Source organism: Mytilus trossulus, chromosome 9, assembly GCF_036588685.1.
Source record: "Mytilus trossulus isolate FHL-02 chromosome 9, PNRI_Mtr1.1.1.hap1, whole genome shotgun sequence".
NCBI lineage: Eukaryota > Metazoa > Mollusca > Bivalvia > Mytilida > Mytilidae > Mytilus > Mytilus trossulus.
This window is the reverse complement of record NC_086381.1, coordinates 67,251,388-67,370,580: the sequence shown is the minus strand read 5'-3', so window position 1 is coordinate 67,370,580 and position 119,193 is coordinate 67,251,388. Positions and strand designations below refer to the sequence as shown.

Genomic DNA, 119,193 nt, shown 5'->3' with positions numbered 1-119,193 from the left:
ATGGAAAACTAAACAGAAGTGAATAATTGCCAATGAGACAACTATCCCAAGATACGCATTTGGAGTGGATATATTTTTTGTGCTACATGAAAGCCTTTAAACGTGAGAAAATCCCATAATGTATAAACTATGATTGTTTTCAGATGTTTGTTATCATTTCATTTAAATTGAAATCATTCTTATTTTAAATCTTAAATAACCAAAAGGAGGTTCATATGATTCAACAAAAATAAAGAAATTATTTTAGACTTCTGATGTCAATAATTAATTTATTTTGAATGACTTTATAATTAAATTATCTTACATGTATCTGTTATTTAAAAGGATACTTTTCATTCAATCATTCATATCTTTAATTCATCATACCAGTAATTGATATTAAATGTATCCACCACCAATAAAACCAGGCCACAACACCTAGCCAATACTAAATGTGGCAATAAAATTCAACAATAAATCACATAATTTGTTATTTTTTTGCATGGAAGGAGGGGCAGAATTTATACTGTCCTACTGGTTAATATTTTATATACCTGAAATCTTTAAAAGATAGTTCACATAGATATAGGAAGATGTGGTGTGAGTGCCAATGAGACAACTCTCCGTCCGAATAACAATTTATGAAAGTAACCATTATAGGTCAATGTACGGCCTTCAACACTGAGCCTTGGCTCACACCGAACAAGAAGCTAGAAAGGGCCCTTCAAACGGGAAACGCCTATATGCACTATTCAGCAAAAGTAATAGTGCTGTTGTTCAGATAAACAGGCGTCTTAATGGGGTGTTCTCCATTCTTTTATCATTTATTCTTTACGTTCATTTGTCTCTTCTTTTTTTATACTTTTTGTCCATCATTTCTCTTTTCTTATTATTAGCACATCAATAGTTCAAATAATTATGACGTCTAGCTAGGATATTTTATCATTTTTTTCTGGGATGCGTAGGAAGGCGTCCCAGATAAAAAATAAAATAGCCTGGTCAGACGTCATAATTATTTGGACTAGCATGACGTCATTTTCTCTAATCCTTATTACATAGTCAATTTTCTCTATTCTTTGTTCCTTTAGTCATAGTTATTCAATTCTTTATACTTTAGCCATATTTTACAGTGGCGGATCCAGGGACAGGGTTCCGGGATTTGAATCTCCCCTTTTTAAGGACAATCAATGCATTTGAATGGGGACATTTAGTTGGCACCCCCCCCTTAATCCTGGGTAGGGAACCCCCTTTTCAAAATGGCTGTATCTACCCCTGGTTCCCTATTTTGTGAACCCTCACCCTGTACTATCTGTAAGAAATGATGGATAGAGGTTTAGGATAAATTAAACTATAAGTTTATGTAGTTATTTTTCCTATTATTTTATTTTGTTAGTTTTTGTATTTTGTCACACACTTTTTGGGTTCAAAAATAATAATATAAAACCATTTAATTAACCTTTTTACTATTCGAGACAACCAAACAAATCAGTACAAATGCTTTACACAAACGTAATAATTTAATTAAAATTTAAATACTAACATTGACATGCCAAAACTCAAGTTTTAATCAAAATTGAAGTCTCGGGCTGAGAAAGGGGCGTTTATTTCGTGTTGTCTGTGGGAATTTAATTGATTTCAGCATCGTAAAGAGGCAAACTTATAGCCAGAACCCGATCTGATCAATAAATTATGTTATGGATAATGTTCATATCTTTCTACTAACCATTAAAAATAATAATACTAGGATTTCGTGAACTCAGAAACCTTGATTTGTTGAAAAATGGCGTAGATTTATGTGCTTCCTTTTCGCAGCCTCAGTTACAATTTGACACGGAGTGATGGGTATTTATGCAAATATTTAGGGACTCCTATCATCATAGATACTGTTTTTGGTTATTTTATATTTAAATAGCCAATAGGATGCAAATGTGTCAGTTATTTTCAGAAGGGGAAAACACCCGCCATATTTTTATCTTCCAAAATAACAACGTCACTTGCCATTTTCAGATGTTCGTTTCTTGTAAAATAAAGTCTCCTAAGAAGAAAAAATAGCATGGTCACCTGTAAAACTTACCTATATAACTAATTGATGTTGAAATGACACAAGTTTAATTGTCTTTAATAATAAATTTCTCGAAAAATCACACGTACACGATGTAAACAAATTACCGAGATGGCGCGATACTGTCGCCCTCTATGTAAAAATCGCGATTGTCGCCCTTTATTTTGTGGCCGTTACGTCATATGGAAGGAGGCGCAGAATCGATCCGTGGCTTTCCCACTGCTAATTAACTTTTGTTCGGTAAATTTGAAATTTAATGCAAGTTTTCGTAACGTGTTTATGTATCTTGTCTTATTTCAATGATTACTTCTTCTTCTTAAGGGTCAACAAGACTTCAATACTGTCAGATGAATACATGGTGTACAAAATAACATGGAGAGTTAATAAGAAAAAAAGACAACTTAACGATCGGGCTTATTATAATAGTCCAAAAAGAAAAACTTTCGTTGCAAAAATATTAACAACTTACGTAAATAAATATTCAAATCTTGAAAATCCACAAACCTTAAGAGATTGTCATCCAAGTGAAGGTCTTCGTCAGATTTTCATGGACATTCTGGTTATCTTTTTATCTTTCTCAATAACACAACAAATAACAAGACCTGTATAAATAATGGCTAAATTGCATCGTTTGTTTTTATCGTCTTTATTAGGAGTAATTAAGTAATAATTAGTAATGAAAAGTTTGAACAACATGTATTTATCCAAGTACATAAACACAAATAGAAGATATTTTTAGAAACAAGCAGTTTGCATTATCCCCATGAAACAAAAGATTGTCTTCATATATGACATTGTTTTCACGGAAAGTGTCTTGCAAGAGGCCAGTTCTCTTCACTCTCTGGTGTCGCCCCTGCATGTTTTTCGTGATCCATGTTTCTATTTTACTTTAAGTTTTCAGAGAATGGTCTATTGTTTATACTTCTATGTCGCGGGTTTGTCAATTGTTCATTTATTGTCTTACTTTATGACTATAGTCTGCGTGTTCATTTTTATTTGTAACGTGTGGTTTTGCAATGTCGCATGTCCATTGATATCAAAGAATACAAACTTGCTTTTTTTGTAGAAAAAAAACGAGATAGCTGACATGGTTTAGATTAAAGTGAGGTAACCAATTTCCCGGTATCAAATAATTTGAAAAAAATGTATTGCCGTATGACCCTTTTACATTGAAGGGTTAAACTTGCATTTAGTCGTGTTCCGACCCTTAAACGAAAAATAAAGGAATATGGAGTAAACGTGCACGGGACCTAACCGCACACAAAGTCAATGAATAGAAAAAATACAAATGATCAATAGTCAAAATTTATATTCCTGTTCTTCATCTTAATTGATAGTTGCAGGAGGGTCTTCAACAATAAAAGAATCATTTTCAAATACCGTAGAACATGGTCAAGCTGGTCCTTAGTGTCGCCATCAGCAGTACCAGTACTTGAAGTAAAATACTGCACTGTCACTATATTTAGATCTAGTCATAAAAAAATCACCAGTCTAAGCACAATACAAGACACGAACAGACAGAGAGATCGGGTATAAATGATTATGAGAATTACAATTTTAGCTTTATCCTACATCTTCTAAAACCAAAAAGTCTATAATTACAAAGAATCTATGTTTTTACTTTGAGACCACAAAATTGTCGAAAAAAATAGCCAAAAACTAATTGCTTTTAAATGTAAGAAAGAGACCGGGAAACGCTCAGAATGCACGATTTTGCGTTATTTTTCTCATAGCTTCTGGGAGTCTTGAGCGGCTCCCAGACATCTCGCCATTAACTTCATTCACTTTTCAGACAATTCAGTTTGAGTTTGATCTGCATAGGTATATACCAACTACTGAATATTCTGACAATAGACTGCACTTATCTGATTTGTCTGAACAGTAATTAAATACTGCTCTGAAAATATCTGAAAATTCACCTTAAGATGCAAATGAAATAATAGTTCATTTCAAGTCATTAGAATTGTTCGGATCAAAATGACTGTTTCAGATTTGGTTTACAAGAGAAAGTAAAATCATAAGTAAACCATTTTACGGCGTCTATCTCATGTATCGAACATGTTTGCATGTTGATATTCCAGAGCGTGCATTTTATAATGATTTCTTTGGAGGAGGATGGGTGCTAACAAGAAAGCTATTGATCTCGGACTTCCAAAGTAAGGTGAAATCGTGACCCTAATCATGTTTTGTAGGCCATTATGGACTGGTTGACTTTGATGGCGTTTCAAATGTCGTAACAGCAATCCCGTCTTCTTTTCCGTCGAATGTGACCAATCGAAAAGCATTATTACCGGTTTTGTAACACGTGTTCTATATGAAGATAAGGTTCTGTTCGACCTTCCGGAGCATCTGGGATTACATGTGGAATTTATTGGGTTTCCTATATTGTGTTTTGTGTACAATTGTATGTCTTTTGTTTTACGTGACATTGTCAGTTTATTTTCGACTTATAAGTTTGAATATTCCTTTTGTGTCTTTCGCTTCTCTTGTACAAAATATAACATTTGCTTAGCTTTCAATATCACCAACATCACAGATGAAGATCCTAATAATCATATTTGTACTAACAATGTTGGCGAAAATTAATTGGTAACTTTCGACATTTATACACACAATCAAAAATTGTATTTGAAACTTTTTTTCTGCTTGAAATTTAAATAAGGTCATTTTATTTGTGTTTTCCATCAAGCTCGTCAAGCGGATAACAAGTAAATGTTACTTTCGGCCAATATTTTGTTTCATTAAACGAAAAAGATTGGTTGTTATTATAAAACATATTATATGACAGCATAGGAGTGTTTTGTTTTTCAAATGTTATGTTAATTTTCATTCAGACAGGTCCTTCATATCTAACGAACCGCTGATATATATATTTCCTTTTCATATTTTCCAATATTTTGTATTATAGTCGGAGGTAGAGGGATCAGTAAGAGGAGACTGTCGATAGATTGCAAGACTGAATACATTAGCTGACCAAGTGATTGAAAGTGGGAGAATTATAGGTTAACAAATTCTATTGTATAATTGTAATTGTTCACACTGGTATATTCTTAAAGTGAACGACATGGATATCAAATTTAACCCTTCTCTCAAAAATTGTGAGTTTAGTTATAGTTGTAATACCACCAAATCATGGTACGTCACTTCCGGTTGTATACGAAAGAAGGTATACAAAAATATTCCCTTGAATTGAACAGTTGGAGAAAATTAACCCTGCATTTCAATGCACTTAAATGTTTCTGAGTCATTAATATGTATGTTAGGTGTCTGAAAGCATCATTCCTTTTTTATTTGATGGTATTATAAATAAAGGCAGCAGTAGTATACCGCTGTTCAAAACTCAAAAATCCATGGACAAAAAACAAAATCGCGGTAACAAACTAAAACTGAGGGAAACGCATTAAATATAAGAGAAGAACAACGACACAACATTAAAATGTAACACACACAGAAACGGACAAAGCATTATACAAAATCCTATGAGAATAACAAATATAACATCAAAACCAAATACATGAATTTAGGATAGATAAATACCGTGATACGTCTTATAGTAATGTAAATTCACACTCAAAAATAAGAGAAAACAAACGACACAACGGAAACACAACGTTAAAATGTAATACACACAGAAACGATCTCTAATATAACAATGGCCATATTCCTGTATTGTTACAGGACATTTTTAAAGGAAAACTTGTTGGGTTGAACCTGGTTTTGTGGCATGCCAAACCTCCCTCCTTTATGACCATTTGAAATATAACATTAAAATGACAACACAACATTAAAAGACAACAATATAAATAAATAGGAGAACATAATTGACAAAGAAACACACGAATAATAGCTAACAAAAGGCGACAAGTTCAAAACTCATTAATCCATGGGAAACAAGTTTAAAGTTTTCATACGCCAGAAGTGCATTTTGTCCACACAAGACTCACTAGAGACGCCCAGATACAAAAGTTTGAAAGCCGAAACAAGAACCGTTCTCACGGTCGTAGAAAAAATCGCAATCAAAGAAAATTTCATACCAATCATACCAATATTTCGGACCTAATTTCTATTTAAAAAAAACAACGACAGACATAATCTGTTAACAAAACTCTGTTTATTACCGATTATTAAGTTAAATAAAATTTGGAAGGATTGCAACACAATTTCATATAGCAGTCCTAAGTATGAAATTGTTCAAATTATTATGGCATATTGTTATTCTAAACTATTTTCCAAAATTGATCGCCCTTAAGATCATAAAAACATTTTATTAAAAAAAACTATATCAGTAAAGGTTTTGATTTTGTAAATATTGCTGGTATATTTAACGACCATCATCTTAGTGTCCCCATTTTTTTAAGGGATACACACTTACGACATTTCGCACAAGTATTAATTTAGTAATTAGTTCCACACATGCAAAAGAAATAATCTTTGCCGATGTAACATTTTAATTTATTACAGCAACATGCCTTCACTGAATTTATTCAGGTGCACAAATGATACGTTTAACGTTATTTTGTTTCTATCTTTGGGGGACAATTTCCTCCGTTTATGGTACGCTTATATCTACTGTGTGTATGTTTTATAGCATGAAAATAATAAAAGAGGAATGTCAGTGCAACCCCTCATTATTGTAACGGATCAGTATTATGAGATACTTACATGTATTATAAGTGACTACGACATTGTTAGGATTATAACCTATCGTCAGTATGAAAGAAATTAAAAGTAGCTCATATATTCATCCGTATAAAAGCGGCACATGTATTTTTTTTTTATCCTTATATTTCTCATCATCACGGGTAAGATAATTGGTACAAGATAATTGAGTTGCTGCATGCATTAAGAACTTAGAACTTAGAATATTACTTAAAACAAATTATCAGTATAATATTTCGACCCCACTATTTGAAGTTAACAAAACATTTATTTAATTCTTTTGACCTAAGGTTTGTAAACTATACAAATTATTGTTTTTACGTTCGTAGTAACATATTAAATTCCATTGTCGGTCACCTGTGTCAATTCACGTGCACACTGACTACATTGTTGTTTTATTTAAATCTTTCGGCCAATGAAATGAGACGTAACAAGTTGTTTGTTTGTGATACGCCAGAATGTTATCAATGAACTATCAAATGCTAAAGTTGACTGCATTGGAGTATATTTAATAAGCTCATCTTGACTGATGTATAACAGTATATTTTGAAATATCCAAAAAGTGGGATATAGTACAATATCATTATTTTAATATAAAAGAATGGAACATTTATTTAATGCGCAAGATGATATGAATTTCTATAATTCATGCTTCACTGGCGCTTTTTAAACTTTCAAATTCCTAGTATTATGTTGAGGACAATAGTACACCTTACATGCTTTTGAAAAAATATAATATAAAATGTATCTATGGTGAAATTATTGATTGCGAACAAATTATTACATATTACACATGTCACAAGTGCACAATCAACAAACCAAAATAACCTTTATAATTTATAAACAAAACTTAACTGAAATAGTATAAAATAATCTAAGCAATACGTCATCATATTATCTGTATTTATGGTTCTATATAATGTTAAAATCTGACAAGTGACTAAATATTTGTATGTGTTAATTCAAAGTTCAGGCAAGACAATCCTTGTCTATAAAATTGACATCTAATTTTACTGATTACTATTATCTCAGGCTGTTTTGACGTATCAAATAACGAATCGGTCCTTTGGAAAAGTCGTGAACAAGTATAACTTGTTTTAGCATAACGTTTTACCGCATTTAACCACAAACAACAAGTAAAAAATTTTGTTCGGAACTGTTGCCTAGGTAAATTTTTCTATTCAATCCTAATTACCATATTATGTCAGTAACAACCATAAACCAGTCCGTTTCAATATCTCAGTCTGCTGCCACTCCGCTTCCGTTTGCTTCATTTTGTGAATCACTTACTCGACAGAATATGATTTAGGTGCCATTGGGGAGTAAAAATGGTAAAGAATAAGTGAGTATCTTGTTCGTAATATTGTGTACATTTATCAATAAATAAGAAACAACGTAAACCCGAGAAGGACAACTTCTAGTTGTTGTATTTATTTTGGAGAATTTCAATATATACAATTATAAAAAGGGAACGCGACAGGTGTTTGTCCTCTGGAAAAGCACGAACAACTTTCCTTTTTAAGTCAACCATATTCAAATAAGATGTGGTAAAATACAACTCTCCACCAGGGACTAAATAACATAGCATTTAACATTTGTATCGCTTTCTTCAGATCTTCAAAAGTATTATTGTTTGAGTTCGAATGTGTATAACTTTTTATACAATACTTCTCAAACTTCTCAGTAGAAAACAATAAAGATACAAACACACATAAAGTCAGAACATTTACTTTCAGAAATAATTAAACACTATAACTTATACAAACTGCGTTTCTACACTTTCTAGTCGGGGGAAAAACATTTTGCATTGTTCAACTTTTCTTGAGGGGAAATAACCTACACATAAGTAGGAAACACATTTCAGGACCTCCTTATAGCTGTCTCAAGAGAATAATCGTATATGTTCAATATATATGGCGATTCTATTGATAAAGACCAGCCAAACACCCGTATAAATCAGATTAAGAAACGTATAAGTCTATAATAGTTCGTCAACATTTACAAAGGTAAGATTGTTGTGTTTTTAGTTTCAGCAGTTGAACTTAACAAATAGATATAGGAAGATGTGGTGTGAGTATTATATATGCATTGAATACTCGTTTTTTTTTCAACAAACTTACATTTAAAATCTAAATTTATTATTCGTTCTTAATATGTGTAAAAATACGAAAGGTAAAAATGTCACAAATTAAGCAGCCAAATTATGTATAGGTACATGTATATGACAACTACTGAATATTGTCTATACTTATTACCAAATACATAGACTGGACATATCTTATTTTTTTAACAGTAATTACATAATGCTTCGGAAATAATTGAAATTGTACTTTAACATGCAAATAAAATAATAGTTCATTTTTAGTCATTGGAACTGTTCGGATCAAAATGACTGTTTCGGATCAGATTTGGTTTACACGAGAAAGTAAAATGATAAGTAAACCATTTTACAGCGTCTATGTCATGTATCGAACATGTTTGCATGTTGATATGCCATAGCGTGCTTTTCATATAATGATATAATTGATGGAGGATGACTGCTAACAAGACAGCTATTGATCTGGGACTCCCAAAGATAGATGAAATCGTGACCCTTATAATGTTTTGTAGGCCATTATGAACTGGTTCTTTCCTTCGAATGTGAACAATCATATAAAATTGTAACAGGTTTTGTTATTAAATGAGCAACACGTGTTGTATATGAAGATAAGGTTCTGTTTAACCTTCCCGAGCTCCTGGGATTACATATGGTATTTGTTGGGGTTTTAAGTTTTCTATATTGTGTCTTTTACAATTGTTACTCTTTTTGTCGGTTTGTAAAGTGACAGAATATGAGTTTTTCGTTTTTCAAATGTAAATGTTCATGTTGACATTTCCTTTATATTCAACGAAGCACTGAAATATTTCTTTTCTTTTTACATTTTCCAATATTTTTGTGTTTTGTAGTCAATATTTACAGAAGTAGATCGATCAGCGAGTGGAGACTGCTAATGGGTAGCAAAAAAATAAAATATGTCTGTAAGCACATGTTAATTCTAACTAATGATTAAAATACAGTCATAAAATGTTCAAACGACAACAACACAACTTTTTGAAAACAAAAAACCAACAAAAACAACCAAATAAATAATGCCCCCGAAATATCGTATTATATAAAACTGTTCAGACAAAGACAGTATTATTTCCCTGTCGAGTTTGGTTATTTATTTCTATGATTGCATACTTCGCAGTTGGTTTAATATTCAAGTAATACCAATAAAACATTTAATTAAAGTCAATGTTTAGTTAAGATAAGATATATAAATATTATAAACGGTGAAAAAACTAAACTTCAATTTAATACTAAAAACATTATTTCATGTAGAAGTGCAGTGCCATCTAAAGAGATTTACAGAACAATCATTCAAAACCAGGACATTTTAGAATTGTATTCTCAGTTTATGTAGAAGAAGGGCGAAAGATACCAGAGGGACAGTCAAACTCGTAGCTTGAAAACGCAATGGCTAAGAAATAAAAACACAAACAGACAAATAATAGTACACCAGACACAACATAGCAAACTAAATACTAAGCAACATGAACCCCAACAAATACCGGGGGTTGAGCTCTGGTGCTCCAGAAGGGTAAGCAGATTCTGCTCCACATGTGACACAAGTCGTGTTACTTATGCTATTCCGTAAAATTGACGAAGGGATAATTTCAACTTCACCATTTAAAACTCTTGGTTTAATAGCTTACTTGTGAGCCGCAACCTTTTATCTGCGGGTCGAATAAAGGTTTTGCAACATTTCAGTCTTTAAAGATTGACGTAGCATGGGTATCGATAGACCCATTTTGTTTCTTAATTCGAATTTGTATCATCGACCTCACAGCCTTAATCCATTCGGAAAGAGTATCTACGTCTTTTTACTCGCGTTTAGCCAATTGCCTGGCATCAGTATTTTGAAGTTGTATTTCCAATTGATGGGTTTAGACTCACGATATTTTAGACCTTTGGATTGCAGGAAAGTGTTATTAAAAATGTTGAGGTCTCCGGTAATAACGTAGCCAGCCAGATTATATGTTAATTGTGAACTAGCACAGGTGGAATAAGGAGCTTTAGACTTGAAGTCGTCATGTTGAGATCCTGCAAAACGTGTTTGTATTTGAAAATTTTAGTTGCATTTGGTTTGGACTAGGAAGAAGAAATTATTGGTACAGACTGATCTTAAAAATAAGGAGATATTTTTGACTGAACTAATTTATGATAAATGATATTGGCTAAATTGACGCCATCGAGACCTTCATTGACAAAGGAAAGTTTAAAAAAAGATCTTTTCTCTTTTTCATCTTTTCCAATGCAAACTGGTTTGAAAAGTCTGTGACTTGCAATATCCGAAATGATAGTTTAAAATTTGTATTGGTTTGAATGAGGGTTTGTAACAGTGGTTTCCAAACACAAATTGAACAGAGAATGAAGTTTTGAAAGGGGTAATGAATAAAGTTTCGTGCGAATGTGATTAATACCTAACGGCTTTTGTATAAATGGCAACAATTCATTAATAGAGACATCATGCAAAGTAGATGATGTATAATGGCGATGACCATGACTGCATCTACGTCGAAGAGAAGATTTGAAATCCATCACATTCACCGAACTACAGGGAGGACTAGATATAATACCTATACCATCAATGTTGTCATTGCAACCATACGGTGTCGCAGTTCCAATTGTTGAATCCAGTAGTCCTCTTTTTGTCTACGGAGGGACTTTGAAAGCTGATGATTGTTAGTGTGGTATATTTTTGTAGGCTTAGGTGGCCTAGAGGTTCCAAGAAGTTTATGTCGCTCACCTGATGTTTTTGTTTACAATTGATGCATGGAATGATGCAACCGTTATACTTTTGCTTTAGTTTCAAGTATATTAGCCAAAAACTGCATTTTACCCCTATGTTATATTTTAGCCATGACAGCCATGTTGGTTGGCAGACAGGGTCATTGGACACATTTTAAAACTTGATAACCTAATGATGATTGTGGAAATGTTTGGTTAAATTTGTCTCAGTTGTTTGAAAGGAGAAGATTTTTGTGAAAGATAACAAAATGTTCGAAAGACTTTTGTTAAAAAAATGACCTAAAAAGGTAATAACTTCTTCATGGGTCAATTCAAAATTGTTGTCATGTTGCCTGATTGTTGGGTAGATCTTACTTTGCTAAACATTATTGCTGTTTACAGTTTAATAAAATTATTCAAAATAAAAACCAAATAAGTGCAAAATTTTATTAAAATTGCCAGTTCAGGGGCAGCGATCTAACCTCGGGTTGTCTATTGCGTCTGAAAATTTCGGAAAATTAACATTTTGACCTAATGAACATTTTTACTAATATCAGATTTGCTCTTAATACTTTAGTGAAAGAGGTATACAAAAACCTCATTTTATCCTCAAAATTTACCCTAAGGATGATTTAGGCCAAGTTTGGGGTTTTTTTTGGACCAGTAGTTTTAGAGGAGAATTTTTGTTCAGGTAAACGGACAATGACGACTACGAAGGACAACAGAGAACGGACACCAAGTGACGAGAAAAGCTAACTTAGCCTTTCTCGGCCAGGTGACCTAAAGAAGGAGGAAGTCCTTCAAACCTGACATAATCAACGTTAACCTAATAAAAACAAGGGAATACATTGAGAACAACTGTCATATGTATGGCTTGATGTAGGCATTTTTAAAAGATAAGGCTGTTAAACGTGATTTTATAGCTGGAAAAACTTCCTACTTGTATGATTCACCTCGTCATCGATACCAGAAACAATAGCTTCAGAATATCCTTTCCCATGTTGCATAGATACTTCATATGCAGGTACTAGAATGTTGCTTAAAGACTTTTTAGTCAATGATTGAGGGAGATTTAAATATAAAGGTATTCATTCCGTTAAAAGTCAGTTTAAAAATAATACTTGTTTTTTTTATTATTCTTTATGATAAACTTATTTGTAATTCTCAACAAGAAGATGGGGTATGATTGCCAATTAGACGACACTCCACATGAGACCAAAATGACACATAAAGTAACAACTATATGTCACCGTACGGCCTTCAACAATAAGCAAAGCCCATACCGCATAGTCAGCTATAAGAGGCCCCGAAATGAAAAATTGAATGTAAAACAATTCAAACGAGTAAAATTAACGGCCTACTTTATGTACTAAAAATGAACGAAAAACCAAATATGTAACACGACAACCACTAAATTACAGGCTCCTGACTTGGGACAGACACATACATATAGAATGTGTCGGGCTAAACATGTCAGCTGGATCCCAACCCTTTTCTTTATCATGGACAGTGGTGTAACAGTTCAACATTTAACGGTTGCCATGCTATGAATATGGTATCAGGTTTGAAGGAGGAGAATCACAGTTGTTAGCATAGTAAAACACGCACTCAAAACAAATATGGTGTGAAGATTTTTTAGTTTGTTTCAATCAATATTCCCTTTGTTTCATTTATACATTCTTTACTCCAAAACGAAGTTCAACCAACCTATTTCCAATTAGTCTGTTAGTTATAAATATATTTGTGTAAAGGATACAACATGAATGGGTGTCTATACTGTTGCAAAAAAAACTTGATTGTAATACAAGGGAATAACGACACAAAAAAAAGAATAAAACATGTACTTAAACGAATATGATATGTCTGAAGGGTACTGAATTTGTTACGAGTTGTACACATGTAAGTTTTTCATACTTTTTGTTAGTATATGCATGATAATAAATATTACATTATAATTTGCAGGTATCCGTCGTGCTTTTCTAGATTTCCCTTTACCAGTATCGCGATAACCTTGGTACTTTTAAAAAAGTCATGTCATTTGCATAAGGAAGATTGAACAATAAATTTCTAAATATTTTGTTTATTTATCAACAGAGAATTTAAAACATGCTTGTTATTAATCATGTCCATACTAAAGCATAAAGTACTAATCTGATACTACCATCATAGCTTGACAGATAACACTTCATAAATAATCGTTAGAATAATAGTATAGTACATTAGACATTTGAATTCATAAAGTTTTCATATTTACATTTCTGTGCGTTAATGATAACCATTGTTGATCTTAAAGTGTGTTATTAAGTATAAATGATTTCAAATAGTTCCCCATTGTAAAAAGAAAGAAAACAATGTTTAAGATGTTTTGATGTTTCTGATATTTGAATTAAAACAAAACGACTTTATCTGTTTTTATCATCATTTTCACTTTTATGAGCAAGATGATTTGGTATATTTAGTTAACACGTAATACTATAAACACACTGTGTACAATGTATCAGTATCATCTATTCTAGTTTAATGTACATTTTAACCTCATGATCCCAGTAATTACCATTGCTTAACAATATTTTTGAATCTTTATGGTAAGCTAAGTGTTCATACGAGTCATACGAGTTGCTACCTTTTGCTGTTATTATGATTTTACAGTTCTTTCCGTCACTATCAGCCTGCCAAATGATACCATTGTCAATAAAAATTATATTACCGACGTCATCAGTAGCAACATCATCAGGATGGAACGGGAAACGTTCAAAGTCATTAAAACTGTCATTATTAAAGTCAAGGCATGACATAGATTTTTCTGAGTCTTTTTTGGAGTATACACATAACATCTTGTCGTTGTTCACAGAATGAAGTATATTAACATTTGGTATGTTCACCACTCTCTGTATTTGTCCTGATAAATCCATTAATCGTATTGCATCAGAGAAGGCCACGTATAACATATCCATTCTACATGTTATTCCCCCAGTCATATTTGTTCCTTCGGGAGTTCTTAAATCCGTTAATGTGGTGGAAGCTAGGATAGTGAAAATTTGTATCAGGTTATTACTAGGTACTGTAACTGCTATCTTGCAATCATTTATACAAGCTATCCGACTCTTTTCTTCATCTATTGTTATGGAGAAAGAACTAATCAATCCTCCTGTCAAGTTATAAGTACACAATTTTTCACCTAGCAATACTGCTACAATGTCAGCCGCCATATATTTCAAATCAAATATCCTGGAATAAATAGGTAGTACCCATGAATTTGCTAGTTTATATCCGCGTAAAATATCGTGATGATAGATATATTTATGATTTTTGTTTTTCATTCGATGTTCTATCACACAAGTATCGCAGATGAGTATCTGACAGTCCTTGCAGTAGCAAGAAATATGACTATCCTCCTTAGTTTGACAGTTATAGCACCTAAAAAATAAAACAAAAATTATATTGTCTCAATTCAAGAGTTAATATAATTGATTCTCTGCAGTCACAAGAGACAAATGCGTAACTGCATAAAGGTAACAAAATAATTATGGCGATATCTCTATCCGTTAAACAATAAAGATTTTCCCTTTGGAATATAAATTCATATTTTACAACAGATCACCTATTATTTGAAGAAGAAAAACTGTGAATGCAATCACGCATTTATTGTCTTCCAAGGGTTCAGAATAAAATAACGCGTGTAAGGTTTAGATCATATTGCACATACAGTTTATAGATATCATAGACAGCCAAAATCAGAACATCGGAAATCAATAACCAACATCATGGTAAACAGATAATCGATAAATAGACGCATACAAACATTGTACAAAACACTACATAGATAACTGAAAATGGAGTCACGTGACATCATTAAAAGCGTTGATGCATTTACGTGCTCTGAAATGAAACTTTTTGAGTCACTATTGGAACAAATAGAGTTGACAAAAATTGTAATGTATGTTTTCAAGTTTGATGATGACATACTTAACATAAGAAGGACCGGATTGAAATAATACAAAATAATGTGTGTACATGTGAAACATATTCCGATATTTAAAGTGAACAATTTTTTTTTTTACATTCCAATCATTAAACAAAATCACAATGGCAAATAAATGACTTATTTTTCTACCAGCAGAAACTCTAGTTTCAATACATCGATGCATGCAAAAGCAATGAATTCATGATTCTGTTTTCCAAACGAAATGTTAAATTCAGAATTAGTAAAAACCGTCGACTGGAATCCTATCTAATTTTGGTTATTGTACGCTGGTGTTTAACATAAAGAGATTTCCAACATTTTCGAGATGTATACATATATTTATGACGTTAACACTGTCTTTGTAATATTCATGTATCGATGTTGAAACATCATTTGTTCTACCATTACAGCGTGCATTTTCTAGAAGCCACAAACACATCTAATGGATAACAAATGTACAGGATTTTATATTTTTATGTAGAAAATGGTGAATTAAACAGTCCTGGTTTCATAGCTAGGTAACCCTCTTACTTGTATGACAGTCAAATACAATTCAATTATATTGACGTGTAAAGAAAACAAACAGACATAATAGGTAATAATGTAAACAAAAAATAGGGGTAAAGCAGTCAACATTGGGTTACAACCGAAACACTTTAAAACAGAGAAATAGGTAACAAAGAAAGGCGCGCATGTACAATTATAGAAAAAATGAAAGACATAAATACGCAAATTCACCAAAAAGAAAAAACATCCCTGGACAAAAAATTTAGCATTTATAGGAATATGCGAATAATTTTACTTTTTAAGTATCATATACGTTTGTGTTAAAACGATTTGTTTACCGTAATATCATACCTACAATGTGTATTTTTACGAGACATTTTACTATTGGCAGCAATATTAACATATTGAAAAACTATCTTTAACAGATCTCGGATCTCCTCCACGTAAATCTTTGTAAAAGAACTACAGATTTGATTTTGAAATAAAAGTATTGTCAAATCATTTGAAATTACTGAACTCAATTTGGTTAAGTGATGTTAATGAAAACAAAAGTTTTATAATGCACAAACCTGACACACAGCGAAATCATGTATAATAAGAAGGCAGATTAGTTGCACAATCTTTCTCCCGGGTTATAAATTATTGAACGGTTCAACTCAAGTTGAATCAAGATATTAAGTCACGGGAGAACAGTTACTATTTCATAAATATGTCAGAGCAATTGCATTTATGTCTTAATAATAAGAATTTATGTCTACGTTAAGACAATCAATTATCAAACGATCATTGAAATATCAATAACTTATCTTTGTTTATCAGATATGTTTTTAATCAAGTTAAATTGACTGAAAAAATATTGTTTGTAAATCAGCTATTTATAAAGAAACACGAAATAATCGAATTTAACCTAGTGCTAAGGGTATTGCACATCATCATATTATTTCAATCACAAAGTTGCTTAAAATACTGTTATCTGTTTACTATCACCTAAATTATGTTTTCTATACTGAAATGTCAGTTGTGAGACGGAGTCTTGCATATTATACATACATTTATTTGACAGATGATTGTATATAAATGTTGAAGTACTATTATGAAACGGATAAAGAGACTTTGTAAATTCAGAGATTATTGCGATTTTGTCATTATAGACTAATTTGCGATTTTATTTCTTGCGATATTAAGAAAAATCCTATTTAGGTAGTTTAAATTATTGCGATTTTAACCCTGTCGCAATTTTCACAATATTAAAAACATCACAATAATTTCTGAATTTACAGTATCCTTGTTGTTTCATTCGATCATTGAAACATTCTCAGTATATTCTTCTTCGTCGAAAAAAAAGACGAAAAAACAAAGAGGACAATCGTAAATTATACGCAAAAAGAAGTCATAAGTAACCCCATGAAAATACAAAACAGGCAAACAAACGAAAAGAGTCCACTACAAACTACACCATACGGTTCTATCTAATAACGATTATAATTGAAGGCGCTCAGTCTTCAAAAAGTTTGATCTTCAAATCATACTTAATGAAATAAAAACGAAGATTTTCGTTTGAATAACTATGAAAGTATTGATCCCCATGATGGTTTTTTTAATAAATTGTTACTTTCTAGCTATATTTTGCAATTGTAAATATATTCTAGAACAAGATTAAAGTGATTTGTTTAATTATTGCGAGATTTGAATTTGGTAATTCCTGAGCTTCTGAGCTTTGATTTTGATAATAAATATTACGAAACACTGTACATCTTTTTACGACCGGGCGAAACAAACGGTACGAAAAAAGCTTTGCCGTGTATTCTATAGTAAGTAACCAGTCCTATTTTCAGTTTTATGAAGGTGGGGTATGATTGCCAAATGAGACATTTATAAACAAAATTTACATGACTAAACTGAAAGCAATTATATGTCACCGTATGGCCTTCATACATAAAAATACATAATATAGTATGGCCAGTTATGAAAGGCCTCAATATGAAAAATGTGAAACAATTTAAACAAGAAAGATTACAGCCTCATTGAACCAACGACAATCGTTGTCTGATTATTTCGAGGAGTCTGTTGTAAATGGTTTCTTGGGACCATTGTGCTGTAGTGTATTTTTGGGAAGATTTATTATCTGCTAACGTGTGATAATCAAGACAATATGAATAAGACTTCCCCTTTATATGAATAAAATCAAATAACAAAACAACTGTAAACGAATTTATGTCGGTATTATAATCCCTTTTTTCAAATGGTACACAAATAAATCAAAGAATTATGGAACAATTACATTAATTAGCTATTTAAAAAAAAAATCTACAGGGATTTTGAATATAAGACTAACGTGTCCATGGTACAAGCTTGCTATTAATAATAACTCTCGATTATTGATTATAGTTTTATAATATCAACCCCTTTTCATAAGTTTATTTTCGTGAACATTGCCTAGCTTAGTTCTATCTGTCTATAATTATTTCAAGACAGCAGGCAAAAACGCCAAAAAATGTCAAAATCATCACTCTAATAAGTGTCGATTGAGGATTTAGAATATGTTTACCTATTTGTAGAACTTGCTGATCATTTTAAAGTTTCTCTATATCTATCATATCTATTATAGTTTTCCATTTAGTACGGAAAAATTAGAAAACAATGGTGAGATTTGTCATTCAAGGGCAATAACTCCTATATAAAGTTGTTTTGACATATATGGACAATTGGTAAACCTCAGCAATCTGAACGTTTTTGTTTTGGTCAGATTTTCTCTATATATACATGATATAATGGTTTTCAAAATAATAGACAAAGCTTGCATTTTACACCCTATGTTCTATAAGCCATGTAAGCCATGTTGATTGGCAGGTGGGGTTATCGGACACGTTTTTTTACTGGATACCCAAATGATGCTTGTAGCTAAGTTTGGTTAAATTTGTCTCTTCAGTTTCAGAGGGGAAGATTTTTGTTAAATTACAAAACTTTACGAAAAATTGTTGAAATTAATGTACAAAGGGCAAAAACCCCGTAACTGGTCAATTAACTATTTCGTTCACGTTGACATGTTTGTAGATCTTAATTTGCTGAACATTATTGCTGTTGAAAGTTTATCTCTATCTATAAAAATATTCAAGATAATAACCAAAAACTGCAAAATTTTATCAAAATTGACAACATAGGGGCGGCAACCCAACAACAGTTTGTCTGGTCCGTCTGTATATTTCAGGGCATATAAATCTAAACCTGATAAACATTTGTACCCAGATGAGATTTGCTCTAAATGCCATAGTTTCAAATATATAAGCCAAAAAACTGCATTTTATCCATATGGTCTATTTTATAGCCATGTCGACCATCTTGGTTTAGAGGCAGGGGAATCGGACAAATATTAAATTATATACCCTAATGATAATTTTGGCTTAGTTTGGTTGAATTTGGCCTAGCAGTTTTAGAAGAGAAGATATTTGTAAAAGTTACCGGGCGATGGACGACGGACGCCATATGATGAGAACAGCTCACTTTGCCCTTGGGGCCGGTGCGCTAAAAGTATTAATAAATTCGTCTTATTAAAAGTTGACATCTGATTCATCCCAGTTTTGATGCGTATCAGGCGAGTTCAACCATTCTTTTGCAACAAAACCGTCAATACTTGATACTTAAGATTAAAGTCGACCATCTCACTGCGTGTCAAATTCGAACTCGCAACATCAAAAGTTAATAGCCTAGTGACCACTGATGTTCAATTACAAAGACAACCCGGCAAAGGAGACACCTAAATAATACAAAACGTAGACTAGCAAAATATTAGTACATCAGAATAACAAGTAATAATTAAATGGATGAAACAATCCAATGTACTCTCTTTCTGGTGTGCTGTGATATCATATATTTTTTTCAATTGTCCACAAGTGTTTGGTTTGAATACGTTACAATACATTTTCCAATTACTATTTATCATCAATTAAAAATAAGCAGGGTACCATAGTACTGAAAAATGGCAAAAACAGACAGTCAAAACATACATAATATGTCAAAACACATAAGTAACAGCGCCTGGTTTCATAGCCTGACCGGTTTCGGTTTATAAGGGACCTTTATTTGAGACAGAATGATGGATTAGTGTTTGTACTCTATTAATAAAGATACCATTGTAACCGGAGGATCAAAGTTTCACACTTACCCCCGCTGATAAACGTTATTACTTTGGCTTCTACTAACGAAAGCTCCATTTGAGCTTATGTGTGTAGAGACATCTTATGTCAGAACACCATAACTATATTACCTAAATACAGGCAGTTAGTTTTCAATGCTGACATTAGCTGGTTTCATTTATATTAAAGATAAACTTCGTTAAAACAAAATCTATTACTATGATCTAATAAATTGAAGTAGCAAAATTGCCTTGACTGATGCAGGAACACTTACTTTATAGTGGGATTTTCGACATTCAGAAACTCTACAACAAAATTCAAGGATGTTAAATAAATTGTACAAATTTGAGCAATGAGCAAACTAAATGGAGATGTCTTATGTATTTTGTGCATTAGTAATGCCTCAAAGTAAAAACATCATAAACAAAATTAAAAACAAAAACAATAAATGTGTTATGGAGTCCACTACTTTATGGAATGGTGTGAAACTGTAATGCGGGTGGGAGATTTAGCTGGCTTTAACACAAGGTTTAATCATTTTTTAACACAATAAATTTTTTTTTGGTAGTGCCATTAGAACATTCTAATAAAAAACACTCCTCCTTCATAAATTACATTCGCTTACACAAAATTATAAGTTTCCAGCACCTGAAATTTGATTGGATTGGTAATGAAAACGTCTTTTGTTAAAATGTCAGTTGTCTTTTATGATTTTGACTATATAAGTTTGACTATCCCTTTTACATCTTTCGCCTCTTTGTTCATGGTTGGAATATCTGTTAATATAGTCTTCATTGGTACTATCAATTTTCAAAGGTACCAGGATTATAACTTAATACGCACATATTTTAATGTTTTGTATTTAACTGAACATCAACTGCAATCCCAGTATCATGCCATGCCGATACGTATAGTTTTGCATAAGCACCGACAGAGAATTTTCCTTCAATTGTTTAAGATACAATACAAAGACAGAACATGCTACGTTTGTTTCTTTCATTTCTCATTTTAAATGGAAATAATATTAACTAGTTCAGATTAAATGGCTTGTTATTTTACATTATCAAATAATTATGAGAATTATGAGCCAAATACTAAGGAAAGATTCTATTTAATAAAAGTCATGAGTAATGTGACATACAGAAGCAAAAGAATACATGTATTACAAAAGTCCAAAAAAATCTGATTTTTTCTGAAAATCTGAAACATGATTCACACGGTCTGACATGCACTTATTTTTCAATAACAAAAATGACGTTAGCATAGGTATCTAAGAAATATTTAAAAACACATTCAATATGATAACTAAACGCAAATATAACTTTTCATCAAAAAACCTAATTGATTTATTTATACTCACGTAAGTCAGTACAAAAAGCCTTCTTTGTGGTTGTAAACTCCTCCTGCATATAAAATTGTGTTATTGTATTTAAACGTTTTGATCCATAATCCCAAGAACAAATACAGGTTTGTATGGAACATTTCTTTGAGATCTATACACTTATAAAAACATTATTGCCATGAAACAAGAAACAGGAATATGTTTTCCCCTTTTGGCTCTTTATTCCGAAACAGTCGAGTCAATAACTCCAAAAAAGAATTCCAACCTTCTTTTTGATAAAAAGATCTTGCATAATTTTATAGAGATCCTTTCACTAATACTTGAGTAATTATCGGTACATCAAATGACGCCGACATTTCCGAATGATTATACGACTGGCGAAATTTACAGTCGTATAAAAATACTATTAACATATTGATTTATAGAAAAAAGAACAACCGATTATTACTTTCTCAGTTTTTCATCTCGTGTATTATTGTAATCACTTACACTTAAAATGGAAACTAGTTTATTCATCACCATAAGAAATTTGTGTCTGGAGATTTAAAATATAAACGAATGTTTGCCTCAGAAAATTAGAGTTTGAGAAATAAACTACATAACGTGTAATATCATCTATCAATTTGGTAAATTTACCTGATTATGAATAACGTCTTTCAACTTCTCAATTAAATTCGTTCTCTTCTTTTTCTCCTTTAAAAGGTTGTCAAGTATTGCATCTTCACTTTTCGGTCTAATTTGAGCCCGAACTATTCTAGGATCCCACTAAATCAAAATTATATATAAATTGTATATAAAAACTGCAAGCGACGTTCTTTATATATAAATTTTTCGTAAATATATACATTTTATTCTGTAAAACGTTTTCAGAAAACGCAAAACCATACCAACGGACAATTTTTATCGAAAAATTTCATTGTGAACTGTCAAAACTAAATCTTCCTGGAAATTCTCACACTCATACTTCAGCTTTGGCATTCTTCATGGTGGTCATTTTGTCTCGAAACATTTTACTGATCGTTGTGGTGGGTTAGGTCAATACAATATCACTTTTTAGATATAAAAACGAAAATTAATCCAATAATCAACAGATGTCATTATTAAAGAGATATAGGAAGATGTGGTGTGAGTGCCAATGAAACAACTCTCCATCCAAATAACAATTTTAAAAAGTAAACCATTATAGGTCAATGTACGGCCTTCAACACAGAGCCTTGGTTCACACCGAACAACAACCTATAAAGGGCCCCAACATTACTAGTGTAAAACCATTCAAACGGGAAAACCAACGGTCTAATGACACACTTATTTTCTTCTAATTGAAGAAGTACCATGACATATTCATCCTTGATACGAATCCATGAAATGAAACAAAAACTTCTAAGATTTGAGCTCCATATCTTCTTCTCTTCAGTGGGGAATTACTCACAGTTGAATTATTTCATCTGTTATGACTATTTTTGGTTATGTGAATACGTTGAATTCAATTAATCACACAAAATCAAAAAGGACATGCAAGCTTGCGTTCATTTAGTAAAATGAAATCATCATTTGGTCGTCCTGTATTATACTAGTTTCCAATTTAACTTTCCGATAAATTGATGATGTTTTTTACACTCGTATCGAAACCGATTGACAATTAAATATATCAATCGATACATAACGCCCGTCGTTCATGTTTTTCGTTTACAGGCGTGGGCTCCTAATACTTAATTGCTCCAACAGATATATGTGAAACAACTATGGAAATCGACACAATAAGTTTACAGTCACAATCAAAAACTTGTTGACCGATACGATATGTTCACGGTTTTACATCTTCCGATACGTGTATATTCTTATCTATTATTCAATAAGTTATGTCATTTTCCTGATAGTGATATTTTGACTTAATATGAATAATACATTGCTTGTGATGCATAAATAGCAGGAGATGAATTCCCTGGCGACACCCAAATCTCGTTCCTTTTCGAGTTCAGTCGATTTCCATAGTTTTTGTTAATTGCTTTACGAAATTTGAACATGATCAAACTACTGTTGCCATAATTAACATAATTTCTAATGCTTTAATTGACCCACGTTTTTTTGGATATCCTATATAAGACCGTTCGGAATTTTTACCTACAACAGTGATTTGTATTATAACTTTCAGGATTGTAGTCACTAGCGTATTGCACACAGGTTTTTGTTCTCAGAAACACTTGTTAGGCGTTCGAATACACTTGTAAAATGTTTTTTTTTTATATAAAGAAAGTTTTCTGGAGGGTTTCCACGTGCACGCAAAATTAGCTATAAAACAAGGTTAAATCAACCATTTTCATATATAAGAAAATGTCTGTACCAAGTTAGGAATATGACAGTCGTGATTTTGCCATTTGATTAGGGACTTTCCGTTTTGAATTTTCCTCGCAGTTCAGTCATTCTATGATTTTACTTTTTTTTAAATTGATCACTTAAACACACTGCTTGTTTCTGAATCCTTTCATCATTTGTCTACGTGTGATAGTATTATTAGAATATCTAAATGTGAAAAAAAGAGAAATTTTAAGGAGAAATGAAATTTAACAACAGAATTATAAAATTCATTTTTATAATATGATAACGAATTGAACATGACTATTCCTGATTCTTTTTTACTTTTGTTTTGATTTTTTACCTTAAAAGAGTGGAGATTAGTTTACTTTTAAAAGACAATTCAAAGATAATACCTTTTTCTTAAGATCCTTGAAATATTTTCTATACATCTGTATGTAATAGTCAACCAATGAAATTTCAGCAAGTTTCTGTAATGCTTGCTTCACATCAACCAGTATATTACTACCATTTTTGTCTAATGATTTACTTGCATCTATTATATAATAAATCAAGATAGCATAATATGAATTACAAAAATATAGGAATAAAAACTGACAAACTTATATATTCAGCTTAACATAATCAGAACAGAACTGTGAAGTGTCACGCTAACAATCACTGCTGCAAAATTAACACTTACAAAAGCATTTTGTGAAATTCAGATTTAATATAAATATATTAGATTTTTATGTAACTCTGGCCGTTTGCTATATTATATTAGTTCCAATGCATTTTTAACTGCAGAAAGTTTAAAGCAATTTGAAATTTATTTTATTTACACCAAAGTCACAAATTTTGCTACTTCTACCTAAGATAATTTTTCTACACGATCATAATAATTTTATCGAAACGTTTGAAGCTGATCAATATATAAATATTTATGTTCAAAGTCTGCTAATTTATTAGTCCAATTTTTTCATCAGTCAGTTACATAAATTTTCTTACATGTTACTGCTCAATTCTATTCACACTTTTGAGTTTGACAATCTATGCTTAAACTCCCTAAGAAATGTTGAGACAAGTGTACATGAACGCTTTATTTTTATGTGGTAATGTGAATGCAATGTAAAATTTTAATATAAATGTAAAAGTAAGAGATGTTACATATCAAAATTAACAGTGCATACCATTCGTATATGATATATGTAATGTGAATCATTTTACTGTTGACAAAAGCTTGAATTATAACTAAAATGTATGCCTCAAACTAACTCAAGACAAAACACTTTGTGGAATATTCATAATTATGTGATCACTGGAACAGGCACACATGATTCGATAATATACACAATAATACAAATTCACTTTAACACAATAGAACCACTTTATACGCTAACAAAGCTACCTTCAAAAAAAGAAAAAGCAAACAAAATACATCAAAATAAGAAGCAAATGTCAAATCTTCAATTTTGATAAAGGGAGACAACCCAAAGTACCACCAAGATGAAAAGGCAAACTACACATTTATACAAACTCTAGTCATTAAATATATATTTTTATAAGAGCTGCATTGTACTAAGTAGGGTCTGGTGAGTTCATTGTTACACATGCTTGTTATGTACTTATTGTGATAAATAGTGTCATATTTTTTTTTTTAATTGTATGCATTTAAATGTACCTGTTTACATTTTCAATTATTAGCCGTAGTGTTTACATACTATTTTGCTTTATCAGCAAATGGGATAAATGACTATTATATAGATCAACTGTCAGAATTTAGTGAATTCTATGTGATGAATTCTTTTTTATCTTTCATATCAATTTCTATTTTTTTCCTTAATATAATGTGGATATGTACAAAGAGAGGCAACTCTTATCTTACAAATTTTCCATGTACAACCCTTACATTATCAAGCAAAAATTATTAAATTACTTTCATCCTTATTTTCTCATTTAATTATTAAACACAACTGATATATGGAAGCTACATTGTAACTTATAAGAATTAGGCCTCTGATATAATAAGGATTAATAGATTTGAAATTTTATTCATTTAATTTTTCGTGCATAAATGACAGTGCATCATAAGCCTCTTATAGGCTGGTTGGTATAAATATACATTTTAAATGACTGCTTTTGTTTAAAATTGTAATATATTGTATTTCATGTATATGTACCAAGTTGTACTTTAAAATTAAAACATCTATCTATAGGTTGCACTTTGTAAATACAGCTGTTTCTCAAACCACGCCTCTTTTGGGGAGATCTTGTGAATATTCATAGAAAATTAATTTTGTTTACATACTAGTTCCCAGTTATGCTCTCTCTGTTCCATCTCATAGACATAACTTGGGAATGTTACCAATAAATATACATTTGCGTATTGTTTACATTGAAATCTGTGGTAACCCTTCATTCGAGGTAGGGATAGTTAAGAAAATTAGTGTTAGTTTAAACTCTGAAAATTTCAGGGCATATAAACGTTGAAAATATGCCGCACAGCCCTATATTTTGACCTTTGAAAAAACTTGTAGTGCATATGAACTTTCAATTCTAGGATAATATTTTTTTCAAAACTTCATAGTAAAAGTGGTACAGTTTTAGCCGTAAAAGGAGTTCCTATGTGAAATTGCATTGTCAATATTTACAGAAATGCAACCTATAGTTTTAATTTCTTGCAAAACAATATTTTCTATGTTAAATCTATGCATGTTTGATATCTACTTATAAATTCTGACATCAATAATTCTAAAATGCTAGATTGTAAAAATGTGTTATATTTTTATCTGATTTGAACTGTTACTTTTATATTTTTTGATTACTCATCTAGTTCATGTAGTCCATACATTTCAGAACTTTCATTTTTGTCATTTTCTTTGTCTTATTTTGTACAGTTGCAAACAATGTCGGTATTTTGAAAATATTGACACTTTAATACGACGGTGTCTCTTTATGAGGTATGATAAGAAGTTTTTTGTGATCATTGACATTTGAAAAAAAAAGGAATTGGTTAATTAATTGACACTTGCTTAAAGTAAAATTGCGAAATACAACGCGAGTCGTCAGCAATAGCGAAAATATGTGATTAACAAGTCACAATTAGAATCGCTGATATATGATCGATTGACGTAATGTGGAGATCAGTAGTATGTTTCGTTCATAGATTTATGATACTCAGAATACATTGTTTTTGTACATGGAACAACAACCTTATTTCATTTATACATTACCCTTTAACTTTGGATTATCTGAAGGAATTTCTATTTTTCTTTTCTTTTGTTCTGGTTCTAATACAGAAGATGTCACAATGAATGAGTAAGACAAAACAAAATACAAAATACATAAATCGTAAATCTAAGGAGCTAATGAAAATCTTTAAAAAAATATACAAACATATAAAAACAAATGCTAATGCAAGACTATGATCTTTAAAATGTATTATCGTTGATGGCTATGTACGAAATGCCGTCATGTGAGGCTCTCGAGTTGCGACTAAGATACCAAATGAACATAAAAATAATAAACTCAAATCACCGTGACAACAAAGACTAATGGTCGAGTGTAACACTTAATACCCCAGTCGTCTACGGCGGGGCAACCAAAGGAAGACAGTACACATATAACTACATTAAAAACTAAAAACTGAGCAAAACAAAACGTACAAAATATAGGGGTGATCTCAATTGATCGAGAAGGGTACTAGTAATCAGATCATGCTCCACATGTGGCACCGGTTGTGTTGCTCATGTTAGTAAAAACCCGGTAATAAGTATCATTCGGTAGATCACATTACGGAAACAGGGAAATGAGCTTGTGGTTACGGCAATGGGTACATATTCGTCGCAGTCTATGAAAAATATATTGTTTAACGGGCAACCAACTCGTAATGACGTCTGTAAAATTAAAAAAAAGGATGATTTCAGCTTTACCACTTTGAACTCTTTGTATAGTAGCTTCAGTGTGAGCAAATCCTCCTCTATCAAGGATAGAAATCATGGTAGAAATGAAAAGCCTTGCAAATCGTACTAACTTGGAGATTTAATCTCTATATATTTATGCTTCATAAGTAACAAAAAAAACAAAAAACACATACCAAGAGAAAATGTATATCTCAAATTGTAGCAAAGATGGTCGAAATTGAACATGTTACTAGATAGTTTGGCTTCAGTCATCACCGAAGAGACACGTATTGTCGAAATTCGCATCTGGTGACGTTCATGCTATTAATGTAGCAACTCAAACTTTTAATTTTAAACCATGTTATTTCTACATTTTAATATCGTGTACTTAATTTGTGAGAATATTTCAACAAGAAATTTTGTAAACTAAACAGCCGACCTACTAATGTGCATATATTTAAAAAAAAATCGATTATCATCTGAATAATTAGAAATAGTTTAAAAAAAAATCCAATATACAAATATTAAGTAATTGTATTCGTTCAAATAACAGGAAGAGTAATGTTTTGTGATGCTTTGACGCACATTTCATTTGAAATTTGGTATATTCTTGGTCGATTCGTCTAACGAACAACATTTTGTTCTGCAAGCAAATATTTTTCATGGTGGTATATAAAATGTATTCTCCCGAACACACTTTTTACTAAAATATCGAAATGTTTTCTTATTTTGTCCAGTTTCATTTCATTTTTTTTTTACAGAATATGTTGCACAATAGTTTCTCACCTTCTAAAGTTTCTATTTCCGTTGTTTTTGATGTATTTCGTTTGTCCTCCTCTGGTTCTAATGTGAAAAAAATTATATTCAAAAACTGGTTAAAGCAAAGCTAAAATTTTACAGTCTATTTAAACTTACTTGAACCATGAATTGTCCTTCGAGAGAAGATGACCGATTACCTTTGTTTTACGTCATTTTAACCCCTATATGTATTTTTATAAGAGCCTCATATTTTTATGCATTTATTTCTTTTAATTGTTTTTCATGTTGTTGTAACCACTTCGTTATCATATTTTGTAGCGTGTTTTTTTCAATTGCATGGCTTCACAGATGACATTTGTTGTAAAACCTGTAACGTTTTAATTATTTATATTCAGTTTCTGGGATTATGATTATCCATTGTGTTGTCTTTTTTCCTACAGGTAAATATGCAGCACTAGCAAAAACTTATTAGACTTGTGTAAGTGGTTATTACAGACTGCCACCCCCTCCCCCTCCCCTAATAATATTTAGAACATATTTGTTATGTGATATTTGTACATACCTTTGCTTAGTGTATTCCTTTCAACAGAATATTCGGATTCGTAGTCAGATTTGTCCTCTACAAGACAAAACAAATCCATGATATGATTAAACATTAACGGCAGATTATAAAGTAACAGCATACTAATTATAAAATAGATTTTTAAACACAAATCAACAAAACAGAAACATATTAATGATTTTGTCCTTTTGTGTTATTATAAAGTAGACATATATCTTTAAATTATCTATGAAACAGTTAAACGTATTAATTATAATATTTATGGGAAATGAATGGCATTACATTGATATACTACTCAACTTAAAGAATATGTCTTACATTAGGAATAAGTGTCTATTGTTAAAAAATAAATTATTTGTAATGCGCATCAACTACCCAACTAGGATGTGACATAAGAGCTCTATAACGTTGTTCCTAGCCATGAAAAAACGTCAAATCATAACGTCCTGTTTCGTGTTTTTCACGGATTCCATTATGGTGTACGCTTAAAAAAGAATTCGTCCGAAAAAAGCGGAATTATGTTTTGCGCTGGTATCTAGTCGAAATAATACACAAAAGATCCTACTCTATTTGTACCCTCCGTTCAAAGAGAAATTTTGAACTCTGCATTTTGAATTTGCGCCGATCTGCATTTCATTTTTTTCCTCACTTGCTCTGATTTCGTCTCTCATTTGCGCTGATTTTGTACAGGTAAAATACAGGTGAATGTTTTTGTTATCATATAAACATCTTCGTTAGCCAGTTCTATATATGCCGTGAATTGTTAATTATGATATGTACTATGCGATATCGCGGATCCGTGACTAAATTAAAGTATATAAATATTTGTATGCCTTATTTTAGTCTGGATTTTTAGTATTGGTATTTTCATCTGATGAAGTTATACTGGTTATAAGATGCACAGTTTTCTCTGCTTTCAAAATCTTTCAGTTTTCATCCATCGACCTGGAACTTATCAAATATTGGTAATATCAATTACTTGGAAAACAAAAAAGCTTGGAATGGAGTAATTTTTCATCAACGGTATTGTCCTATATTAATTATGAATAAAGTTAAATTATTTGATTCGCCGTTTTAAAATAGGAACTATACCTATACGCCTTATTCTTAGTCTAGATTTTTAGTATTCGTAGTGTCATCTTATAACGTCATGCTGATTAAAATACTACAATAGGAAACAATGTGACAATGATTGAATTTAGTAGTGTCGATACTGTGACTGTGATTATGCCCCGTGTATATAGAAAATTCTAAATAAACCATTTGGTAGTGAGCCTGTCAGATGCGGAAAGTACAGGTACGGTGATATGAAACAGGTGAAGTAACTATTAGTATCGGTATATCGGATTCGACCCGGAAATTGTTAATTATTGACAATATTAATTATATGGAAAACAAAACGGTCTGGCATGGTGTATTTTTTAATCAAAACCATTAGCTATATATTGATTTGTCGTTTTTACCACATGATGGCTAACAAATTGGACCTCGTTATTTTATTATCATAGATATAACTATTCTCCCCTGATCATAACAGGGAGGTGGGAGTAGGATTTAGAGCAGAATAAATCAATTTAAAAGATATCTGTGCAGTCTGTTAACATCCACCAAAATCGCAGAGTAAAATTCCATTTACAGCATTTTTAAGTACCCCAATACAATACATAAAAACGTATATACAATGAACTATCTGTTCTTGCCGAGTTTTGTAGCCTATACATCTGATACATAATAGGTTTACTTTATGTTCATGTATATACTTGTATAGCAAATTGGTATCGGTGCTAGTCATACAAAAAAAGCGCTAATGAAAGAATTATATCGGCGAAAATTAATGATCGGGTTTTTTTTAAATCTGCGCAAATTTCATACGCCCGTGTATCTTTCACTGGTAAATTTTAACGACTTACGCTTATAATTGGAACTTAATATGGAATTGTCAATACTGAGATTTCAGAAGTTTTAGAGGGCAATAAACAATACGTTCTAGACGTTTCAATATACTGGTACATATGCATGTTGAGATTAACTTATTTCAGGATGCTTCTCGTAAAATAACGTCTAATCTTGCAATGAAGTTATATTTTATTTATACTTCTTAATTGACAAAATCTTAAAGTACAAATACAAATAATAAAGGTTTCTTGTCTTTCGAACAGCGGTATGCTACTGTTGCCTTTATTTGTCATTTGTTTCATTTCTAATTGTCTTAATGTGAAATGATAATGATTTCCCTTGGTCTCATTAAAGCTTAATGCAAAAAAAAAAAATCAACACTCACTGAATGTAAATTTAAATCAAAATATACTTACTGACTCGTTTATTCAAAACACTTGAGGAAGTTATTACGGGGATTGTATTTTATAATACTAGTTTAATGAATGTATACCGATTTCAAAATTAAAATCTTTATATACATCTTCATTTTTTGTTTTCTTATAATTTTAAAAATATTTAGAAATGATGGATCCAACAACTAGATGGAATAATTTGTATACACTCGTCTTAATCGGAACACATAATGGTATAAAGAAGTCCGTCCGTCTGTAAACTCAAAAGTGGCGAAGGAGTGTGATAGGGCAAACTTCTAAAGTTGACGTAAAAAAGCCATATCTAGTTTATTTAATTGACACATAATCAGAGTTTTATAATATTTACAATATCCTTTTGCAAGTTGGAACACTAACGATTTGTCCCAATATGAATCCTTGAAATTAAGTTAATGTTTGGTATATTGGATTTTTTATATCTTTTAATCAAATAGTTTGTAAGTTATAGCCTGTGTCATCTTACATTTCTCTTTTTATTTTCAATATTTTTGGTACTAAGAGGGACACCTTTCTAAAGCGCAGTTAAAGGTTTTTTCGAACATTTTTTTTTATTCCGACGGATGATGTTTCTGAAGATTAATTTTGTGCGGCAACAACGTCATGAGAACTGATACTGATACATGCATGTGATCTTTTGTATAACCGGATAATAAAGTAGGTAAATAGAATTGTATTCTTAAAAAAATTAATGGGGATTTCAAACGTCCAATTAGTGTTTATTTTCAAATAGTGTGCCTGTATTCAAACCTTCTACAATGACGTCAGATTCAATATCCTAAAGAAAGACATTTTTTTAAACGAACCAGAAAAAAACAAACATGACACTTACTCATTATGTTTTTGAAAGGTCGATGAGACATGCTTTTTTTAAATTTAGTTTGAAGAGTACACATGGCCCTTTCCTTCTTGAAATTTTGTAGAAGAGTTCACTGGTAGATTTTCTAAAATACATTCCTACGTTTTATTTGTGGCGGGAATAAAATAAATCAATTCTTTTAGAACAAAACAATCACAGCCTTAAACATTTGAACCTGTATTTGCAACACAAATCTACTGTTTGATTTGAAACAAGAATTGCACCTGTAGGTTTAGTATGATGGGATGTTTTGCGAGATTAGATAACAAACAAATATCATGTAAAATTGTAGGACTGAATAGGCTGTTTGGTCTTGAAACTAGTTTAATCTCATAAAGCAATTATTATACTAGAAATCAAACTGAAAAGTTAATCAAGGAATTGCATAATCCCAAAAGAATACAATATTGGGTCCGTCGAATTGAAAGCGTGGCCTTCTATGCCCACATCACCCGCCAGGTGAATCTACATTTAGTAAACACTTCATGAGCAAGAATACATGTAGTTCGCAGTGGGTAAATGTAATGATCAGACAACTAAAATCGTCTCTAAAGCTTTTACACCACAGTCGTTTAACATTTAATTTAAAAACACAGTTCCTGAAGTATGATTCAGGTTATTATACGGCTATCACTTTTATATAAATGTCGTCAGTTAGGACTCATTTTAGCAAAATCATAAGGCGATGGTCATTTACGATTATACGACAGCTTGGTTTTTGTTTAAACTTGATTATAGTTGACCAACCTATATAATTTTCCTTCTTTTTTTCTAACTAAATGCTGATTATTCAAACATTTACAGAATTAGACGTTAAGTTGATTTTTTCTATGAATAAAAGCTGAATTTACAAATTTTGCAGTTTGAATTTGATAGTATTTCAATAAATGGATAAGTTTTTCACTATTGTCACTAAAATTATCTAATGCGGCCATAGGTAGAAACCTTTGTCTAAGTTTGTCATAACATGGACAGTTTAACATAAAATGTTTTTCATCTTCGACCTCTTGCTTTGCACACAGTACATATATTCGGTCATATAAATATATCATACCTTCATTCATTTCTTCTTCTCTTTTCGTTAATGCCATCTCTAACCCTTTAATCAGAAACAAATGTAAAAAATTTTAGTCATGCATTTTTAATTATCAATATGAACATTACGAACTAACTGAATAATCATTAAAAGATGTTCGTTGTTCTCTGTTTTAAAATTTTTGTTAGATATTCAGAATCCTCTGGTTTAACTATTTTGAACTGAGCGTCACTGATGAGTCTTATGTAGACGAAACGCGCGTCTGGCGTATAAAATTATAATCCTGGTACTTTTGATAACTATTTATCCATCATGTTCCCTTTAAACAATTTGCCCACTAATCTTTTCTTTTCCTTTCTTAATTTTATTTAAAAAAAGTCATATTTGAAAATATAATAAAATCCTTGTTATTTTTTTCTTAGTTTTTGAAAGAAAAATGACGCCAATATTAGTTGTATAACAAATTTAGAAAGAATTAGTCGTTTTAAAAGCTTGTTACTTTGAAACTGAGTAGCAAACATTGTAATGCAAACGATTGTAACGGTAATTATACTGATATCACAATGAGTATGATGAAGTGGTCTATCAGTCTGAAATATGACTACTGATATGTTTAAATTGTCGTAGCTACAATGTACAATCCGTCACGCTTTCCTTCAGAGTGAAATCTCCGAATGGAAATGAGACTATCTGTTTTGTACACCTTTTTGGGGTAGAATCTGCTTACCCTTAAAAACCATGTTTCTTTTTGTTTCTTTGTCTAATTTTTATTGCGGAGATCTCTTTTTTGTTGACTAATGAATTGCTCTATTGTTCCATGACATTTGTCGCCCGTTTTGTTTTCAAATTATGTTCTAAGATGTATTATTTGACGCTTACAAACACATACTTACTATGTATTGTTTGTTCCTTCATTTTGAGAGCTTGGTCCATTTTTCTGATGTGGTTCATGTTTGACGTACAGTTTTTACAGCTAAAATCCTTAGAGCAATGTTCACATGTCACAATGTTGTCTTTTAATCCGAATATGGATTGATCTGTTTTCACCTTTTTGTTGATATTGGCTTGAGATAATTCTGTTAAATATGAGGGGAAATTAAGTTAATTTAAAAAAGGCAAAATATATAAAAGGGATAATCACACTCGGAAATCTTAAACGAACTAAGCTATGGCGAAGAACGGAAAACAATTAAAAACCTTCTTCCATTGGTCTTTACAAAAACAAATGCCAACAATAATAACTTGCTAGCTTTTTGATGTGTTTCTGCATTTATATCAATTATTCTTCATCAATTTCTTTGTATGCTTGGATTGATCCTGTTTAATGCAGAACGCTATTTGGTAAAATATGATGAATGTTTACACATCCCCTGTCAATTGATAAAAAAACCATGTTTAACATTATTTGTTTTGAGTTTTCGAGTATTAAGATTTAAAATCATTAAGCATTAATTAAATCAATTTGATACATTGAGATTCTCGTCTGCTAAACTAGAGTTAACTTTTCTTTTATTTTGAAGGATTTGAGCGTTTTTTCGTTTACCTACATAATTTTATAAGCGGTTTTCAAGTTTTATTTGATATAAAAATGCATGCCCTTCTTGATGTGTTCATTGCATGATTTGAACTGAAGGAACACAAAAAGAACAGGCTAAGGCCGTGTTCACATTGACCTAAATTCGGTGTTGTGTTAGTGTAACTCACACGTAAACTAAACACAATTGCGTTCCTATTGATAAAACTCAATGTTTACATGTAGTTTAAATCATGTTTTACCTACACACAGTCGATAGTCAATGTAGGCCTTGTGTAGGTTAAGTGTACACAAAACTAGGCATTTAGAACATTAGTTTTATCGTGTATATATTTAAGGAGGAAACTATTTTTGAGTAAAATTGATATTTTTGATAATTATTAGTTGTCTAAATTTTACAGATTTTTTTTTGTTAAAAAAATTAACGTACTTTATTAACCCCTAATCAAGACTCAAAGCAGCATCATTGCCGAACCAATAAGGCAACAACCAATTGCTTTTCGGGGGGGGGGGGGGCTATTATAGTCGAGTATAAATCATAAAGGCAAGGGGGTGGGGGTGGTGAGCTATGGATTTTGTTTTGGAAACAAAAAATGTTTCCAGTTTTTGGCCCTGAAAAAAAAATGTGTGTTTCACCCTCAGCTACCACTATATATAATGCTAAAATTGATTTCCACTTGTCATCAAAATTTGTCCTGAAAAAAATCAATAGTTCAAGCCCCCCTCCCCCTCCACAAAAAATAAAGTAAATAGTTGAAGCCTAATTCATTTGAAAGTGTCTTCCCGAATCGACTTGACGTACACAGAAATATTCGCAACTGGTCTTCACTCAAAAAACGATTCACGCATAAATGCATGACTAAAAAAAGTATGAGGTAAATGATATGTGTGTCTAGTATCTCAGTTCCGTTAAATAACACGTAAAATAAATAAAAAAAAACGTTACCCTATTCCTTTACCTAATACTCCTTAGAGAAGAAATACCATTTGAAACAGAAAAGATAAAAATGTAGTGATCCCTAATATCTCAATCCTTTTTTTTTTTCGGCTGTAAGCACGCTGTTGCAGCTAACGTTTTCTAATGCGTTATCGAGACATCTCTAGTATATTCAAAATACTGAAAATGATAAAAATGGCTTTCATAAAGTAGTAACCACTTAACTTAAAAAAATGGGAGTTTTTTTTTTTTTTATCTGAGTCAGATTTTTTTCACAAGTACGTTTTTATTTCTTTTGTTTCGATGCTGGTAATCAAATACTTTTTTTTTCAATATTTAACACTATAATGTATGGGGAAACTCTTGATTCAAAATAAATTTTTGTATCATCTGTATGACCATTTTTTTTTTTATCAAATTGGGGATCGGAATATTTCCATTCCCATCCCCTACCCCCCTTTTGAAGTCAAATGGTTGTTCCCTTACCGCTAGAAAAATTTTCCAAAAATTTTGAAATCAGTTCTACGTAATGAACATTTAAATGACATATAGTTTACAAGTGGGAACAAATCTTATGTACAGGTAGCTAAACAAGGTATATAGATGTGAACAAATGTAATGTGAAACCAGTGTACACCACACTAAACTAATTGTAAACAAGTTTACTCTACACGGCGTTTGGTGTGAACACGGCCTAATTCGGACAGAAGTACATATGTTTTACTGATGGTTGGATAGATATTGTAGTTGAAATTTCGGGATGATTTTGTTTCTGTAATTTGTAAAAGAAATTATCTTATTTTATTTGAAAGTTATTTTTTGCAAATAGTTTGAATCATTAATGCAATTCATCGCTTACTAAAATGACATATCACACTGAACAAACTATAATTTAAAAGTAAAGTTAAATTGTGCTCACATTTAATAGCATTCAAATTAAATGATTTACTATATGTGATATATTAGCTTGTTTTGAATGTATGAGCGATACAATTCGAACAGGTAATTACAATTTGTAGTTGGAGTTCTTGAACTACGGGTTGGGGGGGGGGCTCATAGGGAAGAAGTACAACCACCACAACCAGTTGTCAGAAATGTGAGAATGCTTCCTCCAGCTGATGTAGAGCATGTATCAACTTTAGAGATAAGACGGCGGGTTAACGGATCCTAATTAGTTGCCATGCACCCTGATGAAGACATTCTAGTGAATAAGCCGCAATAAGCTGCCTTAGGTGAGGTTAATGAAGTTTTTGCTGAACCGATAATGTTACCTGGCTTTAATGAAATTAACATTTCTATTAGCCAAAAACTTAACGATAAATTTTGAAATTTTGAGTACATTGATTTTTCTCTTATGTATCGTAACAATTCTAACAGCCAAACAAATAATGAAAACACAATTGGCATGAACGGTAAGCTGGTTATTCAAAACAAAGTTAAAAACAAAACCATACTATTAATTCTGTTGATGATTGGAGTGATTATTTTATTGCCTATGCCCAGGTCCTTATCGAAAGGTATCCTGGAAAGGCAAGTGAACTTTTATCGTATACGTCCATAATAGGCGCACAGCAGCTGATCATTCTGTTGAAAAATGGTATTATAATGACCAACTATTCCGTTAAAGGGTATCAAGGATCAAGGGATAAAAAATGGTCATCCATATATCGTTTTTTTGTGGTTATGTATAGTAACTACCAATACTCAAAAACAAAAACAAGCTAATGTTGATTATAAATGCTACGATTTTAATTTTAAAGTTTTTTGCAATAAACGTAATTGCTATTACAGACATGCATGTCTCAAATGTGGTTTTGATTATTTTGCTTTAAGATTTCGTTGATTTATGGACAATGAAGTTGATACTAGTCCATCTAGGTTTAAAAGGTATCACACTGCATCAATGCTAAACAACACTGCTAATAAACAAAAAACAAAAAAAAGGTTTTAACCATAGACAATTACATATTTTCAGACCTAGATCCAGACAAGACTTTCATTGGGTTGTGCAGCTTATCTAAATGGATCATGGGCAATTTTACAATGGCCATATAATTGGGACAAAGTGTTATTAAGTGACATTACTTATTTTGTAATACTTCCTATTGCTTTGGTTGTCTTTTTATAAAAAGAAAGATTTACTAATAAGATGATTTCTCATTGTGATAATATGACCGTTGTCACAATTTTAAATACAAAATATTCAAAAAAATACAGGGTTATATTTTTGTTAAAAAAAACTAGTTTGTGTACATTAATATTAAATTTTCAATTCAAACCGTTGCATATTGTTTCAAAAAAACAATTTAATTACTGATGCTCGTGGACAGATGAAGAAGTTCAGAGAAGTAGCATGCAATGCCAACTCGAAGCCACCTCTATTCCACAATAATTTTTAGATCTTTTGATGTATAAGCTTCAAAATTGTTGACCTAATCAATTTCTCTAAGTACATAAAACGTTTGTGAAAATGCAATGCGTTCGTTCAAGATGTTCAGGATGGAATTTTCTATATTATTTAGTTGGTCACCACGTAAAAGACAAATTGTCACTTATGTAAATATATTATCAGATTATTACATGGCATTTTTCATATCGCATATAATATCAGCCCTAGGTTCAATATCAGCCAAAGAGCCGCATGGCTCGAGGGCTGATATTGACCGAGGGCTGATAATTCATGCGATATGAAAAATGACATGTTATGATCTTTTTATCATATGCTTCAACAATGGAGAAAATTAACAGATTCATATATTGATCCTTTTACGTGGTACCCAAATAGAAGTTCAAAGAGGGAAAAATTCACGACGACGGGCCCCAAATTTAGTACATTCGATATGAAATCTTTCTATCATATGCCCCAACTGAGGAATAAAAACAACATTTTAATATGAACGAATCAACAAAAAAAAACTATTTTACACAATATACTTTCCAGTATCTAAATAATTGTTTTGTACACTTATTTGTAATGTTTGTCACTGAAAACGTAGCATTGAGGTGTATTTTCCGGAATTTGCCGATTATCACCGGAATGCCATGCGATAACGTTACGGAAAGGCATGTGATAACAATCGAAGCATGTGATAAACTTTTCATATCAGCCCGCTAAGCACCAATTCGAAAAATATGAAATTTACCGTTAATTTAATGCTATTATCATACAGTAAAAAGCATATGTTATTTAGTCTAAGTATATGATAATAATTATTATTCATCCACAATTACATCATCTATATAAGTTAGAATTTCGATATTCAAGGTAATGAAAATTTAACTAAATCGTTTATCATTCAGAAACTTTTAGGTGGTCGTGATAGACTTTACAAGTCTAACGATCTCGGGATACCATTAAATATTGATATTTTAATCAAATTCTATGCAGCTTTGAGGCACGTGTGCTCCTCTAGATATGAAACCATAATGTTTCAACAGCAATTAACTTCGCTGTTGTTACATTTTTACGTGTGAGTGTATTTGGCATTACTTCAAATGTTATACAAGAACATGTTTTATATAGGCGTGATGTTTATATTGACAATGTAAGCTCTTTGTTACTATAAGATTTTTGCAAAAACTGATCAAAAAGGGAGATCTACCACTTTAGTTGTTGATAAAAAAAGTAATCAAATGAGATTTGTCCTCTACATAGTTTGAAAGTTTTTGGAAATTAGAACTTTAAATAAAGGTCCTCTTTTTGCCATATTAATGGGAAATCGTTGACAGGATTTCAGTTTCAGACTGTTTAAACAGAGGACTCCAGTTTCGAGTTTAAACAAATTAAGATTAAATACCTATTCGTTTAGAATAGGAGCAGCGACATCAGCCTTTATTTTTGGTAAATCTTAAAATCAGATAAAAACCATGGGTCGCTGGAATTCATAGTAATTCCAGACCTATATAAGAATTTCATATATTTCCTTTTGGTTTCAGCAAAAAATGACATTTTGATTATTGTTCCATCAAGTTGAACAGTTGAATATACAATTTTGTTGTAAGTTGTAAATGCATAGTTGAATAAATTTTTCGTTGTACACGTTGTTTATATACTGTTGTAAAACATAGTTGATATACTCCGTTGAACTGTTGCATATAAATATAGGAAGATGTGGTGTGAGTGCCAATGAGACAACTCAAATTTATAAAAATAAACCATAATAGGTCAATGTACGGCCTTCAACACGGAGCCTTGGCTCACTCCGAACAAAAAGCTATAAAGGGCCCCAAAACTACTAGTGTAAAACCATTCAAACGGGAAAACCAACGGTCTAATCTATATAAAAAACGAGAAACGAGAAACACGTATAAATTACATAATAAAACGACAACTACTGTATATCAGATTCCTGACTTAGGACAGGTGCAAACATTTGCAGCGGGAATAAACGTTTTAATAGTACCAAACCTTCTCCCTTTTTCTGAAACAATAGCATAACATCACAACATAGAAATCCACACGATAAAATATCAATTGGAAGGCTTAACTCAATCAAAAACGTAAATTAACACACTATGAACGAATAAATTTGATCTGCGATAGCTGAATGCAAATACACAGTTAATAAAATATTAGGGACACACATTCAAGGCCAAAAAGCAAACAAAAAAGTCCAAACAAAGCCATGGCAAGACACCATCGCGAAATATTTAACCCTTCGAAAATAATCTCTTTTGAAAAAAAACAGTTTTGATAATATCTACAGGTAAATGAAAAAAAACTTTGTCGTTTTAAGTATACTACATATGTGTATAAAATTCTTCTCTAATAATTAGGAATACGAAGAAAGTTCTGTCATATAAATACATAATTTAACACTAGATACAAATTGGGGTGAATAGCTAAACATTCCTTGTACAGATTGAAGGAGAATAATCTTGATGTTCATGCAAATGAAGTACGAAGAAGTGAAAATTAGTAGATATTCCAAATAATCAAAGCTGGTATATAGACAAGATCCATATTAATATAAAATAACAAAAAAAAAACAACATTATAAACAGTATTAAAAGGTAGAATTAACAAGAAAATACGATTTGAGAGTACTCGCAGTTACTGACAGCTTGTTAAAACGCAAAAACAGTTAATAATAAAAAATCATACATCAGAGACTAAAATCAACTAAAATACATCCCAGGGATTTAGTATTTGAACGTCATGAACAGTCAGAAAAGAAATGACTTGTGCAATGCCAACAATATGCATCGACAGGTAGTAGGATAGTGAGGAGCGACTTCTTTAGAGATAAAAATTAACGTGTGTATGTCTCTATACATCCCGCCTCAAAAGAAGATACAATTTAGTTATGTTTTAATTTGCTAATGACGAAATCGATATTAGTGCCAATGTAAACTATATTCAGAGATCTAATTACAATATTGGTACGATAACCCTTACTTTTAAGTTTGTTTAAAGGTTCGATGAGTTTACACGGATCAGAAAGTGATTTCCTCGCTTTAAGTACAATATTACCGTAACATTTAGGATGTGAAATACCCTATTTAATCAGTTTTCTACAGATACAGCAACATGTACTCATCAATCTTGTATCTATGAAAGAATTTAGTAAAAGTGTTAAGTAATTTATGGTATCGAAATCCCTGACACAATAATTTCCCAGTGATGCATTGATTACGTTCGTTAAAATCTATGATATCAGATCATACACGGGCATACCGAACGAGTTAAGATATGTAAACACCGTATGATGGAGCCAAAGGCACATCGCCGTCTAAAAAGGGAAAATTAACAATAGGAAATGAAAAATCGTCTCTTTTGTCGTAAATTTTAGTATGTAGTTTCCCGTGAGAAATTCAAATGTCTCAATCTAGAAAAGGACAACTGCTGCTGTTTATGTTAGATTTTGTTAAAGTAAGTTCTTTTGGGTAAATTTCGAAAGTATATTTATAGAACTCTGGATTATTCAACGAAAAAAAATCATTCAGATAACGGTATTTTTGAATGTATCAACCAAACATAAAAATGATGGGTCTGTGCTGAGATTCATAGGAATATAGAAATAAATCTGCTATTAAAGGGGCACAGTTAGTTCCCATAGGAATACCTACTACCTGACGATACACTTTATCGCCGAAACGTAAATAGATGTTATCTAGCAGAAAATTTAAAGCTTCAATCATATCCTCACATTTTCAGTAAGTGTATTTAGCATACTTTCCCTTTTCGCTACAGAAAAAGTCTTTAAACGAGTTACAGCATAAAAAAATTACACTGAGATTTTTCGAAAGACCATTTTATTAAATAAAAAAACTTTTTCTTTATAAGATTGTGTGGAAGTGTGGTGTACAGAGTAGAAAAATCTTAACTGTCAACAGAATTATAAGGACCATCAAAAGCATGTATTTTATCTAAAACTGTTGCATAGTATAGTTGATATTCTCCGTTTGAACTGTTGTATAGTATGGTTCATATACTACGTTGAAATGATGTATATTTAAGTTGATATACTCTGTTGAACCGTTGTATAGTATGGTTGATATACTACGTTGAATTGATATAGTTGAGTTGAAAACCTATGTAACTTCAGAATTTGTCTTGTGTATTAAATTGTGTTGCCATGGATGGATAAATTTTGTTTGGCGATTCTTAAAAACGAAGTTTGCTAGCATTTTGCTGAATTTATCACAGTTGGTGTCTGGTAGCCAAGTTGCCATTTGGAGAAAACATATGATGGTTGCCCTTCAATGTTTTTATCTTGGACATTAATGAGACATTGACGATGAATGCAAATTCGTTGGCCAGTTGATATATAGTTGAACTGTGCTAATAAATCCATGATATAAACTTGACAAAATTCAAACTTATTTTTTGTTGTTTTTTATTACATATATTATGACTATTAATTAGTGTGTCTTACAATTTGTCTACATTGTATAACGAAGGTAATCTGGAGATATTAGACATATTACGAGTGATTTCGATGATTTTTTTTTTAATGAATCTTTTATCTAGTATATCAAATTTCTAAATTTACATTTGTTGGGTTTTTTTTAATATTTAATAATAAGATTAAATCATTAAGCATAAAATCAATTTAATGAATTGAGATTCTCGTCTGCTTAACTAAAATTAACTTTTTCTTTAATCAATGCAGTACTTGGCGTCCTTCGTTTACCTATATAATTTCACAAGCGGTTTTCCCAATTTTATTTGACAAACAGTTGCATGCTTTTCGTGATTTGTTCATTGCGTGATTTGAACTGAAGGAACACAAAAACCCACCCTATTCCACCCTTGATAATATTTTGCTGCTGTTTGTTGTATATTTTCAGTTATTGTTTAAAGAAGCGTTATTTTACTGAATGGCTGAATATATCACAGTTGGTGTCTAGTATCCCAGTTGCCATTTGGAGAAAACATATGATGTTGCCTTTCAATGCTTTTATCTTTGACATTAATGAGACATTGTCGATGAATGCAAATTCGTTGACCAGTTGATATATAGTTGAACTGTGCTAATAAATCCATGACAAAATAATCCCAAAATTAAAACTTACATTCGATGTTTTTTTATTATGATTATTAATTAGTGTATTTTACAATTTGTCTACATTGTATAACGAATATAATCTGGAGTCATTGGAAAAAATTACGAGGGTTTCAGTGAATTTGTGTTATCTTTTATCTGGTTCATCCAATTCCTCGTTTTACATCTGTTGGTTTCTTTCGAATATTTTATAATAGATATTTGAGTCTAAATAAAATCTAATGATAACATTCTTACATCTGACGTTCTTAAACTTAAGAAGGAAATTGTCTCCCAGTTGACACGATACTCCGTTTCCTATGACGGAATTTAATGATATCCTTGAAATTGGGTTAACCTTACAAGATAGCAATTGCATCAATGGTTGCAATGGGTAAAGTTTAAGCATTCCCGTCGTTACGGACGCCATCATGGTTTGGTTGATCTTTATCGAAAATATGTGTCACATATGACTATGATATGTAGGAGAAAAATATTTTATTATGCTTGAAAAATCGGTATGTATAAACAACTCTGTAAACTTGTTATATAGTTGATTGTTTTAAACAAGCAACAATTTCAACATATTTCATACGGTATTTTGTATGGTGCTTGTTTAAGGATTGCCCTGACTTCGAGACCTCCCCAACAGAGCTTGTAAATGAACATATATATAAATATGACATGTTTGAACAATGCCCCTTGCCTATAAAATTACCCACTTTAAGTTCTTACCTCCTTCATCTGGTTTGGTCATTATTAGAACAGTAGCATACAAGTCCGCTGGTTCAGTGGATTTAATGTTGGACACATTTAAAACGTTGCCTAAAAGATTTTTTACTGCCACTTCCAGTGATGAGTAGGATCTAAAAACACATCTTTGTGCTGTTGTGTGTATTATCAATGTTCTACTGGTCTCTGTATATACGTAGTCGACGGAGAATTCGTCATGAAAAGTAGACAAGTTGTCATTTATACTTGATGAAATCAATGATACGTCCCATTTTGACGGACACTCCATTGTCCATTCGACGTAAAGTAACTGAGTACCTGTAGATGATATAAAAGTCGTTTTAACAAAGTCAGTTCGAATCAGACTTTTTTCTCAGTAATTTAAGCCAACAAAAATAACAAATATTTGTGTTTCCTATATCAACTAGCTATAAATATATAATGTTATACCATCAAAAGAGAAGAGACATTTAATTAAAATGATTTAAATCCGTTTTCCAACTTTGTGTTTAAACTTTATCTTTTTTGAATCTTATAATTTTTGCCTTTTACTGAATTTGAAAAAGAATATAGAGTACTTATCATGTGACTATTTTTAGTATTTCTGAGTTTTGGCATGATACCTTTTACATCAGATGGCCTTTCTTCCAGTTCAGTCTGATATAGGTCATTTGGTAGTCCCTTTATTTTTAACAAACATTTCAAGTTGTCAACATCTACAAAAATCTCATCTGAAAACATAAAAGATGATGTTATAATACTCAATAATTTACCATTAGAAATGTCTGTGAATATACATCCAAATTATATTCTCTGCCTATAAATAAAGACATATGTAGATTTTTGCGTAATAATTCTATCGTCATTCGTACAATTCAACTTTTAAAGCTGTAAACTTTAGCAAAGTTTGTAATCGACCTAAAAGAAATACATAAATAAGTTTTTTAACTGAAATACAAAAATACGTAAATCATTAGTCTTCCTTAACATCAATCAATATTAAAGTATGTTATTCACATTGCAAATACATATGCATTTAATTGTTGTTTTTTTGTAAATTATTGGTCCAAAAGGACCGTGTACTGAAAAGTCATTAGTGAATGTTAAAGGTCTGTTTATAAAGATAATTGTGGTAGACGAAACAATCGCCATTCAACCGAAGAATGTAATATGAAGTTTGTAGCAACAGAAAAGTGCATTTGCAATATTGTAAGCTTTAATCGACTAAAGTCTTAAAAATTTATGAAGAGAATTAAGCAGAAATTTTCCGAGATCTACCATCATTAATTAATTCTTAATGTGGTCTTTAATAAGTGAATCGTCTTCTCTTTATATCTAATTTATATTCGTCTTTATCGCCAGAAGAACATGAAGATCTTAATAAACTATTTCTTTAAACATTATTCTGAAAGTGAAAAGTTATGACTAAACGGAATGTTTGTTAATACATTGTAATCAAATATTCATCAAGCCTAGAACACAATAACCAAGGGACATTTTGAAATTAATGTTTCTTTAACAGCATTTTCTAAGTAAACCATTTGATGCATATGTTACACATTTAACATGCCGTTGTTCTTGGGAGAACGAATAATGATACTTATTTATGTGTTTTGTATTTGTTGTGTTTTAAGTATTACTCATTTCCTTTGTTTTGCTTTTTTTTTGTGTTTCATCTAATTTTTGTATAATATTGTAAGCTTCAGAATATACCGTATTTCACTTCATCTTTCTCCGTTTTTACTTCCTGGAATGAGTTAGAATCTGTTCTGTCTGTAACTTTTGTATACACTATAAGTACATACATCGTCATTTTGCAATATTGAATTTGCTTCCCACCAATGTTTGCCTCACGAAAATATTGATTTTGATACGGATAATATCTTATATGTTTAGTAAATACTATAATATCTCTTTAAAACATAAAGTGATGACAATAAGGTTATATATCAAAAGATTAGAAGATTTTGCCTATTTCGTATGATATATAACATTCCACGACTGTTGATTATATGCATTTTTTGGGGAGAAACAAAAAAGGGTGGACAGTTTTTAATGCTTTTGAGCTTTTGATTTTGTCATTTGAAAAGTTTGATCAGAGACTTTCTTTTTTTGAATTTTAATCGGTGTTCGGTGTTTTTTTGTGATTTTATCTTTTTTTCATAAGAAAAAAATCATCAAGGAGTTATTGTTAAAACTATAACAGACTCACCACAGACGTTCGATTAATACAGAAGTATGTTCAAAAAGAATACGAGGTTGAATAGCTTTTAAAAACCAAAAAAATGTGCCACTTTTCCGAAGATTTTAAAACATCTCTGTATTTCAAATATTTCTACATTTTAAACAGTGAGTTTACAGAAAAGAGATATATTAGTGATATACATGTCTACACAGATGTTATGACAACGAGTTTCATAGTTTCATCGGGGATGAACTATCCATCAGCAGTGTCATCCATTAACCTTGTGGTTATAAAAATTAATAACTGATACAAACTCTACAAATGTGTACGCCAAACGCAAGTTAAGTGTACACAAGGCTCGACAGTTGACTAAATCTTTTCGAAAAAGGTTGATTTATACATTTTGAATTTCTCATTTAGAAGCTCCTGCAAATGGAGTCGCATCTTAAAATTGGAACTGTGTTCCCAAGGATGCATTTCCTATTCTGATTTCATAGATAGAAGATAGCTGCTTGCAAATTCCAGACATTCCAAGTGATACAATAAAAGTCATCCAAGCGAAAGTTTTAAAAACGCAAGCATGAGTTGGGTTGACCGCTAGGTTTCACAGAGGACTACGGTTATGTTTCAGTTTTCGTAACTACAGTCCTGTCCCATTTTCCATGATTTTGACGTTACCGAATAAGAAATCGACGAATTCGTACTTACCATGAGCATCCTGACTGCTTTCACAAATGAAGCAGGATTATCTTACCTAATGTGATCCCCAGTTTTTGATGGCGTTGGCATTTCTTTGTTTGTTTGAGGGTTTTTTGTATTGTTTTGTTGATTTTTTTTTTATTTGTTTGTCATTCGTCGTTTAGTATTTTATAATGGTGTTTTGCCTCGACCTGTAAGTTGGACATTAGCCATCTGAACACGGTTCTGTGACTTAAATAAGATTTCACCTTTATGGTTATTTCGAGGATATGACAGATTGAAAACTAAACTAAAGGATAGTCAAACCACGTTTTGTAAAAGTATTGCATATTCAAAAAATCAATACAATAAATTCAAAAGTATAACACTGATTAAAAAGGACAACCATGCAACACTTTCTAATGTAAATTTAGCATCCTTAATGATCTCTGCACTTATATCACTTTTTAACAAAATAATTAGGCAGCAGGTTTCTGTCCTTTATATCCATATTGGTCAAAGTAGTTATAGGTGCAGGATAATCTTTAGATAGTGATTTCACGATGTCACATCAGTATTGAAATACAACAGTTTTTATGATGAGTATATTTACAACCACTGGGACGATGCCACTGCTGGAGGATTTATCATTCTCTGAAAGTATCACCAGCAAGTAGTCGGCACTTATGTGTTGACATTGATTATCATTGAAATGGTCATGATTATAAATTCTACCTCAGGAATAGATTGCCTTAACTGTATTTGGCAAAACTGTTACGAATTTTTTGGTCCTCAATGCTCTTCAACTTCGTACTTTATTTGGCCCTTTCAACTTCTTTTTTTATTCATGCGTCACGGATGTAGACAAAACGCGCGTCTGACACAAATACCAAATTTCATTCCTTGTACCTATGATGAGTTTATTTGGTACAGAACATATCCATATCTCACATTGCTGTAAGTTTGTTTTTTTGTTTTTTATGTCCTTGATTTTGTTCTCCCAAATAAAGGAAACTTTACTTTAATGCACTTTGACATTATTATTTTTTGCGGCAAAAATATCCTTGAATATTTTAATTTATGTATGTCATGTGTATGTGACAACCACGACCAATTAAATCAAGAATACTGTTTGAATTAAAAGATAAACCCCAGAAGTTGTCTTGTATAAAATAAGCAGAGTTGGGCAATTTTATTCTATTTTCAAAACAAACTTCTGTTCTTAGCGTGACAAATATAATTATATTAGATGTAACTGCACTGCATATGGAATTGAAACAGTGTAACGATTGTTATGTCATACCTATAAGAATGAGGAAATAAAGCAATATTTTACTTCGCTAGCGGTTTTGATAAAAGGATGTCGTTTATTTCCGGTTTTCCATATCTCTGAGAAGTCTAAATGTATATCTCTCTCATATCATCTTAAACATATGTTAATGCCAATCAATGCCAACAGATTGAGATGTTATGTCATCAAATTGGTCTTTAAAAATTATTTAGACATTATTTTTGCTTCAGCTTTTTTTTGTTTGATAATGTCTTCATTGAGTATTGTTAAATTTTCTCTCCCTCTTTTTTGAGATTTTATTTCTTTTGTTCAGATTGGACAATTGATAAAAAGAGAGTGGATTCAAAACTTACCATATTTTATGTCATCTGTTTCAAATTTGATCTGCTTAACAGGGATTGAATCAATGACGTCTTGATGAGCTGCCAAGAAACAATTATATATTTTTGTTTGATTAAAATGTCTTGAGAGTGTGCAATGAAAATATTAAAGGTCTTACATTGTATATAAATCATTATGTAATTTCATCACGATGAAATATCATAGATTTAATCATAAAAAGGATTTTGAAAAATGCAAACCAGCAAAGGGAACCAGAGTAATGCAAGATGGAGTTATTTTTTGCAAACCGGGTTTGTCTAAATGTTAGTTTTACAGGTTTCTGACAAAACTGTGTCCTAAATTTCACAGATCAGATTTTCTCCCGGGAGTGTAAAGATAAGAGTTTACGGGCAATGAACTGCATGTTTGAACTCCCTGTTGTCAATAGTTCAGCTTGGTCATTTCTAAAAATAGTATGGAAGGTAATACGGGCCATCGAGGAAAAGCTCTTGCCATCACTATAGGCGATATTTGGAGTGAAGGGGTTAAACTTTATAATAATTTGTAGTTTTACAACGTAGTTTCTGATCAAGTTGGTGTATTTTCTAAGTTTATATCGAGCAATTTGTATTTTTCTTTTCTTTGATAATCTTTTTGGTGTAAAACAGTCTTACATTTTCTGTTTAGTATTCTAAACATTTTTTACTCTTTCTAGTTTTCTTTTATTCATGATGTTGCATTATCATGTTTTATGGTTTTATTTTGAAACAAATAATGCTTCTATAACATTTGTAAAATACATTATTGAAAATCCGATATTTACTTACCTTCGGAAATACTGGGTTTTTTACCACCCTCTGTCTTGGAAATGTATTCTGTCTTAATAGCAAAGTTTGCCTCGTCACTTGACTGTGTCTGATTCAAAATGTGCTTTTCATTCAGATCGCCATATATTGACAACATTGCACATATTACTTTTCTTTCTTCTTAAAAATCAAATATAATTACATGAGGTTACATAGGGAAAAGGCATCTATTGTTCAACATATCTGCTTATTTATGAAGGTAAAAACAACCTTTTAAAATTAATTTTACAATCAATTGAATATGCAAAATGTAATAATGTTGTTGATATAACGGCATTAAAATTTTCGTAGGACCTTCAAATGATAGAAAATATAAAACAGAGCTACTAAATGAATTGAGTGTCTGATCATGAGGGACAAAAATTGTAGTCATAAACCGGTTTATCCGGCGCAGTATGTGTATTTTGAATTATGTAACCTTTTAACTTCATGATGAAAAACCATGGTACCAGCTTTGACGTTGTCGAAGATCTGTTCTTTGATTAGAACGAAATGATAATGCTGTTCATTATTGAACCCCATGATACTTAATGCTTTTGTTTATTGTCTATTGATTTTTTCAGAGACAAGTTCACATGTTAAATTTTTAAAACATTCAATTTATGTCAATTCAATTTGATAAAAAAAGTCATAAAAATGTTAAACATATGCTCCAATCTGAATGCGTCGTAGATATTTTTAGACGCAAATAATAATATATGTTATTGTGCATCTTTCTTTCTAAGTTCAACAAACACTATGAAAACCTACATGTAAGATAAAGATGAGTCAAATTTCATTGAAAAAAATGTATCTGGTAACATATATATTTCTCAAACACCAATCGGGGAGAACAAAAAAAGAGATTAGCGTACGAAATAAACATGAGATTCTGTAAATCGTTATATTTCTAGTTTTCAAATAAATTGAAGACTTCTAAATTTACCATCAATACTCAATTTTCCAATCGATATTTACCCTCGGTGACAGGTGAAGTGAGTGCAAGTTTAATGTTCATAGTACTCTCAACAGATGTATCTATTTCTCCAGCTTTAACTATTCTTTTCAACAGACTGTTGATAGCATACCACAACGACTCTACGCTTTTGAAAATTTCTCTGCTTGATTGAAGATGTAGAAGCAAACATTTCTTCTCTGCTGACTTAATTTTAAACTGTTTTTCATCTTTTTCGTTCTCGTCTTTAGTAATCTGTGCTAATGCTTTATCCTCGTCAAGGACGGAGGATGTGATTGTACATTGCAAAGAAACAGCTGATTTAAAAAAAAAAAAGCCTTGAAAATATGCATAAAGTTTAATTGGAAAAAAAATATAAGAATAAAAAAAAATCGTGTGTTCTTCTTTCTCTCATTTAAACATCTAAGTCCAAAACATATTTTTAGCATTTCCCGTTTTATTAATCCCAAAAATAATGGGATCATGATGTGGTGTGTAAATTTTTAATAAGCTTATATGCCACGTTGTTAAATATGTTCGTAATAACTAGCAAGATAATCCATATTGGAACAAACAAGAAATATATAATTACGCTCAACATTTTTCGTCAATATTTTAGGCAATACTTACACTTTATACGAACTATTCAACTAATCAAGTTTTTTTTAGTCAAGTTTAAGAATATATATATGATCAACAAAAACAAAGCTCATTGTTGTTGTTAAAATAAAGATGACGAAGATAATTCTATCAATAAATATAGTTAAATAAATTAGAACCACGTCTAAAAACTAAATGTCATGTTTAGGAAATTTAAGAGATAAACAAGTTAAAGAGATTATGAGTGCATAAGTAAACCAATTGCCTTCATTTGACAACAAATCAGAAAACAATACTTACAACTCGATGAGGTGTTTTTAATTGCGTCAGTGTGGATGCTTTCTTCTGAATCATAGACGGAAACCGAAGATTTTAATTTGTCTATCCTTTGATTAGCTATGATTCCTGTGAAAACAAAAAATAAAAGTACATATAATGATTCTTCTATTAATTTAGTTTTGTATATTTCAAAACGTTACTTTTATTTCTGAGACAGAACTCTTATTTTGACGGCCATATTGAAACTTTCAAAATATTGTTCTTGCAAATAATAGAGGGAAAGATCTACGAGGTGTAGGTAAATCAGAGTTGATTTAAAACATAATTGCAATTGCCAAAGACAAACAATTATGTGTACCACTGTTAAACTTCTGTGGGCAATAAAGTCCATAAAATGTAACGGTATATTCAAATGATGTAAATATGTGGCTGAATATATCGAAAACTCTAGTGAGTTAAGGTTGGTCATTGAGAAAAAATATGGTAAAATTTGGTTGGTGAGCTTGCAGCCAGAGAAAAATTCCTTCGATCAATTGTGTTTTGTTTTTTCAGACCAATATTACCAAAAGAGCCCGCTTGCCATTCCGGAGCACTTGCTGCCATTCACGTTTTAATACGATTTATCATATATGCGTGTTTAACTAATTGACTGATAGATTAAATAATACATACATCATTTATTTGATCGTTCTTCGTTAATTATTGGTTTTCGTATGGCTCTTTATATTTTTTTCATATTCAAGACGATAACATATTGATTTAATTTTGGTATAAACCATGTCTTTACAAGTCTCAAAAAATCAGCCGATCTTTTAAGTTCTAGCTTACTCAGTTAAAATCTGTAGGACGTATTTACCTACTCAGACACATTATTTTTTCTACTACGAACCGATCAACTCTTTAGCCTTTTCTTTAAATGCTGAATACTTTTCGAGAAATAAGCAAAAATAAATTTCATAGTTCTTGGTACCACCTAGACTGTGATCGATTCTATTGACCTCCAGTACAAACGAGGAACACGCAGCCAAATGTATATCACCGCGATGCATTTTAGCTGTTAATTATAAAATTATCATAAACTTATCAGTTAACCTAGCAATAGAGATTCCATCACTTCTAATTTGTTTTCAACTCTCATATTCTGTTCTGACTGCTGTGTTTGCATGGACTGTAAAATATTTTTTGATTCTGCTACATCTGTACAGAGTGGCTTAAATCCATTAAGATGATTCAATGTCTGAAATAATTGTTAGTTGATCAGCAACATGTCAAAATAAAAATATATACATCATCGTAAAAGGTTAATTTTAGATAATAGTTTTAATAGAAAAACGCTCGTTAACAATCGCCATAAAATTAGTGTCCTTTTCTCAATATGTTTATTTGTGTAAAATATATGTATATACTCTGTCTTTGATTTGTTTAACACGTAGCACTGATTGGTCTTATGAATCCCTGACCAGGGTTAATTTATAAAACTAGTATCATTGGTCATTGGTATATGACGTTTCCTTCGGAAGATATCACTGACATACACCATGTATATTATGTATTTCTATACTGATTTGATATACCATTATCATTGATCATTGTGTGTAGAGATACTTTCCTAAATCTGCTGAATTATTCGACGGGGTCGGGGTCGTAAATGGCCCATGACAAACTTGACACATATTCTTTTAAGTGGTTAGTTTTTGGTGATTTTTTATTTTGTATTTGATCTGACCTTGAATCAATGTGATTCAACCGCCACTTTTGAGATTAATCAATTTACGTTTGCACTATGCAAACTTAAATACAATTCTAGTTGTATAAAATTGAGAATGAAAATGGGGATTGTGTCAAAGCGACAACAACCCGATTATAGAGCAGACAACAGCGAAGGCCACCAATGTGTCTTCAATGTAAACGAAACTCCCGCACACGGAGGAGTCCTCAAGCTGGCCCCTAAACAAATATGCATACTAGTTCAGTGATAATGGATATATAACTTATTCTAACCTTGCATAGTTGATCCCTTGTCTCTTTAAGAGTTATTTTCAAACTTTCAATTGAAGAGCTTTTAATATGGGAAACGTCCTTTTTGAACATTTTCAAACATTTGTTTCCTAGTTCTTCGACGAATCCATAAGTTGCTAGCTCTAGTGATAGCCAGAGGTTCTGAAAATCTGATTTTGTAACCTGTCCGTTTCCGACATGAGCAAGAAAATTCCGAACGTCTTTAACACTTTTACGCCATGCAAAATTCATTGCCGTTGGGCAACAATGTTGAACAATAGCATAAAATAGTGTGATATCTAAACTGTCAATGTTAATTGAGCACTTTGCAGAATATTTACACAAACAAAACTGTGTGGTTTGTGTTCCTGCCGTTTTCTCGTGATTAGGTTTGGGTAAATTAGTATCATCAAATAGTATTTTTAACTGTTGTTTGTTCAGACATCCTTTCTTGCCTTTTGATGCAATAGAATGTATATTACATTCGCAGCAAGGCATTTCTGGAAAGCATTGATGAAATAATACATGTTTGTTGTTCGTATTATTTAAAAATGTTTCCAGTTTTGTTTTGTTCAGTACATTTATTTCAAAATACATGTGCATTGCATCGATTGCTGGGCCCGTTGTGAACGCCCATAGCTGCAGATAAAATTTGCTTTCTTCTATATCAGACATGATGTGTGTTTGTTCAACCTAGAAAGAAAAAAATATTATCTTTATTCTTTAGTGCGTATGTTCAATATTCAACATTTTTTCAATATAAATTATATATATGCAATATTGAGAAACTGAATGGCTAAGCAGGAACAGTTCACTATGTAGTGGCATCCGAGATCATCATCGGTGTTTGGTAGGGTTTGTGTTGCTAAGTCTAAAATTGTGTATATTTTCTTGATATGCATTTGGTCGTTTAACATTTTTTGCCATGGCATTGGGACATTTTTCTTTCACTATGATCATCCCTTTTGGTGTTTTTGTCTCGCATCTTTACATGTATCAGTACGATTTATTGTCAAGTCCGTACTTATATTTTTAAGATTGATAAAAAATGGAACCGAATCAAATCCGAGAAACAATTTTGCAATAACTATTATTGCAGATTATCAATGATGTCATCAATATTTTCCCCATCGTAATATTAGTAAAAATTGAAATACAAATCAAAATATTATGAATTATGTATTTTATGAATTAAAGAAGTACATAGACAAGTAAAGCATGTTCAAATTAACTGACATGCTGGACTTTTTATATGACAAATTATTTGTTGAATTTGGAGTTTGGTCTTCCAACAGACTATTGGAATCCCAATGGGTACCAATTGAGCTCCTCTACCTGCAGATTTGTTTTTGTATTCCTATGAAGCAGAATTTTTCCAAGAGCTTGTAGAGACAGGAGAAAAGAAATTAGCCCAGTCTTTTAATTTTACCTTTCGGTATAGTGATGGTGTACTGTCTCTTAATAATAATAGATTCAGTGATCACTAACATTTAATATATCGAAGTGAACTTGAAATTAAAGACACTACCGACACAGATAAATCTGCTTCATATTTAGACCTTTTTCTCGAAATGACTACTGATGGTAGGTTGAATATCAAAATTTATGACAAACGCGATGATCTTAAGTTTCCTATGATCAACTTTCCATTTCTGTGTAGCAACATCCGACCGGCACCAGCATATGGAGTATATGTGTCTTAATTGATACGTTACTCTAGAGCTATCTCAAAGTACGTTGATTTTGTTGAACGAGGAATACTGCCTTCTCAAAAGTTGCTTAGACAGGGCTATGAATTAATCAAATTAAGGTCATCACTCAAAAAATGTTACGGTTGCCATCATGAGCTGATTGGCCTTTATGACAAAAGTGTGTCAGAAATCATATCTGATATTCTTCCTCAGTCATAATAATCTTCCATCATTACCGATCTGAACACAGAAATAACACGACAATCGCCGTATACGGTGCAGGAAATGCTTACCCTTCAGGAGCACCTGATTTCACTCCCGGTTTTTAGTGGAGTTCGTGGTGTTTCTTATTTATTATTTATAACTGTTGATGTAAATGTCCTTTGGTTTTTTGAGTCTTTGTTTACTCCTTGGTTTTGATTGTTATTGTCTAAATGCACACATTTCTATTTTGCATTATTGATTTAAAAGGTCAAAACCAAAAATAAGTATTTAAACAATTCTTATTAGTACGGGTCCATCGCATGTTTTATGCCATGATTGACTGCATAATAGTAGAACTCAATCTGTCTTGATATTAAATTTACACTGCCTTTTCCTTAATCTGGATATATATAGCCTTAACAGGAAGTTTATTACCAAAATTATTGATAAAAGAGACCCTTTTGTTAATTGTCCATTTTTAGATGGTGACGTTAACTCTTGTCACCATATTATGGTTTTTATATATCTCAATTCGTTCGATTCGTTCGTGTATAAAACAATGTATTGGATATCAAAGAAAGAAATCTCTGTATTACAAAAACACAAATATGGTAAACAGTAACAAACGATAACCACTGAATAACAAGCACCCGACTATGGACAGACATATACAGAAACTGGCAGGGTTAAACAAGATTGGTCATTAATATTTTTGGTGTATTGAAGATCTTTGTTGACGTTTATCGATATATTCTACATTGGGTATCCGGATACATTCGACTTCTTAAATGATATGCTGTAACTCATACGCATTTGATAAAAAGTACTTCAGAGATATCGCATGTTCCCATAAAAAATAGTATGCAGCTTCAAATTTATGATTTTCAAATATATATGTTTGCATAAGTGTATCACTAAATATATTTGTACAAATTTATATGAATTATAATTTATATATCAAATTAAGCTATTGTTTTGTTGGGGGGAAATACGTTTTGTGTGAAGCAAATTTGACATCAAGGAAGCTATATTTGTTCAATCCAAGTACTACAAGCATCCCAAACAATACATTTAAAAAAGAACTTTGTTTCAAATTAGGAGTTCTGTTTTTCCGAGTTAGAAATAATTCCTTGTACACAGTCAAAATTTGCTCACATGAATCATACTTGAAATTCACGTGCGAAAATTCACTTCAGATTCACCTCAAACGAGAAAATACACGAAACACATTAATTGAGATCTCAATATAAAAAAATTACATAAATATCACGTGAACGTTTAAAATAATGTATTTTTTTGTTGTTGATTAATACTATGATAACCTTACAACGCAACCTAATAGTATGGTAGTCCTCAATGTAATTACTGTTTAGACCAAAAACAAAACTAATGTCACATAAAATAATGATTATGGTTATCGTTTCAAGAAACAGTTTGTATAGATATTGTTCTCATCATGAATTGTAGCACTTTGATAATGTCTGAGGGGAATGCGTCACATTTATCAAAACTGAAAACATAGCTATCAAGTTAAACCATGTTTTCAAAATAAGTTGGACGCCAATTGTCACTTATCTATCTATGGCTATTTTTGATCAGTTCATTTTGTCTATCACCATGTGAAGAAGTAGACATTTGTTTATCTAAATATACTAATAACTTTTCATTTCTTGAGTCAGTTGTCTTTTAAAATCACCATTTGCTGTATTTGTCATGTTTATCACATTGAATACTCTATACTAAAATAACTTATTTTCGCGGATACTTTATTTATCGTTTTACACTTTCTAGTCCATTTAACACCAATTTAATTTCGCGATTCTGTAATTTACTTGATGTAGTGTAACAATGAAAGATCCAAATTTGACATATTCGCAACTATTTATATTCGCGTTATTTTTCTTCTCGCGGAACGTGAAAAAAAGTCGCTCGCAGGAAACAATTGGGTTGCAGTAATTACGACAGCTATGATACTTGTGTGCAAATTTTAATCACATGTACACACTATGAAATTTCAAACACAGGGATTTGACTTGAGCTCTTTACTTAATAGTGTATACCTTTTCATTGAGTATCCGATTAAACACGTAGTCATTACTCGAGTAATGTAATAATTGGTCTACTGATTATTTTGGTATTTATAAAACGAATTTCATTTACTTAGTTTTCTGTCGTGAAAATGTTCTCACTCGCGTCTGGCGTATATATAATATTTTGATCCTGGTATCTATGATGAGTTTATTTGCTACCACTGGGTCGATGCCACTGCTGGTGGAGATTTATTTCCCCGAGGGTATCACCAGCCCAGTAGTCAGCACTTCTGACTTGAGTTATCATTGATATGTTCATCATCATAAATTACCTGTTTACAAAAATTTGACTTTTGTTCCATTTATTCCTCTCATTTCCTCAAAATTTCAACTTTTAGACCAATAAATAAAACATTTTGGGTAATTTCAATTATCATTGATATGGTTATATTTATAAATTTACTGTTCACAAAATTTTGAATTTTTGAAATACGAAGGATTTTCTACCTCAGGCATAGATTACCTTATCTGTATTTGGCAAAACTTTTAGGAATTTCGGTCCTCAATGCTCTTCAACTTCGAACTTTATTTGGCATTTTTAACATTTTTTGATTCGAGCGTCACTGGTGAGTCTTTTAAAGACGAAATGCGCGTCTGGCGTATATATAGAATTTTAATCCTGGTGTCTATGATGAGTTTATTCGCAACATTGCTGTAAATAAAGGCAACAGAAGTCATAAATCAATAAGGGAAAACAGTTACGGGTCATAAACCAAACCTAGGGAAACACATCAACTATAAGAGGAAAATCACATAATAACAGAAACACTGAACCGCTATAAAACAAACGAAAACATACATAGGAACAGACTATTTGATAACATCTGCCATGTTTCTATTTTGTACAGGACATTTAAGACAAAATCTGTTTGCTTGAACCTGGTTTTATTTTCTATGTTAGAAGAACATGAAATTAGGATCAAAACTGTTATTTGGCATTGAAACTAAAAAGATCATATTATAGGAACCATGTGTATAAAGTTTCAATTTGATTGGACTTCACTTTTTCAAAAACTACCTTGACCAAAAACTTAAACTTGAAGCGAGACAGACGGATGGACGAACGAACGGACGAACGGACACAGAATCTAGAAAAAAAACCAGTACTATTGTAGTAAGGGCATAAACATGAACGAAAATAAATATGTAATATATAAACAAACGACAACTTCTGAACTACAGGCTCCTGACTTGTGACAGGCAAATACAGACAGAATATGGCGGGATAACAACCCTCCCCAAATTGGGGTAATGTTGTAACAGTGCATCATAAAAACGAACAATAAAATGGGTTATTTTTGTTCACACAGCGTTATCAATATGATGGCAACTTAATCGGCTATCATACAAACGACAGGTTCGCTAGCTATAGAGCCAGATTTGACCCACCTTTTTCTACTCATGAAAATACCTGTACTAAGTCAGGAATATTTCATTACGGACTTAACATTTTTGATTTCCTAGGAGTTCGGTATTTTTGTTGTTTTACTTGTTTTTGTTGTAATGTTGTTCTCTATATATTAATAGAACTTATATGGTGTTAATTTATATCATAATTTAATTCATAATAAATATCACTAGTATATGATTATCAATTTGTATTTGATTTCATTTCATTGGCACAACAAAGTGCTCCGCTCAAGAAACTACTAGTAAAGTGTTGCTTTTGGTTGTGGTTTCAAAATTAATTCCAGATTTCTTCCGTGGTATGTATTGTTGCGATATAATTTCATATAGATTCATACAGTTTTCCTCAACTTTTTTTTTAGAATTTAGAAAAAAACGGATATGAGGATTTTTTTTATATTTAATTAATCAACGGTTTAAACTATAAAGAACGTTAATGTTATTTGTTAAAGAGTGAATTATAGTGTAAATGTATTTTGCCTTATTTCCCTGTGAACGAAAATGGTGTATTCAATTAGTATTAGATAATTGTATCTATTTAGTATATTTTAGTCAGGAGCCTTAGCTGTATTTGGCAAAACTTTTAGGAATTTTTTATCCTCAATGCTCTTCAACTTTGTACTTTTTTGGCCTTTTTAACATTTTTAATTCGAGCGTCACTGATGACACTTTTGTAGACGAAACGCGCGTCTGGCGTTAATATGAAATTTCAATCGATGAGTTTATAAGTCAGGAAAAGTTTCTTTTTTAAAACAGATGTACAAAGGTCTATTTTCATTTCCAAATCATAAGAAATCATTTCATACATGTTAATAACTAAATTATCTTTAAATAAAAGACAATGCATACACAATTATCACTAAAATTTCATGTAACTGAATCAGCAAAATAAACTATGACTCAACTTAAACTTTCTGCTAGTTGTGGAGTACATTTATATAAATTTAAAGTCTGATTAAATATTTAATATAGTAAAGTTACTGAAACAGATTGAATGTGATCTCAGTACTTTTAATTTAATTTAAAAGTTGACATGTACCAACAATATTCAATATTCAAATTATAAATACAAGGTCGGAATCAGCATATAAAAAAAACAAGAATTCATTTTTTAAGAAATACAACAAAAATTTCAATTTTGGACTCTTTTGGCCCTAGTTTTTTTTACCCCTTTTCGGTCTCTTATTATCAAATTCAACTGCCATATTCCTGGCTTGGTACAGGAAATTTTAAGAACAAATGGTGGATTGAATCCTTTTTTTATAGCTAGCCAAACATCCCGCCTATATGGCAATGTAAAAATATGTATCTCTAAAATGACAACACTATAACACCTAAACAGATTTGGATCATGAACCATAATTAAATACTAACTTTCCTTTTGAAGTATGGAACCTTGTGGTAAAATGTCACAGAGATCCATTCTCTTATACTAAATTATAGTCCTGAAACATAGAATGCTTAGTTTGGCCCCTTTTGGATCTTTATTACTATACAGCTACGACCTTTACCCCAAATTAAACCCAACCTTCTTATAGTGGCACGGAGCATTGTGCTTACATTTATTAGATATCAGTGCACTTATACTCAAGTTATTGTCTATGAAGCAGAAAACAAATGTATTGTAGCCCTTTTTTACCCTAATTCTTATACACTTATACTCAATTTATTTTATATGCAACTTTTCAATCGGCCTTTTATTCAACTGATTACAGTTTTGAAAAGTGAAATCAGAAATTCCCAAAACAAATTCAAAATTGACTATGACAGTTTCTATATGCACATGTGCATTAGTAGAACAGATAAACTAACGAGTTAATTAGTTTAAGAACACCTGAAGATAAATATTAGCACATGACGGGGATTTTTTTGGTTAATATATTTAAGATTTTAAAGGATGTCTTCGAGTTGATATATTATTGTACTACTTGATCTCCTTGCATTTGAGGACTTTCCGTTTTGAATTTTCCTCGGAGTTCAGTATTTTTTGGGATTATTCTTTTTTGTTTATAAATAAATATACTATTTGTTTTCCCAAAAAACAATTAACGTAAAATATAAATTCTTAAACATGTTTTGACAAGCGTAGGGCATCAAATAGCAATGCAATATTTACTTACCCCTTGACATTTAAAATTGAACTGAATTCACTATTCGTATGTATGGCTTTATACTCACACGTATGTGTGTAAATTTCATAAAAAGACATCGTCTTCCATGTTAATTAAGAGAAAAAATACCATAAAAAACTAGCACCTCTTGCAAACTGTGTACTCAATATGGCGACTGTTAAGTCACTTCAAGCATATCATTTAAGGTTAATCATATATTTTTTCTTCCTGTTATTCGATAAAAATGTTCATACATATTTTAATGTACTCATTTATAACAATTAATACCTCGTTAACAGAATATTGAAATTTGATTTCACCAACTAATCGTAAATGTGTTTTGAATATTGAAATTTGTTATTGAACCCCTTTTGTTACCTCTCAAAAACAAAGTTATAAATTAAAGTATCAAAAAAAGATGAATTCAAATGAATAAAACAGTCAACTTTGTATGAAATAAAATAAGATTTTTAAAAATAATTTATACAATATCAAGAAAAAAAGGCTTTAGTAGAAATTAACTTTTCATTTTAAGGTGTTTTCCACCTTCATTGTGGACTTATTGATTTATTTCCATAAATAGAATTTACCTGTTCATTTTTTTTTTTTAATACATTGTATTCCCATTTTTAAATTTTGTTAAAGCAAACAACTGTCTTTTAAATACCTTAATTGGTTCGATTTTCGATTAATAAAAATATGTTTAACCTACATGTACATTGATATCAGTAACTTTTAGTCATTTATTAAAAAAATCCAACGAAATATGCCACTGGTCTTACAGAATTTGTTGACTAATAATATAAAAATTCATTCATTTTCATGTTTTCATAAAGCTCATAATTCAAATTTTGCAATGAAATGTCAGAGATGAATTTTGAAGAAGATACTCAACCTTATAAGACGGGTGTAAGGGGTTTCGAATAAACAAAGATAGCAGGGAATTGAATTTACTGAAAACAGATAACAGTAAATAAAAATCAATTCATCGAAACATTTACACTCCTCCCACTTCTGGTGGTAACAGCTCTCGTGAAGTTTAACGCTTTTGGAGAATAAGATGGTTCTATATTAAAATCAGTCGACACATGTCCAACTCTGTTTTATGTTTTATTATAATTAATTCATCTTAATAAGGTCTTGTAATAAATTGCAATTTTAATATGAACAATTGTACGAATTTGGTATTTTACGTATGGCTTTGTCCTATTTGACTCCAGTAGAGATTTGCACATGAAATATCATCAAAAGTATCTAGTTTCTACACATAACTATCGTCAAGGGTGAAAGATTTAAAAAAAAAAGTAAGATCGACAATATGGTAACAAACACAAGGAAGAAGACGAAACTTTAAAATGTAGTTATAAAAATAAAGCGACCCCCCCCCCCCCCATTTGTCTTCGCGACCTTATTGCAACTGCCTTACGAATATCATTGACTTAACATTGATGGTTCATCTTAAACTGATCAAATAACAAACTTTAACATGCAAAACATTCATTCAATATACCATGACTGAGGGGTGGAGCCTAAAAATATATATGCCAGTTAGATGTGCCAATGCTAATAAATCTACATACAAAATACCATTCCCTCTTAAATTCTCCTAATTACAAATTAATACATGTATGAAAACTAAGCAAAAATATCATTGACCTACCACTTGGTCAACCATAAACTGACCTAATCACAAACTAATATATTGTATACGCCGTCGTCGTTGAAAACATCATATATGTCTCGTTTTTGACTCCATCAAGGTGAGACAAAACCATCAACATATATTGTATGTATATATGTTGGCGTTTTGTATTGTTTTTTTTTTTTTTTTTTTTTTTTTTGTTGAGTTCAGTGTTTCGGTTATTCTGTTGTTTTCCTCTTACAAGCGATGTGTTTCCCTCGGTTTAAGTTTGTAACCTGAATTTGTTTATCGCTGAATAGATTTATGACTACTGAACAGCGGTATACTACTGTTGCCTTTATTTGACGCAGGTGCATAGAAAATGGATTATTTTACAAAGGATTATAATAAGATATACTGGATTCATCATGGACCCAACTGATTTTAATATAAAGCATCCTAAAATCATATCATCTTCAGTTATTTTTTCCTCATTTTGACTTTCTGGCACATCCATGCTTATTAATTGTGCGGAATAGTAAAACTAGAGGCTCTAAAGACACAGATGGATTCATGACAAAATTGTGTTATGGTGATGGTGATGTGTTTGTAGATCTTACTTTACTGAACATTCTTGCTGCTTACAATTATCTCTTTCTATAATGAACTTGGCCCAGTAGTAATAGTGGAAAATATTTTGTAAAAATTTACAAAAATTTACAAATTAATTATAAAGGGCAATTACTCCTTAAGAAGCCAATTGACTATTTTGGTCATGTGACTTATTTGAAGGTCTTACTTTGCTGTACATTATTACTGTTTACAGTTTATTTCTATTTATAATAATATTCGAGATAATAACCAAAAGCTGAAAATTTTTCTCAAAATTACCAATTCAGGGGCAGCAACCCAACAACAGGTTGCCTGATTGGTCTAAAAAAAAATTGGGCGGATAGATCTTCACCTAATGAACAATTTTATCCTGTAGGATTTGCTCTAAATGCATTCGTTTCAGAGATATGAGCCAAAAACTGCATTTTACCCTATGTATTATTTTTAGCTATGTCGGCCATCTTGGTTCGAGGGCCGGGTCATCGGACACATTTTTAACTATATACCCTAATAATGATTGTGGACAAGTTTTGTTAAATTTGTCTTAGTAGTTTCAGAGGAGAAGATTTTTGTAGGGGGTCAACTGACCATTTTGGTTATGTTGACTTATTTGTAGATCTTACTTTGCTGAACATTATTGTTTACAGTTTATCTCTATTTTTAATGATATTCAAGATAATAACCAAAAACGGAAAAAAATCCTTAAAATACCAGTTCAGGGGCAGCAACCCAACAATGGGTTGTTCGATTCATCTGAAAATCTCAGGGCAGATAGATCTTGACCTGATAAACATGTTTACCTCGTGTCAGATTTGCCCTAAAAGCTTTGGTTTCAGAGATATAAGCCAAAATCTACATTTTACCCCTATGTTCTATTTTTAGCCATGGCGGCCATCTTGGGTGGAATGCCGGGTCAATGATCATTTTTTTAAAACTAGATACCCCAATGATGATTGTAAATTTGGCCCAGTATTTTCGGAGGAGATGATTTTTCTAAAAGTTAACGACAACGGACGACGGCCGCCAAGTGATGAGAAAAGCTCACTTGGCCCTTCATTTTGTGTTTGCAATCTTTTTAGAACGGATTGTATTTCTTAAAGTTTCAGGTTTCTTCATGTTTGTGAAGTCTTTTCTTGCTTTTCTTTTGAGCATTCTACAAGGAAAAACTTGCTGTCAGTTTAAGGAGATAGCAGGTACTTTAGAAATTATTTCCGTGATAAATTAACTCAATCAAAGGCTGTGTGCTAGGTTTACACTCACAAAATACTGATAGTTCGTACAACAATTCTAAACAGATTTTCTATTTAATATTATTTAGCTGGTATACATATATATGCATTTGTTTGGCTGAGCAGGATATATAAATAAAGAGGGCTCATTCATTGAGGAACATAATCCCAAAGATACATGATTAGTTTGAATTGATAAAATTAATACAATAGGGACATTTACAAAAAAAATAACGAAAAGGTGCAAAGTATCATTTTTTACCAGCCCATGACAACTAAAAATCTAGAAACTGCACATTCACCTTTGACCTTGTGTGTATTCTCATTTGTTAAAATTTCATGCTATTTAAGTGAAATATTACAAAAAAGAAATATTCTGAATGGATTGAATCTCAAAAAACACATGCTATGAGACAATTACCCTGAAATAGACTCTACCATGAATATTAATAGACAGAGCAAGTCATACTCAGTGTTTTGGGGAGCTTTTCTGACTTTTCTCCTTATTTCTTATATTTTGCTATAATAAAAAGGTTTTTTTAAGTAATTATTTAATTAATATACATATAAGAAACCTATACAGAAAAATGATCACTAGGCCAACTGCATTGATCAACTGGCCGCCAGTTGAGCTAACAGTTGAGAGCCAGTTGAGGGCTAGCTGACCATCCGTTGAGCAAATATTTGAGGGTCAGTTGAGGGCTAGCTGGATTTTTGCCATGCAAATTAGGTAGCCCTCCACTACCAATGCTCAACTTTATGCAAATTAGTTGGAATTTTTTATCCTCAATGCTCTTCAACTTTGTACTTGTTTGGCTTTATAAATATTTTGATATGAGCGTCACTGATGAGTCTTATGTAGACGAAACGCGTGTCTGGTGTAGTAAATTATAATCCTGGTACCTTTGATAACTATGCGTCTCCTGTCTTACACATTTTGACAATATATAAATCAGTGCATAAATATATTGTCTCAATGTTTTCTTCACTCTTTAAAGTTTATAAAGAAAACACTTCAAATATCACTATTTTGAACTATAGATCATAATTATACACTTATTCAAAATGGTTGAAATCAAATCTAATCCTATGTACCTACCAAAAGATGTTTCCAGAAATATGTGTTAAAACATCAATCTTCCTAAATCCAAGTCATGTCATCAGAAGAATACACTGCACTTTTCAATGTCATACAGTCATTTGTATTTTTTTTTTATTTACATTCATTGTAAAATACATATTTTATTCATGATAGCTAAAATCTTGAATATTTGATATATCTTATAATAAAAGAAATACTGTTTTTTTTCTTCTTTATGTTAAAGATTTAGTAAAGCTAAAATACAAAAAAAATGTATAAAAACATGTGCTTCCCTTAATTTTGCCTCAAACTTTGTGTACATTTATAATAATACTTCCTGCCCATTTGCACTAAAGAGAGATAAAACAGATGGCACATAACATTTATATTACCAGCTCATATTTCTAATTACTCAACTTTTGCTCAACTATAAACAAAATCAAAGCCTGAACGCTCAAATTTTCCTCAACTACAAAAATTTCAAAGTCTAAAGGCTCAACTTTTCCTCAACTACAAAAAAATTCAAAGTCTGAATGCTCAACTTTTCCTCAACTACAAAAGTTTCAAAGTCTGAATGCTCAACTTTTGCTCAAATGTATGAAAACCAAAGATCTTAATGGCCAGCTTCAGTTGAGGGCCAGTTGAGCGACATCTATCCAACATACAGTGCTTGGCCAGAGTTGATCTAAGATGCTCAACACCTAGACCTCAACTATTTTGCTTAAAACAGCTAGCCTTCAACTGTCCGCCACATGGCCATCAACTGGCCTTCAACTTATTTTTCTATAGGGGAAATGAAATTATTTTTAAAGCATTCAAAAAAAAATATTCACTCCAAGCTAATCTTTTTATGTGCCTCTCTGGAACATTGCTTTAATTTAAGTTTTACGTAAAAATTGATTGTAACCTCCATGGAGTCAGTAAACTTTTATATGGATAGTTAATCCAGCTTGAATACTTTAATTACTCATTTATTATCACATTTCTTTCATAAATTAGTGAAAATAAACTCATCATAGATACCAGGACTAAATTTTGTATATACGCCAGATGCACGTTTTGTCTTCAAAAGACTCATCAGTGATGCTCGAATCCAAAATTTTTTAAAAAGGCTAAATAAAGTACGAAGTTGAAGTGCATTGAGGACCAAAATTCCTAAAAGTTTTGCCAAATACAGCTAAGGTAATCTATGCCTGAGGTAGAGCCTTAGTATTTCAAAAATTCAAAATTTTGTGAACAGTAAATTTATAAATATAACCATATCAATGATAATTCATGTAAGCACAAAAGTTTTTGCTGACTACTGAAATTACCCCAATTGTTTTATTTATTGGTCTAAAAGTTGAAATTTTGAGAAATGAGAGGAATAAATGGAACAAAAGGGACTTTATAATAAAGACAAAAAGGTCTAGTAGTGGTATTTATTATCCTAGAGTCATCATTTGTATCATATTTAACTGTTTATAGGCAGATGAGGTAAATATTTGATCATTTATTGGTCTACACTATATTCTATAATGATGCCCATGATTTGGATTTTTTCGAAAAATTTTGCTCAAATTGCTTTAGATGTCATCTTACACTATACTAGATTTTTCTCAAACTATTGAACTGATTATGACAAAACTTTACAACAATGCTTAGAATAAGCAGTATTACAAAGGAGGGATCACATTCAGTTTATTCAACAAAAAAGTCTTCTTTAATATAATATCAATCATTACTAAACCTGGTAAATCCTAAAAGTAACAAAAAAAATAATATGACTTGTTACTAGGATGGATCTTTTATTAAAAGAATAACAACAGTCTTAGCTCAAAGTATATAATTCTGTCTTACAATTCATCTGAGAGCTAAATTCTAACATAAAACTTTTACCGTTCTAACAAATTCATTTAATGTCAGACAGAGTGACCTTCTTATGCTTAGATGCTTGCATACTTTCCTATATGTATCTTTATAAATATTGATATGAATACTTGGTAGAAGTCAAAAGCTTTAAAACTTTGAATATATGTAATACAAACGAAAGGATTTGTGAGGTTTATATGAACAATTTGGTAATCCAACAACACAAACAAACAAAAACATGACTATCTAGGTGACATCAAGTCTTCCCAAATTGAACTTGCATACAAAAACCTTAGCTAAATGAATGTACAAATTAGTGTTATGAGTTTGCTTTCAGCTATTCGCCCTACATTTGTGCTTCAAAATCCCTACCATTAAGGTTTTATTGCCACTTTTTGAGTTTAAAGGTGATTTATAGCCTTTGGTCCCTGTATGCTCGAGCTAAAAAAATATAAAACTCCTACCTGTCTTCCATATTTTTCTAGAGGCGGTAGCCCTATACAAATATTTATTTGACATAAGTGCTATGAAAACACATGTTGATTCTGACAATACTCCAATATTCACCCTATGCATCATTTAGGTAATAAAATGGGAAATAAGTCAAATAATATATTTTATATGTTTTTGTTTTTTGTTTTATTAATGACACACTTTCAGCGTTACAAAAAACTCAATGAAATTTCTTGATTCTTGTATTTAAGTAAAAAATCATTGTTAAAATTGCCTCATTCACACAGATAGTATCATAATATATTAAAGACAAAGTAGGTTTTGATTGAATATCCCTTGTTATTCCATTTTGCAAAGATGTTCCATTTCCATTCTCAATGATATTTCATTTTGGAGAGACATCTTATATCAACCATGACTTGACTGGTTACCATTGGTGATGGTTAATATGGTTACAGGTTAGCTTCAGCTTGGTGAGCGATCAGAAAACAATGGAGAATCAGACCTTGCTACCATCTGGTGACCTCCATGTTGTTGCCATAGATCTAATGCCTTGACCACCACAACATCTCCACTATCTTCTGGTAACTATGATTTAAAAAAAAAACATGACAAAATCAACAAACCTTCAGCAGGTGATTAGCAGATTCAATTCATCATTGTTTCGTTTTTTACAGCAAAAAAATCAATGGAACATTTGAAAAATTCCATTAATGATTTAAATTTAATTTTGAAATTTTAACAACTTTTTCACAAAAATATCTTTCATGTTGTATAAACCACCATTGACCAGCTTTCTACATTCTGTGTTCACTTTTTTTCATTGTTCCAATTAGTTATCATCCTGCTGGTAGCTGGACTGAGCAGATTTATATTGTGAATTTTACTTTTAAAACAAATGATCTAGATAGGCAATAAAGACTGTATTTTAACCTCTCAAACTTTAACTACATTTTGTGCTTTTTATGTATCTATAATACTAAAATAACGAGGTCCAATTTATCAGCCGTCATTGGGTAAAAATGACAAATCAAAGAATTCAACTTTATATATAGCTAATATAGGACAATGGTGTAGATTAAAAATTACACCACTCCAGACCCTTTTGTTTTCCACATAACTAATATTGCCAATAATTAACAAGTTCCGGGTCGAATCCGATACCAATACCAATAGTATAATCACCTGTTACCTATTACCTTATCTGTACATTCCACATCTGACAGGCGCACCACCAAATGGTGTATTTGATTTTGCTATATATAAGGGTCATAATCACAGGGTTGACACTACTAAATTGAATGATTGTCAAATTGTTCCCTATTGTATGATTGTAGTATTTTGATCAGTAAGACTTTCTAAGATAACAATACGAATACTAAAAATCTGGACTTAAAATAAGGCGTATAGGTACAGTTTTCAATTTGTTAGCAGGCATGACGTAAAACAGTGAATCAAAGAATTCAACTTTATTGGACAATACTGTTGATTTTAAAAAAAATACTCAATTCCAGGAACTGAATATTACCAATAATTGATAAGTTTCAGGTCGACCGGTTCAAACAGAAAGATTTGAAAGCAGAGAAGCTGTGTATCTTATAATCAGCAGGACTTTATCAGATGACAATACCAATACTAAAATAAGGCTTACGTGCATAGTTATATACTTTAATTCAGGGTTTCCGCTGGCGGTCGCCATTTTCGCAATTTGCGAAAAAATAATAATTGTGGCGATTAAAATTCGTCATTGGCGAAAGAATTTGGCGAAAGAAATATATATAACGATTTATTGTCAGCCATCTTGTTTATTTACTTTTTTCGGGTTTCTCTAACTTTACCTATCAGACAATACTCGGAATTCACCTTGAACTCGTTAAGATTTTGACAGAAATCAATAATCAGCTGATTGCATTCATAGCTATCGACATCAAAGGATTAATTAATAAAGGTGTTGATTGTATGATATGACAAAATGATATAGTTAAATGGCTTCTGTTACATGTCACAAAAAGGATTTATTAACCACTTTACAACGCACGTGTTTGAAGCAAAGTTTTTACGCTTCCTCTTCTTCTTTTAATGATAGTCTAGAAAAGAAAATTGTTGTTATGACGGAAAATGTTCAAAACCGAGAAAAGTCTCTGATTTAAACTATATCATTTAACTTTCATATAGATCACCTATTTGAGTGGTTACTTCAAAGTCGTTTCAGAGAGACATGTGTTTCAAGCATTTAGTTTTACTTATTTACGATGGTCTAGAAAAGAAAACTGTCGTTATGAAGAGATCTATGCAAAAGGTTGGCATGCAAGTAACCCTTCAATGTAATGATTACACCTTACACGAGGGATCAATTCCTAATAATAAGATGCTTCGTTTTGTTGTAAAAACCACTTCATATTTAGGGGGGGGGGGGGGGGGGGGTCTGAAAACTTGGCGAAAAAAATAATAAAGTGGCGAAAAAATTATTGTTTTGGCGAAAGAGGTGGCGAAAAAAATAATTGACCCAAGGGAAACCCTGCTTTAATTCACTCACACACCCGCGATATCACGGTTGTGTTCTAGTTTACTCTAAAATTTGATCAACACTGACAGTACTAAAATAAAGGCAAGATCTACTATCCATTATAGAAATTTTACATTTTTTAGGGCTTATTTATTAAGTCTATGGTTGTTATTTAAATGTTTAAAATTTTTTTTTTTTTATTGGTTTCAGTGCAGAAAGGGAGATAACCTAATGTTTTATGAAAACACTGTTTTCTGAGTGACAGAGTTCATAATTAATTATATTTTTTGTGCAATAAAATTATAATTATATAGGATAATAGAGAGATGAAATTATATGTGTATTAGTCATCTGGGAAAAAACAAAGAAAAGACCTCTAGATGTTAACTTATACTCTTCAACAATGATGACTGATTTATAAGTGTGTTTAATTTCCAATGTTGATAATCTTAGGGCTATTCCAGAAAAAAATATATGGGGGGCACATTGTATTAATAATACATGGGTGATTGGTATCAGAGCAACTTTTCACACTGTAATGCACTATAATTCTCAATTACAATTGTATGGGTGGCGGGTGCTGACAAAAACTGCCTTCCAACCCTCCCATTCATTTTTTTCTGGAATAGCCATTATGCATTTTCAGGAAAGGAATCATAGATTATTGTTTGTATATTCAGGATGGGAACTTTTAATTTTCTTATACAAATTCAAGATGGCAACCTTTGATAATCTTAGGCATATTCAGGATTGAAACTTATTTAAACAAAAGATAAGCAGTTTCAGCAAAGTTAGTCTAAAAGTAAACATGATATAAAGTATTGAAAATGAGTACTGCTACTAAAATAAAGGGTATGTATACAGAGGTAAGAAATCTAATTCCAAAAGCCAAAAAAGGACATGTAAGAGTGACGGTAAAAATTTCCTTGGCCTGCTTTGGGCATGAATCTTTCCCAAAAAGGGGAATTACATTTCATTTTCCAATAACAAGGGATCAGCAAACTTATAACAACCAAGGATCGGCCAGTACAATAAATCGAATGGAAACTAAGACTAAAATCAATGGCTTGGGGGACAAACACATGGGGCAGGTTTAAACTAATTTTTTTTACTTAACACTGTGCGCTTTAAAATACAAAATAATTTCTTACTTTTGATAAATACTTTAACATAGATTCTCTGTTATTCATACTCAACAAAGGTCGTTTGAAGGTCAAGAAGATTGCAACAGCTACATGTACCAAAACTGCAAAAGATCCACCAACCACTTTGTCCCATATTCTGAAATAAAAAAAAAACACTTAAATTTCAAGTCTATCTAACATGTCTAATTGAATCAAAACAGATAAAAAATAATTCCACTGCAATTGTCCAGTATTAAGAAACTATTTCTTATTATCATTTATGCTACATTTCAAAAATTTACTGAGATTTATAGAATAACTTTTCCAATAATTCAAATAAATTTATAAAAATTTTCAACTAGTCATGGGATAACACATTAGTTTACAAATGTGTGAAGCACATGAGTAAATTACAGGTTGTTCTGTAAGAAGATGATTTTTTTTTCGATATTTGAATTCTTGAATCAGTTATTGTTTTATAATATTGATCATGGAATTTAATATATTGATTGAAATCAAGTAGAAAATGATAGAACAACTGTAAATTCAGAAATTATTGCGAGATTTTTATTATTGCGAAAAATGCGACAAAGGTTGTAATCAAAATAATCAAGTTTGCCTTTTGATATTTTTTACATGAATTATACATGACTTTTCCCAATATCACAAAAATTTTAATTGCATTTAAGTCCAAAATATCAAAATCACAATGATAAATGGACGCAAAAATTTCTGAATTTACAGTGCATTTTTTTCAACACATTGTCAATTTGTTTTGATGCAAAATTATCAACAACATTTTGACAACACACAGACACCCATTATTGCATGACATTGAGAATTTAGACTGTCAGATTTATTTCACATGTGAAATTAATGGGGTTTTTTTTTTCAATGGAAAATCCAAGTTAATTCATTGCAAACAATATGTTATAAAATTTATCAATTCAACTCGACAGATCTTTAATTATAAGTAATTATAGAATTATTTTTATTCAATATTTCTTAATACAAACAAGTTATCCTTAAGTCCAAACCTTTCCATGGATGTATTTGGTAAAATATCAGCAAATCCGGATAGAAACCAGGCTCTGAGTGGTAGTATACTAAACATGTCATGTTGGTTCAAGTGCTGCCAAATCTTAGGGTCCTCTTTCTTCAGGCTGGTCACAGCTTTTTCTGTCTGTGAAATATAATAAGTAGCTATTTATAGATTCAATCTAATTCTAAAGGTATCAACTTTGTCATCATGGTCATTGTGAAAAATTGTTAAATCTTTATATTTTTTGTATGATGTTATACAAGAAACCGTCAAAATGACAACGATCAACATTATTTTTGCAATAATCAGTGTAATTGTTTATGCAATCCAGGGCCATAACTCAGAACAGCAAAAGTCAATTTCAACACAATCAATCAGACCTCCATTTTGTAACGAGAAACCTTCATAACATCAAATCATTGTAATAGATTAGATCAAGTAATCTCAATTTGTTCTATTGGAATTGACGTAAAAGGTATTTTCCAATTTGGATTAGACTCTTGAACTGCATGATGAGAACAATATAAAAAAACTTCACTTTCATTTTCATCAGTAGCATACCAAAAGTTTAAAGGCATTGGTTGTATGGTTTTCTGAGTTTATATGGTGCACACAGAAACAGATAAAGATGCATGAAATCCAGAACCCCTGAATGTCTGCCCAGTGTTCTTACTAAATTCAATAAACCAGATTATGTTCTTTCATTCATAATATATAAGGATATAGGAAGATGTAGTGTGAGTGCTAATGAGACAAATCTCCATCCAAATAACAATTTTTAAAAGTAAACCATTATAGGTCAATGTACGGCCTTCAACACAGAGCCTTGGCTCACACTGAACAACAAGTTTTTGGGGGAAAATTGTGTTGCTTATGAAGGGAATCACTGAAGCATGACTGGAGGGGGACCCCTCTTAGACAGTCAGTGGGCATCAACTTATGAAAAATTCTGGATCCGCCACTGGATATAATGCTGTCATCATAGTCTTCAGAATTCATTACAGACCTCTATTAATCTTTTATAAAATAAAGTTCCATCTATAAACACTCTAATAAGAACAGAAAATTACACTACAAACTGCAGTTATGTCCCTTATATCAACAGTTTTAAACAGAAGCAATTACAAAAATTACAAACCAGACTCAAAATCGGCTCTTTCCATTTCAGAAAATATTCATAAAACTTTTTGGCAATCCAGTAAACATTAATATCGTCTTCCTCAATATTACTTAAAGCTTCTGAGATAGTAAACAAAGCCATATCATCTGGGTCTACCTGAAAATATAAAAATGAATTATCACATTTATCACACACACCTAGCACAGAGATTTTAAACATGTTACACATATTTATAATTTGAATCGCTATGTCTTGATTTTTCATAATTTTGATAGTATGAAGCAAATTTTTAAATTAAAAAGGCAATATTTAAACATTTTACCTAGATGCAAACTATTCAAAGTCCATGAGCTATGACTGAAGATGCCGTGTCATACATGTATAAGCTCTAAGAAATGAGTATTGCCAATACTTATAAAATTGCATACTAAATACTAAATTGACTTATCATAAATACTTCCCTTTTGACTAAGGCTTCAGAAACTTTACTCTGGATTCATTTATTCTTTTGTGTAAAAATTTTGTGGATTAAGGAGAAGTTATATCATCATGAGTATTTGATTTTGAGGCAGTATAAAAAGATATTCAACAAATCTCCAAAAAAAAGTGTTTTTCAATGTATGTTTGTTTTTGTGGTTTACCTATTTTAAAGAAATCCATGAATATGGTTCGACACCAATAAAAATTAAAAGCATAACACGCTAGATACTACTTTTTTAAAATGCAAGACCATTATAGCAAAAATATTATTCATGTAATTTTCTCATTATGGAATGATAAGAATAATGGGCAAAAAAAATCAATTTGAAAATAAGATTTTCAGTAAAAATTATGAACATTGAACATAAAATTCAAAACTTTAACAGTACCATTATTCTTAAAAGACAGAGAGTCAGCTATTTTTACAATTATGTTAGTCAGAAAATTGACATCCGACATAAAAATGAGTACTTGCTGTTAAGGCAGGGCTAATTAAGAAATAATTCCTTCATGTCATGCTCTATGCTCATTTTAACATGGGTAGGCATTATATTTGTTGATATTTTACACTGAGCGTTAGCGAGGTATAAAATGTGGTCAAATATAATGGCTTCCCATGTTAAAATGAGCATAGACGAAGACATGAAGGAATTATTTTGATTCTAACATGACAAATACAATATATTTATAGGTCAAAGCGTACGAATATACTGTAAGACTATTTGGCTGTTCCCGTTTCCTCCCCGAAGAGTTTGTATATTACATTTCATATTTAATAAGTTTAAAAACTACGACCAGGGTAAATATATGTTGTTTGATAAAAATATATAATAAAAGTTTATGCTTGCTGCTTAAATGTAAATATTTAAAAGGATAACGATGGAAATAACGTCAATATAAAAAGTCTGTGCGCATGTGTCAAACATATTTTTTGTGTTCATTAGAACACGGCTTTGTTAACAAAGGGTAATAAGGACGTCATATTAGAATAAAAACTTACTAATTCTTGTTCTTCAAAAGTCAGCATACCAGTTTCTAATTTGTACATTTTTAGAACCAGTAATCCTGCTGTAGTAGAGTTGTCTACCCTTCTCATCAATTTTAGGGCATGAAGTAAATCGTTATATTGTTGTTTTCTTTGGTCCATCACAAAATCATGAGATCCTTGACCACATGGTAAAATACCTAAAAAAACAAAATGCTTAAATGTAAAACATGTAAAATGCCTATAGTTTATAACATGAACCTGTTTTGTCAACAGTAACTTTTTGTACTCTGAAAAGTACTTTATCTTAATTTAACACATCACTTCATATGACATTTCATTTGATTTTACTTGAAATGTGTAGCATATTTGAAGCTACTGGTATAAACTGCTTACCCTTCTGGAGGGTCTGGATGGGGTTTACAGAATGGAGAATAATGAGCCAAAACTACAGAAAAGTTGACCACAAAAAAAAGATTATTGTAAAATAGGTGGGAAAAGTAAAGAATAGAAAATCAAGGGCATCTAAAATTAAACATTTAAAAGAGTAGAATTTATACAGAATAGAAATTATTAATGCTGAAGCAAAGGACCCCCACCCAATCTTCTTCTGGACTCCCTGAGAGCCTGAGTATTTTTCTTTTTTCATTGGTGGTCTCTTAAAGTTACTAAATTTTTTCTTACTTTTGACCACATAAAAATGTGACAAGTTTTGTGGATTTTTGTCTGGTTTTCTTCAATTTCATCAATTTCACGGGCGGCTCGTCTTAACTTATCTATATTGCTCTTTGTTCATAACTAAATAGATAGACTGCATTACAAACAGAGATAAATTATATTAATTTAACAAATTACCTAAAATAACTTTCCATAAATATATTCTGTACTTTGCTGGCACTTGGAACATCAGACAGAATTGTCGTAATTTGTCAATGTTTAATGGATGCTCGTTCAGGAGTATTTCAATGGATTTCTTCTCTTCCACTCCACCTATTCCAAACTTCTTGTAGTAGTATGTACGGAAATTTCTCTCATCTGACATCTTAACTCAGTACCCCAGATATGTATTTGAATTATCTCCCTTAGACCACCACAAACCAGAATTAGGACAGCTGTAAAATTTTGAAATATTTTAATTAGATATGCACATGAGATTTAAAAAGTAGAAATGTTCAGGAAAGATATAAACTGAGGAGAAAAATTTCTTACTCATTTTCAACCAGTGCTAGAAATGAAAACCAAAGTGTTCTCCATATACAAATATAATGTAGAGCTAAACCTACATGCCTTATGTTGTATTATGTAGTTGAACTGATTATGATGTCTTTAAAAGCTATTTTAATAAACAAAATTTTATATGAAGCGATCGATATCTTTCATGCCTTTTTACATATTTTTAGACATTTAAGAGACTTTACAAAACTAAATTGAAATAGCTTTTCAAGATTCCATAATAATAGACACATTTCAATTTCATACGCTTCCCCTTACATATCCTTTGTCACAGTAAAAACAAGTACACCAAGTTCCAGGAGTTACAATTTACTTAAATCTCTCATGTGAATTCCATCACCATGTGATCAAATTGTAAGCATAACACTTCCATTGCATATATGTTGAGCAAACAAGTGTAAAAGTTTGATCTTACATTGCACAAAATATTTTTGTTTATTTTATTGAATTTTGTCTCCGAATGACCTTACATCTGCTCTGAATAACTTTCAAGCAACATCAGTTTTTAATTGTGACGTTTAATTTTTAACAGATGGCCTGTCATGTTTTTTTCAAACATCACTACATGATAAATTTATAAAAATACATGAAGAACCATTTGATTTTTTAAAATACTGTAATGGACTGATAAATGGATTCTTAAAGTGGGAAGCAGACGAGAACCAGGGTTCCATAGACATGATAGAACCTATTTCAAAATTTTAATATTGCACCTGAACATCTATCATTGTCTATAAATAAGACATAAAAGTATGTTGCTATTTCTAATGACAGTAATAAAATATAATTATCTATAACTCGTTAGCTACGAACAGTGCTTTTGACAAGATTTATTTCTTCCTCTGTGCAGCGAATTTGTCACAATAAATCGACCTGGACCCGCTAGGGACTCTCATACTCTTCTCTGTGGTTTTGGCGTAAAAACTACAAAGCTAATTAAGCCACTGAGTGTGAGTACAATGATAACATCCTAATATTTTGTTTACAACTTGGAACAGTGTTACTGTTGACATGCATTTTGTGCTTATACTGGTGAATTATACCTAGAGCTAACAGTCTACTCCTTTATAGAAAAGAGAATGTTGCTTTGATTTTAAACAAAAAATCAGGTAGTACAAAACTGTTTCAACTCTCCCTCTGAACTGTCATCTGACTGTCCAATTAGTCAGGATGGATAAACCAAAGTAAGTTCCGATAATATAAATCAGCATCAGTTAAACACTTTATGTAAAAGAAGCATTATTTGAAGCTTCCCTAGTACCCAGATTATTTTATTTCGGCTTGTCTTGGATATTTACATTGCTTTAAATATGGTGTTTAGCGGTAAATTTTCTGAAATGAAATGATTATTTTTGAACTCTTGATTTATTTTGGATCTAGCAAATGCATCTTTATGTTTTGAGGGCATATGGTTATATAGATTTCCCAGTATATTCATAGGTAATACAAATGATAGCATGTCATATTTGAGAGAGGAAAATACCCTGAAAAACATGCCATTTTTTTAATTTTTTTTCTCCTGAAAATTATTCCGATTATGCAATTCTGCTAACAACAAATATCATTTATTCTCCTATTAAAAAAAAACACGCACAATGTCTTCATGTACAGTTTAATTGATTTCAAAGTCCTAAGCAATTTACTTGGTTTGATAAAAAAAAAAAAAAAAAAATCTGTGGCGGATACAAAACTTTTTTTTTATAATTAATGGAGGACCTCTATCTGACCTAAGGTGAGGGGCTGGGCCCGTGTCAGTTGTGCTTCAGTGATTCCCTATATAATCAACCATTTCTCCCCTGGATCAGCCTATGTACTCAGGGGCGGATCTAGGATTTCCAGTTAGGGGGGGGGGGCGCAAATATTTATTCTGCGGAGCGGAGCAAGGCGAAAAAATTTTGGAGGTTTTTTTTAAGGTAAAATTATTGAAATATTCTTCTGAAGGGGTGAAATGTAGATACCTCGAACTATTATGTGTTAAACCTAGCGAGGAATTAAAGTTTCAAGCTGAAACCGCCTTAATCCACACCTGACAACAATCTACAGATAGACGGACGCAAAGTGAGACGAGACAGATCACAATTGCTCACCTGACCAATATATTTTTCAAATGAAAAGTTCTACTTTTACCAGCGATTTTTAATTGTCCTTTCATACTATCTGTTTTTTACTTTTTTGATTTTCGGAGGTCGTGCCCGACTTTTTTGTGTTCGTCACAAACAACTAAAATCAGAATGAGATGCATTTACGCAGTTATATTTATTTTCTTGGAATCCCAAGCATACAGTAATGCGGTACAGAATTCGGCTAAATATTTAGGTTGCAAGTGAGAAATAAATATAGACAAATTAATAAAGTAACCTTTCGCTTGAAACAGTATTTCTATCTTTCATTACGGATATTATAAAAGAATCACACCTGCCGACTGTTTTCTTGACCGTGTCATGATGAAATTGTGAAAGTGAGTAAGGGATGTTTTGGAACTTCGATTATCAAACAAATTGATTATAAAAACCGCAAATACAATGTAATATTTGATTTTACTGTCACTGCTAAAAGCCTATTATATTTGTCATCAAACGCAGCTCCGCGTTTGACACCTTCCTTTGAAATTATTTATAGAACTTTAATAAAGCGTAGGTCAGTTGATTAGTAATCACGTTGATTCTGTTAAACTGACTGTTTTATATACTTTGAATGTTAAAAAAGGTTAAATGGTCTCTTCTGATACTTAAATATGTTGGAGTCAACCCAAGCTTTGCAAATTTTAGGGGGGGGGGGGGCTCATCCCCGCCCCGCCACGCCCCCGCCACGCCCCCGCCTAAATCCGCCCCTGGTACTAATTTAAGTGCATGAGTTTCCTGACAAAATGTCCACTACCATCCTCCAGTAATAGAGCACTAGAAGAACAGTCAGTGGTGGATCCAGAAATTTTCATAAGTGGGAGCCCATTGGCTGCCTAAGAGAGGGACTGATCTCGTCACGCTTCAGTTATTACCTATATAAGCAACCAAATTTTTTTTCTCAAAAGGGGGCCTGCGCCCACCCCCTAAATCCGCCAGTGACAGTGTAAAACCAGGAATTGGTCCATTCTCCCCAAAAATTGGTCCCGCCAATTCACGCCAAAATTACACTTCCAACCAGGGATAGAGCAGTAGGACAGTGACAGTCGGTCTCACTAATTAGCGACAAGAAGCGACAAGAAGAATAATATTAGCGACAAGAAAACATTTTTTTTTATTAAAACTACTTATTCCAAACAAGGACGTATACATTTTTTAACTAACATACGTCCTTGTTCCAAATAATTATTAAAAGAATATGCAAAAGAAAACAATTTTAACAACAGGAAAGTTAATATTGATAGAAAAAAAATGAAACTTAGATCTAGTTCAGTTGCTACATTTATTTACATGATATTTTATTAGGTATAACAGCAAGTTTACCCTGTCGTATTATGGTATTACTTTTACTTGTGTTTTAGAACAATAATATATTTGTCTTATAATTTGTCTTTAAAACTATATTTGTACAATATATAATAAACTTGCAAAATGCATTATTTGTGCATCATTGTCCAGAAAATACATACACAAATTGTGAAATATAAAAAAATGTACTAAGAACTGAAATCAAACAAGAGGAAAACATAATTAAAATGTGAATAGTTTTCATCCATTTTATTTAGTGTATTGCCTCATTTAACGATATTTATCATGTTTATGCATATTGATTGAAGATTAAAGGAAATTGATGACAATCTTGAGTTTTCAACAGGTGTTCACTATTTAAAATTATGTATATTCTGGCGCGTGCTATTGTATAGTCTGACGCGTGTATTAAGTTGAAGGTGTTGATTGGATGTTATTGTAGCAATAAAACAAGGGACAAGTGCCTCATTAATCTCATTTGATGTTCTACTTTGTGTATTACCTTTAATAGGATGAAGCCACAGATAACGTTGGTCCTATCAGGAAAAATTAATTGTACAGTTAGAAAGGAAATAATATTTCATGTTTTTGTTTCAATAAATCCTTCAAAGGGAAGGTGACAAATCTTTGTTTTTATTTTCATTTTATTTGCATTTTTCATTTTAAAGCATGTACATTTCCTGTGTATATATATATGTCTCTGCTCTTACAAATATTTAATTTCTTCATCTACATGTATCAATATAATAATAAAAACTACACAATCCCTTCCTCGCAAATTTTTAATTTCTTCATCTATCAATAGAATTATCAATTTATTTGTGCCCCTAAATTAAAAATGATTAAATGCATATTTTTTTATATTTAATAAAAAAAAATGTTTTCTTGTCGCTAAAATTATTCTTCTTGACGCTTCTTGACGCTTCTTGTCACTTCTTGACGCTTCTTGTCGCTAATTAGTGAGACATGTGACAGTGTAAAACCAGGAATCTGTGTCCATTCTCCCAAATAAACTTGTTCCTGCCAATTCACATTCGTCCCCTTTCACTTTTGCACCCTGCATGTTCACACCCAAAGTCTGTTTACACTCTACATATTTGTTTTCTTCAAACATTTGTCTAATCTAACTTTATCTGGCCTCCTGTCTATTTGAGAGTCAATTGCAATAACACTTTAATAGAGTTGGACTCGTAACCAGGAAGAAGAAAATGCTACTTTTTAAAAAAATTTAAAACTCTACATACATAACATACATGTACTAAGCCAGAGCATGGAATTGTGCATACACATGTACATTTTCATTTTTTAAATTACAAACAAAGTGAACCAACGCCTGGTGAATCTGTAGTCCCAAAAGTTGTGACTGACATGTCTTAGTGATCAAACAAGCTGATAGATACATTGATAAAGACAACACGACTCAACAGTCTTCACGACGAACTTTTAAATCTACAGGCCCGGAGCTCAATTTTTGAAAATTTTTAGTTAGATTCTGTTGGCCTGTAGATATGATTTTTACAGGCCCGAGAGCAATTTTACTAGCCTGGGCTGCCACTCAGGGTGAAGACTGTCAACAGCAATGTTACCTTTACTACATGTAGTGTGGCAGTGAAATAACAACGATTGCAATATTGTTGTATATAGTTTTAATAAATCAATGTGAGCTTCTATAGATCTGTATTGCTACTCTATATTTGTTTACGTTTCAGATAAAATCATGGAAATTTTAATCTCAAGGTTGTACTTATAATGTCAGACATTGATGTGGAAGGTTCGGATGATGAAATAATAGTTGTTACAGAATCACCCGAGCGGCACATTGATATTGACGTGGAGGCAGTGACAGATGAAGAATTATTTCCAGATTCAGAGGTTGTTAAATTAAAACTATTTAAGATTAAGACAATGTTTTATATCATTTATTTTATTGGATTTTTTTTTGCCATTTTGCCATTATATGTCATAGTATGTACATGTGCATAGCTGAAATGGTAAAATATTCTTCCTAGACAAAATACTTATAGCCAATCAGAGGATGTGTTGCATTCAAAATGGAATTATTAATCAATAATTGTTGTTGTATTTAAGGGAGAAGACAATGATTCAGATGTCAGTATTGTGTCAGAGGTCAACGTAGAGGACAGTGATGATGAAGATGTAGAAGTAGACGTTGACACACTTCCAAATCATGTAATTGATCAGTTTATAATCTATATTATTTTGCCCTCGTCATTTCGCCCAAAATTGTATGGCAAGTTTATGATGGTAAACAAGTACAATGTAACAACTTTATTTCAATGTTGAGGTATTTTCAACTTATGTTGATGTTTGAAATCAAGAAAAATAAGACTGTTTAGGTACATGTTGAAGTTAATGCCTTTATATTGAAAGGCCAACCTGAATGGCTCTCAGATTTTCTGAAAGGCTACTATGAAATCATCTTTTGGGAGTCCTTGGCAATGTCCCAGAATAATGCAATTTGGGTTGGAAGCTGCAAAAAAAATAATATTAAAGAGCTAAAATCAATAGCATATACATATTGAGAGACAAATCATAACTGATTCATGGGCAACAATAAATTATTATTTCCTAGTCCTACATCTGAATTTTTTCTTTATCATTAATCATGTTAATATAATGTGGATGAATACCACCAAAACTTGATCTGGGATTAATTCATTTAAAAAAAGTTGTTAAAGCCGCTGGTACGTAAGGTGTTCATTATATTTTCTTTTTACAAGTGTTCTCAAAATTTTCAAACTAAAAATCGCCGGAAAGGTGGAATTGAACCACTCTGACGCTAATCAGCTACAGGTTTGAAGCCTGCACCCCAGACCACTGAGGTTCATTCCGGCAATGGTACTGGTTACTATAATATTTATATACCCAAATTATTTCTGAGTTTCTTCCACAAAGCTTTAACATATTTAAATATCATTAGAACAAATTTTGCAAATATTCTATGATTTAATTGTGTAACAATATAAATTGATAACTATGACTTGGGGATGTTTAAAACAATTTCATTCAGTAAAAGGCTTAGTTTGTGATTTAATGAAATGTGTACTGAATGGAAAAAAATGTTTTTTTGCACAAATAAAAGAAAAAAACTAGAGTTATTTCCCTTGATTCAATTACATAAACTGATAAAGATACAGGTAACCATCTTAACTGATAAACAGAATTAGATAAATATTGAACTCCTGATGTAACATCAACATTTCATTTCCAATCTGTTATTTTATTAGAAATTTTAATTTTTATAATCCAAATATTTATTTTTTTGTACATGTATTTTATTTATAGGAAATTTATCATAAAGCTTTCAGTCATTTTTAGAATACAATATTTTTTTTACACAATTATTAAAAGTTGTATTTGTATTCTTTGTAAATAAGTTCAGTTATTTTACATGTACATTGTATATTTTTGATACATTTACTATACATGTTATTTATATTTTTAACTTTTATTTTATTTGGTGGTGGTTGGAGGGGGGGATACTTCATATAATTTCTTTTGAAATATAATGCATGTTGGTTTTTTTGAAAAACAAACTATTTTGATTATTAGGAACTGTAAAAAAGGGATTTAGGATGGGTCCTCTGTTTGAAGTCATAAAACTTTGCTCAGTGCTCGGAGCACAAACATAATGCTCCCAACATGAAATCCAGAGTTTTGATTGGTTGATTTTGGAGTATGAGTACAAAAAGCTGAATCAAAAGTTTTATGAATTCAAGGCCTGATCTTTAAACTTAAAGTATTTCCTTGTCTTTTCAATTTGTTTTTCTCAAGTCTGCCTTAAAAGTAGTAGGAACTAGACAGAGGGAACCTCAAAAGATATTTTTAGACATCAATTACTTATTCATGTCTTCTTAAAAATCAAAAGGTAATATCCATGGCAATTTTTTTACACCCCTCCCCCCCCCTCTACTCAACTACCCGTATTAAATTTCTTCTGGTTTTTTTTCCCCTGAGTAAACTAAGTCAACATTATTGATAAGTAAATATCAAACAATGAGTTTAATTTTTGATTTAGACATTTATGATCTTTTAAGAAATGGTACAAGTACATTGTACTAGTATAAATGAGATAATTATTTTTTAGGAAGAAAACCAGCCAGTGCTGCCATCTGTTGGATCAGCATCAGCTGTTGATTCAGATGCTAGATCATCCAGGTCAACATTACCTGGTGTTATTACCCTGCCTCCACTTCCTAGTCTGAATCTAGAAACAAATGCAGAGACTTCTGTTGAATCCATTACTAACATCACCATCCAATCAAATGCTGTCACAACAATGGATTCTGTCCACAATATCACCATGCAGCCCATCACAACATCCTCGTCAAACTCTTTATCTACAATCTTATCATCATCATCTTCATCCAATCAGCCATCAACATCTGTTGCCATGGAAACAACTGGTAATGGTGGCCCTCATTCTTCACCTCATCAACCATCAACATCTGTTACCATGGAAACAACAGGTAGTAGTGTTCCTCATTCTGCATCTAATCAACCATCAACATCTGCTGCATCAGTTGACATGGGAACAACTGGAAGCGGTGGTTCTAACTCTTCACCTAATCAGCCATCAACATCATCTGCTGCATCTGTTGCCATGGAAACAGCAGGAAATGGTGGTCCTAACTTAGGAGCAACTTCAACACTGTCTACAGTATTATCTTCTGTATCAGCCACCAATGCTGTGCAGGTTATTCAGGGTCATACAGATTCACCTAGAGATTTCAGGTCACCAAAACGACGGAGAATAATGACGCCAGAGAAACCTGGTGGTGGTGAACCAGAGGACGAAGGCAATGTATGATCACTTTAAAGTTAATAGCCATAATAATTCCTGCTATTTGCATTAAATACCTGAAATATTGAATCATCTGAAAAATGATAAGAGCAATCTTTTATTCCATTTTAAGGGAAGGGGAGATGGGAGGAGAATTGCCAGTATTTTTGTTATTCATGATTATATAAATTATTAGTTTCAATAATACCAGGTAGTGGCCGTTACAAGAGTTGTTTATTATAGTATAATTCGTTTTAAACGTGTATAATTTTTTCCTTAATTTTCCTTGATGCAGTTAATTCCTTTTAATTGCGTCAAACAATTGTTGTCAAAAGAACAAACAATTTTGCGATAAATGGTACTATGCACTTCTGTATTTTGATGTTCAATTATGAAGAATCAAATTTCAAGTATGTGCAGAGATTTTGACACTGCCAAGTTTTAGTTGTACAGGAAAAAAATTGTGCATTATTAAAATTTTGGAATATAAAAAGCTCAAAAACCTTATAAAGAAGACATTTGTTACTTTGCCTTAGGAGAAAAAACATTTGCTATCCAAATAGTATTTATACATTTAAAAATACACACAAATTAATTTTGTTTCAGTGCTGTCCTATATGTTTTGAAGAATGGACAAGTTCTGGTAATCACAGACTAGCTTCATTAAAATGTGGCCATCTTTTTGGACAGAGGTAGTTATACACTATAATTCTACATACAAACTTGTGATTAACTTTTGTTGATATGAATATAGATATGTGAATATGTCAAGGAGACAGCAATCCAACATTAAAAAAGATCTTGAAAACATCTTACTCCATGATTGAGGATAAGATTATGATAAGGAGAAATATATATTTCAAGGATCTGTTTTGATGGCATTGTAATTGGAAAAAAAAAAAAAAAAAAAAAAAAAAAAATGAATATAGATATGTGAATATGTCAAGGAGACAGCAATCCAACATTAAAAAAGATCTTGAAAACATCTTACTCCATGATTGAGGATAAGATTGTGATAAGGAGAAATATAGATTTCAAGGATCTGTTTTGATGGCATTTTTATTGGAAATGTAGAAAAGTAGGAACAAATCAAATTTCAGACTTTCATGTGTATTTCAATAAACGTTTAAGAACCAAAAAACTAATTAAAAAAACAAAGATTATTAGTTTCAAAATTCTTATGGCAAGCAAAACAGATTTATATGATCTGTGTGTGCATAAATTCCTTCGTGGTGATTTAAAACATTTGCAGGTAGGTTACAGATTTTTGAAATGTAATATCAATGAAATGTAATTTATTTTTAGTTGTATAGATAAATGGTTGAAAGGTCAAGGAGGAAAGTGCCCTCAGTGTAATGCTAAAGCTAAAAGACAAGACATTCGAGTGTTGTATGCTAAATGTTTAAAGGTTGGTACAAATATGATAATATTCAGTATAGGAACATTGTACCTTCTGGTTTTTTGGTTGTTTGTTATTTTTTTGCCATGATATTTGGAGGATTATTTTCATATTGGACTATCCCGGTGAGGTCTTCTGCCTCTCAATCTCTTGAAGAGAATGCACATGTTGGAGGAATTATTCTTAATGGTTTAGCATTACCTTGAGTTTTTATTCAAAATCACTTTGTTTTTACCATGTTTACCTACAAGTTCAATATTTAGGTTGTAGATACTACAGAAAGGGATAGAGCTCTCCAGGACTTAGAAAAAGAAAAAGAGGGCAGGAGGAGAAGTGAAATGGAAGCTGCACAAATAAGAATGCAGTATCAGATGACTGTCGGAGACAATAACAAGCTTCGCACAGAGATTGCAAAGTTACGAGAACAACTACAAAATGTCAGGTAAATTTTGATAGAGGCATATACATCTTAATATAAATATAAGGAGATATTGTATCATTGCTATTAAAAGAGATAACGATAACATAACAAAATGTCGGGTATAGTTTTGAAAGAGATTTGTTGATAATTTACTGATCTTAATATAAATATGTGGTATGATTGAAAATTAAACAACTCTCCCCAACAGACCAAATGATGTAGAAGTAAAGATATCTAGGTGGTCACTGTAGTGCCTTCAACATTGATTAAAACCTGTAACTCCTAGCAAGCTACAAAAGTCCAGAAATAACAAATGTAAAACGATATAACCACAAAACTTGCGTCTTATTCAGGGCTTCCAAAACGGTCATATATTCCGGTCATTTGTATAATGTCCGGTAAAAGACCAGCTGGGAAAAGCATGAAACGGTCATAAAATTTTTAGTTTTCAAGGCTTTTTCGGTCATTTTAATATAATTCACGATCTTTTTGACCAAACATTTTGCCTTTAAAAGCCATACATTTTCGGTCATAAAAGTGACATGTTGATTAATTGCTATCAAAACAACCCTTACCTCAATCCTTTCTAATTTTAATCAAGGCTAATTAGTTGTTGGACAGCTGAAAACTATACCTGTTCAGGTGACAGGTAAACTAATTTCAGTACCGGACATCGGACATTGTATCCATTCACAATTACTTTTGTACATTTCAGCGGTTTGTATCTAATTGACTTAGTCCAAAAGATCAGATTCATAATAAATACATTTATAAACTTGATTTGATGAAACATTTAAAAAGGTTTTACATGAAAAAATCGTCAGAACTACGTTGTATGAACAAGAACAAGTGTGCGCTTGTGCACAGGTGGGAAATTCAATTATGCATCCTACATTTCTTTAAAATTCTAAAACTATCATTGACACCTGTACCTAATGTTCATTTCAAGTATTTTGTTGAAGAAATAACGTGGAAAGAGCTTCTTCGCTCAGTCATGCTATGTAAACGTACACGGATTTTTAGGTATCCGTTTATGGTCCATGTTTTACCATTGTCAAGTCAACATCCGGTTTTAAAAAATGTGACTTTAAAAACGAAAATAAAGTTCTAGACAACGTCAGTTCGCACAAATAAAGTGTCTAATGCAGATATGAGCACGCTGATGTGCACACTTTGAATGATGCAATGCCAATTTTAACAGTTTATGTCAGAAGATCAAATTCATATCAAAGTAAAGTTTAATATCTTTATACGACCACAAATTTTGAAAAAAAATTTGTCGTATATTGCTATCACGTTGGCGTCGTCTGCGTCGTCGTCGTCGTCCGAATATTTTTAGTTTTCGCACTCTAACTTTAGTATAAGTAAATAGAAATCTATGAAATTTTAACACAAGGTTTATGACCATAAAAGGAAGGTTGTTATTGATTTTGGGAGTTTTGGTCCCAACATTTTAGGAATTAGGGGCCAAAAAGGGCCCAAATAAGCATTTTCTTGGTTTTCGCACTATAACTTTAGTATAAGTAAATAGAAATCTATGAAATTTAAACACAAGGTTTATGACCATAAAAGGAAGGTTGATATTGATTTTGGGAGTTTTGGTCCCAACAGTTTAGGAAAAAGGGGCCCAAAGGGTCCAAAATTAAACTTTGTTTGATTTCATCAAAATTGAATAATTGGGGTTCTTTGATATGCCGAATCTAACTGTGGATGTAGAACTTTTGGTCCCGTTTTCAAATTGGTCTACATTAAGGTCCAAAGGGTCCAAAATTAAACTTAGTTTGATTTTGACAAAAAATGAATCGGTTGGGTTCTTTGATATGTTGAATCTAAAAATGTACTTAGATTCTTGATTATTGGCCCAGTTTTCAAGTTGGTCCAAATCGGGGTCCACAAAATTAAACTTTGTTTGATTTCATCAAAAATTGAATAAATGGGGTTCTTTGATATGCCAAATATAACTGTGTATGTAGATTCTTCATTTTTGGTCCTGTTTTCAAATTGGTCTACATTAAAGTCCAAAGAGTCCAAAATTAAACTAAGTTTGATTTTAACAAAAATTGAATTCTTGGGCCTCTTTGATATGCTGAATCTAAACATGTACTTAAATTTTTGATTATGGGCCCAGTTTTCAAGTTGGTCCAAATCAGGATCTAAAATTATTATATTAAGTATTGTGCAATAGCAAGTCTTTTCAATTGCACAGTATTGCGCAATGGCAAGAAATATCTAATCATTTGCTAATTGCACAATATTGTGAAATAGCAATTTTTTTTTAATTAGAGTTATCTTTCTTTGTCCAGAATAGTAAGCAAGAAATATCTTATTGCACAATATAGTGCAATAGCAAGATTTTTTTTTAATTGGAGTTATCTTTCTTTGTCCAGAATCAACTTAAATCTTTGTTATATACAATATACGATGTATATTCACTTTTTACTACCCACTGATAAATTTAAATAATCTTTACTATTAAGTGATAACAAGCTGTTTTTTTACATCTTAATATTTTATGATGTATTTAAATGAGTAGTTATTGTTGCAAACTCCATTAGAATATTTTAATTGAGATTAGTTTTGGAATAAGGGAAAGGGGGATGTGATTAAAAAATTTGGTTCAATTTTTGTCATTTAAAAAAGAAAATTTCTTCAAACATTTTTTTGAGAGGATTAATATTCAACAGCATAGTGAATTTGCTCTAAGAGAAAACAAAAATTTTAAGTTCATTAGAACACATTCATTCTGTGTCAGAAACCTATGCTGTGTCAACTATTTAATCACAATCCAAATTTAGAGCTGAATCCAGCTTGAATGTTGTGTCCATACTTTCCCCAACCGTTCAGGGTTCAACCTCTGCGGTCGTATAAAGCTACGCCCTGCGGAGCATCTGGTTTTAATTTAACGTCAATCATTGGGATGGCCATCTGATTACCATAATTGCCTTTTGTGACTTAGTCTTGGGGATTAAAATTCGGATCAGATATAAAATGTCCGGCTGGCTCAGAAAAATTTTGGAAGCCCTGGTCTTATTTTAGTTCAAAACAACAAATGGAAAACAAATACGACAAGTAGCAAGAAACAACAACTACTGAATTAATTTTCATATGTTCAGGGCTCTGGGTTCTGTTTCTTCAAGTTTATATACAGATACATTCAATTCACCTTTTCAGAATCTAAAGGACCAAAATGAAAATAACGTTACATCAATGGTTGAATTTCTATTGTTTATCACGTTTTAAACCTATCACAAAGTTTTGGTGTATGCTTTTCAAAATATTTCCCAGAATGCATTAGATTCTGAAACGGCAAATTACTTTAGGTCTGGAAGTTTTCGTTTAAATATGTAAAAATGTTGAAAATCTTTACAAATTCTTCTAAATAAGTAAATTCTTTTTAATTAGGGCCCCGACTAAAAGTCGGGTAGCCCTATAGTGATCAGTCTGTCCGTCCGTCTGTCCGTCTGTCCGTCTGTCCGTCCGTCCGTAACACTTTGGTGTCCGCTCCATATCTAGAGAACCATTATGATTTCATACTTAATACTTTACATGATTATCAACCAACACCAGAGGGTGTGTCATGTTGTATGTACAACTTTCTAGGTCAAAGGTCAAGGTCAAAAACTTTGGTTTTAGTTGACAACCCCGTGTCCTGTGGTGAAGATCGTGTCCGCTCCATATCTAGATAACCATTATGATTTCAAATATTATACTTGACATCCATTTTAACCAACACCAGAGGGTGTGTCATGATGTATGTACAACTTCCTAGGTCAAAGGTCAAGGTCAAAAACTTTGGTTTAGAGTTGACAACCCCGTGTCCTGTGGTGAAGATCGTGTCCGCTCCATATCTAGATAACCGTTATGATTTCAAAGTTTATACTTGACATCCATTTTAACCACCACCAGAGGGTGTGTCATGATGTATGTACAACTTCTTAGGTCAAAGGTCAACGTCAAAAAAACTTTGGTTTCAGTTGACAATCCTGTGTCCTGTGTTGAAGATTGTGTCCGCTCTATATCTTGAGAACCATTATGATTTTAAATATTATACTTGACATCCATTTTAACCAACACCAGAGGGTGTGTCATGATGTATGTACCACTTCCTAAGTCAAAGGTCTGTCTGTCTGTTGGTCTGTCCATCGCTAACAAATTTGATCCACACTATATTTTGAGTGGACAGCTGTTATTATTTCATACTTTAAACCTGACAAACATTTTCAACTTAACATATATATAAACCAACACCAGAGAATGTGTCATAATGTATGCATCCTAGGTCTAAGGTCAGTCTGTCGGTCTGTCCATCCGTTCGTTATTCTTAACAAATTTTGTCCGCTCTACCTCTCGAGAACCGTTAATATTTCATACTTTATACTTGGTGGGTCATAATATATTGAAGGCATAATTCTAAAAATATGTGACAAATATCAATTGGGCAGCACCTTTAAACATATTGTTCAAACATCAATCCATATATCCAGAAGTCACCTTAGAGTAGTCAACAATTAGTTCACATCATGCAGTCATATCACTATTATACTATGAAAGAAAGATGAGAATATTTATCAGTTTTAAATTAGGGCCCCGACTAAAAGTCGGGTAGCCCTATAGTGATCAGTCTGTCCGTCCGTCTGTCCGTCCGTCCGTAACACTTTCGTGTCCGCTCCATATCTAGAGAACCATTATGATTTCATACTTAATACTTAACATGATTATCAACCAACACCAGAGGGTGTGTCATGTTGTATGTACAACTTTCTAGGTCAAAGGTCAAGGTCAAAAACTTTGGTTTTAGTTGACAACCCCGTGTCCTGTGGTGAAGATCGTGTCCGCTCCATATCTAGATAACCATTATGATTTCAAATATTATACTTGACATCCATTTTAACCAACACCAGAGGGTGTGTCATGATGTATGTACAACTTCCTAGGTCAAAGGTCAAGGTCAAAAACTTTGGTTTAGAGTTGACAACCCCGTGTCCTGTGGTGAAGATCGTGTCCGCTCCATATCTAGATAACCGTTATGATTTCAAAGTTTATACTTGACATCCATTTTAACCACCACCAGAGGGTGTGTCATGATGTATGTACAACTTCTTAGGTCAAAGGTCAACGTCAAAAAAACTTTGGTTTCAGTTGACAATCCTGTGTCCTGTGTTGAAGATTGTGTCCGCTCTATATCTTGAGAACCATTATGATTTTAAATATTATACTTGACATCCATTTTAACCAACACCAGAGGGTGTGTCATGATGTATGTACCACTTCCTAAGTCAAAGGTCTGTCTGTCTGTTAGTCTGTCCATCGCTAACAAATTTGATCCACACTATATTTTGAGTGGACAGCTGTTATTATTTCATACTTTATACCTGACAAACATTTTCAACTTAACATATATATAAACCAACACCAGAGAATGTGTCATAATGTATGCATCCTAGGTCTAAGGTTAGTCTGTCGGTCTGTCCATCCGTTCGTTATTCTTAACAAATTTTGTCCGCTCTACCTCTCGAGAACCGTTAATATTTCATACTTTATACTTGGTGGGTCATAATATATTGAAGGCATAATTCTAAAAATATGTGACAAATATCAATTGGGCAGCACCTTTAAACATATTGTTCAAACATCAATCCATATATCCAGAAGTCACCTTAGAGTAGTCAACAATTAGTTCACATCATGCAGTCATATCACTATTATACTATGAAAGAAAGATGAGAATATTTATCAGTTTTAACTTAAAATCTTAGATTGAAATCACACATGAGACTATGTAATAACTTCAAATAATGCTTCATATCAGATTATCCATACAACTTATTTACCCCACGTTATTGACAGCGGGGCCCACAGAGATGGCTTCCATCTCAATGATATCTAGTTCAAATTATTCTCTGTATTATTTTTGATGTTCAGTCTTAGCTCACCTGGGTCTATGCATATCTCCATTCCAAAAATGCTGACTAGAACTGAAATTAGAAAAATTGTTATTTTTGAAAATCATGAACATGATGAAAATGAAACACATTATTTTGGAGAACATGAAAATAAGACACATTTTATTATTTTAAAATCCACATATTATTTTTATTTACAGATCACAGCCATTACAGATGTGTATAAATTCATCACAGTCAAATGTATCAGATAATCCTACCTCTACACAGAGTGATGGACAGTTTATCTTGGACAAAACAATCAAAATATGGGATGTGAGTTAACACAAAATTAACTAAAGCTTGTTTTCTTGCACTGTAAGGGATACGACTGAATTTGCTGGGATTTCTATTTTACAAGGGCCTTGATGGCCAAGTATATAGTTCAACTACTGTGCCACAAGCAATTCTATACTGAGATTGTGAGATTTTGAACCCCACATATTTTGAGGATGATTTTGAGTCCAATCTTAATTGACTAGTTTTATCAGCTATCCTGCCAAATGGTGGTTGCTTTCAGGAGACTTTTGCTTTCTCTTAAAAATAAAAACTTACTGGCACCATATAGCCAATAGGTTTGAAAATGCAATTAAACACCAAAAATCAATTTAAATCAAAATCTGTTATACCATCAAATGAGAGAAATTATTTTTGAAGGAAATTGAAAAAGAAGGGAAATCTTGGTTTTGATTAAAGTTTATAAATGAATAGAAAATAGAAAAGTCCAGAAGATGCAATGAAAATTGGTAAAAGCAGACATGTTTTCTATGCAAATACATGACATCTGAATTCCCTCATGATCATTATTAGATTGAAAAACTATATTTGTTTCAGGGTGGGAACTGTCGTGTGATGGCATACAGTCCATCATTAGCCACTCTGGTTGTATCTCAGCCTTCAGCAAGTTCTCTCTTTCTTTCAGGGTGGGAACTGTCGTGTGATGGCTTACAGTCCATCATTAGCCACTCTGGTTGTATCTCAGCCGTCAGCAAGTTCTCTCTTTCTTTCAGGGTGGGAACTGTCGTGTGATGGCTTACAGTCCATCATTAGCCACACTGGTTGTATCTCAGCCGTCAGCAAGTTCTCTCTTTCTTTCAGGGTGGGAACTGTCGTGTGATGGCTTACAGTCCATCATTAGCCACTCTGGTTGTATCTCAGCCGTCAGCAAGTTCTCTCTTTCTTTCAGGGTGGGAACTGTCGTGTGATGGCATACAGTCCATCATTAGCCACTCTGGTTGTATCTCAGCCGTCAGCAAGTTCTCTCTTTCTTTCAGGGTGGGAACTGTCGTGTGATGGCTTACAGTCCATCATTAGCCACTCTGGTTGTATCTCAGCCGTCAGCAAGTTCTCTCTTTCTTTCAGGGTGGGAACTGTCGTGTGATGGCTTACAGTCCATCATTAGCCACTCTGGTTGTATCTCAGCCGTCAGCAAGTTCTCTCTTTCTTTCAGGGTGGGAACTGTCGTGTGATGGCTTACAGTCCATCATTAGCCACTCTGGTTGTATCTCAGCCGACAGCAAGTTCTCTCTTTCTTTCAGGGTGGGAACTGTCGTGTGATGGCTTACAGTCCATCATTAGCCACTCTGGTTGTATCTCAGCCGTCAGCAAGTTCTCTCTTTCTTTCAGGGTGGGAACTGTCGTGTGATGGCTTACAGTCCATCATTAGCCACACTGGTTGTATCTCAGCCGTCAGCAAGTTCTCTCTTTCCAGGATTTGGAATTAAAAAGGTGCGTGTCTTGTTATGAATACTTTAAATTTATAGGTAAATATAGATTTTATAACTGTAAATTAAGAAAATATTGTGTGCATTTGTTATTGAATAAGTCTGGACAAAAATGTGAGATTATTTTTTTTGATTTCAGAAATATTGTGTGTAGATATATATATAAGATATGAAATTATTTTGCATTTTTTACAGGAACTGCAAATCAGAGTTCTAAATTTTGTTATCAGTCTTCATGTTAACATTCCTTCCTGTGTGAAGCATATTTAGATTTATCACTCATCAACTTCCTGTCAACTGATTTCCTTTAAGCATTGGTCTCGTAAGTTAGCTACAAAGCTGTATTCATATTATATTATGATAAACATGTTCTAGTCCTTTTGATTTGCTGCAGGATATTAGGCATTATGATTTATCATCATCATCAAAATAGCAGTGGATCACAGTTTTACTTGTTGACATATAATATCTTCTTTTCAGATAAGTACGCTGGATTTCAAAACTTCTCAGTATCTAACTATCCACAGTAAGACTATCCGTGATGTAAGTTTCCATCCTAACGTAGATGATGGCATATTACTGAGCTGTGCTTTAGACAAGACGGTCAAGATGACCAGTGTTATAAGTAATGCTGTCGTACAAACGTAAGATTATTGTTTGAAACAAACATTTTTACTTATGAGCATATCGGAATAGGAAATTGTAACATTGTTTTGTATATTTCGTGTGTTTAAGAATACTACAAGATTAGATTTTAAAACTTTTAAGAAATGATGTACTTTAGCAAATTTTTATGATAGACTTTTCATTGTAGATTATATATGTTGTGTTCATACAAATAAATTATATTCTCATAAGTGTTAAAATAAGAATTGCATATTGTTAATACTGTAATTTCTTTAGGGATATTCCATTCAAATACTTTTGATAACTGTTATTTGCATAACAATATAAATTTATTGCAATCTCCTTCTTTGTAAAATATTTATTTAATTGCATATGTCTAAAAAAAAAAAAAAACGTTTCATGTTTTTAGCTCACCTGGCCTAAAAGGCCATGTGAGCTTTTCTCATCACTTGGCGTCCGTCGTCTTCGTCGTTAACAAATTTTCAAACATTCTCCTCTGAAACTACTGAATGGATTTGAATGAAACTTAGCATGATTGTTCCTTAGTATATCCTGCTCAAAGTGTGCGCTTCGATTTTTGATCCGTCAAAAAACATGGCGGCCGTTACTTAAAATAGAACATAGGGGTCAAATGCAGTTTTTGGCTTATATCTCAAAAACGAAAGCATTTAGAGCAAATCTGACATGGGGTAAAAATGTTCATTAGATCAAGATCTATCAGCCCTGAAATTTTCAGATGAATCAAACAAACTATTGTTGGGTTGCTGCCACTTAATTGGTAATTTTAAGGAAATTTTGCAGTTTTTGGTCATTATCTTGAATATTATTATAGATAAAGATAAACTGTAAACAGCAAAAATGATCAGCAAAGTAAGATCTACAAATAAGTTAATATGACCAAAATTGTCAATTGACCCCTTAAGGGGTTATTGTCCTTTAATGACAATTTTTCAAAATTTGTTCATCATGTTGACTTACTTTAAAAAATCTTCTCCTTTGAAACTGCTGTATCAATTTCAGCCAAATTTAGGCTAAATGAGTTTCAGAGTATCTAGTATAAATTTTATATTTCATTTCCTTGTATGTCAAGAAACATAGCTCCTATGGCTAAAATAGAACATAGGAGAAAATGATTTTTTTTTTGCTTTTGAAGAAAATAGGACGATTCAAAGAACATTTAAATAAATTGAAAAGCCAAAATAATCATTGATGAGAGATTAAACCAAAAAAATTCAGGTGAGCGATTCAGGCTCTTGAGAGCCTCTTGTTTTAAAAGCATACAAATATTTGAAATTTTGATAGAAAGTGTAGCTGTACTGTTTGGAAAAAAACATTTGCCAAAAGTGATCAAGGAAAAATCCTTTTAATAACATTTCAAAACTGTTATCTCTTTGTTTGGAACTTTAGGGTCATTGATTAGAATTTTAATTACTATTAAATTTATAACATAAGATTGATTAATTGTTGGTTTTTAACGCAACTGTCAGAACTACTGACTAGACTGTTGTGGCCAGTGTTTATTGGAGTATCCTTAAGAGAACATAAGATAATTCAAGACTATTTATTTGAAAATGGAATCCACTAGTCTGGGTTTACTGTTTTACTTCTATCTGTCCGTCCATCCGCCAGTCCGTATATCTGTTCCATGAATATTTTTCGTCGCAACTTTCTAAATTACTACATTGTAAGGATTTTTGAAATTTGGTTTCAGGCTTTATATGAGTAAATTATACTGTGCATTGAGTGATGCATTTTCAGATTCATCACTCAACAACTTTCTGTTAACCTTATACTTTTAGCGGACAGGGGTATCATTAGTGAGTAGCAGCACACGGATTGGCTTGTTTTTCACATATTTTTTGTGCATGATTCTGATCTTCATTTTTAAGATAAAATTCACTTGAGAAAAACAATTTATGAATGATTGTAATCTCAAAATTTGCAAATATAACCCTCTATAATCATGAAAATTCCTTGTTTATTTTACAGATATGAAACCCAGTTACCGTCCTGGAGTTGTGTTTGGAATGCTGATGATAGAAACTTCTTCTATGTTGGCATGCAGAATGGTTGTGTGTTAGAGTATGATATACGTAACACAATTGAGCATGTCCAAGAATTGAATACTGAAGGAAGTAGGTCACCTGTAGCCTCACTTCAGTATGTACCTAGTGATATGAATGCTATGTTTAGGTAAGTGCTTGATTTGGTTCTTTCCCACTAAGATTTTCTTAATGTATTTGTACTGAATTCTTTATACATATGTTTTACTACAGAACACATGTATTAAATTATTTGAAATTTTTTGTAACCTCTCTAATTGTATTTGTATGCTGTCACAGAAGGGGGTATCAAGTGTTACTCTTGTCCGTCTGTAAGAAATTAGTTTTGGTTCTCTTACTGTTGTTTGGCTCAACCAAATATTAATAAATTAATACACAATGCCTATTACCACAGAACACAGATGAGGTTGAACTTGCTGGCATCACTTTTACCGTCCTCTAGTTATACCCCTTTATAACATCATTGAACATTATATTACATGGGTGTCCCATGACTCATTTATTTTATATTGACAATCTATACATGGACCTTATATTGTGTAGTCATTATTATTTGTTGGATACCTATTTTAGCAGATCTCATTGATAAAAATTAAAATTATCAAAGAGCTTCAAATTTTCTATTGGAATATATGCAGACATTAGCTAATTATGAAAATCAAAACAATATCCAAGTCTTCCTCAATCAACAAGACTAGGTAGCAAAGAAAATAAAAAAATACACAGTACAAAATATCTGATACTGCTCTTAACATTTGCTAATAACAATCAAGTTTCAACTGATGCCCAAAACAGTTGAGGCAATACTATGAAAAACATTCACCTCACAGCAAGTTTTAGAATGGCTTTGAACCTACTTTGTTTTAAAATTATACATTTTGTATTTCAGATGTGGTGGTCTTTTGGTAGGTCAGCTTGATAAAGTTAGCTTCTATGAGAAGAAGCAAGACCAACACAAACTACATATATTACCTGTTGAGGGTAAGGTCATATAAAGTTGTAAAAACAATTTATGTTAGTTATAAATCTAGAGTTATCTCCCTTTGACAAGCATGAGATTTAATTGCTTCAGTTAATGAATGTACTGGTACAATAAAGAGAAATGGTATAACATATGTCACAGAAAAGTAATTTTATGCTCGAGATGACTCCCAGAAAAATTACATATTTTTGAATGAAAAACAGAACTATTTTGAAAAATAGTCCCATGTGTGTGGGAAAATAGGAAGAAACTTTTTAGATCTTGAAAATTATGGTGTAATTTTTTGTTATCTTGTAAACCATCATGTCAGACAGAAAGCCAATATAAAGAAAATTTATTACAGATGTATCATTCTATTAGGCAAAAAAAAATGTCTGTTTATGGTTACCTGACCGACCCTATTTTGAGCGCCGACCCTATGCCATCTTATTTCCGTCGTAAAGTGAAAAATAAACTGAACCCGTGTTACAAGTGAAGATAGTGTTGCCTGACACATCCCAATGTTCATGAACAATGATGAAAATGATAGCTGTTTTAAGGAAATTCGTGACTCAGGTGATGAAAACAACATTTTGTCACCATTTTTTCCCAATCAATAATAAAGGGAAATAATCCAGTCATCAAAAATACAGGTAAACTCTGCCCATGGACAACTTGGCCCACATCAAGATGGACTGCACATCTCAAAATCATGGCGCAAAAAAAAAATGGAAATACCAAACCTACCTACCCTATTTATTTTTATGATGTAACCAGACACATATTTTTTTTGGCCTTTCAGTTATCTCAATACAAGGATATTATGAAATTACAAAATTGTTAGTTGTTTTTTAAAAATCTCTGAATATTTTAGGTATTATAAATAACAAATTTACTGTTAAATATATATAATTTTCAACAAACTACAATGTATCTTTAACATTATGACAACATGTTTTTATTATTACTTATTGCAGGGAGTTTATCAAGTCAGTGTTTTGAACCAAATACAAGACATTTGTTGTGTAGTTTCAAACCTTCACAAAAACATGCCGCAGTTCGTCATCAGTTATGTGAAATGAATTGTGTAAACATTAGTGGTGATCCTACAACATTAGATATGTCGTGTTCCTGTGATATTGTACAAACATTCCATGCGGGACGTACACAAACTTTACTGAGTAAATCTGTGTTATTACCTCATCCAACTATGGAAAATAATATGCTTGTATGTGCTGGAGAGGAATCTACACAATCGGTAGGTATCATGTGAACATATAAACCATCCCAGTTTGTGGGGGATATTCCCCATTAGAGGTATTGACCTTTATTTTGAAATTCTTAATTTTAAAAACTGAACACCTCATAACAGGCATTTAAATGATTGAGGTATTTAAAGCACACACATACTCATTCAGACAATATAGAAGTAGAAAAAAACACGCGTACAACAATTTAACAAGAGCATTATGTCCTTGGAGATTTTAAAAGTTGGCAGGTATGTCATTGGCAAATACTTTTCAATCATTTGAAAAAAAAGAACGGGAATTTTGTTTGTTCTAATGAGTTGCTATGAAATAAGAAGGGGATTAGAATCTACCAATTTAATTGTCAAAATATTTCTCAAACTAACTTGCTTTTTCTGCAATGTGCCCATTGTTCCCCATTTAGTCAATTTGCATTGCCCTAGGAATAGGTTGGATTATAGCTCTTCATCTTTAATATAAGTTTTGGTTTTCAAATATTTTGGCCACGAGCATAAATGAAGAAACATGTATTGTCGAAATGCGCATCTGTTGCAGGAAAATTGGTACTGTTAATGTTATTGCTTATCATCATAATAAAAACAAAAAAGTAAAATTGAGAATGGAAATGGGGAATGTGTCAAAGAGACAACAACCTGACCAAATAAAAAAACAACAGCAGAAGGTCACCAACAGGTCTTCAATGTAGCGAGAAATTCCCCATCCCGGAGGGGTCCTTCAGCTGGCCCCTAAACAAATATTAAGTACCTTTCATTAACTTTTATGCCATACATTTCCAGAAAAGCAAGCATTTCATTTAGGAGATAACTGAGTTGTGTTTTAAGTTTCTATGGCATCAATTGGTGATTGATGGTGGCAAATTAAGTTTACTGGTGACATGTAAGTGGGGCCAGTAAGTAAACAGGTATTTGCAACCATCACATCCCCAAATGATGCAGTTCCAGCTTAAAGTTCAATATTCTTATCTCCATTCAAATGAAACTGACAAAATGTAACGTCATAGCATACATTTGAAATCTGCCATATGACATCAGATGTTTTCATAGCATTTGTTTGGAATTTATGCCATGTAAATTGGTGACATTATCCAATCAAAATGAAGGTTAAAAACAGTGTTGCATATAGTTTTGATAGGATTCCTTCTTTTTTAAAAGATTTTGAAAAAGATGTAATTTTTTTTCGGAAATAATACTTTTTGACTCACTAATGTATGATGTATATTAATCATGTTCTCCTTTTTCATTGCAGCTGCATATATGGGACTGTGGGAAAAGTCAGCTGAAACAGAGATTACGGACAGATGGCGCTGTATTAGATATCTGTGCAATAAAAACAAATAATATGACTTATCTTGCAGCCCTGACAGACAAAATCCTTAAAGTGTTTAAATGGTGCTAGATGTCTTTCATTTTTATCCAAAATGTGTTCATGATTTTATTGTTTATGAAGTATATAATTGTTGCTATTACAGATAGTAATCATAGTCTCAAAATGTATTTTGTAAATGAAAGTATTTCGTTTTGAACATACCACCGAAATTTCTGTAAAAAAATTATAATGATGTACCAATGTATTGCACATTCATAAACTAAAATAATGGTAACAAAAAAATGTTCCACCTTTAAGAAACAAAAATGAATTAATTCTAAGTATTCTTATTAGATTTAAATATTATAAATAATTTTCATGTAAATCTAAAACATTTCACTGTGGTCTTTTAGGATTTTGAAACATCCTTATTGTAAAATGATTGAATTTCTTTGTTAAAATAAAGTAAGAATGATCAATTGTGTGTTTAATTGTGTATGGTTGTAAATTTTGTTTGAACTTTGGTGGACTGCAAGAGAAAATGTGTTTTATAATTTGTGCATGTGCAAACTGTATGTTAAGTTTCTGTATTATACATGTAAATAACTTGAACATATGAATTACAACAAAACTAAACAGTGGTCACATTCTTTGGAAAACTTGCCACATTGGCAGAGAGGAAATATGAATAATTCATATTTTGAATAACAATTTTCATGAATTTTATGTGTAAAGCTGAATCACAATTTAAATTACTAACCAATTATCAATTTTCTATACACTTGCTTGCAAATCTATAAAATTAATTTAAAATTTGTACCAATGAATATAGGTGAATCCGAAGTATTAAGCATCTAATGCCCTTTCCTCATTCCATATTGTACATGTTTCACGGTGTATTTATTGTATGTGTCATATATATGTTCAATAAACTTTTTACCAGAATGTATTATAATGTCTTTTTGTTCAATCTCAGCATTATAGTGCCAGGAAAATAATAAAAAAAATAAGTATGAAGTCAGAATTTTTGTTTAAGTTATTTAGTATGGAAATATGGAGATGTGATAAAATTGCCTATGTGCTAATGAGACAAATTTCCACCAAAGACTATTATGGCATATATCAATGATTAGAACAAAAACAGGTCAAAGTTATGATCAAAACCCAATCCATTAGGCTCAGCTATAAAAGGTTGGTAATGAAAAAAATTGTGGAATGGTTTGAAAGAATTTTTTGAGAGAAAAAAACAGCCAACCCCCTTGATCTGTTAAAAAAACCAATAACGTGTACTTGGCCATTGGCCATCATCAGTTTCTTAATAAGCTTTCTATTGATGTACATGGCAGACAAGTCACAAGATAATGGATGAACCTTTAAGTAATGACTCAGTTACTACAATAATGTATAATGTGTTGCCTATTTGAAATACTACAGAAAATCAATTACAACAGACAGCAACCCATTACAACCACTGGATAACTGGCTCAAGGTACTCTGACTTTTTAAGGCTTAGGATCCCAACTGGTATTACATAATGTATATGAATAAAATGATAAGTCCGTTATATATCATTGACACATGTCCATATTTATCTGTACATTGGAGTGTATCAAACTTATCATAAACAAGCATGTGTCTATGAAGCTGATTAATATTTTCCATTACAACATCTGCCTTTTTATCAATGCCAAATGATATGCTTGGGTGATAAAATGATGTTCTGGTCATTTTTAGATAAGTCTTTCCTAAACCTTAAACTAAAAAGGTATGAATCAGTATTCATCTTATTTCTGGTATACACATGATGGTATATGGAAATTCTAGAGTAATGTCTTATAATAGATATTTCACTTACAAGAACAGAAAATGTGCATTAGAAGAAACAATAAAATTGAGAATGGAAATGGAAAATGTGTCAAAGAGACAACAACCCGACCATAGAAACAAGAGGCTCTCAAGAGCCTGAATCGCTCGCCTTAATTTTTTTGGTTAAATCTCTCATCAATGATTATTTTGGCTTTTCAATTTATTTAAATGTTCTTTGAATCGTCCTATTTTCTTCAAAAGCAAAAAAAAATCATTTTCTCCTATGTTCTATTTTAGCCATAGGAGCTATGTTTCTTGACATACAAGGAAATAAAATATATATTTATACTAGATACTCTGAAACTCATTTAGCCTAAGTTTGGCTGAAATTGATACAGCAGTTTCAAAGGAGAAGATTTTTTAAAGTAAGTCAACATGATGAACAAATTGTGAAAAAGTCTTTAAAGGGCAATAACTCCTTAAGGGGTCAATTGACAATTTTGGTCAAATTGACTTATTTGTAGATCTTACTTTGCTTAACATTTTTGCCATTAACAGTTTATCTGTATCTATAATTATATTCAAGATAATAACAAAAAACTGCAAAATTTCTTTAAAATCATCCAATTCAGGGGCATTATACCTGAAAAAACAGTTACCCAATTCGGCTGAAAATTTCAGGACAGGTAGACCTTGACCTTTAAAAACTTTAACTTCCTGTCTTATTTGCTCTAAATGCTGGAGTTTTTGAGATATAAGCCAAAACTGCATTTTACCCTGTGTTCTATTTTTAGCCATGACGGCCATGTTTTTTGACGAAATAGAATATAAAACACAAACTTTATTTTATACACCCTACTGATCATTCAGTTGAAGTTTGGTTGAGTAGTTTTAGAGGAGAAGATTTTTTAAAGTTAGCAAATATGATGAACAAATTGTGAAAAATTGTCATTAAAGGACAATAACCCCTTAAGGGGTTAATTGAAAATTTTGGTCATATAAACTTATTTGTAGATCTTACTTTGCTGATCATTTTTGCTGTTTACAGTTTATCTTTATCTATAATAATATTCAAGATAATGACCAAAAACTGCAAAATTTCCTTAAAATTACCAATTAAGTGGCAGCAACCCTACAATGGATTGTTTGATTCATCTGAAAATTTCAGGGATGATAGATCTTGACCTAATGAACATTTTTACCTATGTCAGATTTGCTCTAAATGCTATCGTTTTTGAGATATAAGTCAAAAACTGCTTTTGACCCCTATGTTCTATTTTAGCAATGGGGACCATGTTTGTTGATAGATCAAAACTTCAGATACAATTAATAAACTAGATACCCTAAGGAACATTCAGTTAAAGTTTGCAAATATTTGGCCTAGTAGTTTCAGAGGAGAAGATTCTTGAAATAGTTTACGACGACCGACGACGGACGCCAAGTGATGGCATAAGCTCACTTGGCCTTTCGGGTCAGGTGAGCTAAATCAACAGCAGAAGGTCACCACAGGTCTTCAATGTAGCGAGAAATTCCCGCACTCGGAGGCTTCCTTTAGCTGGCCCCATAACAAATATATACTAGTTCAGTGATAATGAACGCCATACTAAACTCCAAATTGTACACCAGAAACTAATATTAAAATAATACAAGACTAACATAGGCCAGAGGCTTCTTATACCTATTAACAACCAAACTTCACTAAAAACACTATACTATTGACAGATTGGCTCCATGCTCATGAAGTGCGATCAGACTATTTTTAGAAGTCACCAAATGACTTATGAATTCGTACGGAAAAATGTGAAATCAAGTTAAAAAAAACACATGCCAATACATTGTATTACCATTCAAGAGAGTGTCATACTCAAGGCTCAATAAAATTGAGAAAGGAAATGAGGAATGCATGTTAGTATACAATTAAGAAAGCATGTTCAAAGCATGTTAGTGGACCATTGAGAAAACATGCTCATAATATGTGAGTGGACCATTGATAAAGCATGCTCAGAGCATGGCAGTGGACCATTGAGAAAGCGTGCTCAAGGCATGGTTGTGGACCATTAAGAAAGCATGCTCAAAGCATGTTAATAGACCATTATGAAAGCATGCTCAAAGCATGTTAGTTGACCATTGATAAAGCATGCTCAAAGCATGGTTGTGGACTGTTGATAAAGCATTCGAGTGGACCATTGACAAAGCATGCTCATGCATGTTAGTGGACAATTGAGAACACATGTAAGAGGACCATTAAGAAAGCATGATAAAAACGTGTTAGTTGACAATTGAGGAAGCATGCTCAAAAAATGTTAGTGGATCATTGAGAAAGCATGCTCAAGACATGTTATTTGACCATTGAGAAAGCATCCTCAAAGCATGTTAGTGGACCCTTGAGAAATGTCCAAATTTTGTGTTTTGATATGCAACATTACCCAGTCAAGATCTAAAGTTCCATGTCAACCCAATTTGAAATCCCACTTATTGTATTTATTATTTATTTGTTCTCGTCCTGGATATGCATGAAATATTTTCCACTGGAGGTGGAGAAAACAACAATAAATCTAAACATTAAAACTTCTATGGAAAACAATAACAACCATCCTGTTATGTAATCCTGATGTGAACTTTCAATTTCAATAGTACTTTGTTAAGTCTCCAATAGACTATTTTTATAAGGCAGCAACCATTTGATTTTCGGGGAGGGCTATAGGGTTTTTTTTTCTGTGCAAACTTTTTTTTTCGCCTTCGGCGAAGATCAATCTATTTTTTTAGCGACAAACCGAAAACAATTTTTCTTTCAATTTTAGCATTACATATAGTGGCAGCTGAGGGTGAAACAAACAATTTTTTTTCTTAGGGTCCAAAACAAATTATCTTTTTGCACCAAAACCTGGAAACAAACTTTTTTTTCACAAAAAAAACATAGCCCCCCCCCCCCCCCCCCCCCCGAAAATCAAATGGTTGCTGCCTAAGTTACCGGAATTTATATTTTTCACCAGGTGACCTATTCACTATCCTAGTACTCGGTCAAATAGGAGCAACCAAAATAAGTAAAATCAAACATATCCTTGATGCACTTGGGGTAGATACTGTTGATTTATTCGTGTTTAGAAAACATAAAACAGTCATTTCCCCCCTTAAATTATACAGATCTTAAGGTTGATTTTACTTCTTTTTGCTGCTCGATCTTTACCAAAATATTAGAATGTCCTACACCTTGCAGAGAAGGTAACGCGCCGTAAAAAATGGAAATCGTCTTGTTTGCTTATTATTCCCCTCACTTGTCTGCATATCTTGAAGGAACGGTTACACACCGAAGAATGTATAGAATGTTATGTGGAAACACAGAATTTTTATCATTTTTATTTTTAAATTGTTTTGTTTTGAAAATAAATTATTTGACAGTCCTTTACATCAGATCTCTCTTCCGTACATATTTATTGTCTCTATTTGCCTATAAAATAGAATAATTGTTCATATTTATTGTTACATTTTATATGTTATATCTGTTTTCTATTCTAGATCGTGTCCTCCGTCACCATTTTGGGATACTCTTTATTTGCCTATAACAAAGAAATAATGCACATTTATGAACCGAACCGTTTACACAGATTCAATATAACCTCGAATATTATTGGTGGCCATTTTAAGCCAATTTAACAAAAAGAGTAATCAGTTATCTTTTAAATTAGAATAAAGAGAACCATCTATTAGTGCATGTTCGCTCATATAATAAATTACTATAATTTTTATTGATGATGTAATACATGACGTTCCATTGTCTACATATTATGCTCCATCTATGAGCATTATTTATTTTTTGGTCTGTTCGTCTATCTGTCCCACTTCAAAGTTAAAGTTTTTGGTCAAGGTAGAAGTTTGCAAATTCATTTTCATGATGGAGAACTTACAACTTCATGCCTTGCTACATGTATCATGGGACTTTCGAAAATATGCCTTTTAAAAGATAAATAAAATATGTGGTTTTGGATATAAGGCAAGAACAGCTATATAGTCATTCAATATCCGATTTATCAAGAAATATAGATACAAATTACTTACCAAGTCCGCCATAGAAGTGATCCAAGTAGTTGGGCATCTCATCATCATCACGCCTGTGGCGACGAAGATGGTTGGATACAAACTCAGAAATCTTCAGGGGTTCGATATAATTCTTAACTTCACCCTCGACAAATTGTCTCACGTCATTCTGAAGAAAAGATCAAACAAATTTTATTATTCTAAGGCTTCTCAATTGGATGAAATAATTTTTCAATGAATCTTTATTGACTATATGTATGGGGGTTTAAATTCAGCCACCCATCTTCCATTTAGTCCCCTCTTTCACTTCTCCTTTCTTGAAATCGTCTAAATCCATCCTTTACATTTCATATTTTATACTGATAGTGTTTATAGATTATCAATATTTTTTCACGCCGCGTAATGATCACACAACAAAATTATCATCATTTAGTTTTCTCCAAAGATCGATTTATCCCCCCCCTTTTTTCTTCTTAAATACCTTCCAGCTACACCGTCTATCCAAGATAAACGGCCGTCTGTCATCATCGAAATTAAAGTAACACTTTTCCTGTATAGATTAGAACACCATAAAGTTAGAAAGTCGTGTATTTTATATAAGCTGCATAACCCAGAAAGCTATGTTTCAAGCAGATACACCCCAGCCCTTAAAACATTCAATAGCCGTGTCGTTAGCCTGGCATCATATCCCAATCTTCTCTGTGAACTATTGTGAGGCAGTGAGCCACGACTACATGCTTCCGCGTCCGTCCTACTTATTCACATCTCATACGATTTATAGCTCAGTCACTGACTTAGGGATGAAGTTTTAACTTACACTGTATTCTTTCACTTCTTCTTTTATTTGACTTTGTACCAATGGGAGCTGATATTCTCCTACGTTTTTCAAAAACTCTTGCATCTTGTGAGGCAGTCTATAAAAGCAAACAGACGTGTGTTTTATATACGTTTTCAAACAAGTATTGTTATATGTATTTCAAGACTTGAAATTATACATCTTAAACATGGCTATTGTCCATGCACAGTTCGAATGTATATTGAATTTAAAATCATTTGATTTTCTTTTATCATTAATGAATGTTCTTTTTATAATGTTTTTCTTTTCTTTAAATTTTTACTTCTTGACGAAATCTGTAGTTTTGTGTATAATCATGTTCTAATCCCACGTGTGCCTCTCTCTTCTTTTAAAATCACTTATACCTATTTTATTTTTTTCAAATTTACTTCAATTTCTATTTCACATCTTATTATATATATGACATATAACAATAAACAACTAACTTACTCTAAAATTTTAGTGGAACCAATTCCTTTTTCAATTTCTTGATTCAAAACTTCATTGTATTTCTTAGTTACCAAATCCTCGACTGCAATGAAAAATATCAATTTAAAACCATGCAACTGGTAATTGGCATTTAGACTGCATGATATGTGTATAAGAACTTAAACAAGTCTGTTAATTCTTTGCACACATATTTGAGCATGGTGTTTTCTTTTATTCCAAAGCGTATATTTAAATTGAAAGCATTCTTTATTTTTATCAAATTGTTACAGAAAATTATTCAATACTAACTTTATAAAATCATAATTTGAACGGCCTTAATTTTTCAAACACCAAGTTTAAAAATCCCATCGAACGTTAATTTGATATATGAATGGTCCAACTATTGTAAAATTAATGCATCTGTACATGTATTTGCCACTTCTTTTTGTTCACATAAATTTTGGTGTGCTTTGTTTGCTTTTTTAGGCATACAAACTAATTTAAGAAAATATAGTTATATACCTCGATTGGTACACGTACATGATAGATCGCTTTCATAAATATACAAAACATGAAAATAATTGTAATATACTTACTGTTATTTGTAATTGGATTACCAAATACCATTGATGTGAAAAGACAAACTGCGAATATTTGAAACATGATGTCTGAAAAAGCAATGTCTTGAGACTAAAACATTTGAAAAAAAAACATTCTTAGCAAATTGATATATAATTCAATGACAAACAATGAAATAAAAAGACGTTAGTTCTGATATTTGATACTTTTTTTTTACAATATACAATATGCTTTATTAAAAAAAAACACTCCGTCACATTGACATGTGAAACAAGAGGCAAATTACAAAATTCAATCACATACAATTAAAGAAATAAATAAAACAAGTTAGAAATGAAATATATAGAAAATTACTTACTTTATATTATAATATTTTAACTAGTAATTATAGTAAAGTTATGAATTTCCAAAGACAAATTTGTTATAAAACACTAGCATTACAGCAAATTTTAAGTATACGTAAAAATAACATTTTTTGGAGGATGAAGAGCATATTAATTCTAAAACCAAAACTTGTAAGGTATGACATATACATCAACCAATTTGAATTATGAAAATATATATAATAATCTAAAAAAAAATATATAATAATAAGTAAAACGGTATTAATATTAATATTACCTTTTGGAGTGCTATTCTTAAACTTGTTCAGTGACCAACAGGTGTCTTTAAAATGATAATAAACAAGTATATATCGGTATACGTAGGTTCGTTTATCTATGGTATGACGTCTGAAATCGTCCTATCTTATCTGGACCACGCTAGTTCGTCTTCTATTTCGTTCGGTCGAACTTGTTCCTAAATTTAAACACTTTATTTAGATCACATAAAAGTACTAATTTTGATAAACGCCCTTGACATTATTATAGTCAAGGGGTGCAATAGTCTTAATTGTAAACAATCGGTATAGCATATTAGATATCCTTCAAGTTATTGAACTACATTGATAACCGTTTTTCGTTATTTTTCAAAAGTTATATTTGTCTATATAAGAGCTTCATGTCTCGGACTATGTTTCTAATTTCTTTTGTGTCAATTAAAATGTTCAAATAAGAACCTTCCTCGTCTTTGCTAGCCATTGGTTACGATCTAGTCCCCTTCTATACATGTGGAGAAGAGGGGACCGAATCGTAACCGTTGCCTAGTTTCTTCTCTTTGGTCGGGTTTTTGTCTCTTTAACATATTACCACTTTCTATTCTCAATTTTAATTAATTGTTTAATTTCTTATTTTTAAATGTTTTCCACGAATATACTGTTTTCGTTTTGATTTTAATCTCAATACGCAGATCACCAAGAGAACACGACCCAATTAATGCAAAAAATAAATTACGACAAGTTGTGTCTTTTCAGTGGAATCATTTCAAAACTGCGGTATTCGACCTTTTAATGACTGCTGCTTTAAAAAGAGCACCCGATGCCAATCAAAAAGCACCCAAGGAACAGTCATTTCTATTAAAGCGGATATCGAGGGTATGGACCCATAAATATATGTGAAGACAAAAACTGTTATATTTGCTCTACAAGAAATTATCTCTTCATATATCACCGTTGGATAACGTCGACCTATCTTCTATATCTTCTAGATGAGAAGCGACAACAATACACTGTGCCTTTGTCAGGTTTGTCATATTCATATTTCCAGCTCCTACGCTAGTGACTTAATTAACTTAATTGATCGTTGTTTGATCTTTCTCGTTCAAGTCTTCTTATCTTGCTGAAAGGACGACTACTTGAGAAATTGAGTTCAATCAAAGTTAAGCTGCCCATGAACTCGAAATCATATTTTAAGCGCGGTTTGGTATTAATAGTTATGATTTGAAATTGTTCTACATCCAGCTAATCTATGACTTACTGGTATATATCCTGAAAAGACACTATTTTGTTACCTCGTCCGTTCATGTAATACCACTTTGTGCGGCGTTGCTGTTTTTAAACGGATGATTATTTGTAATTGATTTATATATTGATACGTGTTTTACGCCACTTTCGTAGCGGTCAAAACAGCTAACAAATGTGTTTATTAAGTATGTTTAAAGTATATGATGTATATTGTATCTAATCAGCCCTTCTGTATTTCACTGGTCTTTTTTTCAATTTATTCAACAAAGGAGTAGGTCCGGTAAGGACCGATTTTGGCCTCAAATTTCAGGTTCATCTGACGAAAGATTTTGACCACTTTTTAAACACTTAAGTGTCTATTTCATTTGAATCAATTAATATTTTGGGAAAATTTTAACTGATTTAGTCATTAAAAACGATCCGATTTGAGTCTAAATATGAAAAATCGACAAAATATGCCGAAAAAAATCACTTTTCAGATGGTTATTGTCAAAAATGAAAGTGGCCGCATCCGTGTTCATCCTCAACCTTTATATATGTTATGTATTATCATAAAATACAACTTACATTTCAATATTAAGGATGAACACGAATGCGGCCACTTTCGTTTTACACGAAAACCGTCTAAAGTTTAACTAATTTGCTAGAATTTTGACGATTTCAGTAATTTAACATGACTTTATGATGCTAGTTCCCGATATGTGTGCATTGTATTGTCAAAAACAGCCCATATTTGTGTAGCAGAATCATTCTACTTTCCAATAAATAGCTTCATTATTACATTATCACAATTTTGTAAAACTGCTATATTTTGGGGCCAAAAAGGGGTCTTACTGAACCTACTCCTTTCGCTTGACCAGGTGTCAATAACGGTGATGTCCACACCATGAGTAGTTTGTTAATTGCGTGCCGTGTGCCGAATGTCGCCCCTCCTCTAAAAAAGGACGGTATAAAAACTATTTTTCATATACAATCTTGCAAACGATTGTCGTCCAATTATAACACTCGTTACATTGTTCTTTGGTATATTTAGAATCCGTAATAAACCTTAATTATCTGGAAAATGAGATAATGAATTATCTGACGGTATTCTTCAGTAAATATAATCTGGCAAACGATTGTCGTCCAATCAGAACACTCGTTACATTTTTTTTTGTATATTTATCGGTCAATATCAGCCCTCGAGCCATGCGGCTCTTGGGCTGATATTGAACCTAGGGCGATATGAAAAATGCCATGTAATAATCTGATAATACGATTCGAACAATGCTCTTTTCAGGTTAGCTGTAGTCAAGTCCTACGGTTTCTCAAAATTAAATTGTCCACAGAGCTTAGAATGTAACGCGCTTAATTCTTCTCTGAAAATTCAATCTTTTAGTCGTGGATTATTATTTTTATAATAGAAAGAATTGAAAATACTGTCACTCATTCAGCAAGCTGTTTTACTTTAATTGAAAACAAATAAGATGCAAAAGATATCATAGGGATATTCAAACTAACAAGTCGAAAATAAACTGACAACACCATGGAGAAAAGAAAAAAATACCAACAAACAAAAGTACACAAAACACACAACTATAAACTTAAGACTGATCAACACGAACCCTACAAAAAAACTGAAGTTGTTCCGTATCTAGAGTGCATTTCTTTCTAACAAAAACGATAAAAACGGTTCAGCGAGCACACGTTTATATCCCTTGTTTCTAACATACGTTTGCAAAGTTTGCAATAACCCTTACAAACTATAAATTCGCGAAAAATGCGTCTACAGTTTAACTGTTGACAAGCGGATGATGGTAACTGTAGTTTTTGCCTGAATAGAACTTATCACCCTGTTAGTAAAATTGTATAAGATACCGTGAAAAAAACAAGTGTTTTTTTCTCAGTGGTCTTGATTTATTTTCGATTGTCTTCTTACTAGAACATTTGTAGATATCCAAGTGTGTATGTGTTGAACAATCTAGCTTTAGAGGCAGTTATTTCATTGTGCTTTAAATTCAAATAGAAAAAAATGCTCCTGCTCTATCTATAAGTTCATTATATTTTATGCCATTATTCTCTTCTTTTCCCCAATATTGTTATCTATTCATTTTTGTCCATTCTGTCTTCTTTTTCCGTTATTTTCTGTTATATCAACAACCCATCCAGACCTTCATGCATGTGTATGACAGGCACCATTGTTTGTCTAATTAGAACGAGGTTTACATTTTTGTCTTTAAGTTGTTGTTTACATATATTATTCTCTATTGTTATCCTATTGTTTTTAATTTTCTTTTTGTGTCCATTCTGTTGTCTTTTTCTATTATTCTCTAATATATATATATATAAACATCCCTTCCAGAACTTCATGCATATATATGACAGGTCAGGCATTGTTATTGGTGAGTTAAGAACGAAAATTAAATCTTATTCTTTTAGCTTATAGTTTACATATTATTTAAATCTAAAGGAGATACTACAAAGCCAATTAAAAAATACTTACAATTTCAAAGTATTTATTCAAATTAATTATGTATGTGAAGTTAGCAGCCGGTTCGTTATTCGTTATTCGATATTCAATATCCAATCGGCTGCTAGCAGCCAGTTTGATATTCAAAATTAAATACTTGATAACATAAAAAGCATGATTTTCATATTTAAAAAGACTGATCAGATACGTAGGAAATCGTTAAATGACCTTTTCAAGCTGTCGTAATTTCTCGTCGTAATTTCTCGTTGTCCTCGAATATAAACCCTTTGCCATGTTACATATTTGTCTTTATGTAATATGAAGTTTTGTCAATAAAACGACTTCAAAGATGTACTTTTGTGTATAATATTTCATAAGACAAAAAGAAAACCCCATAACTCTAGAAATATTTATAACTATAAATAGAAATATATATGGAAAGCCAGAAAAACAAAAACAAATCATTCGGAAAATGTCAAAATTTTAGGACAAAGGGCACAGGGTAATGGTGAGAGCCCCCTGATCTCTCAATCTTTCTAATATTTGACAGACATTTAGTCAATAGGTAGATACAAACGTGACTAAAAGGAATTTGGGTACACTTCCTGTCTTCTATGTTTACGGAGCGCCCAAAGTGCCAGTTGGATATTCAAAATATATAGCGAAAACCTACCCGAGACCGCTTAAATGAGGTTGCAACCCCCCGGGTCTTTCAATGTCCATGAAATTCAACCAAATCATTGACTCTGTATATTTAAAGGTTGTATTAGATGGATTTACCAGAATAGCGTCATCTTCTATATCTACGGAGGGCTAAGATTGTCACTTTTCAGTCGAAAAATGTCAAAATTTTAGGACAAAGGGCACAGGGTAATGGTGAGAGCCCCCTGATCTCTCAATCTTTCTAATATTTGACAGACATTTAGTCAATAGGTAGATACAAACGTGACTAAAAGGAATTTGGGTACACTTCCTGTCTTCTATGTTTACGGAGCGCCCAAAGTGCCAGTTGGACATTGAAAGACCAGGGGGGTCTCAACCTCATTTAAGCGGTCTCGGGTAGGTTTTCGCTATATATTTTGAATATCCAACTGGCACTTTGGGCGCTCAGTAAACATAGAAGACAGGAAGTTTACCCAAAGTCCTTTAAGTCACATGTGTATCTACCTATTGACTAAATGTCTATTAAATATTAGAAAGATTGAGAGAGCAGGGCGCTCTCACCATCACCCTGTGCCCTTTGTCCTAAAATTTTGACATTTTTTGAATGAAAAGTGACAATCTTAGCCCTCCGTAGATATTGAAGATGACGTTTTTTCTGAAAACTCCATCTAATACAATCTTTATATATACAGAGTCAATGATTTGGTTGAATTTTATGGACATTGAAAGACCAGGGGGGTCTCAACCTCATTTAAGCGGTCTCGGGTAGGTTTTCGCTATATATTTTGAATATCCAACTGGCACTTTGAGCGCTCCGTAAACATAGAAGACAGGAAGTGTACCCAAAGTCCTTTTAGTCACGTTTGTATCTACCTATTGATTAAATGTCTGTTAAATATTAGAAAGATTGAGAGATCAGGGCGCTCTCACCATCACCCTGTGCCCTTTGTCCTAAAATTTGGACATTTTTCGACTGAAAAGTGACAATCTTAGCCCTCCGTAGATATTGAAGATGACGTTTTCTGGAAACTCCATCTAATACAATCTTTATATATACAGACTCAATGATTTGCTTGAATTTTATGGACATTGAAAGACCAGGGGGGTCTCAACCTCATTTAAGCGGTCTCGGGTAGGTTTTCGCTATATATTTTGAATATCCAACTGGCACTTTGAGCGCTCCGTAAACATAGAAGACAGGAAGTGTACCCAAAGTCCTTTTAGTCACGTTTGTATCTACCTATTGATTAAATGTCTGTTAAATATTAGAAAGATTGAGAGATCAGGGCGCTCTCACCATCACCCTGTGCCCTTTGTCCTAAAATTTGGACATTTTTCGACTGAAAAGTGACAATCTTAGCCCTCCGTAGATATTGAAGATGACGTTTTCTGGAAACTCCATCTAATACAATCTTTATATATACAGACTCAATGATTTGCTTGAATTTTATGGACATTGAAAGACCAGGGGGGGTCTCAACCTCATTTAAGCGGTCTCGGGTAGGTTTTCGCTATATATTTTGAATATCCAACTGGCACTTTGAGCGCTCCGTAAACATAGAAGACAGGAAGTGTACCCAAAGTCCTTTTAGTCACGTTTGTATCTACCTATTGACTAAATGTCTGTTAAATATTAGAAAGATTGAGAGATCAGGCCGCTCTCACCATCACCCTGTGCCCTTTGTCCTAAAATTTTGACATTTTTTGACTGAAAAGTGACAATCTTAGCCCTCCGTATATATTGAAGATGACGTTTTTCTGGAAACTCCATTTAATACAATCTTTATATATACAGAGTCAATGATTTGGTTGAATTTTATGGACATTGAAAGACCAGGGGGGTCTCAACCTCATTTAAGCGGTCTCGGGTAGGTTTTCGCTACATATTTTGAATATCCAACTGGCACTTTGAGCGCTCCGTAAACATAGAAGACAGGAAGTGTAACCAAAGTCCTTTTAGTCACGTTTGTATCTACCTATTGACTAAATGTCTGTTGAATATTAGAAAGATTGAGAGATCAGGGCGCTCTCACCATCACCCTGTGCCCTTTGTCCTAAAATTTGGATGACTGAAATTTTTTTTTTTTTGGCTTTCCATATATATTTCTATTTATAGTTAAAAATATTTCTAGAGTTATTGGTTTTTCTTTTTGTCGTAAGAAACATTATACACAAAAGTACATCTTTGAAGTCGTTTTTATGACAAAACTCTATATAACATACAGACAAATAAGTCGCACGGAAAAGGGTTTATATTCGAGGACAACGAGAAATTGCGACAGCTTGAAAAGGTCATTTAATGATTCCTACGTATCTTATCAGTCCTTTTGACTATGAAAATCGTGCTTTTTATAATTTCAAGTATTTAATTTTCTTATGATTTTTCACTAAATTTTGAATATCAAACTGGCTGCTAGCAGCCGGTTGGATATTGAATATCGAATAACGAATAACGAACCGGCTGCTAACTTCACATACATAAATTAATTCCGACAAAACAATTTAAATTAACTTAAAATGAGAAGAAAATAGTTGTAAATTAGATCTGTTTGTGAAAATACACATTTGTGGATATATTTTATTAAGTTTAAAAACGGTTGTGGAAGAACACAATGTGGTGTTTTTTTTGGCAATTAGTTAAATTATATCAATAATAGTTTTTTCTCTGAAAACTTAAGACACTGTGCAAAGGGAGGCAAATCAAATTTTCCCAAAAAGGTGCCGTATCGCCAGCTGTTGGTGCTATATCAGCAGGTGCTCTATCAGCAGGTAAGTGATCTAGACCTTACTGGTCTGGGTTGGTTGGCCAGGTCACACCACACATTTTTTAAACTAAATACCTCAATCAATGGCGTAGCTTGCATGTATGCTCAGATGCTCAAGCATCCACATCATTTTGACCAAAAAAATAAAATAGCAGACTTCAACTCAGAAGTATCCAAATGTATCAAGGCTGAGGTTAATATCCAGTCATTTTCGAAGCAGTATGCCTGCATGGTCTTTCATTCAGGATAAATTAGAATATGTAAACAAGATAGTCCAATCGCAGAATAGTGTTTCAAGTTAACTTTTGTTCGTCAAAAAAATCTACGTTATCGGCTAATTAAGGTAAGCGGAGAGGATGATGAAACGCAGACCCTTGGACATGTTTCCTCTGAAATTGAACCTAGTGAAGTGATGTCTTCTCATCTGACTATAGCAACTAACAACTAAAACATAATATCCTGACTCCTGATACTGATATCGTTTTTGTGACATGGTAAACGACGTGATAAAAAAAATCAATTTGTAATATACCGTGAAAATTCCTAGGCTTATGAATTCCCGTTTCTATCTAGGTTCAAATACTAGTTTTATTTTCAATTAAAGAAAAGGTCCAATGTTCCCCGCCATGCACATCACAAATGTTCATGTCATGTTTTATCTATCAAAGGGCAAGGAACAAGGGAATAACTAAAAAAGCACTTGTTTTCTTTTTCTTTTCTCTTTTCAATATCTTCAGAGAAATTAAAGCTTACAGCAAATGAAATGGGATTTCCATTACCATTTCGATATTTCAAAGGGTCATAACTGGTTAAAAATATTTGAATATTACTTATTTTAGAAAGTGTCAAAGACATTGCTGATGATATGAGTTTCACGGCTTAATCTGACAAAAATTGTACACATGAGAGTGCTAACACGACCGGTTGGTCGGAGGCCCGGTATTTTTATGTCTCCTGCAACGCGTTTAGCTAAATACTAGTTGTATAACTAAAGGTTGTAGACGCAAATTCCTGGAAAGAAGAGTCACTTCAGTTCCTATATTCCGAAGTTCCTTAATTATACAAAAGTGCCGCTGTAATGGGGTCCGTTTTTGATATGTCAAATATAAAATTAGGTGGGAAACTTTTAAATGCAATATTCATGAATTAAATGAAGGTACTTTCGAGGAAACAATAAAATTCAGTTGAAAATATAAATATATGAAAAGGTGGGTATTTTGAATTTAAACAAAAATGTAACTAGTGTCGGATTCTGGGGGACGGTACATGTGCTTAAATAAAAAATAATTTTCTGCATAAAAAGGTCCAAGGCGAAACATCCACATCATTTCAACCCTGGCTACGCCACTGTCAATGATGATTGTGGCCAAGTTTAGTTCAATTTAGCCCAGTAGTTTCAGAGGAGAAGATTTTTGTAAAAGCTTTAATCTTCTGTCAAAGTTTGGTACAAATCCAGGATAGTTTAAGAAAGTTATTAAAATTTCAAAAACTTTAACCACAGAGTGAATATTTGTGGGGGCGACGACGGAATGTAGGATTGCTATGTTTCACTATTTCGAAAAATGTTGAAGGCTAGCAAAATTAAGACCACTTGTAAGTAATATACAAAAAAACAGGAAATAAATTTTTACAAAATTTCCATCTGAATATTAGCTTGATTGTAAACAAACTTCTGTTCATGTTTAGAACAGAGTTATTAAAATTTCAAAAACTGAGTGAATATTTGTAGAAGACTACAAAAGAAATGTAGGATGGCTTAGATAGTCTTGCTTTTGCCACTAAAGTTGCAGGCGCTATAAAAACATGAAAATAAGTTCATGGTCAGATGTACCTCATCAGACAAACATGTTTACCTTTATATATTCATTCTGTATACCAAATATAGTTGACCCTTTTTTGAATATCTCTTATAACTTTTACTTATAGTATCCAAGAAATGATCCTTATCACAAAATTTAAATATGAACAAATATCCATGAAAATAAGGTCAAGGTCAGAAGAACCTTGTTAGACAGACATGTGCACCATACAATCATTCCATCCATTAAAACATAAATAAACATGAAGAATTACCTTGTTTCAGAGAAACAAATACATAATCACAAAACTGAACATTAATCACTGAACCATGACTTGTTTAGGCTAGGCATTCCCTCAGGATGGTAATAATGAATTGCTGTTTAAAGTCCTGTGGCAATTAAATGCATATTCAGGACAGGTTCGTGAATATTAAGCCTACTTTGTGCAATCCACAAATAGAGCAGCAGCAAATGCCATTTTTTAAATCATTGGTTTTAACATGCCAGGGGGTCCAACTTGAGACCAACGCAAAAACACAAGACCACTGATGTAATCTTTGTATGAAGGACATGTATACCTTTTTTATAATTTTATAATGTACCAAATATATAGTCAGCCATATTACACATAAGGTTGCAACCATTTGATTTTCGGGGGGGGGGGGGGGGGGGCTATGGTTTTTTTTTCCTGTGCAAACTTTTTTTTTCGACTTTGGCGAAGAACAATATATTTTTTTAGCGACAAACCAAAAACATTTTTTTTCTTTCAATTTTAGAATTACATAGTGGCAGCTGAGGGTGAAACCAAATTTTTTTTTTCTCATGGTCCAAAACAAATTATTTTTTCACCAAAACCTATCATAGATGGGGCATAAAAACACCCTGGTTATTGAACCTGAAATATAGGGTAAAATGTATAATGAAACACCATGAGGCATCTGCATACAGATATGGAGCTATCGAGCCTCTTCTACAGTTTGCATAATTATGATTTTACATAAATCCTTTTAGCATTATATTCACCTATTAACAGCATTGGTAGCTATATGATGGTAATCAGCAAACACAATGATCAATTCTGTAAGGTAGTGCTTAAAGCATAGTATAGGGTAAAATGTATAATGAAACACCATGAGGCATCTGCATACAGATATGGAGCTATCGAGCCTCTTCTACAGTTTGCATAATTATGATTTTACATAAATCCTTTTAGCATTATAGTTCAAACCAGCAAAGAAATTACACAAAAAATTCTAAAAAAAGTTGAATGATGATGATCGACACCTAATGGAAATATAAATCATCTGCATGTGTGTCATACCGTGGACCACAGAAATCTCTTCCCCCTTTACTTATCCAAATTCAAATGAAATGAGGCTGGTTTTTCAAATATATTTTATTTACCAATTATAATTATTATGATACATCACAATGATACAAAACATCCAAATGAAACCAAACACAATCTGCTTTTGTTAGGTGTGTATGAATATCAAAAAACAAATTGATTCTAGGGATATGATTTTGGACACGTCTGTAAATTATCTCTACAATAAAAAGGAGGAAAAGGATCTGCATCATGGGTTTTGTATCATTAGCATAATATTACATTATACAAAATAAATGTTGACATTACTGAGGATTCTATTTATTTTCCGGGTTGTTTTTATAATATTGTTTTGAATACTAATTAGGGGGAGATAATCCTAATGTAATTTCCAATTAAATAAGCATTATGAATTAAATTAAATCATGTCTAATTTTTGATACATGTATTAAATTCTGTAAACAGAGTAATTATTCTTTGTTTAATAAAAAAAACCTTTTTATTGCTAACCAAACTTATAAAAGAATTCCATAAACAACAGAATCCTCAATTAGTGTCAACTTTTAAAAATGACATTAAAAAAACATTACAATTCTTAAACAAAGGAAATTAAAGCTATGTTTATGCTACAATAAAAAATACATGAATCAAATTATTTTTTGAGAACAAACTCAACTTATTTACTGGGTTATAAAAAAACAAAATAGCAGAGACGTGGATTAAGAAGATTTTTCAGAGGGCCCCCTTCAGTGGGAAAAATTTGGTTTAATATTTAGGGAATCACTAAAACATGACTGGAGCAGGGCCCCGCTGAAGCAGTCAGTGCCCCCCATATTCCTGGAAAAT

The 119,193-nt window shown here is 32.0% G+C and overlaps 4 protein-coding genes and 1 non-coding gene across 6 annotated transcripts; 1 reads left to right on the top strand and 4 right to left on the bottom strand.

Moving 5' to 3' along the window:
* Positions 1 to 13,592: 13,592 nt before the first annotated feature.
* On the bottom strand, positions 13,593 to 60,704 carry LOC134684885 (uncharacterized). Its single transcript, XM_063544196.1, has 20 exons — positions 60,609 to 60,704; positions 53,042 to 53,731; positions 52,133 to 52,277; positions 51,062 to 51,166; positions 50,185 to 50,478; positions 49,189 to 49,347; positions 48,394 to 48,462; positions 45,600 to 45,677; positions 44,510 to 44,617; positions 43,890 to 44,204; positions 34,090 to 34,272; positions 33,215 to 33,259; positions 28,975 to 29,031; positions 28,440 to 28,496; positions 26,985 to 27,041; positions 24,168 to 24,307; positions 22,096 to 22,224; positions 21,478 to 21,520; positions 20,392 to 20,422; positions 13,593 to 14,930 (listed from the first exon to the last, which is right to left on the bottom strand). Exons 1-20 carry the CDS (start codon positions 60,627 to 60,629, stop codon positions 14,021 to 14,023), a joined length of 3,636 nt encoding a protein of 1,211 aa, XP_063400266.1. The 5' UTR covers positions 60,630 to 60,704; the 3' UTR covers positions 13,593 to 14,020.
* A 6,908-nt stretch (positions 60,705 to 67,612) lies between these two features.
* Positions 67,613 to 77,041, bottom strand: LOC134683288 (TBC1 domain family member 7-like). The gene is made up of 7 exons (XM_063542479.1): positions 76,922 to 77,041; positions 75,501 to 75,757; positions 74,661 to 74,845; positions 73,199 to 73,336; positions 72,056 to 72,201; positions 71,046 to 71,175; positions 67,613 to 67,976 (listed from the first exon to the last, which is right to left on the bottom strand). The coding sequence occupies exons 2-7, from the start codon at positions 75,685 to 75,687 to the stop codon at positions 67,854 to 67,856; spliced, it is 909 nt and encodes a 302-aa protein (XP_063398549.1). The 5' UTR covers positions 75,688 to 75,757; positions 76,922 to 77,041; the 3' UTR covers positions 67,613 to 67,853.
* A 130-nt stretch (positions 77,042 to 77,171) lies between these two features.
* LOC134683287 (E3 ubiquitin-protein ligase RFWD3-like) lies at positions 77,172 to 100,799 on the top strand. 2 transcript variants are annotated; one of them, XM_063542477.1, is made up of 14 exons: positions 77,172 to 77,318; positions 81,016 to 81,178; positions 81,395 to 81,496; positions 83,415 to 84,131; positions 84,717 to 84,802; positions 85,416 to 85,518; positions 85,773 to 85,951; positions 92,034 to 92,148; positions 93,499 to 93,600; positions 94,077 to 94,240; positions 96,213 to 96,416; positions 97,176 to 97,267; positions 98,225 to 98,505; positions 99,761 to 100,799. In XM_063542477.1, the coding sequence occupies exons 2-14, from the start codon at positions 81,056 to 81,058 to the stop codon at positions 99,908 to 99,910; spliced, it is 2,418 nt and encodes an 805-aa protein (XP_063398547.1). In that variant the 5' UTR covers positions 77,172 to 77,318; positions 81,016 to 81,055; the 3' UTR covers positions 99,911 to 100,799. The 2 variants fall into 2 exon arrangements, with proteins under 2 accessions (XP_063398547.1, XP_063398548.1); XM_063542478.1 differs by having other exon boundaries at positions 77,182 to 77,201.
* Positions 82,075 to 82,161, bottom strand: Trnastop-uca (transfer RNA opal suppressor (anticodon UCA)). Its single transcript has one exon. It is a non-coding gene; the product is annotated as a tRNA-Sec (tRNA).
* A 4,213-nt stretch (positions 100,800 to 105,012) lies between the features above and the next one.
* On the bottom strand, positions 105,013 to 108,281 carry LOC134683285 (uncharacterized). Its single transcript, XM_063542475.1, has 6 exons — positions 108,126 to 108,281; positions 107,522 to 107,593; positions 106,947 to 107,028; positions 106,479 to 106,575; positions 105,683 to 105,830; positions 105,013 to 105,183 (listed from the first exon to the last, which is right to left on the bottom strand). The coding sequence occupies exons 2-6, from the start codon at positions 107,586 to 107,588 to the stop codon at positions 105,176 to 105,178; spliced, it is 402 nt and encodes a 133-aa protein (XP_063398545.1). The 5' UTR covers positions 107,589 to 107,593; positions 108,126 to 108,281; the 3' UTR covers positions 105,013 to 105,175.
* Positions 108,282 to 119,193: the final 10,912 nt, after the last annotated feature.

Excerpts from the sequence above, each read along its gene's own strand:
- LOC134684885 (XM_063544196.1), bottom strand. The coding sequence starts at position 60,629 with ATGAAATTTACACACATACGT. Across the intron at positions 53,732-60,608 it reads TGAAATTTACACACATACGT|GTTGAACAAACACACATCAT; the intron begins GTGAGTATAAAG and ends TTTTCTTTCTAG. Across the intron at positions 52,278-53,041 it reads CAAGGGATCAACTATGCAAG|ACATTGAATCATCTTAATGG; the intron begins GTTAGAATAAGT and ends CAATTATTTCAG.
- LOC134683288 (XM_063542479.1), bottom strand. The coding sequence starts at position 75,687 with ATGTCAGATGAGAGAAATTTCCGTACATACTACTACAAGAAGTTTGGA. Across the intron at positions 74,846-75,500 it reads TTTATGGAAAGTTATTTTAG|GTATTTTACCATGTGGTCAA; the intron begins GTAATTTGTTAA and ends TTGTTTTTTTAG. Across the intron at positions 67,977-71,045 it reads TGTTAAAGTATTTATCAAAA|TTACCAGAAGATAGTGGAGA; the intron begins GTAAGAAATTAT and ends TTTAAATCATAG.
- LOC134683287 (XM_063542477.1), top strand. The coding sequence starts at position 81,056 with ATGTCAGACATTGATGTGGAAGGTTCGGATGATGAAATAATAGTTGTT. Across the intron at positions 92,149-93,498 it reads AAACAATCAAAATATGGGAT|GGTGGGAACTGTCGTGTGAT; the intron begins GTGAGTTAACAC and ends TCTTTCTTTCAG. Across the intron at positions 96,417-97,175 it reads GATATGAATGCTATGTTTAG|ATGTGGTGGTCTTTTGGTAG; the intron begins GTAAGTGCTTGA and ends TTTGTATTTCAG.
- LOC134683285 (XM_063542475.1), bottom strand. The coding sequence starts at position 107,588 with ATGTTTCAAATATTCGCAGTTTGTCTTTTCACATCAATGGTATTTGGT. Across the intron at positions 107,029-107,521 it reads TAATCCAATTACAAATAACA|TCGAGGATTTGGTAACTAAG; the intron begins GTAAGTATATTA and ends TTTTCATTGCAG. Across the intron at positions 105,831-106,478 it reads AAGAAGTGAAAGAATACAGT|AATGACGTGAGACAATTTGT; the intron begins GTAAGTTAAAAC and ends TCTTTTCTTCAG.